The 144,179-nt window shown below is 42.0% G+C and overlaps 1 protein-coding gene and 1 long non-coding RNA gene across 3 annotated transcripts; one reads left to right on the plus strand and one right to left on the minus strand.

The window, feature by feature from the left end:
- Window positions 1-20,465: 20,465 nt before the first annotated feature.
- Window positions 20,466-85,496, plus strand: IBTK (inhibitor of Bruton tyrosine kinase). 2 transcript variants are annotated; one of them, XM_072142060.1, is made up of 29 exons: window positions 20,467-20,644; window positions 23,350-23,991; window positions 27,733-27,829; window positions 30,402-30,526; window positions 31,093-31,203; window positions 31,403-31,573; window positions 31,965-32,082; window positions 32,155-32,335; window positions 32,428-32,551; window positions 32,961-33,123; window positions 37,663-37,816; window positions 38,946-39,554; window positions 46,215-46,301; window positions 59,785-59,867; window positions 60,049-60,086; window positions 60,499-60,595; window positions 62,667-62,768; window positions 67,179-67,296; window positions 68,497-68,557; window positions 68,714-68,841; window positions 69,532-69,644; window positions 69,875-70,023; window positions 70,266-70,420; window positions 70,645-70,737; window positions 72,675-72,824; window positions 75,302-75,448; window positions 82,938-83,006; window positions 84,791-84,923; window positions 85,070-85,496. In XM_072142060.1, the coding sequence occupies exons 2-29, from the start codon at window positions 23,671-23,673 to the stop codon at window positions 85,193-85,195; spliced, it is 4,023 nt and encodes a 1,340-aa protein (XP_071998161.1). In that variant the 5' UTR covers window positions 20,467-20,644; window positions 23,350-23,670; the 3' UTR covers window positions 85,196-85,496. The 2 variants fall into 2 exon arrangements, with proteins under 2 accessions (XP_071998162.1, XP_071998161.1); XM_072142061.1 differs by lacking the exon at window positions 75,302-75,448 and having other exon boundaries at window positions 20,466-20,644.
- On the minus strand, window positions 82,764-91,630 carry LOC140121904 (uncharacterized). Its single transcript, XR_011854217.1, has 4 exons — window positions 91,456-91,630; window positions 90,571-90,750; window positions 86,539-86,873; window positions 82,764-83,088 (listed from the first exon to the last, which is right to left on the minus strand). It is a non-coding gene; the product is annotated as an uncharacterized lncRNA (long non-coding RNA).
- Between the last annotated feature and the right edge of the window lie 52,549 nt (window positions 91,631-144,179).

The raw sequence follows: 144,179 nt of genomic DNA on the forward strand, positions 1-144,179 counted from the left end.
GTAACTCATTTCAAAACAAACAAAGTTGAAAGGTCTATTGTAAGCACAACCCTTGAATAAGAAAACAATCTGGAAGATTATATTACACAACTCAGGTACGGTGACAGCAATCGTATACTGCACTTTTCACTTTCAAGGTTAACAAAGACTTGTGCTTCTTTATTTTAATTAATAATTGTTTTTTATGGGTTTTCAGACATTATATAACAGTATGATGGTCATCTCATTATAATAGGAACTAAACAGCATACATGAAAATATCCATGTGATAAAAGTGCTGGCATATTTCTAGTAAATGTAAAATATAATGTAGTAGCGGGGGAAAATATGTACAAATATGTGGCCTTCAAGAGAATCTGTCCCATCAGCAATGCCACCAAAACCACAAATACTACATTATATCCTAATTGTATCCAGTTGCTGTTGTTTTTATTCTTATGTGTTGTGTGTGATCCTGTTTGGAAGGAAACTGATGGAGGACCGGCGCTCTCAGTGAATAAAAGAATGTCGAGAGCCTCGTCTCAAGATGAGGGCTTTAATGTTGCGACGCGTTTCAGCTCTGTACTGGTGCTTTCATCAGACATTAAAAAACATATGAAAGGCATTCCATATATACATAAAACGGAACTGGATGCTATGGTGACATCACGACCAGGTGACCGGGGTTCAAAGATCATATCCCCGGTAAATTCAGAGAAAAAAATGATAAATGATAATAATCAGAAACATACAAATGCGATAAAATTAAAAAAAATTAATGAAGGTAATATAATATTTACAATAAGAAAACAATATTATGCATAAAATATTATAAATAATTAATAAAGATATTATGAATACACAACGAATAAAGAATAACCAGACTCCCTCATTCAAGAAGAAGGGAGTGGGAGACCTGATGGGGCCAATGATGCCCCATATTGAGCTAGCGGATGCTGAGCGAAGGGGATGTATCCGATCGCAAGAGAAGATATTCCTATTTAGGGAAAGCTACGGAAAGCACAGAGGGACAATTTTAGATAGAAAGCGGAAGGCCGCTAAGAAGGAGATAAAAGAGAAACTGTGGGAGATGTGGATGACGACTAACATCGCTGTGCAACAACCGGTAAGTGCATCTTTCAGAAAAAGAGAGGGTTCTATCGTTATGTGGGATGAATACAGTTACATGCACCTAAGTTGATGATCCAATTTTGCAAGCAGTGGTACAGGATTGGTTTAAATGTGTATATAGTAACTTTTTCAGTTCTACCGCACGTATGGCAGCCAGCTGACCGTGGCCTGCGACTAAAGTGAAGAAGAAAGAAGTGATCACGGCTCATACCGATTCAATTGCTTCATTGAGGCCATTAGGAGATAATGTACCCAACCCAACTAAATCCAGTACGACTCCCTCCGATTCAACGAACCCACTCTGTCCGATGTCTCTTTTGGTATTTGTTCAATGGGGGTGACTTTGATCACATCAAAACTACCACCATGTTCTAGTGTAAGGTGTTTTGAGAGGCTTTGCTTTAAAAAGCCGATTTTGGTTTTAAAGTGGTGACCATTGATTCTCATTTTTAGCGACTGTAGTGTGAGGCCCACATATTGCTTGCCACACACACAGTCCACCAGATATATCACAAAGTCAGAGGAGCATGATAATTTGCTCCTAATTTTGAAGGTTTCTCTTGTAGCCTTGGATACAAAGGTCTTTGTCCCATGTTTTATTATTGTGCAACAGAGGAATCATTTGTGGTTGCATTTGGAAACCCCTGGAATAATGTTGTCAGAACTTGCGGTCTTTAGAGGTTTTAGCTTACTAGGGGCTATCATGTTTTTAATTGTGGTGGATTTCCTGAATGTTATTGCTGGTTGTTTCGGTAACAGGTCATGGAGTAGGGGGTCCTTAAGGAGAATGTTCCAGTGCTTCGATAGGATGGCTCTGATGTTATTACTGCCTTTGTCAAAAGTGGTCACGAAATCTAGTAGTCTCTTTTTGGATTCAACAGTTTCAGAGAGTTGTTTCTCGATTTTAGGAAGTCATGTTGGGAATCCTCGGAGTATTTCTAATAGGCTTGTTCTATCAGAGGTCCTGGATACTTCTTCTCCTGGAACCTCTTATTGAGGATAGCAGATTGTCGTGTGTAATCCTCAACCATCGTGCACTTCTTCCTGATCTGATGAAATTGACTAAGCACGTTCTTGAGCCATTTAGGGCAATGTGCACTGTTAAATTCAAGGAAGCTATTGCTATCCACCTTTTTAAAATGGGTGGATGTAATGATCTTATCTTCTTTCTTTGTCAATTCCAGGTCACGAAATTCTGTTTTCTCACTGTTCAGTATCAAAGTAAAAAAAAAAAAAAAAAAAAGTTTTTGCGCTCACCGATATGAAGTCCGCCAAAAGTGCAGGTGACTGTTCCGGGACCACGAGAACCAAGGTAATACTTCTCATTGTTCAGATCCATAGTGAATTTAAGTCCCCAGGGGTTCGCATTCAGCATCTTAACAAAGTTTTTCGCGTCAACAGTGCTACCACGCAATATGACGAATACATCGTCTATATAGCGTTTGTAGTAGACTATATTCTTCGACCAAAAAACAGAGCTATATATGAAGGCGAACCGCCACATAAAAAGGTTAGCATAACTGGGAGCGGCTCGAGTCCCCATAGCCATCCCACGGATCTGGTGATAGAGTTTCCCTTGAAAATCGAAAACATTGTGCTTCAGGATGAACTCTAGCCCCTTAATGAGAAAATGGATTTGTTTCTCCAAAAGGTCCGATTGTTCTAGGAGGAACCACCTTGTGGCTTCCAATCCTAAGTCGTGGGTAATGTTGGAGTATAAGGAGGAGATATCAAGTGTAAGAAAAAGAACATCATCCACCCATACAAAATCCTCCAGGTCGATGATCAGGCTTGTGGAATCATGTAGGTAAGATGGAAGTTGGACCACCAAAGGTTGTAAAAAGAGGTGGTTATAGTGGGAAAGATTGCACGTCAAGGATCCAATGCTCTCACATTCTTATGTGTTGGACTATTATTCTAAATTTTTATTCCTCCTATTGCTTCCCCATGATAAAGTCAAGAAGATGGGCCCTCGGGACAGGGAGAGAGTGATGTCACCACTCAGGGGCAATATCTGGGAGCTAAGTGGCCATGAGGAGGCAGAGGGGGCTTGACTGCATAGTTGAGCTCACTTGCCGCCTCGACTTTTTTGGGGCAAACAAGTTGATTTTAGAAGTGCAATGAGAATAGTGCAACACATTACCATAAAAATGCAACTAGACACAAATAACCTACAGAATTAGTTAGTATTTGCAGTTTTGGTGGCATTGGTTATATGACAGGTCAGGAGCCACAGGTCAATGTTGCTCCTGACTTCATCATTGGCATGAAACAAGTGGTAGACCTACAGCCACATACTGTACAGCTTCTCCACACAACCAAGCTAAAGGGTGTACCTAGGGGATTTAATACAGTTCCCTATAGTTAGGGCAAAGATTTAGATAACTAATTTAGCAGCGGTTCTAAGTACCTTGGTCAAGGCATAGGTGCTTGTTGGTTTCCATGGGCACACAACATTAGTTCCCCAAGCCATTCCATTGCGGGGTAGTATTCATGGCCATACCAATGGTGCACTAGTCATGTTTTTCCCCAGAGGCTCCAGCCTCTCAGTATATCCAGCAAAGATTAGAACTATGCTCTAGTCTATTGCATAGGTTAGAGCAGTGATGGCGAACCTATAAGCAGTCGAGTGCCCAAACTGCAACCCAAAACCCCTCATATTTATTGCGAGGTGCCAACCAAAAATTAAAGCAGTAACTTATTGCTCCTTTTTTTTTTAAAAACGTTCGATCATATTGGCCTCCTGAGGACAAGATGGAAAATTTACAGTGTCCCTCTGTACACACCCATTGTGGGGCCAGCAGAAGGTCTTCCAAAGATAATTTGGCCCTGTCTACTCATTCTCCCTCTTCCTACATACCCAGGTATCGAAGTACGTATCACTTAAATATATGACAGAAAGCAGCATCTTTTAAGTTGCTTGGAATTGCAGGAAGATTCTTTGAGTCCTGTCTGGTGTGCTGGGGGTGATGGCCCAGGTGCCCACAGAAAGGGCTCTGAGTGCCGCCTCTGGCACCCGTGCCATAGGTTCGCCACCACTGGGTTAGAGTGTCTCTGCCTCGGCTCACCCACTAGGTGTGAGGGTGGCGATAAAGGGAAAGATTGTTCAATTACTTACCTATAAATGCCCCCATGGTCTTTATTTAATCCTTATATATTTTATAGCAAAAACACAAAAATCACATATTCAAGATCTGTTCTAGTATTTGGTAAAATATTGGTGAGGGCACTGGTTGTTTTGCACTGAGAAGGGTTGTTCCAAGTTTCATTTTAAAGCCTATCTTGTGGGTAGTGACTAACAATCTGATCAATGGGGGTTCAGCTACTGGGACCAGCAAGATCGCAAGAATTGACCCCCAAGAACAGGGGTCTAGTTCTCACTAATTTATGGAGCGACAGGTCAAGCATGGGCTGTGATGTTTCATGAACTGTGGGAGTCCCAGTAGCTGGACACCCATGATAAGATTCTGATCACCTATTCTGTGTATAGCTGATAGGAATAAAATTTGGGAAACCCATTTAAAGAGATTTTCACAGATATCAGATTGAACAATACATTCAATTGTTTTATTTTAACACCCTTAGAGAACAGAGCCAGAAGAATCGCTCTGCTATCTTCTTCACAATCAAAATTGATATCTTATCCTACAAACAGGTAGGTTGAGTACTGGCCTGTAGCCACATCAGCAGGATCACTAGTGGAAATAAAAACATTTCAACTTTTACATTAAAATGTGAACAAAACAACACAGCTTTTAAATAACACAAGTGGAGAAAAGAGCAGGATTTTACTCTTTTTAGATTATTTGATTAACTAAAGTAAACCTGTAATCAGAAAAGTTATTTTTTGCTGGTGAGGGGGAGAAAGAAAGATCTATGTCAGTGATTGCAAACCCTTTAGGGATTGAGTGCCAAAACTACAAGCAAAAGACAAATATTTTTCACAAAGTGACAAATGCCAATTTAAAGTAACTCAAAGGTTTCAAACGTATTGGCGTCCTGAAGACACCAATCCAGTAGAGAGAAGTAGAAATTCAGATTATTATTGTAATTTCCCTCTAAGGTCCCCTTAACAGGATGAATCACAGATCCGATGAACGGTCTACAATCATAATCCAGCTCTGTCCACACCTCCCTGCTCCTCCTGCACTTCTAGTCACTTTAAAATAACACTGAATGTGACAGTTCTGGGCTGCCTGTGGAAGGAGGAAGTCTTGAGTCCTGAATGGTGAACTTTGTGGTGGGTGATGGCCTGGGTGCTCACAGAGAGGTTTCCGAGTGCCACCTCTGGCACCCGTGCCATAGGTTTGCCACCACTGATCTATGTGCTACTAGCAAACCTAGGTATTTTTTAGGTAAAAAGGTTATCGTATTGCAGTATAAAGCTGGCACCAAAGATATTGTACTATCGTATAGTCAATAAATGTCAGAATTAGAAATATCTTTACATAGTAATTACATATAATACAAAATCCTATCAGATCAGACCGTTACCACAAAACACTTATATATATTGGGGCACATTTACTTACCCATCCTGCGTGATCCCCTAAAGTACATTGTCCGACCGGAATGCACATCTGCCGCGATGATGGAGCGCCCGATATCCAGCATGTGTCGCTTACCCGCTCAGGTCCGCCAGAATTCACCTTCTTCTTCCCGGTGCACAAATTGAATGTTAAATCCCACGCTCAGTCCAAATCAGTCGGATCGTTCGACGGTCCGCCCTCCGATTTCTGTCGCATCAGAGCAAATCCGATCACGAGCGACACAATCCCCTGCTAAATTCCTGTCACAGCGGTGCAAATCCCGAAAATGTCAGGAAGTCCACTTATAGTAGCTTTTACTGTATATAATGATATTTTTAAAGATGGCTTGAGTAACTATTATTTATTTCACCTTGTCAGAATGCTGACAAGGGCATTTTTAAAATCAACATAGCATAGACTATTGGAACCAGCTAAAAATGACATTCCAGGTGACAGGATCGCTTTAAGCCCATATTGATTTAATTTCAACTTGGTTCTACTTGACATACAAAAAAATAGAGATGCAAAGATAGGAAAATGAGGGGAATCAGACAGACAAAACCTAACAATCACAAAGGCAGCTCTACAAATCGCAAACAAATCACCTACCATGGCACACTCACACTTGGAGTATTACATCATGGACATTATCTTTGCAGTATTCACTTATCTTCAATGAAGCCTACATATGAAAGTTTATTGTACTAATCAAAAATAAAAATCTCATGGCACTCTTTCTGATATGTAAAGTTTGACTGAGACCAAAATCCATTTAAATGAAATGTTTCATGAAAATCATCTTTATTATTAAGATATTCCCTGGGGCAATACTGAAGACACACACTTCCTTCCTTACATCATTGTCTGAGGAGGCAGATCAGGTTGTGTGTTCGCAGTGGCATTAGAAACAGATGTGAACCAAGTAAAGCTCCATTCACCAGAGACCAACGGGTGACAGGAAAGATGCTTACAGGACTTCTTAGTGTGAATAATGTTGCTATTCTGCCTTATATAGGCCTGTAGCAGTACTATAGAGCAGCCATGCAAACCGTAAAGATATGGGACGCTGTCAGGGCTTTGAGTCTGTGGACCCTCTGGACCACCGCAGGAGATGGTACTAGCTAACACCTGGGACCGGAGTCTAAATGGCACCTGGTCTTTACCAGAGCTGCCGCAAAGCGGGATGGTCTTGCTGCGGCGGGGTACCACCAGGTAGTTCCACAGGTGCGACAAGCCTGCGGTGGCAGCCAAGGTAGTGATGCAGGAGACAGTAGGACTTATCTAACACTTTATCACTTTTATTTGCACATAAATAAAGGGCTTCAGCACATCACATTTGAGACACTTTTAGGAGTGTTTTTGCAGGGTCAAAAAGGTAGAAATTCTTGTAAACCACAACTGCCTTTTGACACAACGGGGAAGATTTAGCAATCTATGGCAGAATTCGAAAAAAAATTTTTGAGGGTTTTAGACCATTTTCATGCAGTTTTCCACCACATCCAAAAAAAGGGCATGGCCTAGCCTAGGCACTAGAAATTTCAGTCTGAGCATCAGAAACTTTCTGAGGTAGACTAGCATCATCCAACATGATTTATTTGCCGCAGAAGAAGACTGTGGAGTGAATCTCTCATAGAAGACTGGTGCACAAATTGAGATCCTCAATTGCATGAAGATAAAAACAACTAAAAAAAGCCTAACAGATCTCTGAAAAACTGAAAGGGTATGGAATACTTTCATGTTTACTTGTTAAGAAAGTTGGGAGCTGGCAGAATGCCTTTTATGTAAAATGGCTAAACATTGTCAGCCAAAAGAAATCTTATTACAAAAAAGGGGGAAAAAACTTCCAGCTCTCTGTTTTTATAGATTCATAGTGAGCTGTGAAGGAGAACTTCATAAGAACATTTAATTTGGCATCTGCTTATTGTTATGTTTCTTAAATACCTTTACACAGGGCAACTCTATAAACCTGCCATGTTGATAAATGCCAAAAGTTCAGCTGCAAAAACATGAAAATTAACTGAGTGAGATGCTGCACCATCGATCTCAGGCTGTCTGAACAGCCCCGGCCATATTGATTTATATGTCAAAGATTACACACACCACTTTACAACATTAGGTTTAAGTGGGGTAAATGGGCAGGTATTGAGCTTACAGTAGTGATTCCTTAGTAAACAGGGCTCTTGGTGTTATGAAGCTTGGGCGGTGGACAATTGGGTTTTATGTTCCAAGGAACTGCAGATAAACCATAGATAAAAACCCCTTGGGTTCCAGAGAGACGTAGCTAGGCTTACCTACACCAGAAGAATGTTCAGCTTAGGCCACGTTCATGCACAAGGCTGCACGGAGGTGCTTGCTCAACTCTAGATCCTTTTTTACTTAAACACTTGTGTGAACAAGCTCCACGTGTTTTGCATATAAATAATGCAAAACGCATAAGAGTGATTTATCAACACACAGTCTGGTTTCTTGTACTACATTTTGGGACTTTTTTGTTGCAAAAATGTCTCAAAAAGTAGTACAGGAAACCAGGACATGTGGTGTTAAATCTCTCCATGGTGTTTGTTATAATCACATTTGTTTCAGTTGAAACCCAAATGCCATTGGGCCGAGCCCCTTCCTGTTCAAGATGACTTGCTTTTGTAAACACAAGTCAACCAAAACGTGTAACGCAGCTTAAGCACAGCGTGTGCAGTTCTCTGGCCACAAAGCGCCCTTGCTCTGTGGTTTGCGGCCCATGTGCCATTGGTGGGTGAAAGCCACTCATATACTGATGACAATAATAATATGCTTCCTAAGCATCAAGCAAAAATAGGACCTTCTCCATGTTTTGTGGCCTGGCCAGTCGTCTGGACTTCACTGCAGGAGACCATCTAGTGGCTTCCCTTGGAAGTAGTCCAGGTGTTTTATGACAGTAGAAAAGACTGAGCCACAAAGGCAGGAACTTGAGATTGCATTCACACGTGGTGTTTACTTTGTGTTTTGAAATGCAATACAACAGCAGAGGAGAAGAGATTTGCCTTATTACATTGCTGTAAACATTTGCATTTACAAAACATGTTTAACCCCTTTTTAAGGCGGCCATTAAGGATACTTCTTTCGATGCACGTCAGTGCATCAGTAGAAGATTGCAGGAGATCGCCTCCTGTAAGTACTGGTGTCGGGAGTTTTACATGACCACAGCGTGTAAGTGTATCCCCTGTAGATTGGCGCCCCCTCCGGTGAAAAATGGTACCACTGAAAAGAACAACCTTTTTTGCAAAAAAATAAGCCCACAACCAGCTCTGTCAAAAAAAAAAAAAAATAATACAGAAGTTATGCCTCTGAAAAGTTGTGTGTACTAAAACAAATGTGATTTTCTGCAATATTGGTTTTGCTTAGTAAAAGTAGCAGCAGTCCCTGCGCCCCAGTATACAGCCAGCAGTCCCGGCGCCCCTGTATACAGCCAGCAGCCCCTGCGCCCCAGTATATAGTCAGCAGCAGCCCCTGCACCCCAGTATACAACCAAACCCCTACCCCATTTCACAGCAGCCCTCCCCCGCCCCGTCATACAACAGCCCCCCGCCCCATAATACAGCACCCTCCCCCCGCCGTTCCGTTATACAGACAGTTCATTAAAAAACTAAGTGAATACTCACCTTTCTGGCAGCGCCGCAGGTCTTCTGTTCGATCCGTCTGTCAGTGGCAGGTCCGTCAGAGTGTGTGCCGGCACCCACAATATTATTACAATGGCGCCGGCTGAAATCATAGCCTGTGACGTTGCCCAGACCTTCTGCTTCCAGTCGGATTGGACAGAAAACATGTGGGGGCGCCGGAAAGGTGAGTTTTGAATTTCTTTTTTTCTTTGACTCAAGTATAAGCTGAGTTTGGGTTTTTCAGCACATGTCATGCAGATGTTGACATGGGACTTCAACCCAGGTAAACAGAACTGCTATACAGTATATGGTTAATGAGGTATCACTGTAATCATAGTGAACCAGAGAATAAATATAAAATATTATTTTATGTAATGGTGAGCTGCTGAAAAAAAGGCTAAAAAATGGATGATTTTCTTTGTGTCTACCTTGAAGTAGTTAATAAAATCTCATGAATAATCTATAGACCCCTCCCAAAATGAATTACCTGTACAGTATATCTCATCCCACATGGTAATAAGCCCTCATATGTTCGCACTGCCAAAAAACCAAACATTTTCTAGCCTGTACAATGTGACAATACAAGTCTGCTCTGATTGTCAATGCTTTCATTCAGTGCCTAGCCGTGTGCCCATACAGCCGTTTGTCCCCATATGGGTTATTGGGGCACTTTTCATCATTTAACTCATTTATTTTCCCAAAAAAATTCAAAAGTTCATTGTCTGACGATAATGCACTGTGCCGCGATTCACTAAGATCGTGCGTCCGATATCCTGCATGTGTCGCTTCTTCTCTCAGGTCCAACAGAGTTCACCATCTTTTAAGTGGTCCATGTAAGTGCAATAGCTTGCAACACTTGAAAGTTAAATCCCGCTCTCTAGGTTTTTATGCATCCTCCTCTTTTCTAGGTTGTTAGGATGTTCAGAATTTTGAGTACAATTTTTCTCATTTTTATGAAAATTGCCAAAACCATTATTAACGGCGAAGCCACTTTTCACCTTCCTGACCCGGTCCATTTGTTCAAATCTGCCCTGTGTGACTATAAGTGCTTTAACATATCCAAGTGGTTTTGAAATAGTTTTCTCGTGACACTTTGTACAATACCAAATATGTGGGTTTTTTCTGGTGATTTTGTTTTTTTTACTTTATTAGATGTGTATAGGGAATGTTTGTGTTTAGGGGACTTTAACTTTATTTAATTAATTCTTTTTATTAATAAATGTTTATATGAAGTGTTTTTCTTTTTACTTTAACAGGTTGGCTTGAACAAGCGATCCTCTGATCGCTTGTTTAAGCACTTCTTCACCTAATACAGGCAGTCCCCGGGTTACATACAAGATAGGGTCTGTAGGTTTGTTCTTAAGTTGAATTTGTATGTAAGTCGGAACTGTATATTTTATCATTGTAATCCCAGCCAGAACTTTTTTGGTCTCTGTGACAATTGGATTTTAAAAATGTTGGGTTATCACAATAATCAGGATTAACAATAAATCTTCATTACAGACACCTGTGATAACAGTTACAGCTGTTTATTGTAGCCTAGGACTAAAGTACAGTAAATTACCAATATCCAGTGGTCCGTTTGTAACTAAGGGTCGTATGTAAGTCGAGTGTTCTTAAGTAGGGGAGCGCCTGTACAGTGTAATACAGATATATTACACTGTATTATGTGACACACTGAGCATGCTGCCCAGGAGGCAGGACCCGGCTCCCGGAAGAAGCTGCATATCCCCGGGGCACTGACAGACTCCGGGGAAGACAGCGGAGGATCGGATCCCCCCCCCCCCTGGTGAGCGCTGCGGGCGGGGGGGAGGGGAGTCCAATTACGCGCACCAGACCCTTGCACGCCGCGGTCACACGAGACCACCGAGTGAAAGGGGTTAAATGCCAGAGACGGGCTCAAATAGCAGTAAAACCCTGTAAATTATGCTATTTTAGAAACGACACCCTTCAGGCTATATTCACACTGCTGTTGCCCGCCCGTACCGTACCGTAGCGGGCAACGGCAGTGTACGGGGAGAGGAGGAGGAGGTGAGCGCAGCTCACCCCCGCCCCTCTCCATAGGAATTAATGGCGCACGGCGCCGTACTACGGAGAAAGATAGGACAGGTCCTATCTTTTTCCGGGTACGGAGCGGTACGGTGCCCCACGTGTGCTGCACCGTACCGCTCCCGTAGGGCGCCGTGCACCCATTGACGTCTATGGAGGACGTATATCGGCCGTATATACGTCGGCCGTATATACGTCCTCCATACGTCAGTGTGAATGTAGCCTCAATGTGTGAAAAATAAACTTTAAGAAGTGTGTTAACCCTTTAGATGTTTCACAGGGGTTGAAACAAAATGGAGGTATAATTTACAAGATGGCAAAAATTTAACTGTCACAAAGTATTAAATTATAATAACTCCTCAAAGTTTGATACCCAATTTCTCTTTTTGGTGCTTTTCACCTTTTTATGTTGGATTTTTATATGAGTGAGGCTTCAGGGGACTTTTATTCTTTTTTTAATATTTTTTTAATTGCACATTTTTTAAAACTTTTTTTTTCTTTTGTCCCAGGGTGGGACATTAACGACATTTGATCACTTGTTCATTGTAATATACTGCAATACTAATGTATTGCAGAATATTACATGGTCAGCCTATGCATAGGCTGACATTAGCACTGTTAGATTAAGGCAGCCCTTAACGGACCTCAGGGATGCTATGGTCGCAGTATACATTATAGACGCCGGGGTCACTATGACTGCAGCGTCTATAGGGTTAAACAGGCGGAATCGCGCAATGCCGGGATCCCGCGGTTATCGCACTGGCTCGGCTTCTGAGCCCAGGCGATCACCATCACATAATTCTACGTACAAGGTGCGGGAACTACCCGGATCCTATGATGTAGAGTTATGTCAGGGGGCAGGAGGGGGTTAAATCATTAGGAATGTTTATTATTATTTTTTATTATTGTTGTACTAAGAGGTTAATATCTAAGACCAGTGAGTATGTATACAATGTCAAGAGGTAGTAGCACAAGGGTGGAGGAATGTGCTCCCCTTGTGCCTATTAATAGAAAGAATGAACCAATAAATGTTGCAAACATTGTGATTGTGATTTGCAGTCATGAGACTGGCTGAAGGTCAGCCCCCAGGGAATCCGGTGAAGCAATAACTCAAGTCCCACAGGCCAAAACGTAGCCCCCTGAAGGTACCTGGGGTTTGAGGAGACTTTCACCCTGTTCTCTTACGATGTGAAAGACTCAAAAAGGGGGAATTGTGAGAGATGAGCTAGTGCTCAGCATCCATCTTGTCCCCGCGTCAGCCATTTTATGTATCTTCTGCAGTTTCTTCCCTCATCTAAAAATATCTCTAACAGAGGCAAGTGTAAGATGTTTATTTTAATACACCCCTCTGACATATGTAAACTTTTTTGATCCCGGGCAGCCTCTGAAAATTAGGAAGTGGGCCACATTTACTGAGGACATTGCGTCCACTTTCTGTTCGACTTTGTACGTTCTTTTATGTGCATTCATTTGTGGCACATGTGACCCTTTTGTGTTGCGGCTGCACCATTCTTCATGCGACACAAATTTCGTTATTGAAATTCTGGTGCTCAGTCGGACCATGTGCCACATTTAACATGCAAAGTCCAACAGAAGTGTGTCACATGCCCCATGATAAAGGTACACCATAAAGAAGTTGGTGTGCTCTGTCGGGGCAGTGCAGGCAAAGCCAGGTTCATAAAGAACATGCCCCACAATTAAGAAATCTTGTGCTCTCTACACTCTACACAGGCAAACTGCATATAGAACAACACTGTTTATAGGTTCTCCCACGTCCCCACAGTCAATATCAAGCAAATCTGAAAAACATTTTTATCAGATTTGTCTTTTTTTCTTTCAAACAATAACTTTTATAAAACTTTACCTGGCTCCCTGCCTGCTCGTTCCCTGGAGGTGGTCATCTTTGCTCAAAGTAAGTGCCCCCCTCCACAAATAGCTCGTCCTCCTTGATTTTGAATTTAAAAAAAAAAAAAGTTAAAGTTTAAATCAACCCCCCTTTTCCTAGTATACATATAAAAGTAAATAAACAATAAAAATCATAAACATGTCAGGTATCGCCATGTCCCAAAATGCCCAATCTATCAAAATATTAAAAAGATTATTCCCGTCCGTGAACCCTGTAACAGAAAATAGTGCCTAAATGGCCAAATCGCCACTTTTTAGCCATTTTTCCATCCATTGATATTTAAATGAAAAATGATCAAATGGTCATGTAGGACCGAAATTGATATAAATTTAGGTGGCAGTATGGACCGCAATAAAATTACGCCTTGCATAGATCTGTATACCATAGTCCGAAAAAGTTATTGGCCTCAGAATTTGGCAAAATGGTCAATATATTTTTTGCATAAAAGATTTAAATCTTTTAAAATCTAGTAAAACTTACCATATATACTCAAGTATAAGCTTAGTTTTTCAGCACAAAAATGTACTGAAAAACCCTAACTCGGGTTATACTTGAGTCAAGGGAAAAAACAAAAAGTGAACTCACCTTCTGATGCTCCACGGCATCCATAGCGGCTCCGACATCGGGTCCTGGTCAGCATCGGCACACACTATGATGTCAGCTTGCGGCTGATGTCATGGTGCCTGCGACGGACCGGGAGGGGCTGGCAGGCTATATACTCGAGGGGGCAGGCAGGCTATATACTCAAGGGGGCAGGCAGGCTATATACTCAAGGGGGTAGGCAGGCAGGCCATATACTTGAGGGGACAGGCGGGCAGGCTATATACTCCAGGGGGCTGGCAGGCTATATATTCCAGGGAGCCGGCAGGCTATATACTACAGGGGCTGGCTATACACTACAGGGGACTGGCAGGCTATATACTCCAGGGTGCTGGCAGGCTATACACTGGGGGGCTGTGACCAATGCATTTCCCACCTTTGGCTTATACTCGAGTCAATAGGTTTTATCAGTTTTTTGTGTGAAAATTAGGGTCTCGGCTTATACTCGGGTCGGCTTATATATAAATTTGGTACCCCTGTGATCATATCGACCTAAAGAATAAAAAGGAAGTGTCATTTGTACATACTGCTTTTATTCTGTGATCCAGAGCCCACAAGAAAATTAGCTTTTTTTTTAATTTCACCAGACTTGGAATTTTTTTTTTCCAGTTTTCCAGTACATTGCATGGAATATTAAATGATGCCACAAAAAAAAAAAAAAAAAATATTCTGCAGATAAAAGCTCTCACACAGTAAGTAAAATTAAAAAAAGTTATCGCTTTTTGAGGGTAGTAAAAAAACAGAATCACATAAACGAAAAAAGGCTGAATCCTGTAAGGGTTAAATTACTAACTGTAATTGGCGAAAGGTCTACAGCTCTAAAAACACATCCTACAATTGGCCTGACTATTCTCAAATGCCAATCGGAGACAGGGAAAAAATACTGCCCAAACACTTACAACAGACACCAATTCTGGGAAACCCTGACTTTACTCCACGATGTGAGGACACTGTATTAAAACAATGGTTGATGACTCAACAGCTCATGGACCTTAACCCCTTCCCACCGCAACCCTTTTTCGTTTTTGCGTTTTCATTTTTCACTCCCCACATTGAAAAATCTGTAACTTTTTTATTTTTCCATGTACAGAGCTGTGTGACTGCTTATTTTCTGCGTAACAAATTACACTTCAAAATGGTGGTATTTAATATTCCATGCTGTGTACTGGGAAGCGGGAAAAAAATTCCAAATGCAGTGAAATTGGCAAAAAAAACGCATTTTTGCCGTATTCTTGTGGGCTTGGATTTTAGGGATTTCACTGTACGCCCCAAATGACATGTCTACTTTATTCTTTGGGTCGTTACGATTACGGGGATAACAAATTTACATAGGTTTCATAATGTTTTCATACATTTAAAAAAATTAAAAACCTGTACAAAAATTTTGGGGGGATTTTGCCATATTCTGGCGCTAATAACTTTTTTATGCTTTGCTGTATGGAGCTGTGGGTGGTGCCATGTTTTGCGGATTTTGATGACGTTTACAATGTTTTCATTTTTAGGACTGTGCAATCTTTTGATCACTTTTTATAGATTTTTTTTATTTTTTTTAAAATGGCAAAGAAGTGCCATTTTCGACTTTGGCAGCGATTTTGTGTTACGGGGTTAAACGCGGTGAAAAACCGTTATCATATTTTGATAGAGCGGGCATTTTCGGACGCGGCGATACCTAATGTGTTTATGATTTTTACTGTTTATTTAGATTTATATCAGTTCTAGGGAAAGGGGGGTGATTTGAATTTTTACGTTTTTTTATTATAATTTTTTTTAAATTTTTTTTACTATTTTTCAGACTCCCTAGGGCAGTGATGGCGAACCTTTAAGAGCCTGAGTGCCCAAACTTCAACCAAAAGCCACTTATTTATTGCAAAGTGCCAGCGCAGCAATTTAAGCAGTAATGTATTTCTCTTTGTTTATTGACAACTTTCAATCCTTCAGCCTCCCAAGGACACCAACCCAGTTAAAAGGAGGAGGGCAAATTCATCTATCAGTGTAGGAAGATTCTGCAGGCAGATTCTTTGAGTTCTGTCTGGTGAACTTCATTCTGGGGTGATGACCTGGGTGCCCACAGAAAGGGCTCAGAGTGCCGCCTCTGGCACCCGTGCCATAGGTTCGCCACCACTGCCCTAGGGTACTTTAACCCCAGGTTGTCTGTACGATCCTATCATATACTGCCATACTACAGTATGGCAATACATGGGGATTTTACTCCTAATACATTACAATGTACATTGCACATTGTAATGGATGGGTTAACCCGAAGTAGCTTCCATGGCGACAGATCGCCGCTCCCTGATGACGTCACGGGGAGCAGCGATTCTCTGAAAGATGGCGGCACCCATGCGCCGCCATCTTTTTGAAGCCGCTGGCAGCGATCAGCAGGAAAACACCCGCGATCGGTGCCGCCACCGATCCTGGGTGTTACCGGTAAGCCTTTGCTGCAATATGCAGCAAAGACTTAACAGCTATAGAGAGGGCTCGGCACATGTCGGGCACGTCACATGTCGGTAAGGGGTTAAAGGGGTATTCCCATCTGGGCATTTACATTTAATTAGTTTCATTTGCCATATGTAAACATTTCTTCAATTGGATGTTATTAAAAAAAATGTTCCTGTGTAAAGATAATTTCTCATAAATGTAGCCATGTTGTCCCTTAGAAATGAGATGGCAGCAGTGGCCAGACATGCGCTATTGAGTCCTGCCCGACTGCCTGGCTTCAGCAATCATTATCACAGGACGGCTGTAGTATATACAGTAACTCTCGGACATTTCATATTCAGAAACCTTTTGTTTCTTTGTGCAATCCGTCCAGCAGAGGTGGCCGTAACGAAGGAGCTCAACAACTGCATCATTATTTGACCTCCCTTCCCCTCTGCTCCCAATTCTCCAGAAACCTAAACTCATTTGAATGTGAACCGTGCAACAAATGCTCTCCTGATATTCGTGTCTCCTATCCATTCCTGAGGATCCTGGCCCACTGTACTTGACACAATGGGAAATTTCACTCACACTTGAACAGAAGACACGTATCTTTGAATTATGTCACAGCACCTTGGCAAGTTCAAGGTGCCAGGAGGCGGGGTACAAACTCATGGGTAGATGGTGTAGGGTTCCTACCGCTTACATACCATTTTCCCACAAGTGCCCGCTATGTGTTGGAGATGTGGAGAGGAGGATGGATCCTTCTTTCATGTGTTTTGGGGAATGCTGGGTTCTTACCCCGTCTTATCTCCTTAGTTTGTGGAGCCTCATAAAGGCTGGACCCTCCTCATCCTCCACCACTGCGACATCTCAGCGCGAACATTCAAACAATCTCTGCTATGATTCTTAATAATGGAGGCCCCATCCTGCATCCTAATACTTTGGAAGCAGACCATTCCTCCAATGATAGCCATGTGGATCAATAAATTCAACGACATTATGCACATGGCGGATCTCACTTCCTACCTCAATGGCACATATGCCAAGTTTAACTGGTTCAAGGCGGCGGTCGGGTCCCGGTGCATGGAGAGGGCTCACGGGCTGCATATTGCAGCAAAGTCTTACCGGTAACACCTGCGATCGGTGCGCCGAAGCTGCTTCACATATAAAGATTAACTGGTTCATGACCGCCTGCCGTGTATTCACGGTTGGGTTCGGCTGCAGAGCCCTCTCCATAGCCAGTAAGTCTTTGCTGCATATTGCTAGCACCGATCGCAGGAGTTTTCACCGATTGCTGCCGGCAAAGCTCAAAAAGCTGGCAGTGCATGGGCGCCGTCATCTTGCCTAGGATCATCGCTCCCCGTGACGTCATCGGGGAGCGCCGATCCGTCTCCATGGTAGCCTCGGGTCTTCCGAAGACCTGAGGCTATTTCGTTTTAACCCCTTCTTTACAATGTGTTGACAGCACATTGTAATGAATGAGGAGGAAAATCCCATATACTGCCATACTGTAGTATGGCAGTATATGATAGGATCGATCAGACAACCTAGGGTTAAAGTACCCTAGGGAGTCTGAAAAATAGTAAAAATAAAAAAAAGTTTGAAAAAAAATTATAATAAAAAAAACCCTAAAAATTCAAATCACCCCCCTTTCCCTAGAACTGATATAAATATAAATAAACAGTAAAAATCATAAACACATTAGGTATCGACGCATCCGAAAATGCCCAATCTATCAAAACATACTAACGTTTTTTCACTGCTTTTGACCCTGTAACGGGAAAAATATTTAAAAAATCTATAAAAAGTGGTCAAAAGGTCATTCAGTCCTAAAAATGATATCATTGAAAATATTATCAAATATTGCAAAAAATGACCACACCACCACTCACAGCTCCATGCAACAAAGTATAAAAAAGTTATTAGCGCCAGAAGATGGCAAAATAAAAAAAAAAACATTTTGTACAGGAGGTTTTAATTTTTGTAAATGTATGAAAACATTATAAAACCTATACAAATTTAGTATCCCCGTGACCGTACCGACCCAGAGACATGGCATGGAATATTCAATACCATCACTATGAAGTGTAATTTGTTACGCAGAAAACAAGAAGTCACACAGCTCTTTACGTGTAAAAATAAAAAAGTTCTAGATTTTTGAAGGTGGGGAGTGAAAAACAGAAATGAAAAAACAGGAAAGGGCCCGGTCCTTAACCGGTTAATAAAACCTGGCAAATGTGGATCCTCTTCCAACAATCTACTGAATACAGACAATCCATTTGAAATTTCTGACTGACTGACCTTTCACCCCTTTACCTGGACGCCCCCACTCCTGTGTTATCCCTCTTGTTTTATCCTACACTCTTTCTTACCCCCCCCCCCCCACTCCTTCTCCTTGTTTACCATACTTCTTGCTTCTGTCTTTATAGATATTATTGTCCGGAGGCTCCCTTTGTGGATATCCACAGGACTCCCCCAAGGTTCTGTTTATTAATATTATACAAATGGCTGGAGTACCGTACAGACTGGAATGAGAATACGTATGAGTAACATCTAACATTATTATATACGTATACCATAATTCCCAATTCCTGTATGACCTACTGTTTGACTGTTTTTTACTTATTCACATATAATATTAATGTGACAAGGACTGCATTCCTGTTTTCTTCTTGTATTCTGGCTACCAATAAATTAAAAAAAAAAAAAAAAAAAAAAATTACACCTGAAAAATGGAGACCAAAAAGCACAGATGGGAACTGGTCCTTAGGCTGCGTTCACATGCTATATAAAAAAAAATAATAATAAAAAAAGAAACCTAAGAACAGATTTAACAGAAGTAAACATGTAGTAAACTAAAATAACCACTAGAGGTTGCTCTAGAGGAATATTAGCGTACATTAAAAATATCAGTGCTAGAGGGCCTCACAGTGGGCAAACCCTGTAAGGTCTGATAAAATCCAATATCTAAACATACATCCTATTACAGATTTTAACTGTACAGGATTAGGTCCCATGCATATTACCGTGATTGGTCCGTTAAAAATAGACCTGTGTGCTGTTCAGATTCCACAGAATGAGCACAAAGCAGTGGAAAATGTCATCTGTGTGTGTGTTTTTTTCTCACTGCTGACTGTGAAATCAGGTTTTATTGCCTTCCAGCGTTTTCATGTTCACAAAAAAAGATGGTTGCAAATGTAAAAAAAAAAATAAATAATTATGTGGATATAATACTGACACAGACTGAAAAAGAGGTGCCAGAATAAGCCCTCATATGCTTTGTATATGTTATGGGATTTTGGAAGATGTAATAACCCCAAAATAGTGCCTTGGTGACTGCCCATAGTACATTTACATCCTGAAGAGACTGCACAAAGAAGGTTGAGGATGCATTCACATGTGGCGTTAACACACTACAACAGCTGAGAAGAGATTTGCTGGATTACATTGCTGTTAACATTACATTTACAAAACACATGGTTACACCTATGTGTTACAGCTGTTAACATTCTGTTAACACAAGCGATCAGACCCCCTAGTGTTCAAACACACTAAGGGACCTAAAAAAAGTAGTATAAAAATGAAAAAAATGATCCCCATTTCTCTAGATAAATTCAGAAACATGTCAGGTATCACCTGTCCCAAAAATCCTGATCTGTCAAAATGTTTAAAAAAAAAAATGGTTATTTCAGACGGTGAACCAAGTAATGGATAATAGCGCATAAATGTTTGAATTGTATTTTTTACAACACATAAAATTTGTAATAATCAATAAGTCGTACAGTCCCCATAATTGTAACATTGAAAACATCAGGTAATGATGACTTAAAATATCTGAAAAAGTATTAAAAAGTTATTAGCCTTAGAATTAGCCTTGTACAAAAGGTTTTCATTTAGAAAAAAAAAAGCTAGTCCCGCTTAGGAAGTACAATTTGTTACACACAAAACAAGCCCTCATACAGCTCTGTACATGTGAAAATGATAAAGTATTGGATGAAAATGCAAGAAGTTAAGATGGTCTTTTCCCACAGTATAACTCCCTGCCTAAGGGCTGCTCAGCTTAACGTCCCACGCTGCCCCGCAGACCCCTGCTTCTCCCTCCTCCATACATCTGTAATACTCAGACTTATTATAGAAAGCTCCGCCCCTTACAGTGACATCATCACTACCAACAGCAACTCTATTCAAGACACGACTGTAACACCGCCCTTTCCTGTAACAACTTGCTCCTCCCACACGGGTCACATGATCATGACATCACCGAAGGTCCTTTAGCTCTTTCGGAAAAGTATGTACGGTTGCTTTTGAAGCTGCCGGCTGCTGGTCCCGTCATGGAGCGCGTACTGTGTGTCATGTCCCCGTGTTCACCCAGAGCTTCACTCTTCAACTAGCGACCGGTGAGAGGCGCCGCCGAGCCCTGCAGAGCTATAGCACCTAGAGACAGCTGCTCAGGCTCGTCTAGTAAAATGACAGCTTGGAGGATAGTGAGACGTGTCCTCCCTCCCCTGCCTCCTGCAGTCTATGGAAGATGTGATGGTTCTGTATGATGTGCCCTATAGGGTGGAGACTGGAGATCTGTAATGTCTCTGTATGATGTGTCCTATAGGGTGGAGACTGGAGAGCTGTAATGTCTCTGTATGATGTGTCCTATAGGGTGGAGACTGGAGAGCTGTAATGTGATGGCTCTGTATGATGTGTCCTATAGGGTGGAGACTGGAGAGCTGTAATGTGATGGCTCTGTATGATGTGTCCTATAGGGTGGAGACTGGAGAGCTGTGATGGCTCTGTATGATGTGTCCTATAGGGTGGAGACTGGAGAGCTGTAATGTCTCTGTATGATGTGTCCTATAGGGTGGAGACTGGAGAGCTGTAATGTGATGGCTCTGTATGATGTGTCCTATAGGGTGGAGACTGGAGAGCTGTAATGTCTCTGTATGATGTGTCCTATAGGGTGGAGACTGGAGAGCTGTAATGTGATGGCTCTGTATGATGTGTCCTATAGGGTGGAGACTGGAGAGCTGTAATGTCTCTGTATGATGTGTCCTATAGGGTGGAGACTGGAGAGCTGTAATGTGATGGCTCTGTATGATGTGTCCTATAGGGTGGAGACTGGAGAGCTGTGATGGCTCTGTATGATGTGTCCTATAGGGTGGAGACTGGAGAGCTGTAATGTCTCTGTATGATGTGTCCTATAGGGTGGAGACTGGAGAGCTGTAATGTGATGGCTCTGTATGATGTGTCCTATAGGGTGGAGACTGGAGAGCTGTAATGTGATGGCTCTGTATGATGTGTCCTATAGGGTGGAGACTGGAGAGCTGTAATGTCTCTGTATGATGTGTCCTATAGGGTGGAGACTGGAGAGCTGTAATGTGATGGCTCTGTATGATGTGTCCTATAGGGTGGAGACTGGAGAGCTGTAATGTCTCTGTATGATGTGTCCTATAGGGTGGAGACTGGAGAGCTGTAATGTGATGGCTCTGTATGATGTGTCCTATAGGGTGGAGACTGGAGAGCTGTAATGTCTCTGTATGATGTGTCCTATAGGGTGGCGACTGGAGAGCTGTAATGTGATGGCTCTGTATGATGTGTCCTATAGGGTGGATCTGTGATCTATGGCTCTGTATAATGTGTATCATAGGGTGGAGACTAGGGAGATGTGATGGTTCTGTATGATGTGTCCTATAGGGTGGAGACTGGAGAGCTGTAATGTGATGGCTCTGTATGTTGTGTCCTATAGGGCGGATCTGAGATGTGATGGTTCTGTGTAATGTGTGCTATAGGGTGGAGACTGGAGATCTGTAATGTGATGGCTATGTATAATGTGTCCTCTAGGGTGGATCTGTGATCTATGGCTCTGTATAATGTGTCTCATAGGGTGGAGACTAGGGAGATGTGATGGTTCTGTATGATGTGTCCTATATGGTGGAGACTGGAGAACTGTAATGTGATGGCTATGTATGATGTGTCCTATAGGGTGGAGATGCAATGGTTTTGAAGATTGTGTTCCATAGGGTGGAAACTAGGGTGCTGTAATGTGATGGCTCTGTATGATGTGTCCTCTAGAGTGTATCTGTGATACGATGGTTCTGTATAATGTGACTCATAGGGTAGAAACTGGAGAGCTGTAATGTGATGGCTCTGTATGATATAACCTATAGGGTGGACCTATGATGTGATGGCTCTGTGTGTGTCCCATAGGTAGATGTGATGACTCTATGTGATGTGTTCTATAGGGTGAATGCTTGTCCTCTGTACAGTGAGGTAGTAGAGTCAATCCACAGCTCAGAAATCTTTTGGATTGTACAGCGTCTGCCCAGGGTTAATAGTAACCCCCAGGGGTTTTAAAGAGCCCATTTGGGAAGCCCAGGATAAGAAATGGTAAATCATTGAATTAAGTAAAATCTGGAAAAAAAAATCCAATATAAATTGACACATCACAAATCTTGTGGACGCCCATGTGTCAATCTCCACAGTTAGAGAAGAGCAAATCTATAAGTTGGTTTATATATTGGGTATTTGGCACCAACTTAAACCTGAATCATTTCTGATCTTCTAAAACTACTGCTGCAACTCATTCCAGAACTTGGGACAACACTGGTTCAGGCCGAATAGATACAGAAACTCAACTAATCTTTGAAAAATTTGTCAAAACTTCAGTAAAATTAATCTTTGATAATTTGCCCTTCTCTACCTATGTTGCAAATGATTTAGACGCTGTAACGTCTAAATGTTGTTCACCAGAATCCTTGCTTCACTATAGTCAAAGATCTCTATCTAGCCGTAGTACGAGTGTACATCTGTGCCATAAAATTCGCAAATTGTAGGACATGTTGCTCAGTGCGGAGCGACACTCTGTGCTCACCCAACTGTGATAGGGTGCCATAAACATCTATATCTCCGGCCCAATGAGGTCTACAACAGAGGAGAAAGCTGGGAAGGTGAATGTGTGAATGTGAATACCATCTAAGTGATACCAGACGATTGCCTCCTGATACTTGGCAGTGGTGATCGGGTACCATGTAGTTGGGTCATGTTTCTCATTGTTTCCCTGTGTCTATCATATGCCTCCTACTTATCATTTTCATCTTTCTCTCCTGTACAGGGCAACAAAGCAATCATGGAAATCTAAAGTAAAGTGGCGTCCTCAGGGTGGGGGGGATCACCCCCTCCCTCCTCCCTCTGCTCCATCTGCCTTTCTGTCCTCATTGCTGGGCTAATGGCAGGGACTGAATAACGGACTATAACACAGAGCTCTATTTTTGTATACACCTGGGATTGGGGACATTTGTACAAAAATTTATAATTCATGTGCCAAAGGAATTTCCAGCACCCACAGGAAACCTTTTCTTTGTCTGAACCTCAGTGTTAGTATTTTTTTTATTTTGGTAAATCGTGAAGGGTTTTTAATTTAAGAGCATCAACAATGGATATGATCTGGCCAGAATGTACGGTGCGCTGCCGCTCACTTCAGCACGCACTGGATGTCATCTCAGTGGTGACCAGAGGAAGTGATCCACAAATCAAGGCCTTCCTCTCTTCTTATTGCTGCAATGCCACTACATTGAAGGATGATTATGGGCGTAATGTTTGTCATATTTCTGCGTCCTGTGGTAAAAAAGGCATCATAGATTGGCTGGCTGACAAAGGTGTAGACCTGTCTGTCAAAGACAAAGAGTCTGGATGGACGGCTTTACATCGAAGCATCTTCTATGGGCATATAGATTGTGCTCTGACACTATTAAAGGTAAGTCTGTCAAATTTTTATTTGACTTCAAAAACAACACAATTACAGCACATAGCAGAAAGTGTTTGACCGGCGGGGATCAATTGCTGAGACAATCGGCTAGAACCATCTTAAGCTCAATAAAGCTCCATTAAAGAGAATGTGTTAACAGTTTTGACCATACAAAGCAGAACATTTGATTTTTTGTAAGGGGTGCACAATGCCAGTGTTTTACAAAATGACCATATATACTTGAGTATAACCTGAGTTTTTCGGCACTTTCTTTTTTGTGCTGAAAAAGCCCCACTGGACTTGTACTTGAGTATCTAAAAAAAATATAAAGTTAGTTCTCACCCTCCGGCAATGACCCCTGGTGTCCGCTGCTGTGGAGAGAAGAGGACGCCAGGGGTTAGCGCGGGAGGGTGAGTACCAAGTATATTTTTAAGGCAGAACTCTGCTGGACGTTATATTTATTGGAGGGTTTGCTGTAGACATTTTATTGATGAGGGGAAATTAGAGAGTATTGGCTGCATTTTAAACTTTAGGCTTATACTTGAGTCAATATGTATTCCCAGTTTTTTGTGGTAAAATTAGGTACCTCGGCTTATACTTGAGTATATATGGTACAAAAGTATATCAAAATAAAACCTTTTATTTTGCAAAAAACTTGATCATAGTTGGAGAACAGTGATGACTGTAGATTAAAGTTACATTCTCTGAAGATAACAAATTACTAGGTTGGACCAATGTCCTGGCAGGGTTACCGTACTTCATAGAGAATTGCAAAAGACTATCATAGACAGACATTCAATAGACGCCCATATCTGGACACTTAAAACATAACTTTTCTTAAATTGTCATAAAAGTGAGTAGTGAATGTGCTCATCAAATTATAAGAACAAAAAATCCCCATATACTGGTAACATGTATGTAAGGTATTAAGTAGGATATAAACCCCAGATGATCCTACATATACTTCATAGTGTCAGCGGCACCTGTAAATACATCAAGCACAATTTAAGTGTTGTTTATAGCAGCGCAATCAGAAAATGATGTGCCAAAGGAAATATCAGAACAATAGTCTTTGTGTAGGTATACTGTATGACACACTTTTATAGAGACTGGTATATGATTCCTCTGTATCAAAGGTCATCAAAAAGCTTTATTAGAGGAGGTGAGTATTGGGGTTAGCCGTAACATGCATTAAAGGGGTATTCTCATTAAATCAACGTCATTCTTTTTATTATAAAAAGTTATACAATTTTCCAATATACGTTATGTATCAATTCCTCACAGTTTTCTAGATCTCTGGTTGCTGTCATTCTATAGAACACTTCTATGTTTACTACTAGTGGACAGAAATCTGACCATGGTTATATAGGTGCACGGCTCGTTCTATCACACAGCTCTGCTTACTTCCCTTGTTATAACGAGCTGTGCACCTGTGTGACCATGGTCAGATTTCTGTCCACTAGTAGTAAACCTAGAAGCTTTCTATAGAATGACAGCAAGCAGAGATCTAGAAATCTGTGAGGAATTTATGCAGAAAGTATATTGGAAAATTATGTAACATTTTATCATAAAAACAAGAACAATTTTTTTGCTGAAATGAGAATACCCCTTTAATCAAAATGGGACAGTCGATGGAGCTTCAATAACTGTCCTACTACTTGCTAGTCACATATTGTAATGAATCACAGATGTGGAGTTGGTGTAGGGTACTGATGGTGAACCTTTTAGAAACAGAGTGCCCAAACTACAACCAATACCCTGGTGGTATTTGCAAGGTGTCAATACGGCAATTTAAGCAGTGACTTCTACTCCCTGCTTTTGTCACAGATTTCCCTGAGGACCCCAATACAGCAGAAAGAAGTAGGATTTGGATTATCATTGTGGCTTTTCCCCAGGGTGCCCTGTACAGATAAAATCACAGAGCCTGGAGCAGGAGCTCTGTCCACACCTCCTCGCACCTCCTCACTCCTCCTGCGGCTCCAGTCACTTAAAAATAGCACTGAACATGGAGTGTCCTCAGCTGCCTTGGACTGCAGGAGGCCTTAGTTCCTGTCTGGTGTACTCTGTGCAGGGGGGATGGCCTGGTTGCCCTTATAGAGGTCAGGCTAGGAACTTACATTGGATGCTCCACTCATGTTACAGTGTGTCCAAAGCCTATCCGTGACAAAGACGTCAGCTGACATGAATAATCGGCTGTAAGGTGCGTCTATCGTCTGACGCGGTAGCTAGATCAGCATGTTCAGCACATGTGCTGGCCGGTACATGCACGCCAAAGGCCTTCGGCTTAATAATGTCATAGTGCCATGAGCATCTCTGGCAATCACACTTGTAATTGACAAAAGGTATTGGAATGATCCACGGTAGTAAATTGGATTTCTAATTAAGCACATAACATATTAAAATCCAGTTTATATAAAGTTATGGAAATCATAATCTGGATAGGGGGATCTGGGGTGCCGGCTATAGTCTGTACAGGGGCTGTCTGGGTTGTCAGCCATAATCTGGATAGGGGGATCTGGGGTGCCGGCTATAGTCTGTACAGGGGCTGTCTGGGTTGTCAGCCATAATCTGGATAGGGGGATCTGGGGCGCCGGCTATAGTCTGTACAGGGGCTGTCTGGGTTGTCAGCCATAATCTGGATAGGGGGGTCTGGGGCGCCGGCTATAGTCTGTACAGGGGCTGTCTGGGTTGTCAGCCATAATCTGGATAGGGGGATCTGGGGCGCCGGCTATAGTCTGTACAGGGGCTGTCTGGGTTGTCAGCCATAATCTGGACAGAGGGGTTCTGATGCGTCACTCATAATGTGGACATAGGGGGTCTGGGGCTTCAGCCATGACCTGTACAGGGGGGACTGGGGTGTCAGCTATAGTCTGGGGCATATGCCATAATCTGGACAGGGGGAGGTCTGGGGGCATCGGCCATAGTCTGCACAGTCTGTACATTGTCACATGGATTGTGCTGGACTCCTTTTAGCAGGAAGCAGTAGGTTGTGGGTGATAAATTACAGCTGAGCTGTGTATCTTGAACGCCTGCATGGTACAGATAAACTACATGTAGGTTACAAGAAACTTCAGAATTTCTTCATTTACCTCATTGTGAATGGATAAATATTAATGGCAAGTTTTCTAAGTTACATATTGTTTTCTGTGGATTCTCTACCTTTTTTTTACTGGAAACAGCTTCTTTCACAACCTCACCTTACACAAGCCTTATTCATGCAAGTCTTTATCTGTACAGACCATGTGTTAATGTATACACGGTTTAGGTCTCTGGCCAGCATATGCCCAATGACAAATACTACATGGTATTCATTTATTTGTGTGATTGACTACAGACCAGGTCGGCTCCAGGTTTCAGTAGGCCCCTGGCCGGCAGAGCATTGAATACTTATGTACAGCCTTATGTGGACCCCCCCCCCCCCCTCAGGAGCCCTGGGTCCCAGCACTTGCCCAGGTATGCTCAGTGCTGGTGTCGGCCCTGGCTACATTTATTTCACAGTTTTACATGTAAATGCATCATAAATGTGTGGTTTTGGAGGAGACTCTTTAGGCTGCTGTCAGGTCAGTGGCTTCAATGTACTGGGAATGACAGGTTAGGCATCTGCGTTTATAGCCTGGTGGTATATCATATAGTGCTTGGTGACCTAGGAGAGAATAGTGTTTGGGATATTTTCTACATGTTATGTGTTTTCAGCTTGTACTGATGTATAACATTATTTGCCATTTTATATTCTTTGTATTTCTCTTTAAGCGTGGCAGTAGTCTCCACATCCAAGATAAAGATGGATTCACTGCACTAGACCTTATAATGAAAGATCGCCCTTCTCACATCATTTTCCAAGTTAATGGTAAGTACCTGAATGACTGGTTCATTTTACCAAATTGTGAAATTTGCCAAATCTGGCATCTAAGTAGTTAGCATGAAATACATGTATAATTTGGTTCTCATTGTGTGAGCAAGGGACAAGAGGAGGGAGCTAAAAGTGACATCTGGAACCTGTTACTGTCATCTTTCCCTGTTCAACTTTCAGGGACCCTGATGGGGAATTTTACTTCCTGTCATCGCCCATCTTACCCATCACTCAATTCAGTTTTGTTTACAATGTGTTCATGTTGCGTTACAATCCCATTAAAATAACATTTACCCTAATGCAATGTAAATGCAACAAGTGAATGTAGCCTCAGGTTACGTTCACATTTTCTTGGGGGCATTGTTATGCTGCAGAACAGTGGGGAAAAAAAATGAAAGGTGTTGTTCAGCACCATCAAGTTATTGCGCTATCCAGTGGGGTTCAGAACCGGGGTCTTTGTACCCTCATATGAACAGAGCAGCTTGTTGTACATGTGTCTGCTGGTCTTTTCACCCCTACGGGGCTGTTTAATTCTGTTAGTGCCAAAGACGGTGCATGAAGCACAATTGCATGCCAATGAAGGAAATGGAGACTAGGATAAGTTGGGTAACCTGGACACAGCGGGTTGGAAAGTGCATTGGACGGAGCAGGGATCAGCCTCCGCCAAGGAACAATACAAACTCCAAAGAAAAAATGATCCAACTTCAGATTCAATGTAGATGATAAAAACTTGTGTATTTTATTTCCCAATTCATTAAAATACTATTCGTAGAACATCCAATAGGGACAAAAGCACAAAGGTCTGCAGGCGAAGCCGCTGCACTTCACTAAAATATCTTAATCGTGGCTAAGATATTTTATTGAAACAAATTTTTGTACTTTTTCCCCTATTGAATGTCTAGTATTTTAATCAATTTGGAAAATATACACAAGTTTTTATCATCTACTTTGAATCTGAAGCTGGATCATTTTTTCTTTGGACCATAAAGGAAATCTACCATTTGTTTTTTGCATTGTGAACCAAACATAGGTTGAGAATGCTGTTGCTACATTGATGCAGAAACCTTGCGAAAGCTGGGTTGCATGCTGGCTGCCTACACAGGGCTTCCTGAACTGTCCAGGCAGGACTAATTGGGCCTCATTCACACTTTTCCTGGATCTCATCCCGAGTGTAGCACACGGTCAGGTGGAGAAAGAAGGGGGGAGTGAGCGCATCTCATTCATAGATCCAGGCACTTTGACTGTGATAATCTTCTTATGTTTGTTATCCATGGTCTCCTTCCTCCTAAAATCAACTTTTAAAATTATGCTAATGAGCATGAAGGGCTATGGGCGTGTTTCCAGAGCGCCTCCCTGCTGTAGCTTCACAGGCTGCTTCACTGTTTCATTCTGCTCCCTCAGCACTTTCTCCCTTGCTCTGCTGCAGTTAGATTACATCAGGCAGAGAAAGTTTCAGCACACGGGGGGTGGGGAAGGAAGCACTCATGTGCAGTGTAATAACTTTAAAATCGGCACCATGGAGGGGCTCCTGTAACACCCCAAAGAGCCTCTCTGGCTTGTTAACGTTAACCTTAATTGTAAAAGTTGATTTTTAGAAGACCATATATAACAAATAAAAGATGATTACCAAAGTCACAGTGCCTTGGTCTATCAGTAAGGGTAGTTTATCTATGCTTGATTTTGATGGTAGATTTTCTTTAACAGAGGTCATATAAATATGAATTGCGTATGTAATTCATCAGTTGATTTAAAAGACTAGTATGTAGTACAGCATTTTCCATAATTGTTTTGCAGTTAGTAACTTCCTATGGAAATAGTGGTCACCAGGGGCTACTAAATCTGGGTCTGTGATATTCGACCGACAACCCCTTAAAAGAAATGTTACTACTGTATATACCAGAGTATAAGCCGACCCAAGTATAAGCCGAGGTACCTAATTTTACCACAAAAAACTGGGAAAAAGTATTGACTCAGGTGTCCACAACACAGTGCCCCCGTAGGTGTTGTGTCCACAGAACAGTGCCCCCGTAGGTGTTGTGTCCAAAGCACAGTGCCCGATTAAAAAATTAAGTTAGTACTCATCCTCTGGCGCTGTCCCCCTGCGTCCTCTTTTCCCTGTAGCAGGTCTCCAGGTTCCCGGGTCGGCAGATGAACTTACGAGCTGCCGGCAGAGTCGCCGCCTGCTGAAGTCATAGTTCTGTGCTGGCAGATTGCATCTGCCAGCCCTGCCCGGAAACCTAAAGACCTGCTACGGGGAGAAGAGGACGCCAAGGGACAGTGCCGGAGGTCGAGTACTAACTTTATTTTTTTCTATATTCGAGTATAAGCCGAGTGGGGCCTTTTCAGCACAAAAATTGTGCTTAAAAGGTCAGCTTATACTCGAATATATATGGTACATATGGGTGCACAGGGTATTCAGAAAGGATTCTTTTTTTTTTTTTAACTATTACCTCAAGCAATACAGTTTGACCGGTTAATAAATTAAAAAAATATACTGTAACTCTTTGGTTAATATAGATGTTTATATGATAAACCTATATTTACCGTATTTGTTTTTATTTTAATTCAGATCCCACTGAACTGTATACCTGGGGGAATAATATAAATTTTACCTTGGGCCATGGCAGCCAACAAAGCAAAAGGCATCCTGAACTGGTTGATATGTTTCCTCGCTGTGGCATATATATCAAACAGGTAACAAGTAGGTCTCATAGTAGTGGATAAAGTAGAACTCAGACAATAGTTTTTTTTTCTGTGGCCTTCATAGTTGTATGATTTAAATTGTTCTTACCACTGTCTGTATTTGTTGGTTCACTTCTGTGATGTGACCAGCAATCAGATTGTCCATCTCGCACAATATCTTATATCCTCTGTTCACTCCTATGAGGCTTATCCCTCATGCACACAATGTTTTAGCCCATGCGCTATCCATTTATAAAGTCAGTAGCTCATGTGCACATTTATTTCGATGGGCTCATGCACATGGCTATGTTTTCCATGGGCCTGTGTGCAAGCTGTGTGCTATTCCTGCCTGTGTTTGCATCTTGGACCTTCCTATAGAATGCAAAATCAATGGCGGCACACAGATAACACATAGGAGTCATCTATATACAGTCTGTATTTGCAGATCTGCTGCTAAGTAACAATGTAATCTTGTATTATCCACTTGTATAGTGTTGGAGATTTGTATTAAACTTCTGTTACTTGTTTCTTACAACTTCACCAGTGAAGTGAGCTAAAAATAAGACTTTTCTTTTTAGATGGTACTATGTAAATTTCACTCAGTCTTCCTGTCACAGAAGGGCCAGGTCTACACCTGTGGTCATGGGCAAGGTGGCCGACTTGGTCATGGAGATGAAGTGACGTGCCTGGTAGGTCTCTGCTCCATCTTTTCTCATATCATGTTATTTACAAGAGAAATTTTGTAACCAACCGTTTAGAAGTAAACTGTTCTTTGTGAACCGTTATTAATGGGGGTCGTGTGGTGCTGCTGCGGGTCAGAAAATAGGGAGCATCATAAGACTATGAAGCTGTGCTTAAATTTATGTTTTTTTTTGTTTTATTTTAAAGGTTCCACGATTGGTGGAAGGATTGAGCACCCATTCATGTAGCCAGGTGGCTGCGGCCAAGGACCATACAGTGGTTCTAACAGAAGATGGATATGTTTATTCCTTTGGCTTAAACACGTTTCATCAACTTGGCATCCTCTCTTCTATACCTAATTGTTCTGTACCAAGACAGGTATGCCTAAGCTGTCATATCTTTGTTATTGTATAGAACGTATTCTGTAAACTGTCGCCAAATGCCAATGTACAGCATGGAATGACAATCCCATAAAAGGGGTTGTCTTTGACTGTAAAAAAAAAAAAAAACCTTGGAGGGGCTGCTTAAAAAAATAAACGTTAACTTGCCTCCCGGCGTCTTGCAGTGCCATCTCTCCGGTCCGTGCCCCATGTAAACAAACAGGGTAATGAAAGCCGCTGTGCGCTAAGCTTGTGACCGTCCACCAAGGTTTTTTCTTTTTACAGCCTCGGACAACCCCTTTTAAAACATCATATAGCATAATCTTCCTTATGATTTTGTGACTTTCCTTTCATTACTACCTCTGTTTTTTATTTTATCCCTTAAATAGGTTCAGGCCAAAACTTTGAAAGGCAAGACTGTAATAGGAGTTGCTGCTGGCAGGTTTCACACGGTACTATGGACTAAAGATGCTGTTTACACAATGGGACTAAATGGTGGTCAATTAGGTATGTATTGTGTCCGACTGTTCAGATTAGAACTCCTTAAGACATTCTAATGGCTTTGTTTACTTCCTTCAGGGTATCTACTAGATCCTCATGGAGAAAAGCTTGTCAGCTGTCCTCGCCAAGTCTCTGCTCTCCATCATAAAGACGTCAATATATCACTGGTCTCAGCAAGTGACGGAGCTACAGTTTGTGTCACTGATCGTGGAGATATCTACCTCCTGACGGAGTACCAGTGCAAGAAGCTTGCATCCAAGTATGATTAACGTAGTGTTATTTCTTTCTCGAACTTGTTGCTGTTACTTCCCTGATGTAAATAAGATTTCTCCCACTTCTCCTCTAATTTAGGCAACTGAACTTAAAGAAAGTCCTTGTATCTGGTGGATTTCTGGATTGTAAGGTTGATGCACAAACTCTCAAAGATAAGGGTGGACAGCCTGTTCGTTTTCTAGCCTTGGATCAAGCTGGAAGAGTAAGTTTGCTTTCTTTGATCATCACAATAGATATATTTGTATCATTAAGTTAGGGTTGTGCATCACATCACGCTGACAGCCGCTGGCCTGTTATAGTTTCTGTCTACGGCTTGTAGGCTATAGCGGGCACACACCCTGCTGAGGCTCTGTATACAAATGTAGGCCGGTGATGCACCACACTACACTGGCACGCTTTAGGAAGGTAAGTATACAATCTTTATAATGTTCGCAACCCCTGGGGTCAATAGTAATGGAAAGCTCTATCCAGGAAAACCCCTTTAACAAGACTTGATAACTGCTACAGAGGCATAACTAATGTTAGGTAGGAGAATATGCTTGAACCATCTTTTTGATTTACAATTATGTCCTAGTTTAATGCTAAACTGTGTAAATATTGTTTTCTTAAAGGTATTTTGCTGGAAATCAACCAATAGTTCAATGAAACCGTGTCGTTGGGTGTATGGACGCCAAGTGTTTGTGTCTGATTTTGCCCTGAATAAGAATGGAATGTTGTTAATCACATCTGATGGAGAAGGATTTAGTGGAAAGTGGGTGTCTGAAAAGAAAAAGGGTATGTAATGTTTGTTTTATTACTGATGAGAAGGAACATGGAATCTTGGAAGATTGTCACCAGAATGTTAGCTTTTATACCTTATTCTAGTTTAAGGCCACTGTACAATATTGAGGGTTGGTTATTGGTTGCAGCTGCACAATTGATGCTCTCATTGATGGGGCATTTTGAGGCCAGAACAATTTTTTATTTAATTTTTTTTTAGTTTTTCATTGTGAAGATTCCTCTAAACAGTTTAGACAAACAGCTGCAACCATGCAATTTTTAGATTCAATGTTTTTTTTTTGTCCTTATTAAACAGAAAATATGTATCCCACTTCTTGAGATGGAAGCCATACAGTGTCATATTGCAGCTATAGGAGCATCTATATTTTTACTATGCCTGGCAGGATGACCTAGCACTGTCTATGTACAGGCATAAGGAAGATGGATAGCAATTGGGTGATTTGATAAAATATATATATCTCCTTCCTGCACCATGACGTACAGTTACCTCATGGTGTTCGCTTGGGGGCGATCACTGCAGAAACCCAGTGGTAACTATTGTGTTTGCGGGGGTTTAACCTATTGATGATGCAATCATGGTGACCGCGGCATCTATAGGGCATTACCGGGAAGATCGTTGCTATGGCACTCCTGAGGTCCGATGAAGAACCCTAGGGCTGATGGCTGAAAATGCCTTTCAGCACAGTATAACAGTGCTGCTGTCAGCTTATGCAGAATGTACAGGCTGACTATGTAATATGCTACACTATGTAATATACTACTACATGCCCTGATGCTCCATAAAAATCAAATACAACTTAAAAAAGTGAAAATCGCCAAAAAAAATTACATATTGAGTATCACCATAGCCATAACAACCCATACAATAAAATTGTCACTGAACACTCACAAAAATGATGATATTTTCACACTTGATAAAAGCAGGATAAGAAGTGATCAAAAAGTAACATTTACCATGACGCCAATAAAAAGTACAGCTTGCCCAGCAAAAGAAATCCCTAAAACAGCTCTGTAAAAAATAATTTAAAAAAATATTATGCCTATTAATACATGTTGATGCAAATACTAGGGAATTTCTCATAAAGTGAGTGCTATATTCTGCAAAACAAGCCAACCATAAAAGCTGTATAAATGGTTATTGCCGTAATCCTGCTGACCCGTAGAAAAAAGATAACCTATTATTTTTAGGTAACGATAAGTGGCCCGAAAAATAAAGCTAAAACCCTAAACCAAAATTTATTTTATTTATTTTATTAACCACCACCAATAAAGAATTAATAAATTCTTATCAATTAGTAATTTAATTCCACTAAATAATGTAACGGAAAAGTGGATCTCCATTTTGTTTTAACCCTGTGAAACACTCAAGGGGCTAACAAACTTCTTAAAGTTGATTTTTCACACATTGAGGGGTGCAGTCCCTAAAATGGCATAAATTATGGGGTTTTACTCTCAAAGTCACTTAAAGTTGCCTCTAAATATAGGTTTCAGCGGTTTTCATAAAAATTACAAATATTGCACCCAAAATTCTGAACCTCCTTACAACCCAGAAAAAAGAGTGGTTCATAAAAAGCCATGCCAATATAAAGCAGACATCTGGGAAATTTTTATTGTGAAGTTGCTTGGGTGCTACGATTATGTGAATGAAAAGCACAACATTTTGAACTTTGTAAGTAAGAATTTTTAGAATTTTTTTGCCAAATTTACGTTTTTTTTCATAACTAAACAAAAAAAATCATCCAAATGTTTCAACTACTTTGTTTTTTCGTCACACATTTGTACTTTAATCTCAAAATCTCTGGATATGTTAAAGCTTTACAAAATTATAACCTCTTATAGAGACACAGGGCAGATTTAAAGGGGTTTGCCCATGAAAGAAAATTCTCAAATTTAAATCCCATAGTGATGTTTACACAATACAGATAATTTTTATCCCCTTACTTTACAAATTTACTTTAAAATTCCAGAGTGTGGGGCGGGGACTCTCTAAGCAGGCACAATATGATCCCGGTAATGTTGTGAGCTGACAGTGTGGTTAGATTATTACAGTCCAGGTTTATATACACTTTAATTTAGCTTCAGAACATTCTACTAGTATCTGAGACCTAGAAAGAGAGATGAAACATATCAGATTATGAGATCCATGAGCTGCATATTACAGCCATAACATACACAGTACTGCTATATCTGACATACACTCACCGGCCACTTTATTAGGTACACCATGCTAGTAACGGGTTGCCGCAGATTTGTCGGCTGCACATCCCTGATGCGAATCTCCCGTTCCACCAGATCCCAAAGATGCTCTATTGGATTGAGATCTGGTGACTGTGGAGGCCATTTGAGTACAGTGAACTCATTGTCATGTTCAAGAAACCAGTCTGAGATGATTCCAGCTTTATGACATAGGTAGATGCTGAACGTGGATTTGTTATGTGACTGGGTTTAAATTAAAGTGTATATAAACCTGGACTGTAATAATCTAGCTTGGTTATTTACAAAAAAAGGTCCCTAGGGACCTCACTGAGACCCATTGGTCTAAAACTTAACTTTTAATATGTTTGAAGCTCTAAAAAGTTTTATTTGGATTGTTCGAACCTATTTCAAGACATACACATTAAAATTCTACAGATCCATGGTGTACAGTGTATTATTATTTGTGTACAAGTCCCACAAACGGAGTCTTTATAGCCCGACAACTGGCTTCCAACACTCATATATAGCCCCGGCACCCCTGAGGACGCCAACAGCTTGGCGAAACATGTCGGGGGGGGGGGCTATCAGTCAAATTTTAGACAGCATTGATATGGTGTATAGGGACTAGCATCTATATCCAATAATTGTTAGAGAGTGAGGAGCAACATTAATCCCAGATAGGTAGAACTCCAGTGTCAGCCAATGGTAGCATATTGCCATACGAATTATAGCAACTAAGTTGCAGAATTAATAAAAACACCACTGATTGAACACACAGTCAGTATCTACTTACGAATAACCCCTGGAGCTCTCTCTCCTGTAGTGTACTGACACAACATAAAACTCCTCTCATTTGGGACTTGTACACAAATAATAATACACTGTACACCATGGATCTGTAGAATTTTAATGTGTATGTCTTGAAATAGGTTCGAACAATCCAAATAAAACTTTTTAGAGCTTCAAACATATTAAAAGTTAAGTTTTAGACCAATGGGTCTCAGTGAGGTCCCTAGGGACCTTTTTTTGTAAATAACCAAGATTTATGACATGGCGCATTATCCTGCTGAAGGTAGCCATCAGATGTTGGGTACATTGTGGTCATAAAGGGATGGACATGGTCAGCAACAATACTCAGGTAGGCTGTGGCGTTGCAACGATGCTCAATTGGTACCAAGGGGCCCAAAGAGTGCCAAGAAAATATTCCCACCACCATGACACCACCAGCCTGAACCGTTGATACAAGGCAGGATGGATCCATGCTTTCATGTTGTTGACGCCAAATTCTGACCCTACCATCCGAATGTCGCAGCAGAAATCGAGACTCATCAGACCAGGCAACGTTTTTCCAATCTTCTACTGTCCAATTTCGATGAGCTTGTGCAAATTGTAGCCTCAGTTTCCTGTTCTTAGCTGAAAAGAGTGCCGTGGTCTTCTGCTGCTGTAGCCCATCTGCCTCAAAGTTCGACGTACTGTGCGTTCAGAGATGCTCTTCTGCCTACCTTGGTTGTAACGGGTGGTGATTTGAGTCACTGTTGCCTTTCTATCAGCTTGAACCAGTCTGCCCATTCTCCTCTGGCATCAACAAGGCATTTCCGCCCACAGAACTGCCGCTCACTGGATGTTTTTTCTTTTTCGGACCATTCTCTGTAAACCCTAGAGATGGTTGTGCGTGAAAATCCCAGTAGATCAGCAGTTTATGAAATACTCAGACCAGCCCTTCTGGCACCAACCACCATGCCACGTTCAAAGGCACTCAAATCACCTTTCTTCCCCATATTGATGCTCGGTTTGAACTGCAGGAGATTGTCTTGACCATGTCTACATGCCTAAATGCACTGAGTTGCTGCCACGTGATTGGCTGATTAGAAATTAAGTGTTAACGAGCAGTTGGACAGGTGTACCTAATAAAGTGGCCGGTGAGTGTATAACACATACTGTCGGATCTGCTGTGCATCCCCCTCCCCTGTATAAAAATCTTTTCTGTCTGTCGCTTTACTCTCCTCATGAGCTGCCGGCAGGAAGTCCGTGTCTGTGTGAGCTTATTATGCTCCACAGAGAAATATTTGTCGTCATTCCAAAGCATGTCCTCAGAGGGGTCTGAAATAAAGCTCCATGCTGTGCTTGATATTACAGTTCAGCCACTTTTACTTGATTGGGCCTCGTGACCAATGTATGTAACCTCATGGGCCAGATGAGTGGAAATGGTGTACCTCCTCTTATCACACTATCTTTTTCTATATGAAGAAGTTGTACTACTCCCATAAAGTTGTATGTAGTGTCTTCCTTTTTTATTTTTAATCATTTGTTCACAAACTCTTTCCTTTCCCTCCTCAGAACATCCAATATCGGATTCTGTACCCGCTGATATCCATAGTGTGTATGAAAGGATTTCTCTGGAGAAGCTGGCGTTCATCCACAGGGCAGTCAGTGTCACAACAGATCCTAATGGATGTAATTTTGCAGTATTGCAGTCAGACCCCAAAACCAGGTGCTTAATCCCTCCTCCCATTTGAATTGCGTTGGGTTTTGCACTGGATTTGTTGCACACAATTACAATTTCAGAGTGATATAAAATTTACGTTATTGTACTAATTGTCAGACATATGCAAACTTGTTCCTATTGCAGTTTCAGGGTGTGTTCACACATGGCCTTCTGACTCATGAATTTTAGATGCATGCGTTCAAAGCAGACAAATGCATAGTAACATAAAAACGCATATGTGTTAGACGCATGGGGCAGAATGCTGTGTGTGAACACACCCTCAAAGAAATTCTGTATTTTATGTGTAGTGATTTGTGTATGATCTAGTTTTGCCATAAAATAATTTGCAGGAAACAATCGACCCTTTTGCGGTCTTTTGCTGTTTGAGGGCAGACTTCATATAAACCTCATAAATCATCATTTTACACATAGGGCATAGGTGGATTTAATGTAATGTACCATAGGACACATTTGGGGGAGATATATTATTGCACCTGTGCCAGTTTTTTGTCCAGGTCTTTGTGTCTCATGTGTCTTTGTTTTTTTCACATCTATTTATTGTGTCACGGTTGCATCTTGTGTCCGACAGTTTTTAATACTGTGCACATAAAGATGTGTGGTAATGTGTGTTCCTAGTTTGCAACACATTTATAACTGATTTATAATCCAACTCAAATGTGTCGCAACAGCATGAAACAAAGTGCACCAAGAAAAAGCAGGTGTAACTGTGTACTCGCCCTGAAAACAGACCAGATAAATTGAGCATATTATCCTCAAAACACTATTAAATAATATAACTTGCACAAAGCAAGTACAATAATAAAAAGTTGCAACGTGCACAGTTTTACTATATTTGGGCCATTATGTATTATTCTGAAATGTTATCAATCGTGAATAATCTTTTGTAACATAGAGTATGTCCAGAGCCTCTAGTAATCTGTTAAGCCTAACCACAGACCTAAACAGCGTGTATAGTGTTGCACCCACAAAAATAGCTATCGCTACTTGCTGTTGTATGGACAATGTGTTGCATGTAACATGGTGGATGAGATTTTGGCATTGTTTGTGCGTTATCATCCTTGGAAATAATAAACTTTAATAAAATGACTTTAATACTTTCTTTTCTTTCTCATAGCCTTTATGAAATCCCAGTTGTGTCGTCTTCTGTTTTTGTGGAAGATTTTGAGAAGTTATTGAATGAAGTAGATGAGATGGACTCCATCCACGATGTGACATTTTTGGTAGGCTCGCAGTCTTTCCCGGCACATAAGTATATTCTGGCTATGAAATGCGACGTCTTCCGAAAGCTGCTTTTATCTGCAGACAACAACCAAGTTGACTTACCAGAAATTTACCAAAATGGAGAGGATTCGGCTGGATGTGATTTGTTTGTCATCGAAAAAGTGTCTCCTATTCTGTTCTCCTACATATTGCAATTTGTCTACACAGACAAGTGTGATATGCTTGTCCATGGCCACCGGCCTAGATGCATTCAGAAAGAAAAAATAGAAGAAAATCAAGATGCAATCATTTCAGATTTTAAGCAGCTGAATTTTCATGAAAATGTTAAAGGTAAATCGGCCTATGAGGTCTACAGAAACAACCAGATCACTGCAGACAATGACAAGAAGAAAGGCAAGGGGAAGCCTTCTAAGAAAAGCAAAAATGTGAGCGAAGATAGTAGCCCTGTTAAAATGCTGCAAACTCTGGCCAGGAAGTTTGGACTGAGTAATCTGAGTTCAAGGTTAGTAAAGCTCTCTATAACCATTAATGAATGTCACAGGGCTGTAAAGGGAACCTTGTTGGGTATTACGGTGCAGGCAGTTCCGCCAAAAGTAGACCACAGATATTAAAGGGTTGGTTCGTACTTTGCAGCCACAATATTGATATGAAAAATGGAAAGCTTTTGCCTGTGTCATATAGAACTGATGATTTATTGAGGCTGCAGAGTCGGTAAGCACTCTGCAGAGTCCGACTTGCACTCCATCTAAATGGTCACAGACTCCATCCCCACAGCCCTGTTTTCCTGGTCACTCTAGTTCTAAGATGAATGCAGAGGAAGGCGAGTATTTAATTTTCTGTCTGCTCTGTGGGTCTCCAGTATTATTTTTGCCCGTTCTGTTTTTTTTTATTATTGTCATCTGATCTGGGGTCTCTAGGTATTATTATTGTCTGTCTGCTCTGGGGTCCCCACTTTTATTATCTGCTCTGAATTCAGTATTTGGTTGCTGGATTGGTATTTATTGCTGTTTTGTGGTATTTATAATTTCTGGGATAGCATTTTGTGCTGTACTGAGGTTGTTCACCTCTTGCCTAAATCCTTTTTATGACCATTTAACCCCTTCACGCTCCGTGGCGGATATATCTGTCATGGAGCTATGAAGAGGGCATATCGCAGCAAAGACCCATCGCTAACACCCAACCACGGGTGTTAACCTTTTCTTTGCCGCCACCAAAGTCGCCAGCGATCGTCACTCCCCCGAACGTCATCGGGGGGCGGCGATCAGCTGCCATGGTAGCCTCGGGTCTTCGTTTGACCCGTGGCTGAATGGCTCATGCCTATCCATTACAATGAGCTAGTGGCTCATTGTAATGTATAGTGTGCAGAAATGCCATATACTGCGATACAGAAGTATTGCAGTATATGGTAGGAACGATCTGACCATCTAAGGTTAATGTACCCTAGAGGGTCTAAGAAATAGTGAAAAAAAAAAGTTTAAAAAATGTAAAAAAAATAAAATATTAAAAGTTCAAATAACCCCCCTTTCCCGAGAACTGATATAAAACATAATAAACAGTAAAATTCACAGACACATTAGGTATCGCCGCGTCCCAAAATGCCCGATCTATCAAAATATAAAAACGTTTATTGACGGCGGTGATCTCCAAGACGGGAAATGGCGCCCAAATGTCCGAAACACGATTTTTACACCTTTTTACATTACATAAAAATGTAATTAAAAATTTATAAAATGTTGCCCAGTCCTCAAAATGGTAGCAATGAAAACGTCGGCTCATTTCACAAAAAATGACACATCACACAGCTCCGTATACCAAAGTATGAAAAAGCTATTGGCGTAAGAAGATGGCAAAATTTTTTTTCTTTTTTGTACACATTCATTTAATTTTTGAAAATGTGTTAAAACGCAATAAAACCTATATAAATTTGGTATCACCGCGATCGCACCGAACCAAAGAATAAAGTGAAAGTAGTAAAAACTGAGCCCACAAGAACGTGACGCACACACTTTTTTTTTTTTTTTTCAATTTTTCTACATTTGGAATTTTTTTCCGGCTTACCACTACACGGCATGGAATAATAAATAACATCACGGGAAAGTAAAATTTGGTAAGCACAAAATAAGCCCTCACACAGCTCTGTACACAGAAAAATTGAAAAAGTTATGGATTTTGGGAAGATGGAGAGCGAGAAATGAGCGAAAATACCCTGTCATTAAGGGGTTAAAGGACATTTCATCATATTTTTTTTTTCTCAAATGTATTATGAAAAAATATTTACCTCATATTGCACTGATCAAAGAGTACAAATGTATTATATATTTGTGGTGTCGGACTCTGACTCCACCCTTTGATGGATCCTTAACTCATTTTATAATGTTTTCATTTCATTGTGAAGTAGAGCAAAATTAAAGACTATACATGGGCTTTTTGGGCTACTGTGATAAAGTTACTGTGCTATAAAGAAGTCAATAATTGTTAATTATTATAATTTATTATAATTCCTTATATGTAATCCCAAGACTTCCATGTTAGCAGGCTTTAGAGCCTATGTTCAGCTTCATTGTAAAGAATGATATTTTTGTGACCTCTCTCTAGTAGAGTAGTACCTTGTACCCGCACAGCTTTCAACAATGGACTTCTTGGCCTATAATTCATGTGGCTTGTCGTGTTGGCCGTTCTAGTTTTCTACCATAGAGATGGCGGAGATGGTTGAGGGACCCATGTTCTGTAATGTGAGTGGTGGAAGGGAAATGCACATCCATGACATTGGTTGTATATCCTGGTAATAAATTGTAAACGTCAGGAATAACATAATATCCTCGTAAATATACATACCGTATATACTCGAGTATAAGCCGACCCGAGTATAAGCTGAGACCCCTAATTTTGACACAAAAAATGGAAAAACCTATTGACTCGAGTATAAGCCGAGGGAGGGAAATGCATTGGTCACAGCCCCCCCCCCCAATATATAGCCTGCCTGCCCCCTGGAGTATATAGGCAGCCTGCCTGCCCCCTGGAGTATATAGGCAGCCTGCCTGCCTGCCCCCTGGAGTATATAGGCAGCCTGCCTGCCTGCCCCCTGGAGTATATAGGCAGCCTGGCTGCCTGCCCCCTGGAGTATATAGGCTGCCTGGCTGCCTGCCCCCTTGAGTATATAGGCTGCCTGCCCCCTGGAGTATATAGGCTGCCTGGCTGCCTGCCCCCTGGAGTATATAGGCTGCCTGGCTGCCTGCCCCCTGGAGTATATAGGCTGCCTGGCTGCCTGCCCCCTGGAGTATATAGGCTGCCTGGCTGCCTGCTCCCTGGAGTATATAGGCTGCCTGCCCCCTGGAGTATATAGGCTGCCTGGCTGCCTGCCCCCTGGAGTATATAGGCTGCCTGGCTGCCTGCCCCCTGGAGTATATAGGCTGCCTGGCTGCCTGCCCCCTGGAGTATATAGGCTGCCTGGCTGCCTGCTCCCTGGAGTATATAGGCTGCCTGCTCCCTGGAGTATATAGGCTGCCTGGCTGCCTGCCCCCTGGAGTATATGGGCTGCCTGGCTGCCTGCCCCCTCGAGTATATGGGCTGCCTGGCTGCCTGCCCCCTCGAGTATATAGGCTGCCTGGCTGCCTGCCCCCTCGAGTATATAGGCTGCCTGGCTGCCTGCCCCCTCGAGTATATAGGCTGCCTGGCTGCCTGCCCCCTGGAGTATATAGGCTGCCTGGCTGCCTGCCCCCTGGAGTATATAGGCTGCCTGGCTGCCTGCCCCCTGGAGTATATAGGCTGCCTGGCTGCCTGCCCCCTGGAGTATATAGGCTGCCTGGCTGCCTGCCCCCTGGAGTATATAGGCTGCCTGGCTGCCTGCCCCCTGGAGTATATAGGCTGCCTGGCTGCCTGCCCCCTGGAGTATATAGGCTGCCTGGCTGCCTGCCCCCTGGAGTATATAGGCTGCCTGCCCCCTGGAGTATATAGGCTGCCTGCCCCCTGGAGTATATAGGCTGCCTGGCTGCCTGCCCCCTGGAGTATATAGGCTGCCTGGCTGCCTGCCCCCTGGAGTATATAGGCTGCCTGGCTGCCTGCCCCCTGGAGTATATAGGCTGCCTGGCTGCCTGCCCCCTGGAGTATATAGGCTGCCTGGCTGCCTGCCCCCTGGAGTATATAGGCTGCCTGGCTGCCTGCCCCCTGGAGTATATAGGCTGCCTGGCTGCCTGCCCCCTGGAGTATATAGGCTGCCTGGCTGCCTGCCCCCTGGAGTATATAGGCTGCCTGCCCCCTCGAGTATATAGGCTGCCTGCCCCCTCGAGTATATAGGCTGCCTGCCCCCTCGAGTATATAGGCTGCCTGCCCCCTCGAGTATATAGGCTGCCTGCCCCCCTGCCCCCTCGAGTATATAGGCTGCCTGGCTGCCTGCCCCCTCGAGTATATAGGCTGCCTGTCCCCTGGAGTATATAGGTTGCCTGGCTGCCTGCCCCCTCGAGTATATAGGCTGCCTGGCTGCCTGCCCCCTGGAGTATATAGGCTGCCTGCCCCCTGGAGTATATAGGCTGCCTGCCCCCAGGCAGCCAGGGGGCAGGCAGCCTATATACTCCAGGGGGCAGGCAGCCTATATACTCCAGGGGGCAGGCAGCCTATATACTCCAGGGGGCAGGCAGCCTATATACTCCAGGGGGCGGGCAGCCTATATACTCCAGGGGGCGGGCAGCCTATATACTCCAGGGGGCGGGCAGCCTATATACTCCAGGGGGCAGGCAGCCTATATACTCCAGGGGGCAGGCAGCCTATATACTCCAGGGGGCAGGCAGCCTATATACTCCAGGGGGCGGGCAGCCTATATACTCCAGGGGGCGGGCAGCCTATATACTCCAGGGGGCGGGCAGCCTATATACTCCAGGGGGCGGGCAGCCTATATACTCCAGGGGGCGGGCAGCCTATATACTCCAGGGGGCGGGCAGCCAGGCAGCCTATATACTCCAGGGGGCGGGCAGCCTATATATAGGCTGCCTGGCTGCCCGCCCCCTGGAGTATATAGGCTGCCTGGCTGCCCGCCCCCTGGAGTATTGTAGGCGCCGCCATTTCTCTCTCCCGAGCGGCGCCTAGTATGACGTCGTACTAGGCGTCGCCAGGGACAATGATATGGCGGCGCCCAGCGCGATGTACAGAAGATAGAAGACGGGCACGAAAGCCAGAAGAGGACCCGCGCGGACATCTGGGGAGCAGCGCTGCACATCGGGGCCACCGGAGGGTGAGTACATAAGCACATTTTTTGTGCTGAAAAACTCGGCTTATACACGAGTATATACGGTAAATAGTATCATATTAGCGGATGGTATTAGTTGTTATAAAACGTAATAATTGAAAAGGAAATGATCTAGTGCAGGACAACATAGTACACAGCTACTCACTCTGTTCTATAACAACTAAAATATACCGTGCACATGGGGAGATTATTTACAGATAGTATTCAACAATCTTCTTCCATTTATGTGTCTATTTTTCTTGTGCTCCTACAAAGTGTTTTGTAAGGTTAGCGGCCATTTATGGAGTATGGACTTGAGAACTGCTGTCATCTGTACTAAAAAATGAAAAAAGACAGCAACCCATGTAATTGCCAAAAGCTATTTTGTTTGATGAACGCAGCCCAGGGTCCTAGGGTGCAGGATCCATAGTCCAAGACGAAAAAAGAGAGAAGGCCACAGCATCCAATATGATGAAAAAATGTAAAACCTTTTTTCACACAGGCATAAATAAAACTGAAACGTTTCGATTTGCCATGAATCTTTTTGCAGTTTTTTCTATGCCTGTGTCAATAAAGGTTTAACCTTTTTTCATCATATTGGATGCTGTAGCCTTCTCTCTCTCTCTTTTTCTCTCTTTTTTTTTGTCATCTGTACTATTCATCTGCCTTTAAAAGTTTAGTGTGGAAGTATCTAAGTGCAATGTATACTCGTATATACGCGAATATAAGCCGAGCCTAATTTTAACACAAAAAACTGGAAAAACCTATTGAGTCGAGTATAAGCCGAGGGTGGGAAATGCATTGGTCACAGCCTCCCAGTATATAGCCAGCCCCAGTGTAGTATACAGCCTGCCCAGCCCCCTGGAGTATACAGCCTGCCCAGCATCGCGATATAGAAGAGGACCTCCCGGGGGGTGGGGGCAGCTCGGAAGGCGAGTACAGTGTTTATTTCTTTTCATGACTCGAGTATAAGCTGAGGTGAGGTGTTTTTTGTGCTTTTACTTGAGTATATTCGGTATGTACATATGATTATTCTAGTGTGCGTCCTTTATATGCATATACATACAGTGATCTTGTTTGTGTGTATACATGTGGTCACCCTTGTCTTTTTGTTTGTGTGTCCTGCACTCTTTATGGATGAGTAGAAATATCTGCCATTATGCATGCGTTTCTGCATGTACATGTTAAAGGCCAGGTACTGGGTGTCACTCCAGGAGCTGGTGTAGTGTTAGGATATCATGGATTTGCACACATTACTGTCCACACTTACTGGGTAGGTAGATATGTAGAGCTTTGCCACGTTTATATGTAAAGTATTTTAATAGTATATAAATATCTTTATGCTGGAATAAAAGGATCGATGAGGGGCTCTTACTGCATTTATATATCTAGCATACTGTACTGTGTAGGCATAGTCTATAGATTTAATATTAGACTGCTGCTACACAAATTGGGGGATTTTTTTCACCGCTGTATCTCATTTATAGACTGGGGGAGATTTATTAATTTGTCTACGACAGAATTCTGTCGTAGTTTGTACTAAGAATCAGTCTTCACCGCATTTATAAAGGTTTTTAGATCGTTTTCTGGCTCTCCTACGACTAGCTCGACAAAAGAAGCGTGGCCTCACGCTAAAAATACTGCTGACCCGTCAGAATTTTGTCCTAATTTTCTAGCGTAAAGTAAGCCAGCTAATAGGAGGTGCAGAGTACAACTAGACAGTCTTTCACACTAGAAGATTTATCATCCAGCACCAGGCACTTATTCTGCACCAGATTCATATAAGACTGTATAGTTTAATTCTGCACTGTCTAACCTAAGGACACTATTTAAAAGCTGCCCTAGTGTTCACTCATTCTACCTGCCAATCATTTATTAGGCAAAATTTCTTAGTTTTCATAGAATATTATGGGATTTATTTCACCTTTTGTAACTCTGTTGCAGACTGGATGGAGTCAGATGTGAAAATGGAACCATTACTGTTGTTCACAAGAAGAGTGGAAATAGACCAAGGTTTAACATGAAGAAATGGTATGTACCATGAGATTTGTATAGATTTGTTGCTATCAGGTCTGGGACAAGGCCCCAGGCTGACTCTGAATTGCAGAGTACTGGGGCATCCACATGTTCAGATTTTCAGATGCAGTTTTTGATGCCCAAACCAGGACTGGATTGAAAAAATGGCAGCTCCCGCTGTTTTGCTTTTTGGCGGCCAGAAACAAGCCAGGAGACTCTGCACTCCACCCAGCATGACGTGGTACCCTTACACGTCAATAGCAGTGGTTGGCTGGCCAGATCAGGTGACCCTGGGATAGACTAGCCGCTGCCCGCGCTGCTCGGATCATTCTCTGTCTGGATGCCGCTAGGGAGAGAGCTGCTGCTGGTCAGGGAAAGCGTTAGGGTGTTCTATTAGCTTACTGTTAGGCAGGAGTGATTCTACAACAACCCAACAGCCCTTCTTAGGGCTACAATAACGTTATACTTTTTTTTTTTATTTGCTTGTGGCTGGGCTTGCTGGCACTAGTAGTGCAGCTAGTACCATATTGTGAGGAATTTGCAGGGGGACTTGCTACCGTTGTGTTTAGCTCTTAGTGACACACATATCCACCTCAAACACCAAAGTGGGAAAATTTATTAGGGGTTTGATTTCAATTAGGCAGAGTCTGCCAGTTTCTTTTTATTTTACGTTTATTTTTTTAATAACTCAGTGTCATCTCATCTTGCATAGTAGTGTGCTTTAATACTTGGCTAGAAAATAGCCATAGGAGAATCCAAACGGCTTACTTACGCCTACAGTAGCGTTATATATATTTGATTTCTGGTTGATCTGCTGGTGGCTGTAGTTGCTGCAGTGCATCTACTAGCAAATTGTGAGCAATTTGGAGTGAGACTTGCGACCACTGTGTTTTGCGCTTAGTGACGCACATATCCATCGCAAAGACCAAAGTGGGAAAATTTATTAGGGCCCGGGGTTGGATTTCAATTAGGCACAGTCTGCCATTTCCTTTTTTATTTTACGTTTATTTTTTTCATAACTCAGCGTCATCTCATCTGGCATAGTAGTGTGCTTTAATACTTGGCTAGAAAATAGCCATAGGAGAATCCAAACGGCTTACTTACGCCTACAGTAGCGTTATATATATTTGATTTCTGGTTGATCTGCTGGTGGCTGTAGTTGCTGCAGTGCATCTACTAGCAAATTGTGAGCAATTTGGAGTGAGACTTGCGACCACTGTGTTTTGCGCTTAGTGCCGCACATATCCATCGCAAAGACCGAAGTGGGAAAATTTATTAGGGCCCGGGGTTGGATTTCAATTAGGCACAGTCTGCCATTTCCTTTTTTATTTTACGTTTATTTTTTTCATAACTCAGCGTCATCTCATCTGGCATAGTAGTGTGCTTTAATACTTGGCTAGAAAATAGCCATAGGAGAATCCAAACGGCTTACTTACGCCTACAGTAGCGTTATATATATTTGATTTATGGTTGATCTGCTGGTGGCTGTAGTTGCTGCAGTGCATCTACTAGCAAATTGTGAGCAATTTGGAGTGAGACTTGCGACCACTGTGTTTTGCGCTTAGTGATGCACATATCCATCGCAAAGACCGAAGTGGGAAAATTTATTAGGGCCCGGGGTTGGATTTCAATTAGGCACAGTCTGCCATTTCCTTTTTTATTTTACGTTTATTTTTTTCATAACTCAGCGTCATCTCATCTTGCATAGTAGTGTGCTTTAATACTTGGCTAGAAAATAGCCATAGGAGAATCCAAACGGCTTACTTACGCCTACAGTAGCGTTATATATATTTGATTTCTGGTTGATCTGCTGGTGGCTGTAGTTGCTGCAGTGCATCTACTAGCAAATTGTGAGCAATTTGGAGTGAGACTTGCGACCACTGTGTTTTGCGCTTAGTGACGCACATATCCATCGCAAAGACCAAAGTGGGAAAATTTATTAGGGCCCGGGGTTGGATTTCAATTAGGCACAGTCTGCCATTTCCTTTTTTATTTTACGTTTATTTTTTTCATAACTCAGCGTCATCTCATCTGGCATAGTAGTGTGCTTTAATACTTGGCTAGAAAATAGCCATAGGAGAATCCAAACGGCTTACTTACGCCTACAGTAGCGTTATATATATTTGATTTCTGGTTGATCTGCTGGTGGCTGTAGTTGCTGCAGTGCATCTACTAGCAAATTGTGAGCAATTTGGAGTGAGACTTGCGACCACTGTGTTTTGCGCTTAGTGCCGCACATATCCATCGCAAAGACCGAAGTGGGAAAATTTATTAGGGCCCGGGGTTGGATTTCAATTAGGCACAGTCTGCCATTTCCTTTTTTATTTTACGTTTATTTTTTTCATAACTCAGCGTCATCTCATCTGGCATAGTAGTGTGCTTTAATACTTGGCTAGAAAATAGCCATAGGAGAATCCAAACGGCTTACTTACGCCTACAGTAGCGTTATATATATTTGATTTATGGTTGATCTGCTGGTGGCTGTAGTTGCTGCAGTGCATCTACTAGCAAATTGTGAGCAATTTGGAGTGAGACTTGCGACCACTGTGTTTTGCGCTTAGTGATGCACATATCCATCGCAAAGACCGAAGTGGGAAAATTTATTAGGGCCCGGGGTTGGATTTCAATTAGGCACAGTCTGCCATTTCCTTTTTTATTTTACGTTTATTTTTTTCATAACTCAGCGTCATCTCATCTTGCATAGTAGTGTGCTTTAATACTTGGCTAGAAAATAGCCATAGGAGAATCCAAACGGCTTACTTACGCCTACAGTAGCGTTATATATATTTGATTTCTGGTTGATCTGCTGGTGGCTGTAGTTGCTGCAGTGCATCTACTAGCAAATTGTGAGCAATTTGGAGTGAGACTTGCGACCACTGTGTTTTGCGCTTAGTGCCGCACATATCCATCGCAAAGACCGAAGTGGGAAAATTTATTAGGGCCCGGGGTTGGATTTCAATTAGGCACAGTCTGCCATTTCCTTTTTTATTTTACGTTTATTTTTTTCATAACTCAGCGTCATCTCATCTGGCATAGTAGTGTGCTTTAATACTTGGCTAGAAAATAGCCATAGGAGAATCCAAACGGCTTACTTACGCCTACAGTAGCGTTATATATATTTGATTTCTGGTTGATCTGCTGGTGGCTGTAGTTGCTGCAGTGCATCTACTAGCAAATTGTGAGCAATTTCGAGTGAGACTTGCGACCACTGTGTTTTGCGCTTAGTGACGCACATATCCATCGCAAAGACCGAAGTGGGAAAATTTATTAGGGCCCGGGGTTGGATTTCAATTAGGCACAGTCTGCCATTTCCTTTTTTATTTTACGTTTATTTTTTTCATAACTCAGCGTCATCTCATCTTGCATAGTAGTGTGCTTTAATACTTGGCTAGAAAATAGCCATAGGAGAATCCAAACGGCTTACTTACGCCTACAGTAGCGTTATATATATTTGATTTCTGGTTGATCTGCTGGTGGCTGTAGTTGCTGCAGTGCATCTACTAGCAAATTGTGAGCAATTTGGAGTGAGACTTGCGACCACTGTGTTTTGCGCTTAGTGACGCACATATCCATCGCAAAGACCGAAGTGGGAAAATTTATTAGGGCCCGGGGTTGGATTTCAATTAGGCACAGTCTGCCATTTCCTTTTTTATTTTACGTTTATTTTTTTCATAACTCAGCGTCATCTCATCTGGCATAGTAGTGTGCTTTAATACTTGGCTAGAAAATAGCCATAGGAGAATCCAAACGGCTTACTTACGCCTACAGTAGCGTTATATATATTTGATTTCTGGTTGATCTGCTGGTGGCTGTAGTTGCTGCAGTGCATCTACTAGCAAATTGTGAGCAATTTGGAGTGAGCCTTGCGACCACTGTGTTTTGCGCTTAGTGCCGCACATATCCATCGCAAAGACCGAAGTGGGAAAATTTATTAGGGCCCGGGGTTGGATTTCAATTAGGCACAGTCTGCCATTTCCTTTTTTATTTTACGTTTATTTTTTTCATAACTCAGCGTCATCTCATCTGGCATAGTAGTGTGCTTTAATACTTGGCTAGAAAATAGCCATAGCAATAGGATAGCATCGTTTGGTTTTAAAAACTAAAAAACACACAAAAAAAAAAAAAACACAAAAGAAAGTAAAAAAAAAAATTAAAGTTATAACTCTCATTTTGAAATGTCACCCATGTCACCGAAATCGGCACTCCTCCAGCTCCTGCACCTCAGCCTCCTCCCCCCCAGTCTGCCCCCTCCCAGCAAAATTTGCCATTTGAACCGGCATACTCTGAGGAACTGTTTTCTGGACCCTTCCCACAGTCACAAACCACTTGTCCGGTTGCTGATGAGCAATTTTCCGATGCCCAGGTTTTCCACCAGTCGCAGTCTGTGGGTGATGATGACCTTGTTGACGTACTGGAAGAAGTGTGTAAAGAGGTGTCCGACGATGAGGAGACACGGTTGTCAGACAGTGGGGAAGTTGTTGTCAGGGCAGGAAGTCCGAAGGGGGAGCAGACTGAGGGATCGGAGGATGATGAGGTGACAGACCCAAGCTGGGTTGAGAGGCCGGGTGAACACAGTGCTTCTGAGACGGAGGAGAGTCCTCGACCAGAACAGGTTGGAAGAGGCAGTGGTGGGGCCAGACGGAGAGGCAGGGCCAGAGCTGGTGCATCAGCGCCAAATGTGTCAACTAGTGAAGCTCCCGTGGCGAGGGCTCCTGCGGCGAGGGCTAGATTTTCAGAAGTCTGGAGGTTCTTTAAGGAAACACCGGATGACCGACGGACTGTGGTGTGCCACATTTGCCAAACCAGGATCAGCAGGGGTTCCACCACTACTAGCTTAACTACCACCAGTATGCGCAGGCATATGAATGCTAAACACCCCACTCAGTGGCAACAAGCGCGTTCACCTCCGGCCATGCACACCACTGCTCCTTCCCCTGTGTCAGCTGATAGTCAGCCCCCTGCCCAGGACCCTGCCACAAAAACCCCATCGTCGCCTCCACGATCCTCCACAGCATCCACCAGCGTTCAGCTCTCCATACCCCAGACGCTGGAGCGGAAACGCAAATATAGTGCAACCCACCCGCACGCCCAAGCCCTTAATGTGCACATCTCCAGATTGCTAAGCCTGGAGATGCTGCCCTATAGGCTAGTAGAGACCGAGGCCTTTCGCAGCCTCATGGCGGCGGCCGCCCCTCGGTATTCGGTCCCCAGCCGCCACTACTTTTCCCGATGTGCCGTCCCAGCCCTGCACCAGCACGTGTCAGACAACATAATCCGTGCCCTGACCAACGCCGTTTCTGACAAGGTCCACCTGACCACGGACACGTGGACGAGTGCTGCCGGGCAGGGCCACTATATATCGCTGACGGCACATTGGGTTAACTTGGTGGAGGCTGGGACCGAGTCTGACCCTGCGGCTGGTCATATACTGCCGACGCCGAGGATTGCGGGGCCTACCTCGGTCCAGGTGTTTCAGGCCTACTATGCCTCCTCCTCCTCCCACCCCTCCTCCACCTCCTCCTCCGAACGACCATCCGTGGGCATGGCGCCATCAGTCGGTAGCTCTAGGCACAGCAGCAGTGCCGTCGCTAAGCGACAGCAGGCGGTGCTCAAACTGCTGAGCCTAGGCGATAAAAGGCACACCGCCCAAGAACTATTACAGGGCATCACGGCGCAGACTGATCTGTGGCTGGCACCGCTGAACCTGAAGCCAGGCATGGTTGTGTGTGACAACGGCCGTAACCTGGTGGCGGCTCTGCAACTCGGCAGACTGACACATGTGCCATGCCTGGCCCATGTGTTAAATCTGATAGTTCAGCGTTTCCTCAAGACATACCCCAATCTGTCTGATTTGCTCACGAAGGTGCGCCGCATCTGTGCGCATTTCAGGAAGTCCAGCACAGATGCTGCCATTCTCAGGGCAGCGCAGCGCCGCCTCCAACTGCCCGCTCACCGACTGTTGTGCGACGTGCCCACGAGGTGGAATTCAACACTGACCATGTTATCCAGAGTTTACCAGCAGCGCCGAGCGATTGTAGACTGCCAGATGTCAACTTCCACCAGAACTGGTAGTCAGGTCAGTCAGCTTCCTCAAGTCTACAATGAGGAGTGGACGTGGATGTCTGATATCTGTCAGGTGCTGAGTAACTTTGAGGAGTCAACACAGATGGTCAGTGGCGATGCCGCCATCATCAGCCTCACCATCCCGCTGCTTGGCCTGTTGAAAAACTCTCTGGTCAGCATGAAGTCGGAAGCTTTGCGCTCCTCACAAGAGACGGGGGAAGAAGATTCCCTTGTTGATAGCCAAAACACCCTTAGGTCTGTTTCTCAGCGCATATCGGAGGAGGTGGAGGTGGAGGAGGATGAGGAGGAAGAGGAGGAGAATGTTGGCGAGACACAAGAGGGGACCATTGTTGAGTCCTTCACTGTTGAGCGTGTATGGGCAGAAGAAGAGGAGTTGGAGGAGGAGGAAATGGACAGTCAGGCCAGTGAGGGAAGTGAATTCTTACGCGTTGGTACTCTGGCGCATATGGCAGATTTCATGCTAGGCTGCCTATCCCGTGACCCTCGCGTTCAAAGAATTCATTCCAGCACCGATTACTGGGTGTTCACTCTCCTGGACCAACGGTACAAGCAAAATCTTTCCACTCTCATCCCTGGAGAGGAAAGGAGTGTGAGAATGCATGAATACCAGCAGGCCCTGGTGCACAAGCTGAAACAGTATTTCCCTTCTGACAGCGCTAGCGGCAGAGTGCGTAGTTCTGCGGGACAAGTAGCGAGGGAGAGTAGGCGAGCAGGCAGCTTGTCCAGCACTGGCAAGGGTACGCTTTACAAGGCTTTTGCCAGCTTTGTCACCCCAGCAAGACACTGTCACCTGTCCCCAGTCTCGGCAGAGTAGGGCTGATCTTTACAGAAAGATGGTGAGGGAGTACGTAGCTGACCATACCATCGTCCTAAATGATCACACAGCTCCCTACAACTACTGGGTTTCAAAGCTGGACATGTGGCACGAACTGGCGCTGTACGCCTTGGAGGTTCTTGCCTGCCCTGCCGCTAGCGTCTTGTCCGAGCGGGTTTTCAGTGCAGCTGGTGGCATCATCACCGATAAGCGTACACGCCTGTCGACTGACAGCGCTGACAGGCTGACGCTTATCAAGATGAATAAAGCCTGGATTTCTCCTAATTTCCAATCTCCACCAGGTGAAGGAAGCTCAACCTGAATAATTTATCCACTCCTCCTCCTCCTCATTTTCCTCCTTCTCCTCCTCTTTGTACAGTAAAGCAGAGGAAACTGGCTATTTTTTGACAGGGCCCACTGGCTCTAGCTATAGTACTTTATGCATTTAATTTTTATGGAGGGCCACCGACCCGGTCCTCTGTTTTAAACAATTTTTGGGAGTGCCATATACAGGCACTCAATCTATTCCATTTTTCTGGAGGGCCACCTACCTGCTCCTCTGGTTTGAAAACTTTTTTGGACTGCCACATACAGGCACTCAATCTATTCCATTTTTATGGAGGGCCACCTACCTGCTCCTCTGGTTGGAAAACTTTTTTGGACTGCCACATACAGGCACTCAATCTATTCCATTTTTATGGAGGGCCACCTACCTGCTCCTCTGGTTTGAAAACTTTTTTGGACTGCCACATACAGGCACTATCCAAATTGAATTGTCTCCATAGCAGCCTCCACACGTTGTCTCCATTGCTACCTCCAAAAGTCGTCCATATAGCTGCCTCCATACATCGTCCCTTTATCAAACGAGGTGTGTCAGGCCGAAATTTGGGTTGTTTTCATGGATTCCACATCAAAGTTGTTAACTTTGTCGCCACCCTGCTGTGTTATCCACAAAATACACTGGCAAACTTTTACCATTTACGGATATTATTTCAGCGCTTCTTGCGCATCTGTTTACATTCCCCTCACCCGCCATATCCTAAACTTATAAGAACGCTACTACACTTGATCTTATACAAAAGGTTCTTAGAAGTGCTGTTTGGGGAGTAGCCTAGAGACAGGGGCTTGGATTGGCGAAAGCTCGCCTGGCAGCGGAGCGCCAGCTCCATGCCAAGAACCAACTAACATAGTTTTAACTGCAGCACCTTTAATCTACTACTAGTTCACTGCCTCCATACATGGCCGCCTTATCAAACGTGCTGTGTCAGGCAGAATTTTGGGTTGTTTTCATGGCTTCCACAACAAACTTGTTAACTTTGTCGCCACCCTGCTGTGTAATCCTCAAAATATACTGGCAAACTTTTACCATTTACGGATATTATTTCAGCGCTTCTTGCGCATCTGTTTACATTCCCCTCACCCGCCATATTCCAAACTTATAAGAACGCTACTACACTTAACTTGGTGCAGGCTGGGACCGAGTCTGACCCTGGGGCTGGTCATATACTGCCGACGCAGAGGATTGCGGGGCCTACCTCGGTCCAGGTGTTTCAGGCCTACTATGCCTCCTCCACCTACCACCCCTCCTCCACCTCCTCCTCCTCCGAATTACCATCCGTGGGCATGGCGCCATCAGTCGGTAGCTCTAGGCACAGCAGCAGTGCCGTCGCTAAGCGACAGCAGGCGGTGCTCAAACTGCTGAGCCTAGGTGATAAAAGGCACACCGCCCAAGAGCTATTACAGGGCATTCCACATCAAACTTGTTAACTTTGTCGCCACCGTGCTGTGTAAGCCACAAAATATACTGGAAAACTTTTTTCATTTACGGATATTATTTCAGCGCTTCTTGCGCAGATGTTTACATTCCCCTCACCCGCCATATCCCAAACTTATAAGAACGCTACTACACTTGATCTTATACAAAAGGTTCTTAGAAGTGCTGTTTGGGGAGTAGCCTAGAGACAGGGGCTTGGATTGGCGAAAGCTCGCCTGGCAGCGGAGCGCCAGCTCCATGCCAAGATCCAACTAACATAGTTTTAACTGCAGCACCTTTAATCTACTACTAGTTCACTGCCTCCATACATGGTCCCCTTATCAAACGAGCTGTGTCAGGCAGAATTTTGGGTTGTTTTCATGGCTTCCATGTTAACTTTGTCGCCACCCTGCTGTGTAATCCACAAAATATACTGGCAAACTTTTATCATGTACCGATATTATTTGAGCGCTTCTTGCTCACCTCCTTTGGTTCCTCTCTGCCACCCATTGGTTTGAAGCCTGAGTCCATTTAGGGTATGTCGCCATGCCACTCTCTAGCCTGCCGCTGCTGCCGCTGCCTCTGCATGCCGTCCCCTATAGTGTCAGGGTCAATTATTGCATGTTTTAGATGCTATCTAGCCTCATTCTGTCACTCTGTCATGGTCATGCTGTTGCCCATACTTTTGGCATAATGGTGCGATTAAGCAGCCTCAGAGGCATCCATGCATGCTGCCCCTGCTGTTTCCTGTCAATTTCCGTGGTGTTTCCATCCTTTTCTGAGGTTCCCAGGTGTTTGGCCAAGCTTCCCTGTGCAGAGCCTTGGTCCCCTTCGGGAAAAGTTCGTCTCGAATAACGAGTACCCGAGCATTTTAGTGCTCGCTCATCTCTAGTAACAACGCTAGTTATGTCCTGGTACCTGTTAATTATTTATGAAAAGGTCTCCATGCCAGGACATGCTCGATTACACTATTTTCGGTATCCTATGGTATTGTTGCCACAATAGGATACATAAACTACTGGACCCACTTAACCCTACGCGTTTCGCCGTTCTCACATAGCGGCTCCTCAGGGGTCTAAATGTGGGGAGGTAGAACCAAAAAAACGGGTCCTCACACAAACTAATAGTATATACAAGAAAGATAATTGAGATAAATTGAATCAAATCCGATTACAATTCCAAATAGTCACATATGATATATATCTATCTAGATACTCAGCAGACAACAGTTTAGTTATATTACAGTCTTATGAGTTCCTACTTTTCTTATGCAATGTACCTTTTTCACATTTGCATTAAGACAGGATATCTATAGTGTGACTAAGCATATCAGCAGAAGGATAAATCTGTTCTGGCAGATATATGTGTGGGCGTAAGTCCCATGTGGTATCCTCTAAATATACTTCAAATGCTCCAGCCGGTATAAACATATATACATATTGCACTTGCCCAAACAAAATATGTTATTCTGTGGTGACAGGGAGTATTCTAGATTGCATACATCCCCAGGCCTAATGCAGATAAACAGTTAGTGGCTCAGATGTATTGCACTTGCCCGGATAATTCATAGGTGGCTTATCATGAACTGTAAGCTAATGCAGATACACTACAAAACAGTGGCAACATGCACGACAATGCAGAACTACTATATGAAGATAGTTGGTATAAATCATTCATGCACAACTAGTGTCAGTAAATATACAGATACACTTAAACCGGGTATATGTGTGCTTAATTTACCCAATTCATACAGTAGAAAATAGCATGATTAATCAATGGAAATATTGCACTTGCCCAAGTCTTATACTGAACCATGCAAATTATTGCACATCACCCTTAGCCAGTAGTACCATATGAGAGAGGAGGTACACAGTAAGCTACAAAGCTAAAACAATTATATGCATAACCAGCCAAAATTAAGGAGACTTAGCTTGAGTGTATGAGGACCATCCTGACGCCCAGACCGCCTAGCTATGGACGTACCTTTACTTCTCACCTGTGGTGCTTTTATGTGGCCTGCTGGCGTCCTCTCAGGGTTACCGCGCCTGCGCCAGTCCAATACGGCGCGATTCCGCCAGTGTGTGATAATAACTTCCGGGTAAAGGATATTAGTGGCGCATGCATTTTAGGCACATACATTACGGCGCATGCGCCAAAAAAGGAAATTTAGGCGCATAGATTAGCAAAGGGCGCAAATACCCAGTCCTGACCCTAGAGGGCACACCCACCATCATATATGTATTTAGACTAGGTTAATGTAGTCCTTAGTAGAATTATGCATTAGAGGTGATAAGGAACGTCTATTAGAACCATTATTTCATGGTCCTTCTGTTTAAAACTCTTTAATTATGTGTATACCCTCAAAAGACCAAGATGTGATTGGGACAGAAACAATCCAGAGAGCACCTGACTTCACCTTTAGCAGTCGCCTTTCCCAGGGACTAATTAATGTCTCCCGGTACTCAGATACCCCCAGGACTTACGTGCTCTAAAAAGCCTTCTCGAGTTGGTGTCTTGGAAGGTTGAGCATCTCCTAACCCGTTTACAGGCTTTGCATTTTCCACATTTAAAGGTACCCACTTGTCTATTCGTGAGCCAGGTATTATGAACCGTGAGGGGTGGGAGTAAAGTGGCTCTTGATAATTCTATCTCGAATATTCCTACCTCTGCGATATGTAATTGCGGGTCTAGCAGGGATTATATCTTTTAAGTCCGGGTCAGTTGACAGTAAGACCCAATATTTTTCAAAGATATGTCTAATCTCATTATGTTCCATATCGAAAGTACCGATAACTCTCATGGTTTGGTCCTCTTTCTTGGGTTTTGGGGGTCAGTAGTGGTAGTCTAGGGGTTTTATATCCCTCGTCCTGTGCTCTCTGGATAATGCTGCGAGGATAACCTCGTACTGCAAATCTCCTACTTAATTTGTTTGATTCCTCAATATAGGTAGCATCATTCGAGCAATTTCGTCTAGTCCTTAAAAACTGACCCTTCGGTATTCCCCGACGAAGGGATAGCGGGTGAAAGCTTTTCCAATGTAGGAGACTGTTGCCCGCCGTTTTTTTTTACGAAATAGCGTCGTGGAGATCGTGTTCTTTTCAGTTCTACTAATCAGAATGTCTAAAAAGGGAATACTTGTCTTGTGGATCTCTGAAGTAAACCTTAGTCCGATTTCATTCACGTTGAGGTGATTCATAAAGCTCGTGAACTCCTCACATGTACCAGACCAAATTAAGAAGACATTGTCTATATAACGTGTCCAAAAAACAATACATTCAGACCACTGTGCAGTATTTTCAGAAAACACGATCTTGTCCTCCCACCAGCCCAGGAGCAAGTTGGCATACGTGGGAGCACATGGGCTCCCCATCGCCGTGCCCCTGAGCTGGTGGTAGAACTTAGAATCGAAAACAAAAAAGTTATACGTTAATATAAATTCCATTAAGTCCAAGACAAATCGATTTATGTTTCATGTAGAATCTAGAACGGGCATCTAGAAAGGAGGAGACAGCCTGTAAACCTGCAGTATGCGGTATTGAACTATACAGGGCTTCCACATCAATACTGGCTAGCCACATTTGTTCCCCTATTTGTATGTCTTCTATCTTATTGAGGAGATCTGTAGTATCTCGAGTGAATGACGGTAGGGCTGATACAAATCCTCGTAGGATCTGATCAGTGTAGATACCTATATTTTGTGAGAGACTATCGACCCCGGAGACAATGGGTTTACACCTATGAATTATCCGGGCAAGTGCAATACATCTGAGCCACGAACTGTTTATCTGCATTAGGCCTGGGGATGTATGCAATCTAGAATACTCCCTGTCACCACAGAATAACATATTTTGTTTGGGCAAGTGCAATATGTATATATGTTTATACCGGCTGGAGCATTTGAAGTATATTTAGAGGATACCACATGGGACTTACGCCCACACATATATCTGCCAGAACAGACTTATCCTTCTGCTGATATGCTTAGTCACACTATAGATATCCTGTCTTAATGCAAATGTGAAAAAGGTACATTGCATAAGAAAAGTAGGAACTCATAAGATTATCTTGATTATCTTTCTTGTATATACTATTAGTTTGTGTGAGGACCCGTTTTTTTGGTTCTACCTCCCCACATTTAGACCCCTGAGGAGCCGCTATGTGAGAACGGCGAAACGCGTAGGGTTAAGTGGGTCCAGTAGTTTATGTATCCTATTGTGGCAACAATACCATAGGATACCGAAAATAGTGTAATCGAGCATGTTATGTCCTGGCATGGAGACTATTCATAAATAATTAACAGGTACCAGGACATAACTAGCGTTGTTACGTATATGTTGGTTGTCTATTTGGAGACAGTTTGTCTCCTTTTTTAAAAGGGATTTATTAAAAGTTATTTTTTAGATGTTTCTACCTTTTCTGTGATTTTTTTTTTCTATGTTTCGGAAACATACTTATTTTTCCCTGCTGACGGGTTGAATGTCAGGCTCTGTGAATTTACCGCACACATAAATAGGAACCCGCAGTCACCATACTGCAGACATAAATCACAGGAAAACATAAATGCACACTTGATAAATGCACATGAACTTACATGTCATGTATAAAAAACAAGTGCACATGAGATTGTGCTGGAACCTCAGGGCATCATAATGGAAAGCCGCCCCCATGCATCTTCTCCTGCTACATGCCCCGTGTGCAGGAGTAAGTGCCCCAGGTTTATTATGCTTGATTTTGATAGATAGTAGAATTCCTTTAATAATCTGCAAGGGAACTGTTTTCTTCAAGTCCGCAACTAGAGAACAAAATGAGAGAAAACTAGTTTGTATATGTCATGTTTTTACTTTCAGGACTTCTTTTGGTGATGTAACCATAAGATCTGAAGATGGGAAAGAATTCCGATGCCATAAATGTGTCCTGTGTGCAAGGCTTGGTATGTTAATTTTACTTTTAGGCCCCTTGCACACAAACTTATGGGGGACGTATATACGGCATATTTTCTATGGGGAGGGGTGAGCAGTGCGTGCCCTTGGGGTTTGCCTGTTTTTTTTTTTTGTTTTTGTTTTTTGATAAGTTCTTTTTGCAATCATTTTCTCATTGTTTTTACATTGCAGAATATTTTCACAGCATGCTTAGCAGCTCTTGGATTGAGGTAAGACAGGTTTGACAAATCCAGGCAAATATGTTTTGAAATAAAATGCCATACTTTAGTTATGATTAAAACCTATATCTCTTATAGTCTTCAGGTAATAAAAATAAACCTCTTAATTGATGGCGACAAAGACTTATCATTAAGCGAGTGTCCTGAGCTCAATCGGCACACATTCAACAACACATTCCGTGTTGAACGACCTGTCATAAGGTTTCCAGAATATAAAACATCAAACTGTTATTCAGCTAAATAGGTTTACAGCTGATGTCGGTTTGTAGGATTTTAGGTACATTTACAAATGCTAATACATTTTACCTTATATGGGATCAAGGTATTGGTTTTGCATAGTAGATGAGAGGGAAAAAAAAGAACAGAAACGCCTAAATGACTCCAGATGTTTTTTCTCCTTCAGGCAAGATGCTGTTCTGCCTTAGAGATGCCTGTGCACTCTGAAGTTTTAGAAGTCATTCTTACTTATATCTACACAGATGAGGCTCCTGTAGTCAAAGGTAGGTGACTTGCATCTGGAGAGTGTTTCTTCTCCTAGATATTTTAAGATGAACGTCGAACATGGACCCAAGAAAAGTGAAGCTGTCCCATGCATAGCATTCAGCGCATTCTTTGTATTTTTGATAGCAACATGTAAGCTGTAAAGACTTCTTAAAGAGTAACTGTAAAGTTTTTTTTTCCCCACTAGTCAATAGCTTTTGGGATGTACAACATCTTTGCCTATTATCTTTATTCCCTATACCCTGTAGTTTTTTTGCTATCCCCCTCCGATTACCGCATTGCTGCTGGAGCTGCTTCCTCTACCTGTGCTGATAAGCCCCGTGAGTCCGTAGTTTGTCTATAGTTTATCAGTTGGTTTCATGGGAGGGGAGTCGCTGCTGCTCCCTGCTCAGAGAGGAGGAGGTCATGTGACAGAGCTCTCTCTGTGTATTTAGCAGAGCTGGATTTGTTCCAAGACTGTGGATACAGTAAGGGAACATGCAAATCTTGTACCTATCAGTTCATCCATCCCAGTCTGTGTTTTGTTTTAGAACTTTCTCTTTCTCTCACTGTACCTCATGCTTCAGCCCTTCTCTCACCTCGTCATCTGCACTCAGATAAGCTATTAACTCTTAGTGCTCACTCAGCACAGGCATAGACTTCATGTAATTGGTTTACTCATGATTTCTTTCACTTATTACATGTTCTCGGCTCATCCATGTGATGGAAGCTGCCAGGCTGTCACCATATACATCATGTATGTGTACTGTGCAGTGTTCAATGGATTTACAAGTGGGAAACTTAATGGATTTAATGCTAAATTACTTTAGCATTAAATTAATAAGGGAAAACACAAGGCATCATGGGATCTGTGAGCAAGCAACTGGCCTCGGCTTGAGGGCATAGACAGACAGACATTTAGTCTCCGCCCATTTCACCTTTGGTAAAAAAAGATTTTTGTCAAAGACTTTCAGAACAGAAAATGCCATAACTTTGGAAAGTAAAGCTCGAGCAGCACAAAGTAGGCATCGATCTGTTTGTTTTTAAAGGGGGAATCACATATAATAATTTGGTAAAATCATGATAACTTTACAGTTACACTTTAAGTTTGTTTGAAAATTTGTTTAAAATAAATTGTCAAAAGTTTAAAATAAAAGGCTAAATGGGAACCTGTCACCAGGATTTACCCCACTAAACTACTATCCCCTTTGGGTAGGGTATGAAATGTCCTTTCTAGAATTCCCTCTTTTTATTTGAATTCTCACCTATGAAATCTTCCCCAGAGTCCGGCAAATATGACTCTTCTTGCCTCATTTTCAGATGAGCTGAGTCAAGTTTAGTGTTTGCAGTGTCAGTTCAGAAGCCCATATCTTCTGTTCTATAGTAACTAGAAACTTGCTTTTTGTGTCCTATTCTAGATAAGGATTTCCTCTTTCAAATTGCATCAACCTTAAGGCTTAACTCCCAATATATATAGTTCTGTAGCTCACGGTACCATCATCTTTGATTGTATCTGAAAGAAGTGATTCTTATCTTTTATTATGACACTAGATACTATAGTGCCAAACATATGTGCTTCTGATGTGACACTACGCCTATCACTAAACATGACTCCTCTCACATGAAAACAGGATTTGAAGAGTCATATTTGCTTTACTTTCGGGGAGTTTTTTTTTATTATTGGTAAACGGGTAAGATTATTCATAGAGAGAATTCTAGTTAGGAAATGTCATACCTTATCTGATGGAAATAGATTAGTGGGATAAAACCTGCTGACAGGTTCTCTTTAACTTTCCCTTTAAAACTCTGAGTTGTATTTATGTACTTAGAATATCCTGTTCTGTTTAGGATAACTGCATGTTACATATGCAGTTCTTCCTATTAATTCCTCATATTTGTAACAGCTAGTAATGTCTGCTATGCCAAGCTTAAGAATTACCTTGTGGTATGTTCCTAGTGATGTAAATTGTTTTAACTGAGATCATGACTTGTTTCTCATGAATATAGGCAATTAAAATAATTGTGTTCCCAATACACACAGTGAGGATCAGTCTTAATTCTTCCCTTTTTAAAACTTTTTTTTTTTCTCAGAGTCGGCAAATGTGGAATTCATTTGTAAGGTCCTGGTGATGGCAGATCAACTACTCATTGTTCGTCTAAAGGAGATGTGTGAGGTCACACTTACTGAAAGACGTGAGTAGGAGAGCATGTGTTTCTAAGAACATGTTCTGGGTGAACAGTTCATCTAGGAAGAAAGTTGTGCGTGTGTATATATAAACAGGGACATCTGTAATCCATTACCACATAAATCGCCAAAAATTATCAGTAAAAACCGTGTTGTCCTAATGCACAGGTGTCAAAGACACGACTTTGTGTTCCCCGGCCTGGCTCTTGTGACCCTGCTCCTATTCTGCTCCGGCGGGGAGTGCAAAATAGAGGCAGAATCTTGTCTCGCTCCCACGAAGCAGTGCCAGCAGCCATCCTCTTCCCTCAGCCTTAATGCGCTGAACGTGCCGGCTCTGAAGCCAGCACACGTGATGATGTCATCACATCACGTGCGTGTGCCAGCTTCAGAGCCATCATGTGCAGTGGACAAAAGCTGAAGGAATAAGATGGCTGCAGGCGCTGCTTCGTGGGAGTGAGACAAGGTGAGTAAATGTTTTTTTTTTCTCATGGTGGGAAAAAAGCGAGGCAGTGGCTCCTGGGGAAATGGCGACTGGGGGGACCACAGGGCTTTCTCAAGGGGGGGGGGCAGCGTGGCTTTCTGTACAGGGGGCAGCTCTGTGTAGCCTTCATAGACTCTCAATACGCATCTCTATGGTAGGGAGTAGCTTGATGATATTATTATTACTATAATTATTAATATATATATATATATATATATATATATTATAATTTTTTTTTTTTATTACAAACTAAGGAGAAATTTTTTTATGAAGCATATTACAAAATCGTTCACCACATCTCCCTGCACACAATCTAAAAAGTTTTCTCAAATGACAGTTACACTTTACGTTTCTAACACATATTGGATGGCAGACTTTGTGCCCCTAATCAGTTCTTGGGAAGTAGACTGGTGCTGGTCTACATCCCATAATCCTTATGGCTGTTGTAAAGCATATCTCTTCATGATGATGACCAAGCTAAACATTAGGTTAGGCATGATATTTTTGAAATGCATAAATACGATCGTATAAAACTAGTTATATTTTGAATTGCTAGATAAACAAAATAATTGTTTATAAAGTGAGGACTATAATTGGTTTTCAGGATTTGGCAAAAAATGAACATTAGCAGGGTAGTGGGAAACTCTCCTTACTTTTTTTTGTTATGTGCGGTGCCTGCAGTCAATCACTGGTGATGCTGTGCGTATGGAGGTTAGTAAATTGGTGCTTTTTTAACACCATTTTTGTACATCTCAGAAAAGAGCTTTAAGTATACATAAGGGTACATTCACACGCGGTATGCCAGCCGTGCGGGCATACCGCCGTGTGCTGGAGTGGAGGAGGAGGTGACCCCTCCTCCCTCCATCTTTTTGCGGTGTGCGGCCCGGCACCGTATGTGGCACCGTATCTGCGCAGTGCCGCTATTGCCGTCTATGGGGACGTACATGCAGCCTGAAATTTGTGGCCGCATGTACGTCCCCGCAGACGGCCATGCGAATGAGCACTAAGAATCGTCCAACCTTCTTCTCGCTCATTACAATAACTGTATCACAGTACCCTAGTCTGGGCTGTACTGGCCTGTATACTATTGCTTTCCCATATCTGTACCACTTAGCTGGAAGGAAACATGATCAAAGATGACTTTTGTGCTGTTTGTTTACCGTGTAAAGCTTGGCAAATAGAAATCCTTCTAGATCCACACAGGTAATCCTTATGTAAGCAGAATCCTATTTGTCTTTTTCATGACATTTACAGTAAGGGAGAGAAAACATGCTATGTGATAAGAGACAAATAAATAATACATATATTGAAATAAGCTGCTGATTTCCACTGGATTACTTGTCAATTCAGATTATAGTGGTCAAGTGTTCAATATAAAGGTGTCCACCCGGATTAGCAAAGGAAATGATATAAAGGTCAAGGAGGATTAATTGTTGGGGTTAATATAGTGCATGTTGCTAGACGGGTGTCTATACAGCTGTGTTGGCATCACTATATAGGGGAACGTACCAAGACAAGCTCTTTGCAAAAGTTTTAACCGTCCTTGTCCAGTGTCTCCAAATGCCCTGGGCTGTCCCTTACTTCATTGTCCCGAGCTCTTGGAACTGAACGTCTCCCAAACTCTTGAACTCCATTTACAAGCCCAGGGTGGTGCAAAGTAAATCTGGCCAGACATATGCATATTGGCCAACCACCTAAGCATATGTCTATGTAGTCAGCCAAACCAGCATTCTGCTAAGTACTATCATATGTCTCTGAGTAGCTTAAGAGACCACCAAGAGTCCTCACACATTAATATAAGTTTTGAGGCTTAAAGCATAACTTTCTTTTGAGAACATTTTTAATATTGAATGTTTTAATTTATTTGCTTCCCCGTGGTGACATAGCCGGAGTGCCCTAGGCCAATTAAATAATTTTTTAAAGGAAACCTACCACATGAAATGGTAGTGGTGACCTCCAAATACCGAGCACTAGCTCAGGGGGAGCTGGTGCCGGAGCTTATTTTCGTTATTGTCATAAACCGCTGTATTGCGGTTTAAACACTTTTTAATCTTTATATGTGAAGCAGCTTCGGCACACCAAGTGCAGAACCGTGCGCGTGTGATGTCACTTCCTATGTAGGCGTGCGCACAGTCCTGCGCTTGGTGCGCCGAAGCTGCTTCACATATAAAGATTAAAAAGTGTTTAAACCGCAATACAGCGGTTTATAACCATAACGAAAATATGCTCCGGTGCCCGGTATTTGAAGCTCACCACTACTATTTCACGTGGTAGGTTTCCTTTAAACTCTGTATTGCAACAATCTCTGCTTATAGAGTTATAATAAAAGAAGTCCCAAGGAGCTAGTAGGACACGTCTAGCATCAGGAAAACTGATGGTAGATGTCCTTTTAAATAGTTTGCTTTTATTATTTACAAAATTTTATGGGCTTTATTAAGTTATATTCAAGATGGCTGCCACAGGATACGACAACTCACATGAGTTCTCAGTAACAACTCCTCCCTCACAAGCTCAGCTCCCTGTGATGATCCAACAGACCGTACTTCTCTGTTACCATAGTAATGATGTGTGTGTAACTGCCATCACTGCACATTGCCTCACCGAGATCTCTGACCACAAAAATATACAGTGTTAAGTATCAATATTGTAATATAGTCTATTAATGCAATATATTGAATGTAAATAAAATGGCTAACCAGATTAGAAGTCACCTCCATGTAAAAGCTTTCTCACTCCTCCAACATACAACCGCATGTAAAAAAAAAAAAAACTCTCCTCCCTTTAAAGGTCTTGTCTGGCATTTGGCTTAGCTGCTTTCTTCTCCAACATCGCCACACCTGGCTACAGTTTGTACTGTAAAGGGAACCTGTAAACAAGGACCTAATTTTCACTAAAGACAGGTTGCAGAAGCCCATCACACTGTAAGGGCTGTACAGGAGCACAAGGGTGGGGGCCAAGAGTTGAGGAGTCTGCAGCATAGACAAGTCAAATGTTGTTTTTTTTTTAAATGCATCCAAACCAAAGCCCAACCCCTAGGACTAACCAAAGGATTCTGTCAGGGTGCAAGGTAAGTTATAACACACAATTATATTGTAATGCAAATGCTTAGAGAAGGCAGGGTGGCAGTGAAAATGAGGTCCCTTGTAATAGGTTCCCTGTAATTTACCTGTTGTTGGAAGGAAGCAGGCATGTTTTTCAAATCGAGACGCCCCATTTAAAGTCTTAAAGTATATTAGAAAAATGTTTACAACCCTGCCCCCTCACACTATCAAAAATCATCTAATAGAAGTTTTAATGCTTGTTTTCTTTTCGGTCATAAAGCCACCTATATATGTTTAAAGGGAACCTGTCACCAGGAGACCAATTTTTAGCACTTCCACAGTCCCCACAGAGCATAGTTCATACACTGTCAAAAAGTGTTTTTGTATTAAAAATTGGTTTTACAGAAAAAAGATATGTTATATTGTACCTTTCATTAGCATCTGCTGTGTGACTAGGCAGTTGCCTAATGGGAGGGGCTGGAAAGGAGCAGTTCCCAGGGCTTAGCGACGCCCCCTGCTCCTCTACAGCCAATCCCGAGTGTGGGGAGTTATTCATATGTTTGTAAAGGTCACATGTTTCCCAAGGGTGGGGGGGAACTGCTCCTTTCCAGCTCCTCCCAAAAGGCAACTGCCTAGTCACACAGCAGAAGCTAATGAAAGGTACAATATAACATATCTTTTTTTCTGTAAAACCAATTTTTAATACAAAAACACTTTTTGACAGTGTATGTACTATGCTCTGTGGGGACTGGGGGAGTGCTAAAAATGGGTCTCCTGGTGACAGGTTCCCTTTAACCTTTATACATTTAGATGTGAAGAGTATAAACTACTGATGGGCCAATTACAAGGTTTGCTTCAATGCAAGTTTTATTCATATTTTTTTTTCTCTTTTCCAGTTACCTTGAAAAATGCTGCTGAATTGCTGGAATTTGCTGCTTTATATAATGCTGCCCAGTTAAAGGTTTCCTGCTTCCAGTTCATTGGGCTTAATATGGTAGCATTATTGGAATCTAGGTATGCACCTTAAGTTTCTATTCTCTTCAGATTTAGTGGGTACATTCAAATGCTGCTGATATGGAGGGTTATACAAAGTGGCTCTGCAGAGATTATTGTGAGAGGCCTTTTCTAACGATGCTATACATGGAACGTAATGTTGTAATGCAACCCTGATTTATTGAGGTTCTGTTTGCTCTCATGACAGGTCTTTAAGTGCATTTCTTACCTCCTCTATTATACAGTTTTTTTTCTAGCTTAATACAATGCTATGCACTACTTTTGTTAAAGGGAGTCTAACAGCAGAAATTGACCTAATACAATGCTACCAGAATGTGTCCAAGCCAGTTAACACCTTCCAGATCGTGTTTCTTTTATTACCCATTGTGGTGGCATCCTCAAGAAAATAAATGTTAAAGAGGACCTGTCGCCCATAAAAAGTAAGCCCTAAAGTAAGCAGCTCCTAGCACTATCTCCAGTGCAGCAGTTTTACACTGTTAGTGTTATGGGAAACCTCTGATAAATCTAGCAAACACTGCTGCAGAGTACAATAGAAATGCGCTGCATAGACCGCCGATGACTACCGAGCTTCATACAGTCCGGTCTGACGTTTCTATTGTACTCTGCAGCAGTGTTCGCAGCAGAGGGTTCCGATAACACTAGCAGGGTAGCACTGCTGCATCGGAGATAATTCTAGGAGCTGCTTACTTTAGTAAGCAGCTCCTAATGCTTTTTTATGGGTGACAGGTCCTCTTTAAAGTGAAATCATAACTGTTTAGAGCGTATAGCACTGTAGGCAAGCTCTCCCCTCCTTATACTACCCCCTTGCTGTAACTGAAAGTCCTGCATCTAGGGTCACCATAACTAGCTGACCAGAAGTCAGGTGAATTATGTCAATCACAGCAGAAGGGATGTTGTGAGGTGGGGAAAACCTGACTTTAGTGATAAATTCTCCACTTCCATAACTTTATACAGCCAATTTACATCTCACTTTAAAGTAGATTTTCTGGACGATGCCCCCAGGCTGGGCCATGAAAGAGACGTGATCTGCAAGGTGTTCAGCTGCTTGACAACATGCAGGTAGTGGTTTCTTGGGTAACTTTCTGGACCATTTCCCTTTAAATCTTCCCTAATGTGTCCAGCTATCTGAAATATTTTTCCATAGATCCAAATGGATGCAGGGTTATTTTTTTCATGTTTTTTTCCCTCTGTACTATGTAGGTCTTTAGACATTTTGAGTGAGGACGTGCTGAAGGAACTGGCGGATTATTATAGGAAAATGGTAAGAATAATTGTATGGTGAAACTGAGCGATGTGAGTTGTGATGTAATGAGGGTGATAGCATGTTACCTGTTTAGTTGCTGCCTATGCCAGTCTGTCACTACTACTGTGTGGCAGGGGCACCTCTCATTTACATCATTTTTATTTTGAATTACAGATTCCTGCCATGGACAAGAGACTGATCACCCCATACTTAGATGGACCAGACATCAGCACTCTAGAGTATGAAGATGGGGACAGTTTCATGTCCTGTAAAGATGACATCTTTTCTGAACAGTCAACTCCGTAAGATTTATTAAATGAGTTTCTGGGTAGCTTTATGTCTGATATACTTTTCTGTGTGCTCTAAACTGAATTGTTACCAAGAGTAATGAATGTAGTAGTTTTGATTGGTGATAGACACTTTACTACAACTTACTACAACTTTACAAAATTGTAAAAGACTTGTTCTGTTTATTATGGTATTTGCATATATTTTAGTAATTGCTATTGGTGAAAGTTTATTTTACTATACATTGTGATTTTTTTATTTTTTTGTCATTGTATTCATCCGTTAGCACTAGCTCTTCTTGATCTTGAGGTTCTGCAGTATGCCAGTTCTCGTGGCTTTCCATGACAATGGGCCAGATCCAGTTTTCTGTCTGATTTTGAACTAGAAAGAACGAGCTAACTGCTGGCACACATGGGCGTGCAGAGACAGACTGCGCGCCACATTTCTTTCTGTGACTCGACAGGAATGCGGTGCACACCCATAAAACTAAGTGCACCCAAAATAAAGGTGCACCCTGCACAATCGGTGTGTGCGGGGTGCTCCAGATCATTGAAGATATAATAATCTGGTTCAATCTTCAGATACTATTGTGTGTGAAATATGGATATTATGTTGACGTTCCCTTCAGGGGTATTTGACTTGCTATATGGATAGGACATAATTGTTACTTTTATTTTTTTCGATTTTTTTTTTTTTTTTCCTAGTGAAGTACTCTTTAAGAAGGCCAAGGCTAAAGCTAAAAGGAAGCCTAGAAAGCGATCAGACAGTTCTGGAGGATACAACCTTTCTGATATTATTCACAGTCCACCATCATCAGGTCTGGGATTTTATTGTTCCTCCTTTTTTAAATCCCCATGTATATTTAAAATGTACTAGTAATTTATTATGTAAGGAATTATAAATGTGTTACACTGGTCTAAGGTTTAGAAGCAGCACAAGCAGGTTTTGTACCAATATTAATGGATATATTTCTATTTTTTTCCCTTTGTCATTATCCATACTCAGTTCTCTACCTACTGTTAAAAATGTCACATCCTTTAATTTTAGGATTTTTCAAATCTGAAAAGAACAATTCTGTTGAGTCCCTCCAGGACTTGGTGACATCTGACTCGGAGGGAAGCTTTGTAGGAGCAAGTAGCCCAAGAGATTTACAGTCACCAGACTTCACTGCCACCTTCAGTCCACGGAAAAATGAGGTTTGTTAAAATTTGTGAGCCCACAGTAACATTCTTCTTCCTCTTACATGATGCATTTTGCTCAGTATGACTTTATAGAGTAATAATTTGGCATTCACTTTACACTTACTGCATACCCCATAATGTACAGAATAACTGTAGTCTTTTGACTTGTCATGTCTTACATCAGTCTTTGTATGTTTTATCATTTAGAATTCTCTCTGGTTGTGCTACAGTGGTTGAGCTTGTTTTTTATGCTATAGGAAAGAAACCGGGTTTATGATGCAAGCCCTGTCACCTCACCACCAGCAGTGACTGGATCCACTGGCATAAAGCATGTGTTTTCTTCCCCCAAAGCTATTCCAAACACGAAGGTTTCTCCTGCTTCTTCCCAAAACTGGGTAACTGTGACAATGAGGTATGTACCCTTGATATATTTTGTGTCCTAGCAGTGGTAGAATGTATAACTTTGTGACTCGTGAAATATTGGTAGCAATTATCTCCAGATTCTGCATATGAGATAAGCTCCCTAGTTCTATATAATATCTTATGAATTGTGTTGAATTCAGTGGCCACAGTCTTCACGAAACAATACTTGCTTTGATAACTGTGTTGTTGCTGTTTTGTATTCTTCTCATGCAGCCCTATTAGCCCTCAAGCAGTGGACCTGAGAACAATCATGAAGACAGAAGAAAATATCCAAAAGTTTGGAGCTACACCAAAACTAGTGACTGGGTTAGTTATTGTTATTGTATAGTTATGATTTATTTGCCTTCCACACGGTGGCACTAGAGCAGTGACGGCGAATCTTTTAGAGGTTGAGTGCCCAAACTGCAACCCAAAACCTGCATAGGCGCTTCCCAAAGACATGCATAAATGGAGCTACACTAGTAGTGATACTTTGTGATTTGAGGGGGCTTAGTCTGAAGAAGAAGCATTGTAAACTTCTCTCCTCTGCATTCTTTCTGCTCTCAGTTTAGCAGTTCAGCTAAAAGCAGTCCTACTACTCCACACTGCTCAATATTGCATACCTAGAGGCGATTGCCCATGAAAGAAAGTTCTCAAATTTTAACCCTTTGGGTGATGTTTACACAATAAAGATCATTTTAACCCCCTAACTTTTCAATTTCAAACTATGGAATTTTACACTGACCATCACCTTACGGTCCCTTTGTGTTGATAATGTGGTTAAATTACCAGAGTCCAGGTTTATATACACTTTTATTTAGCGTCTGAACATTCACAAGTATCTGATACATAAAAAAAAAGGAGATGGATATATCACACAATGACACACTGTCAGCTCTACTATAACTCGGCTATAACACAGAGTCGGCTCTGCCATATGCCTCCTTCCCCTGCTACAAAGATCTTATCTTGCCTGTAGCTTGTAGAGTAAGTCTCTGCACACTGCTGCTTGGCGGCAAGAAGTGTCTGTGTTAGCGTGTCTTGTAAAAGAGGGGGGATGGGCAGAGATCCCACTGCAGTGTGCAGTCAAGAGAAGCTATTCATGAAAAGAATCTTCCCTGCCCGACCATATTTAGAAGATTTACGGTCGGATTCCTGGGCAACTGAAATTGTGTACACCAGGACTGATAGAGACAGGTTGGAAATACAGCTGTGAAATGCAGTTTTTTTGTTGAAGGATTTTTTTTTTAAAAACAAACTTGTACTCTCCTCCTCCGGCACTCCCAGAGGCACGGAAGCTGCGCTGATGTCAGCTGCTGGCCGGCCACACCAGGCCATCCCCGTATCTCAACACATGATCGAGCTCTGGGAATAGGGACAGGTTGGTGTGATGGACCACATATGGCCGGAAGCTGGCATCAGCAAAAGCTTCCATGACCCTGTAAACAAAGAGGGGCACGGCCGCGGCATGACAGTGCTGCAGGACACCGGGAGGAATGAAGGTGAGTACAGGTTTTTTTTTTTTTTTTTAATAAAACAAACCCTCCCCAGCATGCTTTGAGAATTTTAAAAACTTTCTGACTACCTCTTTAAAGTGGAACGTTAACGCTAGGTTGTACAAAAAGGGCTTGAGTTTTTTTTTTTTTTTTGGCATAAATTATGGTAATATGATGTCTGTAACAAGATATTTCATATGTTTTATGATACAGTGTTAGCAGGATCTATTTTTTTATTGTACGGTCTGTTCGGAATCTGGAATGTGCGACAAAGATATAAATAAGCTACATAAGGTGATCAGAAGTGCCAGTGGGTAGCTCTAATGCTTTCAGTGTGGTGGAAAGTAGAGTTAAGATGAAATGTAAGGGTATCTTTAGTAGCCTGAATTGCCCGCTATTTTCTATGCTGATGGCTGGGAAGAGTTAGTTTAGTGCACGGTTTATTCTGATGCAAATACTTAAGGAACGTTACAGGAAATCTTTTATACTATTTGCAATGGCATTATGGGGTTTATTAACCAGGGGCAGATTTGGTGGGGGGTTGGTTCTTGGCTTGTTGTTTTTGGTACTGAATGTCGATGCATGGTGACAACTTTGTTTGTTTATTTTATTACTGGAATGGAATATAATTTCCCCTTGTTGGGGATTAATAAAGTTTATCTATTTATCCTCCCTTTCAAATAAATGGAACACTTCCAGTAGGTTAAAGTCCATAGTAGTTTTGAACTGCCTTTGTAAACCTGTAATAATCTATTGATTGTATTACAGAACACAGAAGACTGCTGCTCATGGCGTAAAACTTTCTCAAAAGCAGAGGAAAATGATGGCTTTATCATCCAAAGAGATTAGTACTACAGCTGAAAGTGTTTCAAACAGAAGTACTTTGGCTACAAACATCAAGAGCCCACCGAAAACATGGTAAATAAGCCTTCAGAACACTTGCTGCTATCAGTCCGTGGTCACATGTTGGGCTGGGGAGCTACTCCTGAACACGGATGCGTTTAGGCCCGAAACACCTGCGTTCAGGAACCGGCCACACATGTTGTGCATTGTTAGCTGGAAACACATGTGAGGCTAGCTTCTGAGGCAAACATTTAAGTCTAAACACATCTCTTTTTGGGAGTTGCTCATCAGTCCACTTTGCCTACATTGCGTTTAGAAACTCAATTCATGATTGCGACCTCGAGAGCCAAATTATGACACTAATACTCATGAGAGAATCTCTTCTGTAGAAAAAAATTCACAAAAAATTACTTAGGGCCAGGCTGGGGTGGGCTAGTTAAACATAATAAACATGTACTTATCTCCTCCGGCGGCGCCGATGTCCGGTGCCGCGGTCCCTTTGATCTGTGCCCCTGTTTGTTTATAAGGGGCATAGAAGCCGCACACAGGGAGCTTCTGGTCCGGGATGTGGCCGGCTCCTCCCATCCGTCCCTATCTCTCAGCGCTTACAACGCCGGCCGGAAGCTCCCTGTGCGCCCCTGTATACAAACAGGCGAACAGAGGAGACGGACCATGGCACAAGACATCGGCAGTGCCGGACGAGTTAAGTACATGTTTATTATGTTTAACTAGCCCACCCCAACCCGTTTTTTAACACCCCGGATAACCCCTTTAATATTTGCTTGCTTAAGTGTATTTCTTTGACTTGAAGGCGTTTGTTTTAGTCATTTTGCCCCTATCTGCTAGGGTACAACTGCCTGATCTGTAGGGATATGTTGTCTTGACCATTACGGAACGTAAAAACATTGTTCATGTACACCTCCGTGAAAGGAGTGGGCACTTGAAATGCCTAACCAGCTCCTTCATTGCTTTACGCGTAGCCATCTTCAACAGTCCCATAGAGAATGAAAAAAGGGCTATTCCTGCACAACTGGCTGCTCCATTTAGAGTGTGTGTTTTTCTTGATCCCAGCAGTCATACAAGTTATTCCCTATAAAGGGAATAACATAAAATTTTTGGATTGTTTATTTTGTCTGTGGAATAGTTTATCATTAGGCGTATTATGTACCTCTCACATAGTTCTTCCCAATACACTATGGAAAGTAGAGCAATGAAGAATTCTGTATTGTTGTATAACGCACATGATTACTCTTTTTACTAAAAGCATATATTCTATTGTTTTTTGCTACAATACTTATGAGTTGTTTTTCTACTATAAGTGACTGTGACATAAACCATATGAGCTGCATTTTCTTTTCAACAAAGTTTACTGACAACTTGCAACAATTATAAAACCACAGGGTTAAAAAAGGTACTTTTAATGCTTCTCCTTGAGATAGTGTTTTTTTTTTTTTTCCTAATATCGAGAAATCTCCACCTGTTTCAGATAAAGTCTTGGCCCGAGTCTGGTCCTGCTTTCTAAAATTAGAAGTACAATCCACTTGTAAAATGCAGTATAATGTCCCATTGTGTCAGGCAAATATTTAGTCTGCCTTTCCTTATAAATAGCATTGGCTTTGTGGAGACTTTATTTTATATCCTGTTTTTTTGGGTTGGGTTTGTATGTGCATTAACAATCAATGGATTCTTTTTGGCAGCAGCATTCGGTTTCCATTCATAGCTTAAGTGGTGTGCAACTTGTGAAATCCATTGAAATGAAATACTTGCAATGGAAATCCAGCAGTATTTCTGGCGAAGTCGTGTGCCAGGAGGGTGGGAACTTTTCTGGCCTCTTACTTTAGATGAGTAAGGTCTAAGAATACCTCAGACTTCCCATTCCAGAAGAAACCTCTGTTTTCCTTCCATCTCTTAAGCTCTGAAATAAAGTCTTCTGAAGCTAGTTATAGCCAGATATAAGTCATCGTAGGTGAATCCTTTAAATGCCTGTTTCCGAGTGGGTTACAGAATATAACTCAGAATATTAAGATATATTTATAGAGCTTAAAGTCTTCTTCTAGTCATTGTGAGCCAGGCAAAATAATATGCACTGAACTGTCTGGACTTAGTCTTCTACAGTATAACGTTCATTCCACACACTTCTGACTATGTCAGCATATATTGTTTTATACATATGGTAGAGGACCATTCTTATAACCACTGCTGTTAAAAACATAAAAGCTGCACTTTGATTGGCTCCTCTTCCTTCTCTGTGGTGCGATGCGTCATATTTCATAAGAGGAACTGAAATTACACACGTTAGGACATTTAAAGTGTCATGAGTTGTGCTCAACTTCTTTACAAATTGGGGACCATGTTGGAATGTTTTGAAAAGGGGAAACCATGGCAGATACTAGCAATACACATGTAGCCTGAGATCTCTTTATGGCATCTCACCAGGTTTAGTGCAACACAACCAGAATATTAGGGCAATTTTAGTGCAATCTTCTTTCTGCCACCAATTTGTTTTAGACTTTTAATGACCATAAGGAGTTTCTACTGCTCTACTCCTACAGGGCTACCTCTTTACATTATGAGGCAGAACCAAAGTCATTCCGTGACCTCCTCCATGAAGAGCAGAAGTCTGTGGTTTTAACTACATTGGGAGATATTGCAACAAAATCCACCCATGTAGTGGAAGTGGATCCTCCAAAGTCTATCAGGTGAGAGAGCCAGAACATAGCTAGACTCGGCCATTGTTGCCTTTAGAAGCCCTGCACAGAACCGCTTCATTGCTCCCTAAAAGCAGCAAGGATGGTGTTGTTATTATTTTATATATTGCAAATTTTCACAGTTTAACTCTCTATTCGAAACATAGGGGATTGAATAGTTTTGATAGCAATGTGTACAGACATTTGTCTGTTTCATGTCTTTTTACAGTTAAAAAAATCCCTTTAACACCAATTTATTGTTGCTCTTTGTTTATGGTCTAAATGTCATAATTGTAGCCGGATTACTGAGAAATTACCAGAAATTGATAAGTCTTTGCTTTGACATTCTGAAACAACTTGCCTTCTATTCTAATATGGTCCTATCAGTCTATACTTCTTTTCTTGAGATGCATCTCATGGAATTAAAGCATTGGCGAGATAACATTAGCTGTGGACAAAGTTTGCATCACACAAAAGGACTTTAGTTAAATCAGGTAAAGACATTAGAACACGTGCCTAGAGTGTCAGGGAAATATGTAGAGAAAATATTTGTTCTTGTCTGTCCCGTAGCTTGTTTTTCATTTTACATAGGCAAACACTTACTAGCACCACCTGATCTATTAGAAGTGTCATGTAATGTAATGTTCATGTTATAGGACATATTTCCAAATACTGTGAAAGTTTACACATAGCTAAACATTTAAGCCAAAATTACATAAATTAAGAGTACAGATAAAAATGGGAAACTTATTTATATTCTTTATCCATTAGAGAAATATGTTAATTTGCTTGTTTTCCCACCATTCTTTCTGCTTTTAACAATATGTCAGTTTTCCCTCCTGTACATTAATTTCTAAAATAAAAATGTATCTTTAGTTTGGTTATACTATATAAATTGAGAAAAAATTTTTGGTACAATTTCACAACATAGCCGATGCTTGCTTTTACTTAAAGGAAACCTACCACTTCATTTTGATTTACCTCTCCGAGGTAGCTTCAGCGCTGCGCGCGGCCATGCGCGCGTGACGCCTCCGGCACTCCGTATGGAGGCGCGCGCACGGCAGCGCGCAGCGCCGAAGCTACCTCGGAGAGGTAAATCAAAATGTGTTTAAACCGCGATATAGCGGTTTAAAACACTCGCTAAGGTAAGCTCCGGCACCAGCTCACCCTGAGCTGGTGCCCGGTGTTTACAGCTAATACCTACCATCAGAAGTGGTAGGTTTCCTTTAAAGGGGTTTTCCCACGAAGACAAGTTAGGCCCTATCCATGGGATAGGGCCTAACTTGCTGATCAGTGGGGGTCTCAGTGCTGATCCATTAATCTCTATAGGCTGTCGGATCAGCAAGTTAGGCCCTATCCCATGGATAGGGCCTAACTTGTCTTCATGGGAAAACCTCTTTAAAGGACATCTACCACCAGATTAGAATGCTCGTTATAGGGACGTCCTATAACTACCATCCCCTAGACTAGAGGTAACAAGCATGCTAATTAGGACAGTCTGCCTAATCTGGTGATATTTTTGTGACTTTAACCCCATAGCGCAATAAGACGTGCCTGTACGTTTTATTGCGCATGGGGTAGTATTAAGAGGGTTCACGGGCTGAGCCCTCTTCATACACGCCCGGTGCTTGCTTCACAATGAAGCAAGCACCCGTCGCTAACACCCGCGATCGGTGCTTGTACCGATCGCGGGTGTTAACCCTTTCATCGCCGCCGGCAAAGCTGGCGGCGGCATTAACGAGCCGGCGGCGTGTGGGCGCCGCCATCTTGGCTCCGATCGCCGCTCCCCGTGACGTCATCGGGAAGCGGCGATCCGTTGCCATGACAGCCTTGGATCACACAATGATCCGAGGCTATCATGTTTTAGGCCATCTATTACAATGTGCGATCTGCACATTGTAATAGATGATGTGCAAAATCCCCATATACTGCCATACTGTAGTATGGCAGTATATGGTAGGATCAATCAGACAACCTAGGGTTAAAGTACCCTACGGAGTCTAAAAAATAGTAAAAAATTTTAATAAAAAAAAATAAAAAATAAAAAATTATATTAAAAAAACCTAAAAATTCAAATCACCCCCCTTTCCCTAGAACTCATATAAATATAAACAAACAGTAAAAATCATAAACACATTAGGTATCGCCGCGTCCGAAAATGCCTGATCTATCAAAATAGAAGAATGTTTTTTTTTTTACTGCGTTTAACCCCGTAACGGAAAATAGTGCCCAAAGTCGCAAATGGCATTTTTTTGCCATTTTGAAAAATATAAAAAATTCAATAAAAAGTGATCAAAAGGTCGTACAATTCTAAAAATAAAAGCATTGAAAACGTCATCAAAAGTCGCAAAAAATGACACCACCCACAGCTCCATACACCAAAGTATGAAAAAGTTATTAGCGCAAGAAGACGGCAAAATGAAGAATTTTTTTTTTGTACAGGAGGTTTTAATTTTTGTAAATATATGAAAACATTATAAAACCTATACAAATTTGGTATCCATGTGATCGTATTGACCCAATGAAGAAATTAGACATGTCATTTGGAGTGCACAGTGAAAGACGTAAAATCCACGCCCACAAGAAAACGGCGCAAATGCGTTTTTTCACCATTTTCACTGCATTCAGAATTTTTTTCCCACTTCCCAGTATATGGCATAGACAATTAAATGCCATCACTATGAAGTGCAATTTGTTACGCAGAAAACAAGCCATGACACAGCTCTCTACATGGAAAAATAAAAAAGTTATGGATTTTTGAAGGTGGGGTGTGAAAAATAAAGACGCAAAAATGAAAAAGGGCCTGGTCCTTAAGGGGTTAAAGGAAATCTGTTTCACAGTGGATAAATGTCTTGTTGGGGGAATTACACCATCTTTCTCAGGCATTTTGTTTAGCTTATAACACCATTGTGTTGCACCCAAAGGTGGAATCAAGGCCCAAATGCTGGTTTTAGCAGGTTTCCCCTCCCAAGTGTCAACTGAAGAACCAATTCAATGTTGATTTACTGCTTCTTCATACAATTCTTTAAATACATATGAACCAGGAATTGACATGTCTGAGTAGTTACAGTGATAAATTATTCTTTTTTTTTTGCACTTACATAGCAAAGGGCTAGGAGTGGTTGTTTTGTGTGTGGTTTTCCATTTTGGAATATTTCCTATATTTGTGTGACATTAAATATGAATTTGATAAATGCCAAATAGAAAAAAAAACATGGTGCACATCTGTATATGTACGATAACGTTTATCCCTATATCCAGAGAGTCTGACCACTCGGACCACTTTTACCCTTTATCACAACAGCACCACCTGAAAGAGGGGGAATCAAAATGTCCTGCATGACCATTGCAGGCTGAGTGAGTGATGAATGCAAGGAAGGAACGTGCTGTTGAAGAAAGCTCCTCACTTGCATTCACTCACTTGCATTCACTCGGCCACGTAGCTGTATGAGAGGTCCAACTCCTGCTGCAGAAGACATTCCCCAAACCATGACACTCCCTCCACCTTCTTTTACACAGTTTTGATAGTCTTTCCCCAGTTTGTTGACAAACATTTATGAGCACTTCTATGCCAGTTTTTGGTGTAGAAGCATTGAAATAATCACAAATTCAAAGCAAGAATTTGTAATTATAATAGCGGCTATGCCACTTCAATGCCGTATGAGCGTGGAGGGACGTACTTTTTAACAACCTGTGCAAACTATGCCAGGTCCGACCTCTGGATGTATCTGGGGGCTTTGTCTTTATCATACTCAGTCACACAATAAATTACCCCCATAATGTATCCCATCAGATCCAAATTAAACTTGCTTCCATCACTAAAATGAATTTCTCATCTGTAAATGCTATTTTAATCAGCAATGTAATTAGGCAAATTCTAAACAAATGGCAAATGGGAGCCTTCATATATTCTGCTAGGAGCCTATATATATGTTATTACTGCTGCCTTTTTTTTTTTTTTTTTAACATCTATTATGTTGGTGTGTTCAACAACAATAACTATTAATATTCACTTGGTGTTAGTGTTTTTTCTCCCTGTAATAATTAATGTGGCTTTCTTGATGATGAACAAACCTGGGTAGCCACTTTGATTTCAAGGCAGTAATGTCATGTGACCACTAGAGCGCACTGTGGTACCATTCTCTCCCACTTTTCAGATGCCTGTACTACAAGTAGTATCTATAACTACTTCCAAATTTCCTTTTTCTATCTATACTGGTGTTTTCATGGTGAATTTAGAGATAAAAGCAATAATAATGGATAATACCTATTTGTTGGAAAACACAGCTTCTGCACACCCGACGATCAGAGGAACATTGTAACAATAAATGGTGAGACTGTGTCGTGCCTCTGCGGGGCAAAAAGAGTATTTACTCAGTTCCCCATTAACATAGGACTACCTTTGCTAGTAGTGTAGATTTGTACCGTATTTGCCATAGAGCGCAGAAGAAGAGTGAAGAATTCAGCCGATACCTTTTTGAGGCTAACTAAGTATATTTGAAGGTGAGCTTTTGAGAATACTAGTTTTCTTCGTCAGACATGATGTTAACTATAACTTTAATAGGAAAAGCTCAATAATTCATGGATATGTCAGGTTCTTCTGAGGAGAAGAGCCTTTGTAGCCTTGCTCTGCTTCTCACCTGCATTTGTTATAGGGGATTCTAAACCACCCAAATCCTTTCAATGTGCAGCAGGGGATACAGTTAATATTCAGGAAGTTGATTACATTACACAAACCATAGACAGGGGTATTCCAGCTTAGCGAATTACGGTACCTTATGATAAGCATAGGTCCTCAAAACCATTAGGGTGCAAATAGACGGTGCCTCCATGATGCATTTGTAATAAGGCTGTGTCAGTTAAGGAATTTTGATGCTAATTCATAAGGAAATTATTATTTGGTGATTATCATGTTAACAGTACATGAAACTGTCACTAAATAAACATTTTTGCTATGAATGATCGTCACAATTCCTTAAAGGAAACCTACCAATTAGAATGGCAGGGGTAAGCAGTAAGTACCGAGCATCAGCCCGCTGTATCGCGGTTTTAACACTTTTTAAACTCTAGAGCAGAAGAGGCTTCGGCGCTGCGTGCGCACGATTGTGCGCGCACCTACATAGGAGACGTCGGAGACGTTGCACACGCACAGTGTTGACTTTATTATTTTTATTGGGGGAATCACTGCTGGGGATATTGAATGGCTGGAAGGCTGCTGTATATATTGTATTAATGAGGGGAGGCTGCTGCAGACATTGTATTAGGACACCTATTAAAGGACACCTGTCATCAGGTCTGTGTCACTTGTCCTGTCACCACTACCAGTTAGAGCAGCTCACAAGGATCCCATCCCAGCCTTTATCTAGTCAATTCATACATTAATCATTATAAAATAATCTTTTCTTTATTATGTAAATGAGGCTAGTCACATGGTCAGAGGCAGTGATGTTACCCCTCCCCTCTCCTCCCCCTGCTCATGTCTGTGTGTAATGTATAGTAAAGTATTGCTAGTGTGTGTGCTGCATCTGCTGACATGCTGCATCCTCCTAATGCACATGTTAGAGACACAGACATCAGCTACACATGAATCTGACATGTTCTGCTATAACATGGCTGCCTGGAGCTGTTGTATCTCTCCTATACGCACCAGGAAGCACATCATTATACAGCCTCACACCATTATACAGGCTGTCAGGAAAGCACTTGGGGGTGTGGTGGTGCCTCCCACTCATGAATAAGTTGGACAGCTTGAATATGCTAATGACTCTTTGGACATTTCACAGGTCATTTGCATACAGCTTTAGGACCTCATTGCTTAGGTTTACAGGCATGTAGAGGGACAATGAAGGGATAGAGGCAATGCTCTCTAATGGCAGTTTATGAAAATATATTTAGTTTAGGGGGTTATTTTGCATGATGGGTTCTCTTTAAAGAGTAGTGGCTGCATTTCCTACCTTAGGCTTAAACTCAGTGCTTAGTTTTTTCCCATTTTTTTTTTTTTTTTTTTTTTGTAAAATTGGTACCTCTGTTTACACTTGGGTTGGCTTATACTCTCGTATATCTGGTATCTATATTTTGTTCCTCGCACTGAAAATACCAAAGACAAGGGGACATTATAGATGGTGGGGGATGCTGTAAAAAGAAGTAATTTAATGTCCCCTTTACTGTAGCGCTTTCTTAACAAGACATTAAAAGGGAACTTCAGGAAAAGGGCGCTATAGAGGGAGCTGCAGGAAAGGGTACAGTTGCAAGAAAGGAGGCATTTTAGACCATGGGCTGCAGGAAATGGGACATTATATGGGCTAAGGTTAGATATGGATTATTTGCAGGGTGAATATTTTATTTTTTCAGAGACCATGTTAAGGGGATTCCGGGCTAGTTCATGGAAAATAAGCTGTAACCACCGTTCTGATTGATTCCATTAGGTACATCAATGTCTGTATGTCTGACTTGAGCTGTCATTGCACAAAGTCAGACTGCACATTGCACAAAATCACATACAGCCTGCCTCCTCATACAACCATCTCCACAGAGAGGAGGAAAGATTCTGCCTCATCTGGTAGAAGGAAATGATACACTTATCAGAAGAAATTGTCTATGCCGGCATTTCTGGTGGTGTAGAGTATAGTGTATTGTATGTCTGGTAAAGATATCTCAGAGTAATAAAATAGTTCTTGGTTCAAACAATAGGGTAATGGGTTAATTTGGTCAGTTGGTTATAAGTCCTATTCTTAACTTTCACTGTATAAAAGTGCAAAGTTAAAACTGATGGCCAATCCTTAGAATTAGTAGAGTTCTAGCTATAAAACATTAAGCCCTTCAGCCATCAGAATGGTGTAGTTGTCTGGAGTCCAATGATAGATTGCTCAAATACAGCCAGACCCAAATGTCCTTAGTAAAGCTCACAACAGCTTCTATATACTGTATTCAAACTGTTAGGGTATCTGCACACATTTTACTAGTGTCTACCTTTGATTTAATCAAACGTTACACAAATTAATAATACAGGACAATATCAAATAATTAGTAATATGCATCATTAGAGAAAAATGCTTCTTTTTCCACCAGTCCTGTTTCACTATCTTAAACTGTTCACTCTAAATTCTTGGTTGAATCTGTATTAGAAGCCCCAGATATTAGATTATGTGCTGCTGATTAAAGTCTACATAGAGGGAAAGGGGATGAGGAGCCAAGAAAGAAAGGAGAGTGACACACATATCATCAATACTGCTCCGCATCCTCCATAATGCTTTTGATGTTGACCTGGAGATACTGGGGCCGTGTTTAGAAGACATCATAGCACTTCTATTCACTATCTCCAACACAACTGAGAAAGATTGGAAAGAATTGATGAATACAGGTCATGTAATTCCAGTAATTGTGTTATTTCTCATGTATAAGCATATATTGTGGAAAGTCACTGAAACTACAGGTACTCTATACTTTAAGCCACATCTTCCAGTGCTGAAATCTTGTATTTTCCCCTTTATTGTTTAATCAGGAGACCACCTGAAACCATGGCCAACGAATCCAAGTGGAAAACCAATGTGCCACAACCAGAGTCTTCCAAGTAAGTCTTTAGATGTCTCCAGCATTGAAGTCTTTAGATGGCTAGCGCGGGGCGGGAGCTAGGTCAGAGACACCTGAAGATCCTAAGGGGAAGGGAGATGGGAATCGTTACGGCTTCTCCCTTCTCAGCTCCTCACAGCATCTCCCTGAAGTAGCGCAATTCACAGAGGAGCAGAGACAGTGCTGCAGTCGGCTCTATAGACTCTGTGGTCACGTGACCGCCTCGTCTAAAGAGTTGATCAGAGCTGCTGGGTCTAATTAGACCCAGTAAAGCTCTGATCAGCATCAACAGTCACAGATGGTCATTTCACCCTGTAACTGAGTCTCAGTTACAGTGGAAACAATAAGTATCATTTAAAATAAAGAAATACTCCTAAAAATACATTCACATTTCCCCTTATAATTAAAAAAAATCCCCCACTACAGTACTAAAAACATAGTCACCCCGTTTGCCTGAGACTATACTTATTATATATCAAAATGACTGAAACAAAATAGGGAATTCCTTAATAATGTACATTTTGAGTTAATTTGACAATAAAAATGGTTTAATCTTTTATTACGTTTAACTAGCTCTCTTTCCAGAAAAAAACCCCACTGTAAACAATTTTGAGGTAGCACGTAAAAAAAAAGTTATGGCTCTTAAACTGCCGCTTATGAAAAGTCTCTAAAAACGCCTATTACTAGAGCCTTTTCAGGCTGCATCACTAAGGGGTTAATGGGTAGAATTCTGATGGTAAGTTTCCTTTAAGATGGTGTCTTTTCCTTTACAATGGGGATGAATTAAGTGTAGAATGTATAAAAGAACTGCCCAGTGTGTTCCTTTCAGGGATGGGAGTGAAAGTAGGTCTTAAGAGAAGATATTCTGTTTCTTTATAGAGGACCTGTCGCCAGATTTTGAGCACCCTGACTAACCATGCCTGCTGATAATGTAACATGTCCTCCCCATATCACTTATAATTCGCTGCAAGTGAAGCACTGCACCTTAATTACAGACAGTTTTCTGATATGCAAATTAGCTTTTCTGACTCCTCTGTGACTCTTCTCTCTCCCAGGCTGGCAGTGAACCACTCTGCATCTGACTGACAGCTCTGTGTCTCCTCAATTCCCTTCTCTGCCTCCTTATACTTGGGGATCGTCTGCTAATATTCAAATACAGACATATAAAGCTCTATCTTCAGATGGGAAATATTGTCAATTTTTTACATGGTGCCCTATGTTACATTCATGACATGTGACTACTGACATCATTGCATGTCTCTCAGGCTTCTAACAATAGCATACTGTACACCATGTATGTGATTACATGAAATCACAGCAGCCTCCATGGAGGATGAGGAGAAGAAGTCCATAGAGGCTGTTACGACTTCATTTGGTCAGATACATGCATGGGGTACAGTTTGCTATTATTAAGTGGCTAAAGTACCTGAGATGATGTCACTCTGGTCAAATGACATGAACTGCTGAATAGTAAGGAGGCATAAGGCATGGGGATTAGATGGGAGGGGCTGGCCGAGCAGGGCACGCCCCTCTGATTCCAGGGAAGGTTATGAAAAGATGAAAGGTGACTTATGTGGATGTAAGCAAAAAAAAATTTTTTATCTAAAAGAAGGGTGTTGGGAAGTTATTAGAGCTCCATAGGAACCTGACACTGGCTGTGTATGTGCAAATATGGTGACAGGTTCCCTTTAATTTCATTTCTTCGCGTTGCCTTATGGCTTATATCTTGGTTACACTTTTTTTGCTCTGTATGTCTCTTAATATTTGAATTGTATCATTTTGCAGTCCATGGCTTTTGTCCTTAAATAAAAAACAGCCGTCAGTGGTGCCAGTCACTTTTACGACGATCGTTGAAGAAGAAAAGATGCAGGAGGCTGCCCTCATTAGGAGTCGGGAGAAACCACTGGCACTCATCCAGGTAACCAAGAAACCACTGCTTGAAAGCTGATGCTTCTGAATTTGGTTATTTTTTTAGCTCGTTTTTAGCATTCATGCATTATTCTGTCTTCCGAATGCATTTGTGAACCAACAATGCCTAATACTTAATTGTTTTGTGTAATTTAGATTGAAGAACGCGCCATTCTTGATTTGCTGGTGCATTACCAAGCAATAGACAACCCAGAGGAGTATATAACCGTGGAGCGAGCAGCACAAGGGCCCATGGCAACACCAATGTGGAACAAGCATTAAATATGATATGGTGGCTTTCATGAATATATGGATGTGTTTTCGTTATGTTTTGGGTAGTATGTTTGCGGATAGATTGAAGCTGGAAAGTCACAAACTTAACTGGGAGATTTTGGTCTGAATGAACTAATTTTACCTTTCCAGCCTTGCACACATACTTATTGCTTATGGACATTTTCTGTTCTCAGTTTTGGCAAATTTATTAATGAAATATAATTGTTTATTATAGATGATTTAATATGTGGGCAGTGTTCTGTTTACAGTGGATTGAATTTCTATGGCAAATTAAAGTGTGCAGTCATAATTTTCAGATTTTTTTTTTTCTTTCTACTTCCATTTACTATATGTCACTGTAAGTATTCAGTGTTTCTTTTATGGATACCTCTTGAAACAGGAAAATGATTTTAATATTTCCACTTGTTGCGTTGAGTCAAGTTTGAGGCTGCTATCTTGCCTGACAACCTAGTTGCGCTCAGCTTAATCATTTTTATTTTTTTTTTGGGGGGGGGGGGGGGGATTGGCCACGTCCCTCCATGGAATGTGCCTTGGAGGATCCAATGTGAATAAAGATGTTTTATGACAGGGGATTAATGTCAGATATGTGGTATTCCCATGAATTGGGATTGGTCCTAACTTGCTGATGAGACCACCACTACAGATCACGAGAACTGGGGATCCGATGTACCCCCATCAGTGATGAGACCACCAACGGGCAGCAAGTTAACCCCTATCCTGTGGATAGGGCCTAACCTATTTCACGGCCAAACTCTTTTAACAAGCCGCCTTTTAGTGACGTCCGGTCCGTTATTCAAATGGCCTGTCTGCATTGTCCCTTTTTTGAACAAAGCAAAGCCACTATACAGTATATTGTATGGTGCTGTGCTTAGTAGGAAGTAACGAAACCACAGGTCACCTGAGTACTTTAGTCTATTCATTTAAATCCAGGAATATCCCTTTAAGCTTGTATGCTCATCTTTGAACATGATTTTAAGTAAAACAGCAGAATGAAGGTGCTAAGGAGTGTGACTCTCGAGAATATGATCTTCCTACTACACACTTGATCACTTACATAGAAGCACCTCAAGGTGTAAGCATGATGTCTCTTCTATATGCAGACTTTCATGGTGACTAACACACTCTACAATTTAAAGATTTACATTTCCCAAACCAAAAACCTAGATTTCCTTCCAGTTCATTTTTTGTTAAGCTCTACGGCTTATTATTACTGTAGACTTTGTGGATTACTGTAGAGTAAAATCATGTTTAAGTGACAAACCTCTTCAGAAAACAAGTAAAAAAAAAAATCTGCTTCTAAACTTAGATCTAGTGAGTCAAAAATGATTCACCTTCATCATCTGATGACGTGCTGAGAAGAGGCATCGGCCTGAGAATCCTGCTGTAAGCCATCGGCAGTCTCTAGGTAATGCTTTTGAGCTGTGTTTGTTGTTGGGTTACTACAGGTCAGTCACATACGCACGCTCTGTATTTCATGCTAGCTAAGTAGTCTTAAGCAGATCCCCTGGTGATGTAGACAATTTACTGACTTTGAGCCTATAGTTAAGAGACATACAAAGGAATGTGACGTATGATCAGCTCATTGTTTACGCTTTTCAATAACCTCTCTAGTGCTTTTCTCTGGCTCCGTTGCTTTTTACGATTGAATAGTTCATTGAAGCTCCTCCTGAAGAAGAAAATGAAAGTTTCACAATGTTGAATTAGTAACATTTTATCTGTTGGAAGGTAAATGAGTGAATTATCTCATACAAGCCAATGGGGTAGTAACCTTTTATTTGGGTTTTTGTCTGTGTTACCGCCCCCTTGGCTTATAGGAGCTAATTCACATTAATACTTACCAGGGTCTTATCTTGTAAACAGTAATTATAAAGAAGCAATATTACATTTTGAAAGGTAATGGATTATTAGGTTTTTTTGCCCAGTAGTGGCTATTACACTTTATCACATGGCTGTTGTATTGATCTCTATATTCAATAATTGGGGCGCAACATGCCTACTTCTGACCATGAACAGAAAAAAGAAAGTAAAATACATTAGAAAATTTGCATGTGACCATCTTTAACTCTTTAAGAACGCAGTCTTTTTTGTTCATTTTTTGCGCCTCATCATCAAAAATCTATAACTTAATTTTTCCACATACAGAGCTGTGTGAGGTCTTATTCCTGCATAACAAATTGCTCTTCATAGTGAAGGTATTTATTATGCCATGTACTGGAAAGCGGGAAAAAGATTCCAAATGCAGTTGAAACCAAAATGCAATTGCACCATTTTCTTCGGCTTCGGTTTTTATGACTTTCACAGTTTTGCCCTGGGATCCAATAATTACCATGGAGGAAGTGTCTTGGACTTTCATACATTTTCAAAAAAGTTTTTGGCCATTTTTCAGAATATACAAACTGGGGGAGGTTTATCAGTGCTGGTTTTTGGCGAATACACCACCTCCATGGAATGTAGTCGTGGATGGGGCAAGAAGGGGTCCACCTGCCATTGGAGTGGGCTGACACACTGTGTGTTTGTGCACTTTTTAAAAATCTACGAACATTCACCACAGTAGTTTTGTCCACCAACGCAGCCATCTGACGGATGCATCATGAGGTCTTAGACAAACGGAGTGCCGGTATATGATAAAGCTCCCTGACAGCCGGATTTCAAAAGGAGGGCACCAGGTGTGTCGTACTATACAGTACATTGACTACATATGTTTGGGGGTTTTTTTGTATTTTTATTGTGGACTATGGAGGGTCACTTTAAAAGAAATCTGTCACTAAGATCAAGGATTGTAATCCTAGAACACTTACATTTTGGTGTGTGTAGCAGGATCCATTCTTCTCTTAGTTTGTTTTTATTAGGAAATCTACCACAAAGATCAAGGATTGTAAACCAAGCACAGTTACAAACTGGTGTGTGCCTCCATAGCTGTTAATAGAGTCCAGAAGCCCCACAGGCTCACTTTGCATAATTGTTAAAGCCTTTTTGTCTTAAAGGGGACCTGTCATCAGAAATTGACCGACTTAATAAACCACTAACGGTATGTTCCAAAGCAGCTGAACACCTTCCAGATTTTGTTTCTTTCATGGCCCAGTACGGTGGCATCATCTAGAAAATCAATTTTGAAGTGAGATGTAAATTGGTTTTATAAAATGGAGGCAGATATTTAAAAATGATGTCAGAACTCACAAATTGTACTGATGGGATCAGGTTTCAGGCTTCTTGCTGGAAACCAAACCCAGAGCTGCCTGTGATTGACAGCTCCATTTCTGATCTTGGGAAAGCTGGGTGTGTCTTTGTAATCGTTTTGCCTGCAGCTGCGGTTTGAGTGATGAACGGCTGAGCCAGTCAGTGCTGGAGGTAGTGTCCATTACTGCCCTATATTCTGCCCAGCACTTCATTGGCTCCTGGTTATTCAGTCTTTCCTGTGTATCGACTTCTGCTTTGCCTGTTGACCATTCATTTTTGCTATACAATTCTGTACCTTTGCTGCCATCTTGATTTTGACCAGGTTGTGACCAAACCTGGTTGTGGTAGCGCAGTTGCTGGAGAGGTACTGACACATGCTCTCTCTTCCGCAGAAAGCCTCCTTCCTTGGAATCGATTGTCCTGCTTCCAGAGACATCACTAACTAGATCTTCTGAATTCAGAAGCATGATGTCAATTACAGGGGAGGAGGCATTCAGAGATCCCCACCTTGACTTCAGTGTTGAACTCTCCACCTCCTTGACTTTATACAACCAATTTACATCTCATTTCAAAGTTGATTTTCTAGATGATGCCACCAAACTAAATGATAAAAAAAAGCAAATATTAGAAGCTATTAAGCTGTTTGACAATAAACTGGTAGTGGTTTATTAGGCCAATTGCTGATAACAGGTTCCCTTTAAAAACAAGGGCATAAGAAGCGAAAAAAGAGTAGATCCTGCCAGTGCGGGGACACACCAGCATGTAAGTGTGCTTGGTTTACAATCCTTGATACTGGTGGTAGATTTCCTTCAGCTCACTTTTGTCCTCAGAATGCTGGATAATATATGGCCACCATTATAGGTTTCAAATATGGATGCATTGAATAAGGGTCATAATGTAATTGAGTATGAAGAAGAGGAAGTTCAAGGCCTACTTAGTATTTATAGTAGGTTCAATGACCAGAGATGGAGACCATATTGTTTGTTACTCAGCTTATCTAAAATTCAATCCTATCATAGAAGGCAACCTCGTATAAAGATTTTGTGTATCTTTGCCTATTTCTAATAAGTAACATAGCTGATCTCCACACTGCGATGGCTTCTACAGTATTACACTGCTTCCCATTTGTATGCTTCAGTGCGTGAAGATTAGTAGTTTAGAGCAGCAAACGCCCAGTTTGTTTGCAGTAAAACCAGCATGGCATGTCTGCAGGTAATACTGAATCTCATGTCACGAAAAATCTGTTTGCCTTCAGCACTGAACAGAAGGTTTTTATGCCGACATAGCACTTATCTGACGTTGTTAGGTGGATAAGTGTTTGCCCAGGATTTCTACAGTCCGAAAGACATTTCTGTTCCATGAAACAGCTTGTGTTTTTTGAGAAAGTAATGCTTGCCAGACAGAAAGCATGACTTCCAGTAGGCTATATACATATTTATAGATTATGGAAAGTAATCAAAACAATCTGGTCAAGAATATGCTACTTTTTAATTCTAGGAAAGCCCAGATTAGTCTCAACAAAGCAGAATAATTTTCCAAGAGGTCCTAAAATTAAAAAGGAAATATTGCATTGGCCCTCTGATGCTACTATACAGTATAATATCATATATAACCATATATTGCCCATAAAAGATCCACTGTCAAAAATGTTGGATAAGGATGCTTTACACAAAAAGGAGTGACTGGAGGGGGATTTTCTGTTGCATAAAATTGAAAAATGGTAATCATAGTATAGTTACATAGTTATAATTTTACTTGCAGAGATATTGACATGCAAGAAAAGTAGCCATATACACTATTCAATTATTTTGTACGTTCAATCGTTAAAGGGGTTTTCCCATGAAAGAAAAGTCTCAAATTTTAATCCCCTAGTGATGTTAACATAATAAAGATAATTTTTAACACTTTGCTTCACAATTTTACTCAGTTTTATTGCTGTTTCAGCTCCTGTCACTTAGTGATGGTCAGTGTAAAATCCCAGGGTGTGGGCAGGGACTCTCTAAGCAGACACTTATGATGCATCTAGTTCTGTGTGGTGACAATGTGGTTAGATTATCAGGGTACAAGGTTTATATACACTTTCATTTAGCTTCTGCACATTGTACTAGTAAAAGACATAGACATAGAAAGAGAGATGAGACAGATCAGAGATGCCTATTGCACACAATGACATTCAGTTCTCCTACATCTCTAGATCTGCTGTGCCTCCCCAGATAAAGAACTTGTCTGTAGCTTGTAGTCCACATGCCGCTGCCAGAAGGAACTTCATGTCTGTGCCTGTGTGAGTGCCGCCCTTGGACTTGGATTTTTATTCTTCATTCACAATAACGGTTTGTATGTCATTCATGTCATATGTTTTTGTGGTTCTATAAAATAAGGAAAGCTGGATTAAACTTGGCCATGTGGTGATTTTCTAGTTATCTGTGTGTGTGTGTTGTAGCTAAGCAACAGAACTCAAAAACTGTCCGCAAACAGATGAACCTGAACGGAAACTGCAAAAAGGTGAGACTCGTAGACTTCAATTTAGAAGCCCCAAAATTAGCTAAAAATGTGACCTGAGATTACGTTGGCCATAAAAAGCACTAGGAAAAAAAAAGCCAGAATATTAAGACCTAGCTTATACATAAATACGGGTCCACAAAAATGGACATAAAAACATTTGTGTGAAAGGGGCCAAGTCTTCTAGTTCAGATGGTTCATTTAAAGTGACAACCAATTTAACATCATGTGCCACATGCATAAACTGCATACATGAATATAAATAATAAACTTAAAGGGGTATTCCGGGAATATGAACGTCTGACACAAAAACCCATGATGATATAAATAAATGAATACAACAATACTCATGTCATTAGTCACAAAACGGAGCTTAAATAATTTGATTTTCTGATTAACAACATTTTATGTCCTCTCTAAAGTAGGTGAAGTTATCACCAAGATGGCCGCCACTGGGAAATACAAGTCCCATGATCCTTTAGTTCTCAGTAACTCCTCCTCCCTCTTATTCTCTGCTCCTGGTGATGATATAACAGACTTTCTTGCTCTGTTACCATAGTAATGATGTGTACCTGCCATCACCACAACACTGGCCATACTAGATGCACTGCAACCAACCGACTACAGCCAAACATAGTGGTGATCACATGACCTGCCCAGGCAGGTGCAGGACATGTGATGTGGACATGTGACCAGCGGCCATCTTCTGTTCTGCGACGGACCGCGCGGAGAAAATTAACGGACTGATTAAAGGGCCAGTAGCATTTTAATTCTTCATTACTGTCTAAGTCAACAGCATTTTTCTGCTAAGGGGAGCAAAATTTTAAATAACAACTAATTACAAATTAGCTAATGTTTTGAGTATCCATTTGTATATGAATTATGCTGATTCCTGGAATACCCCTTTAAGCTATTGCCCTCACTTTTTATATTATAGTCTATTTAGAAATAGTCTTGAAAAGCTAACATGGAAACACAGAAACAGGTAATCAAACTCTTCTGATTAAGCAGTGCCATCACATCAAGGGCACGCGACTATCACTGGCTTCAGCAGATTTCAGCCGGTTTTAGGATGCAGCAGGAGCATGCCATCAATGTGATATCACTACTGCTGCAGATGTGTTCAGCTGAGGCCAGTATTAGGATGCAGCAGGAGTGTGCCATCCATGTAACATCACTACTGCTGCAGCATTTTATAGCTGAGGCCAGTATTAGGATGCAGCAGGAGCGTGCCATCCATGTAACATCACTACTGCTGCAGATGTGTTCAGCTGAGGCTAGTATTGGTGTGTAGCAGGAGAGTGCCATCCATGTAACATCACTACTGCTGCAGCAGTTTATAGCTGAGGCCAGAATCATGAGACAGAAGGAACGCATCACCATAGTAACATCAGTACTGCTGCAGATGTGTTCAGCTGAGGCCAGTATTATGATGCAGTAAGAGTGTGCCATTGATGTAACATCACTACTGCTGCAGCAGTTTATAGCTCAGGAAGGTGTCAGGAGGCAGAAGGAACGCATCACCGTAGTAACATCAGTACTGCTGCAGATGTGTTCAGCTGAGGCCAGTATTATGATGCAGTAACAGTGTGCCATTGATGTAACATCACTACTGCTGCAGCAGTTTATAGCTCAGGAAGGTGTCAGGAGGCAGAAGGAGTGCACCACCATAGTAACATCAGTACTGCTGCAGATGTGTTCAGCTGAGGCCAGTATTATGATGCAGTAAGAGTGTGTCATTGATGTAACATCACTACTGCTGCAGCAGTTTATAGCTCAGGAAGGTGTCCGGAGGCAGAAGGATCGCACCACCATAGTAACATCAGTACTGCTGCAGATGTGATCAGCTGAGGCCAGTATTATGATGCAGTAAGTGTGCCATTGATGTAACATCACTACTGCTGCAGCAGTTTATAGCTCAGGAAGGTGTCAGGAGGCAGACGGAGCGCACCACCATAGTAACATCAGTACTGCTGCAGATGTGTTCAGCTGAGGCCAGTATTATGATGCAGTAAGAGTGTGCCATTGATGTACCATCACTACTGCTGCAGCAGTTTACAGCTCAGGAAGGTGTCAGGAGGCAGAAGGAGCGCACCACCATAGTAACATCAGTACTGCTGCAGATGTGTTCAGCTGAGGCCAATATTATGATGCAGCAGGAGTTTGCCATCAATGTAAAATCACTACTGCTGCAGATATGATCAGCTGTGGCCAGTATTATGATGCAGCAAGAGTGTGCAATCAATGTAACATCACTACTGCTGCAGCAGTTTATAGCTGAGGCCAGAGTCATGAGACAGAAGGAGCGCACCACCATAGTAACATCAGTACTGCTGCAGATGTGTTCAGCTGAGGCCAGTATTATGATGCAGTAAGAGTGTGTCATTGATGTAACATCACTACTGCTGCAGCAGTTTATAGCTCAGGAAGGTGTCAGGAGGCAGAAGGATCGCACCACCATAGTAACATCAGTTCTGCTGCAGATGTGTTCAGCTGAGGCCAGTATTATGATGCAGTAAGTGTGCCATTGATGTAACATCACTACTGCTGCAGCAGTTTATAGCTCAGGAAGGTGTCAGGAGGCAGAAGGAGCGCACCACCATAGTAACATCAGTACTGCTGCAGATGTGTTCAGCTGAGGCCAGTATTATGATGCAGTAAGAGTGTGCCATTGATGTACCATCACTACTGCTGCAGCAGTTTACAGCTCAGGAAGGAGGCAGAAGGAGCGCACCACCATAGTAACATCAGTACTGCTGCAGATGTGTTCAGCTGAGGCCAGTATTATGATGCAGCAGGAGTTTGCCATCAATGTAAAATCACTACTGCTGGAGATATGATCAGCTGAGGCCAGTATTATGATGCAGCATGAGTGTGCAATCAATGTAACATCACTACTGATGCAGCAGTTTATAGCTGAGGTCAATATCAGAAGGCAGAAGGAGTGCAGTTTAATAATTTGCTAACGATTATCAAGGAATAGAGGCAGCACATGGTAAAGCCCAGAAGACCCCTGCATCTGTAGATTTCAAAGATTGGATAACAGTTGGTTGATGTTCAGCTTAGATGTTTATCTGACCACAAGGTAAGTAGATGGTGCCTAAAAGGGGATGATGTGCATTTCACATTTTAGCCAATTTATTAGATCTTAGCAATGACTGTAATATTATCAGATCCCACATATATGGTATGCTGTAGAGGGCATGATGGGCAAGTAAGTGAATGTAGGATGGCAGACCAGTATAAAATACATGCAATACATCAAATGCCTTGCATTTCACTTCCTTCACATGTTCCAACCATGAATTTTCACATAGTATAATGTAACCTTGGTAAAAAACCACAGAGGCCAGCCTGTATTGTAACAATGAAGGTTTTACCATAGGATTTGAGTTGCTGGTCTCCCACTGCTATTTTTAATGTGAGCTGTTAGTAGTTATGGTCTGTAGTGATGTGTACAATCAAGATTCCAGACTATACAGTAATGTTATAGAAAGAAAATGAGTACATTCATTAAGTGGTCAACTTGAAAGTAGCTGCTTGAGGAAGTCACATATCAACTAGACAGTTTCTTCCCTAGCAAAACATCCCCATTCTATGTCTGGCTGCTACTTGGTTTTTCCGATTTAGACACATGATTGGTAAGCTCCATAGCGGATTCACACTGGCATTTTTTTCACATCAGTGATTTCTCACTGAACCTGTTCTGGCTTATGGACATATACAGATTGGTTTTCTCTTCCTGGCTTCAGTGATGCCTTACTGACCCATTCTTTTCAATGGCTTTTTTACACTTCAGTTTCTTGCAAAATCACTGATGTGAAAAAAAACACCAATGTGAGTCTGATCTAAAAGGTTTTTGCTGATCAGCAAAGTTATAGAAGAGAAAATCAAGTTTTGCGATCATGTAAAGGCCATTGTGTGCATCATAAGATACAAGACAGCAATTGTTTCCTGTCTATTGAGTGCTGTGCAGTGAAAAACTGTTTCATTTTTACCATGTATGGAGCTGAGTAAGGTATACTTTTTTCAGAATGAGTTGTCATTTTGAGAAATGTACAAATTTTTTAGCACTTTTAGGCTCCATGCACACATCCATAAACGCAGACATGTACTTTGAACCTCAGGCCGGCTGGAGAAGGAGAGGGAGCTGAGAATCTGCTCCGCAAAATTGAGCTAGCTCCCATTTTTTTGGCTAGCTCATAGCCGCCATTTTCAGACATGGAGCCTTAGTCCCATTTTTATGTGTGACATTAACATAAGATATTATTTTGTTTTTGCCACATGAGATAATTATTTTTGAATTTTAGATTGGACATTTTTATATGTGGTGATGCCTTATGTTTCCTTATTGTATATGTGTTCATATATAATATTTTTATTTATTGGTTTTTTGTTTTTTTTTTTTACTCTGAGAGGCTCCCAAAAGATTGGCACTCCCTGACCCCTCAGCATACACCCACACGAACACTTAGTCCTTATGCCCACAAACATGTTTTAGAGCCATGGGCTAGGCTTTTAATCTAGTGGCTAGCACACATGCATTGGCTGACTGAGCAGACAAAAGATGGAGCAGGTCTATCTTTGTAACGTGTGTGTGTGTGTGTGTGTCACGTTCCCTTGTTGATGGCCTGACAATAACACTCTTTGGTTTGCAACTGTACTATGACAGGGTTAAAATGGATCCAATGCCAATTTTTATGGTCAAGAGAGCACACCATCTATACAATTCACATCTACTTCCATGACAAGGCACTGGAATAGGCAACATCAAATGAACCTAAATATTCATACTGGAAAATCCAGTCCAACAAATCAGAATTTAATCTAGTTATATTCTGTTCTATGGCAATCATCTCTGATATGTACAATTATTTAGTACAGTATACAGCTTGATCGGTTTGGTTATAATCTCTTCTGTGTTATCGGAAGACTAACAAGGATTATGTAAAGTTTACATCCATAGCAATGTATAACCTCATGTTTTCTACTTTATGTGACAAATCTCTGGTTGCTATAGAAACGTTTACATAAAAATGTATTACATAAGGCTTCACTTACCTTCTAATAATGGACCTGGCAAACAAGAATTATAAACTTTCTACAAAAATGCTATTCTTATAAATAGTATTACTGAAATGATATGTGCAATGTAAATATGAGAAAATGAAAATTATTAAATGGGAATTCAGTTTCTGGTCACTTACATAAAATAATATACCACCATTAGAATACAACTATTTGTGTCTTTTTATTACTATTATTATTATGGCTATTCACTTTAATCATTTTATATGTTTGAAAATTGTGTAATCGTGTTAATGGAAACAAACTCTGTGACTGCAAATATTTTCTGGATTCACAGTCTTGGGTAGAACACCCGCATGTGAGCGTGTGCAGCCTGTGGAAACTGGATTGTAAGTAATGCTGATCCCACAGGCTGCACATCTTGTACAGGAGGGTGTCCTCGCATTATATAAAATATGATGCTACCACTTCCTGTCTTCTGGCCGGGCTTCAGCACCAACAATTTAATAGTTAGTGCAGCATCTGTGTGAAGCCCTTGTACATTGCACATACTAAGTGGTGGATTTACCAATAATGTCTGAAGCACTAGAGATTGATGGTTGTTTTCCCATAATTGTCATGCATCCCCCAAAGTCCATCTTTATAAACTAGGGACAGTTACTCATAGATCCAGGCACTGTGACTGTGGTAATCTTCTTATATTTGTTATCCATGTCCTATTTCCTTCTAAAAATAGCTATTAAAATTATGATAATGAGCCTGAAAGGCTACCGGGGTGGTTCCCAGAGCCCCTTCGTGGTGCAAATTCACAAGCCGTAACACTGTGCACCAGCACTTCTCCCTCCCACTGTGGGCTTCTTGTGCTGAGCAGGAGCAGAGGGAGATGGTGAGTCAGTCTAACAGTCTGTGAATCTACAGCGTGGAGAGGCCACCCCAGAGCCTTTCAGGCTCATTTACATAATCTTAAAAGTTTATTTTAGAAGGAATGAGACCACGGATAACAAATGTAAGAAGTTTATCATGCTTGATTTTGATGGCATATTTCTTTTAAAGGAAATCTACTGTGAAAATCAAGCATGATAAACCAGGGACACTTACTCATTGATCCTTCCACTGTGCCTGTGGGGATCTTCTGATATGTATTATCCATGGCCTCCTTCCTTCTAAAATCAACTTTAAAAGTATGCTAATGGGCTTGAAGGGCTACCTAGGCCTTCATTAATATGGCTTTACAGACTGTTACACTGTCTCACCTCCCCCTGACTCCCTCAGCATTTGTGCAGTGAGCACTTCCTGATTGCCTTGGTTTGCTGGTCCTGCTTGATTTTAATGGTAGATTTCCATAGGGTAAGTGCATACTTCATTTTTGGCACTGTATACTACTACATAGTATTATTTGATGTCAACAGTGTGCCGGAAACTATAAGACATTCCTCTCTAAAGATAAATGTTTTTAGAGATCACTAAATATTTTTTTTTTTAATTTTTCCCTCGTTCATATGCAAAATTTTAATCCATTAAAATTCCTTCTACAATCACATCTAAGCGAGCTGTCTTATGTCTCTGAGGCAAAAAGAATTTACAGTATGTGACAACCCTTTGGAAAAACAAAAGTATGCAATTATGTCCTCCAACAGAGGAATCTAGGCCGGGCATCGGTAGTGACTAGCAATTCTGCAGCTCACAGAGCAGGAAGAATTAAGGGTTTAAGAAGTTTATTTTTGCAAGAGAAACTCTGAGAAGCAGATGTAATATTTATTGTGTGTAGCTCAATCCCTTGATTCTGTTTTGTTAGGCTTCATATGCTGGTATTTGCCTTCACTATCTTACAATGTTGTAATACCTAACAGTCAACAGTTTTATTGATTTCAATTACATTTTGCTAAAGGCAAAACTAGTAGTTTTTAGTGTTTTTATGACCAGCTGTTGAGATGAAACTACAAATCAATGAAGCAACGTATCCCAATAGAAGATATCCATTATCTGCCACTAGGATCTGTAATACTTTTTTCGAAATTGAGTTACCGTCCTCCAATATACAACAGCTAGATTCTTCCGGATACCTGGCATATATTAGATGTGATCACTTAACATATCTGTTATAATATTCATAGGAAATTTCAATTCTCATGCTATGTGAAAAGTGCTTTTCCTGTTGTAAATTTAACAACACTTTATCCTGAATGCTGCCTCCAGGCTCATCTTTTTATCTGAAGGCTATTGGCCGTTGTGAGGATCGGGGGTAGTGGACCACTGTACCACAGCGAGTGATGACGTAAGCCAACACCTGGGAGCAGAATCTAAGTAGCACCACTTTTTACTAGAGCTGCAAAGCGGGTTGGTCTTGCTGCGGCAGGATACCACAAGGTCGCTCCACAGGCATGACTTGCTCACAGTGGTGGCCAAGGCGAAGTACAGAGTTGTAGAGCAGAATCGAGGTTGGGGACAGGCAGGAAGTGAGGACAAGCAGCACTGGTTCAAAGTCAGTGGCAGAACTGAGGGTCAGGGCTGGCAGCAGAGGAGCGTAGTCAGGAACGGAACCGGGGTCACAACGGGAATTCACAATACAAGCGTAGGGCATAAGGAACAAGCTTTCTCTAGGGCTTGGGGCACTTGGATCTGGCGGGGTATGCAGGAAAGGGACGGCTATTTATTAAATTAATGGGGTTTCCGGCGCCAATCGGCAGACACCGGAGACATCATGGGAACACGGACAGGTAAGGTGACTTGCCTCGGATGTGCTAGGGAAGAGAGGGGTGCCCATCAATACAATACCAATTGAAACACATCGTATCACATTTGCTTACTTTAATTCCTTTTGTTTACTGCTCTCCTATATAAGATTTGGACTGGTGACTGGTTCATGCAGCTTTATAAAGCTTTGAAACCTTATAAATTACAGTTACACCTCTTGTATCACCCCTTCTTCCTAATGGAGTGGAAGCTTTGGCGAGTAGTAACTTTTATTTGAACTGCTATTTATTATACTTGGCTGTGATATCTTGTTTTGTATTTGCCTAATATGATGGCACTTATATAATGTTTATAATAATTATAAACACATTGTAAGTCAGGCTAACCAATTGGGTCTAATGGACCCCAGCCATACACTGTTTGTAAGGCCCCTTTCACCCTTGCGTTGCAGAAAATGTACAAGGGATTATAAAAGCAACATTATTGGTTATGTATTTGGAGAGTTTATATTGATAAGAATTATGAAAGAAAGAGAACTTTAGCAGCAGGTGGAAGAATATACTATAAAACATTTAAACAATAAAAATATTATTGCCCCTTATGAGGCTATTTCTTTCCTTGAACTAAATATGTTTCTGCTTATTTTCTTCTCTTGCTAATATATTAATAATTGAAGGCTATGTTATTTTAAGCGGATAAGGGGATATACTGTGCTTGTATAAATGGAAAGACTACTAAGCATGATACTCACTAACCAACATAAAACCACAATGGAAAGAACACACATTGTAAAGAGTTTTATATTGTACTTCTGCTGTGTCGTCATTTTCTTAATGTCACTTGAGTATCTTGAATAAGGTTTTCGGTACATAATGTACTCTTCCTATTCTTGGAAGTGACAAAAGAGTGTGTTACATTACGCGTGTGTTATATGATAATGCACTACCATTTCCTTGATTTGACCGGTTTGTAGACAGTATTTGTGTATCCCATTTCATGGCTATTTGCTTTTGGTATTAGAAGAACGTTTTATCATACAGTAATTACAGAATAGTTTAAAAGGTTTTTTTTTGTCAAATTAATAGAAAGGTCACAAGAAGTTAGTGGGACAGATATTTGGCAGTGGTGTAGTCTAACTTTGCATAACTTTTTGGTGAATTTTTACCTAAAGCTTTGCACCCCTCCTGTACATATGGTGCAGTTTTTGGTTGAAAGATGAGAAGAAATCTTTATATATGTAGCGTTATCATATTCTGCAGCGCTTTACAAATCATGGCATACATATACAAAAAAAAAACACATTACAGACTAATAACCTGGTCAGATGAAACAATAGGAACTCCTTAGGGTTTACAAAAATTAGTCGGCACAATAGAAACACAATTCTGGTGTCATATATTAACTGGGAGAATCTCCCCTTTAATATCAAGATTGTTTGATGTTTCACATAAACTGATATATTCACTGTTATTGTTAGTCGTAAATACAAAGCTGTATATAAAAATTTGATTTTTTTATTGCAACTTTATCAGTGGATATCTCCAGTTCTATGAAGTATCCATGCACAATCCTGATGTCCTGTTTAATATGACACCTAGGTGCCCAGGTTCAGGAGAAATAGCCATTTGAATGTGGCCATCATGTCCTTTATAAACGTGCTACCTGCATGGGGTATGTGAAAAGGACGTTTATAGCCATATGACAGTTGTGAATGGGTTAAATTGTATCTGGGTGGTGATTGGCAGCAGTGCAGTGACTGACTGACACAGAGTGGAGGCATCTGTGTAAAGATGAGACTGGTTGCTGCATAAAGCATACATTTTAGATCAGAGCATTTAGTAAGCCGAAGACATATTAGTAAAGAGATACTCTGATTCACTGTCTTATGGATCAATGTAACAATTTGGGTTTTAGAGGTTTTAATTGTAAGGAAAGGGAAGATTCTAATTTTAGAAAGATTGAGGTTCAGATAGGGAGAGGACATGATGGAGATAGCAAGCCAATGATGTATTTTGTTTTTGTTGTAAGGCAGATGTAATATTATATGATAAGGTATATAATTGCGTATTTTCAGCATGAAGATGGTTCTGTCTCAGCCACTAGGTCTGTTACAGCTGCCACGGTCTGTCCACAGTCCATCCACAATGTCAGGTAAATAAAGATGTAAAACATAAGTTGAGATAACATATATCATATGACCATATATCATGTCATTAAAATAGATCAATTTTGATATACAGCAGTTTTTCTGTTGGACTGGACTACATGCAGCAAAGATCCTTGTGTAAATAACAAAAATTTCACAAACGCTCAAACCTTAACCTGTTATGTAAAAGAAAAAACATTCGATAGGGGGGGGGGCGGCGCAGGGGAACACAGGTGAGAAAGTCCAAAAGCACCTAAAGATTCAACAGAAGAAAGAAGTATATTGTTCACCGCATCAACGTCCTTGCCTGCTCTTTATTAGCGCACATCAAGCGCCAAGAGTGAAGTTAGATTAGACAGTACCTTTCTTGATGGAAAAAGGTGTGCTCGTATTCCACGCTCTCACTCGGCTTTCCTCCGGTCTTGCTGGACGAAAACTCCGGATCGTTGTTTGTTACCAGTGCATGGGTAAAATCCTCCGACCAGGAACTGCTGCCACCGTGTGGTGTGTTCCACAAATTTCGCGGTCACTCCGGTTCACTCGTCAAAAGGAAGAGAAGATAACACGCGATAGTGCAGACAACTTTTTGTGGTAATTAAGTTGAAACATTTATTCAATATACTCACAGACAAAAGTTAAAATAAGGCCTTTAGTAATTTAAAAATGCACGTTCGGTTTTCCTCGCCCGACTCCGAGTTTCGCCTCCACGGCTTCTTCCGGGGCTTACCGACGTGCATGCATTGTTGACTCTTTATAGTAATTACTCTCCCAGACTACATCAGTGAGATTTACTTGGATGAGACATCCAAGTGGAGGGGGAACATACATATTAAAAACGTACTAAAAACATATCAAACTATATAAATGTAAGAAGGTATTAATACTAAAAAATTATTTTTCATCTTATCAGTAACTTCCTTCTTATATGAATTCCGTAATGAATAACAAAGTATTCTTCCATTCTAACATATATTTTATGTTGAATGTTATACATATATATCTGAGGTAGATTATGTATTAATACTAATGTGCAAAAATTAAAGTGCTCTGTGTTTAGTGTTCAATAGTGATTATAAACCTCATACTCAGTTGCAGGGGGATACTAGAGGAAACATTTAATCTCAAAGTCTGCATTGAGTCCCATCGGGATCAGGGTTTTTAATTGATAAATCCAAAAGGATTCTCGTTGGCTCATTTTCTTTTCTAGATCATCTCCTCTCCAATGTGTGGATACCTGTTCAAGGGTAAAAAACTTAGTACCCTTGGGATTGTTTTGATGAAATTTCACATAATGGGCAGACAAAGAATGATCTAATTTACCATTTTTGATGTTCCTAAAATGTTCTCCAACCCTAACCTTCAGTTTCCTTATGGTTCTTCCAATATATTTTAAGCCACATGGACAGATAATCATATAAATAACTCGAATGGAGTCACACGTGGCAAAGTGTTTTATATTAAAAACTTGTGCGTTGTCAGATGAAGTGAAATTATAAATACCACCCGTGGATGATTCTGCCGTAATGTTGCACACTTTACAATGTGTGCACCTAAAAAAACCTTTATGTGCTATATCTGTGTAGTCATCTTTATGATTGATACTACTCTGTACTATACAATCCTTGTGTGCCATGGTCCTGTCACCAGTTCAGCATGTGTCCTTCACTGGAGACTTGGAGTTGCTCAGATCCAGTCATCCATGTTTCCTGTTTCTAACATGTTAACTTTAATAACCTACTTTTCACTTCGTGTCTTATAACCCACCCCTTGAGAGTTGCAGTTATTGACTTGACCTGTCTGTGCTCCTAATGTCCTGGCTGATCAGTGTATATAGTATACATGCAGAGCACCAACATTTTTACAGCCTATTATTTGGCAGTCAAATTATTTGGTTTCAAGTGAGATGAAAAATTACAACAGGGTGGTGACATATCTGACAGTAATTCAGCTTTAAAGGAGGCAGGAACATTACAATCATGCTTAACCATTTGAGGCCTTGGTAACTAGATGCATTCTTACATGTTTAATGAATCCTTTTCAATGGAGTTAAACAATCCCACTGATGTTTTCAGATTAAAGTTGTTGGCATTACGGTCATTTTAAATGATTTTCAATGATTTCTTTTACTACGCAACAGTGTGTCAAAATGTCATATGTTTGCAATGGAATAATCTCCTTAAAATGGAAGTACATACAAAGCAATGCAAAACTGTGCACAATCTCCATGGTCACTACTGAAAAATGCAGTACTTTCAGATGATATATCCATATCTAATATACATATTTCCCCCTCCCATCCCCAACAGCAAGGCACATTAAAGGAAAAACACATAATCAACATCTTAGAGATCGAAGTTTGCATTAAGAGCCCCATACCTTAATAAATTTACCTGGACATGCTCTCCCTTCATAGATCATGTTATTGTCAATTAATCTTTGATCAGGGTCCTTAGATACTTTTGGGGTGCAAAAGGATTTCAGAGTCAAGAAGCCGACAAAGGGTAGCATAATGGATTCAGGAATTGTCTGCCGGGAGTCGCTAGGTCAAAAGATACAGGGCGTGTGTCCCGTATCTTTTGGCCGGAGCCCCGGATCGCCCTGGGTCAGCAGGACATTTGTCCCACTGCCTGGGCATCCTCCCCTCTCTCATCCCGATCTGTGTCCTCAGTTCATAGTTTGTGATGAGAAAGTGCACACTGCTTCCTCCTGCAGGACCTACAGCCTCTGGGAGGATATTACTACTGGAGGCTGCAGGACCTGTGATGATGTCCTGATCCCATCACCTGCAGGGGGAGCAGTGCACAGAGTGAGGGGACCTGTGTGAGGACATTACAGGGTGACGGCGTGAGGACATTACTCTGGGGCACTTGACAGGGGAACTGTGTGAGGACATTATGAGGGGACATTACTGGGGGACTCTGAAGACATTACTGGTGGACATTACAGTGTTGTTAACTGCAACATGTGAACCCACCTTCAGAGAACCAAGATTTTGGGACAATGAAGGACATAACATGTCAGTGTGGTGAACTCCACATGAAGGAAATGTGGCTAAAGAGGAGACATGGTGATATTGGGCCTGTGTTGTCTGTAGCTGTATAAACCCCCACAACCAAATGTGAGAGGCTTTATGTGCTTCGTTGTAAGGCAGGTGCACAGGTGCACCCCATAACATGATCCGGGGTGCGGGATTTTGTCACATGCATGTTTCATCTTTCTATGCATAAGATAAATATCTAATGTGTTAATACAAAATTAAGTAAAACTACCCATAAGTGACCAGAGGTTAAATTTTGTAACAGGTGAAAAAATCTCATGGAGACGGTAACCTCGGTGTGTTGAAGGACATGCATGAGTTTTGTGCAACCAGCATTGGATATAGTAGAGGTGTACTGTAGCTTCTCATAGCCTAAATTTTGATTTAAAGTGGTCGATCAAAGGGGATGCAATAATGCATAACTGTAAACTTTATAAAGTTTTTCCTATTACTGCAATAGCTACAGTACAGCTCTGGCTACCCTCTGCTCTTATATTCCCACACACCTTCTCTGTTGCAGCTGCTTAGTGTGCACAAATATCCAAACCTCCTCTATCTCTCTAAAAGGCTATAGTCAGGTCAGTGAAGAGAAGGGGGTAGGATCAGCACAGCAATCAGATACACAGAATGAAGACTATATACATCTTTGTTGTACAGCAGCAACTCTATGGAGATGATTCAACCTGAGATTCTGGTCTGGGCTGCTAGTGATAATGCATTAGAGGAGAGCTTAGCGTTATGGGAAGTTAGGCTGCATTCACACTACCGCAAGGGGGACGTATATACGGCCGATATATGTCCCTCATAGACGGCGATGGCCGCGCGGCGCCGCGTGCGGCACCGTACCGCTCCGTACCCCGTGAAAAAATAGGACATGTCCTATTTTCTCAGGGCATACGGCGCCGTGCGCCAAATATCCCTATGGAGAGGGGCGGGGGTGAGCAGCGCTCTCCCTCTCCTCCTCTCCCCGCGCGCTGCCGTGTGCCCGCCGTGCTACGGTACGGCGGGCACCGGTCGTGTGAATCCAGCCTTAGGGAAAGCTATTCTGGTGTTAGTGCCCTTAGCTGATTTCACAAGCAGGAAGTGCCTGCCCACTTCACGAGAAGCTGAAGATATTTTTATTAGAAGGGCTGATAGATATACTGGGATAGATCTCAGGCTAGGAAGAAGCCAACAGCACAATGTAGGTATTGTTGTAATTGTTGCCAAAGGCTCTTTCTTGCTTTGCTAAAACAATTTTTGGCCAGGTAACTTCAGAGTTATGCTTTTAGTCCAGGGAACTGGCAATCAGTGGATATAAAAGTTAAAGATGACTTGGGGTTAGAAGAAAGGCTAGGCCTCGGTGGGGGATGTTGCAAGTGTCACAAACAGGATATTTACTTCTGTGCCTTATACTGCCACTTTGAACTGTCAATTTGTAAACACTGTGCTACCTAACCCTGCTGCCATATGGGTTAAAGTGTGATTGTGCTTTACAAGATACTGTTTTTTTTTACTGGCATGCTGTAGAACAGACAAGGTTAATTCCTGCAAAGAACTGTGTCATCTTTGCTACATCTGTTGCTGCAGCGCTGAAAGCGTTAACCTCTACAAGCTCTGTGCTACGCAGCAAGTAATTCCAGCCCGCCATAGCTCCCTGGTGGAAACCAACAGTCTACACAGACTAAGCTCCATCCATGAGCCTGAAAATTCAGTCCGCCACAGCTCCTGGCGGAAGGAACCTAGGCCCCACCCTATGGCGCAAAGAGGACTTCTTGCTCTACCACAGTCTGCAGTCCTGTCAAGGAATCCAGAGATTGTTCCTGACACGGATACAGAAAAAGATTAATCCCCTGATGCCCTGTAGCCCATAACAGGTACTTTTACATTGTATATATTCTCCTGATTTTTGATATTTCTCCCAGTTGGTCTGCACCCACATATTCTATAGAGCCAGAGACTCTCCTGGACTCTCCAGTTTTGGTCATAAGCCAGAAACTGTCCTGGACTTCTCCCCAGTTGTGCTTTGAAAGCACCTTTCTCTGCTGAACGCAGAGGTACTGTGTCCATCATATCAAGAGGAGATCCTCTGCTTTTGCTTGTGAGTAAAAAGTTTACTAATATGCACTTTATGCCTTCTCTTGCAGGAAAAGAACATTCTCATGTGCTAATTTATTGCCATTAATATTATGCCTTCACTTTCAGGTTATAAGGACACTTTATATTGATGTGATGTATATTATGCTTCCTTTTTACAGAAAAAGGACATTGGCATATTGCTGTATTCAAAGTAGCCATTTACATTGTAACGTTATGTAACGTTTATAAGCTATTTACCCATCGAGCTGATTAAGTCCAATGAGAAGTTTGCACTATTATATTAATCAATACTATATATCAGTTTGCGTTAACCCTTTGATAGGCTTTGCAGGCAGGTGGAAAAGACTGTGTCGGAACGTCTTTTTGTTTGTATTTCTACCAAATCCTGACCGCAGGCTTACGCCTAAAATCAGAACTTTGTACTTGTGGGGACCAGGGGTGTCTAAGCAGTGACACCTAGACATCATACACTAGGGTAGGACCCTCAGATGGCAGGTATACTATGTATTGTCTTTACTATATGTATATGATCATGCCACCTTGGTGATGTGTCCTAGGACAAATTTCAGACCTTGGTGTAAGGAGTGGATTACAGGACATGACACCATGCCTCACCTAAGAAAAGAGTTGGTTTAAGGGTGATAGCTTAGTCCGACACAACCCCGGTTCCTATAGCCAGAACCATGAGCAGTTTGTCTCCCCTGCAGCGCACATAGCCAAGCACTTCACCCAAAGTGCACTTTATTTTGCACCCCTACAGGTTGTAGTGTGTGTGGACCATCTGGAAGATGTATGCTGCTGGACAGCTTTAGCCTATATTCCCAGCCGGTTCATAGCTGAGCCGTGGTCGGCGGATTTAATTACCAAGGGGGTATGCAACACCCCTGCCAATGCATAGGCAAGATGGTTGTTGCAAAAAGCGCCCTCTTCTTGTCAGGATCTATCTGGTGAGCCTGTGCAACTCATCCAGAAGCTCCTGCTAGGTAAACTTAGCAATTGCAACTTGAAGCCACTGCCTGATAAGGCAAGAGTTAAGCATGCCAAATGTTATTGTCCAGTGATACTCCTTGTAATATTGTAAAGCAAGTTGGATGCTGGTTGGAGAGTGTTACCACCTGACCAAGCATGGCACTCAGCTATCTTTGGCACTACCATAGACAGGGAATGGGAGTGCACAATTTACAACACAGCCATAAAATAAAATGTCAGGACACATGTTCAACCTTCTGCTCAACCCCTGTCCCATTTTTTTGTGATCACCTTGTTATAGCATATCTTGTAAATAGAGGGTCATTTAAATAGTTGCTAAACTATAGGTTTCCATGCACTCTTTCTAAAATCTACCTCTAAGTCTTGAGAATCTTTGTATGTCACCATCTAATTGAGAATGTCACAATTGTGTGTCAATTATGCACAAAAGGCAGTAGTCATCGGTCTAGCTTCTTAGATATCAAACAACTAGTCTTTCTGTACTGTGCAATACTCGTAGGCAGGGTTGTACTGGCCCACTGGTGTACCGGTGAAAACACTGCTGGGCCCCAACACCTGCTGACTCCGCTCCTCGATTGTCGTGTCTCCACCCCTGCTGACTCCTTCGGAGACTTCAACTCTATCTGCATTCTCTGGACACAGAGTTGAAATCAATGATGTTACAGAGAGCTCTCAGCTCTCGACAACATCATTGTGTCTCTTTGCTTAGGTGTGTAGCATTCGTGATGTGATGATGTCATCAGCTGGCCTGTACACAAAGGCAGAGAAATAAGAAGAAAGGAGAGCTGCTGAGGAGTGTAGAAAGGTGAGTATCTTGTGTTTATTATTTTTTTTTAATTACACTTCAAGGAGGATAGGGTGCACAGTATGTGAGTGGCATAATGATTAGAGGGGCCACAAATGAGGGGGTCAACAAGATGAAGGGGCCACACTGTAAGTTGGAGATTAAAGAACATACTGTAAGGGGCCCCTTTTGTTGAACTATTTGTGGTAGTTCCTGAAAACTGTCTAAAACCATTTGTAAACAGCTTTGTAAGTGAAAATCACTACAGAATTCTGCCTGAGACAGATTAGTAAATCTCCCCCATGCGTCTGCAAAACATTTAAAACAGATTGCAAACATAATGGGAAAAAAACACAACTCAAGACACATCAGTGTTTTTATCATCATTAATAATTATGCATTTTGCCCAAGCATTTGCAATGTATTTCAAAATGCAATGAACACATTGGGACACATTTACTAAGGGCTTTGCGCCAGTTTTCTGGTGGACTTTGCATGTTCTTTCTAGCGCAAAACACTTGCGAAGGTATTTAAAAAGTGTACTACAAATGTGTTGCAAGTGACCCATTTGTGACGCGGCTGCACTAGTCATCATGCGACACAAATTAGGGCGTGTTCCAGTGCTCAGTTGGACCATGTGCCAGATTTAACATGCAAGTTTAACATGCAAGCCCCATGCAAGATTCATGCAGAATGTGCGCCAGAAATCACGAATCTGGCGTACCCTGCATTATACACAGGCAAGCCATACCTAGTACAGTTTGAACCATTCTTAGTAAATGTGCCCCATTGTTTAAGCCTTGGGCCGGCAAGCACCCGCTAATGTGAATGTAGCTTAATAGCAGTTAGTAGCAGTAGGTGGGTCCCCAGCATCAATTTCACTGGTTAGCCCTAGGCCCCCCATTCGTATCATATTATTTTTCTATGTGTTTCCTTCATTTGTTTCATTAATAAATTATATTGAAGATAAGGTCACAATACATATTTTTCTATGGTCATCATCCATTTAGCTGTAAATAAAATTGTAGAAAAGACTGGTAACATAAGCGGATGGACACTACAGGTCTATTTATAGAGGTCACCCTGCATAGTAGTCTGTCTTAAACCATGAAATTATAGCTTACGTCCTTACAGCTTAGTTCCTTTCATTAGAGCTTTCTGGTATATCATTTTCGTTTGCCTAGTCATTGTCATTTTCCTGCCCTTTCTTATGTGTGCTCTAGAAGATCTCTGTGTCAACAGCTTAAACAATATTGTTTTATAGTGATGACGTATAATTGAAGTAGGGTAGAGTTTCTACTTTAGAAAGAGTGCCAAAATCTTTAAAAAAGGAACATTGTGAGGGATACAGCTGTTAGAGAAAATGTTGGAATAATATTGTTGTTCTGACGAGATTCAAAAAGTAATATATAAGTGTATATACATTATATGTAAATAATTATATAGTAATACTTTGTGTGTTCTGGCCACACAATAAGACCTTCTCCCAATATTATGACTTGTTTTGTGCTCTTAAAAAATGCCTGGGAATGGGAGAAGCATAGACAGATGTACAATAGTAAAGTAAACTATGGGATTATAGTCTTAAAGGGGTATACCCAGACCAGTTATTTATAACATTTCAACATTCTCCCTTGGTATCATGGCGAGTGGTGAAAAATAGCAGAGGGTGCTTGCTCAGATATTTAGGCTGACTCCTTGATAGTGAACCTGCATCTATCAGTTAATATCTTATGGCATTTTCATAAATACCCTAGATAAGACGCACCCTTTACAGACTAAGAACAAGAAGGTTGAAAAATTGCAGATGTGTATGCATGAAAAGACAAAGAGGGTCCAGCGCATGATGTAAACCCTGCCCCTGTTACCATACCGGAAATAGCTAGAGGCTCCGACCTTCTGACATATCCAACAGCCATCATTTGGTGGAGCCTTTCTACACCAGGTCTTATCTGGCATAGAGTTGCGCCATGTCTTGCACCATTTCCTGGTGCAGGCTATAGCTACAGCGCAGCCACACTGGCCTAATCCACCACAGGGCGAGGCCCCTTCACGTCCCTCCATGCCCTCTCGATATGGAGTTGGCATAAGGGGGAAAACTATTTCAGTGTTAGTATGCAAGAAAAGTGGGGTACTAGCTCTGATAAATCCCTCCCAAAGTGTTTTAGACTACCCTTAGTACCCTTAATCCTCTCCATTTCAGTTTTTAATAATAGGAAATTACTTTTTACTGCCATATAATTCCAAGATAACAGTACCATATACAACCTGTACAAAAGCATCATATGATAACAAAATGATATAAAGTATTCAATTACCACTAGGTTTAATGGGATTGTTCTATACAAAAAGCTTTCCTTATCCACAGGATAGAAGATGTGTTGGATCACTGCAAGAACTTCCACAAATCAGGAGAATACGAAAGTAACTGTTGAAAAAAGGAACCCCTATTCATGCCTGAGCAGTGCAACATTCATCCATAGACATGCATGTGTACTGACATTTGCAGGGTTGATTTAGGGGAACTTAAAGGGGTATTCTCATCTGGGCACTTACATTCAGTTTCATTAATCTGCCATATATAAATATTTCTTCAATTGGATGTTATTAAAAAAAATGTTCCTGTGTGAAGATAATTTATCATAAATGTAGCCAGCTTAGAAACGAGATAGCTTCCTCGGATACGGCCACGTCTGATAGACTGAGTGCAGAAAGAAACAAAAGGTTATTGTATATAAAATGTCCGGGAGTTACTACATGTCGCACAGCCGTCCTGTGGTAGTGATTGCTGAATCCTGGTGGTTTGGCAGGACTATAGCGCAAGTCTGGCCACCGCTGCCAGAGTATGACGTGGTCGCATCCGAGGAAAGTATCTCGTTTCTAAGGGACAGAATAACTACATTTATCTTCACACAGGAACATTTTTTTTAATAACATCCAATTGAAGAAATGTTTACATATGGCAAATGAATTTAATTAAATGTAAATGCCCAGATGGGAATACCCCTTTAAGGTCTCTGAAAACTGTGGGTTCCAACAGTTGGACCCTTGTGATCTAGGAAATATACTCTAACCACCAATTAATATGTGTGGTGCGACAAACTCTTCCAAGAGGTCGTATTATACTGCCATATCGACCCCATAAATCATAAAATGGATTAAATAACACAATACAAAATACAATACTAAATAATAATTGTTTGTTATATTTTCCTTTTGGGGTTTATGTCCTTGGCACTTGGCAAACCCTGCGCAAGGAAACAAAGTGTGCTAGGAACCAAGGAAGCAAAGGGAGTAATTAACCTTTAGTAAGATTGCCACTTAAAGCAAATGCTTTAGGAAAATGCGCTATGAGGCTATTCGGTGTAATAGCCTCATAGCACTCCAGGCCTGAGAGCTAGTCCCCTTTCTATGTTCCTAATATATATATATATATATATATAGTCCCCTTTCTATGTTCCTAATATATATATATATATATTGATCCTGCCCCTATGCCGGAGAATCTCCCCCTGCCCGTGAGCACTGCACATGCACAGTTGATCACAATGCGCGCAGTAGCTCTACTGATGCTGGAGTTGCGCTACAAGATATAAATTACGAATGTAGAGGCGGGTATGAAATGTCTACTGGGGGCATGGAGTAGTATGGCAGTATATGTGTATTTTACTACCGAAGTAGCTTTGGGTCTTCGTGAAACCCGAAGCTACCATGGCGATGGATCGCTGTTCCCCGATGACGCCACGCACCGCCATCTTTTTGAAGCCGCTGGCACCATAGCCGGCGGCAATCAGCAGGAAAACACCCGCGATCAGTGCCGGCACCAATCGCAGGGGTACCGGTAAGCTTTTGCTGCAATATGCAGCAAAGACTTACTGGCTGTGGAGAGGGCCCAGGAGTCCTCTCCATGCATCGGGACCCGACATGTGACGTACTATTACGTCACATGTCGGTAAGGGGTTAAGAATATGGCCATCATACAACCACTGATTACCAAGTGTTTCCTGATAAATTACAGCTAATCTGATGGTGGATGAACAATGGATCTGTATTTATCAATTTTATCATGGTGGCGTATATTTTTCATACTGGGCAAAAAGCTCAGTATGCAAAATACAGAGGTGTCAAAGATGCTGACACTAAAGTGGCCTTGAAGGGAAATTGGGCTTTAGGAAAGAACACACACTTGCCCTATTCACCTCTTTACCTCATGTAACTTTGAAAGCAATCCCTTTATTCACACATAGAATGCTGCTTTGATATGACAATATGTGTGCTGTATTGTCCGCGGCGAACTTCTTCCAATATGATTGTGAATCATTTATTAAAGGGGTTTTCCCATGAAAGAAAATGTTTCAATTTCAATTCCCTAATGATATTAACACAATAAAGATCATTTTAACCCCTTTACAATTTTACTCAGTGTTATACTGTTTTAGCTCCCTAGGCTGGTCACTGTAAAATCCCAAAGTGTGGGCGTGGCCTCTCTAAGCAGACACATTATTATCTATCTAGTTTTGTGGGGTGACAATGTGGTCCCATTACCAGGGTACAGGTGTATATACACTTTCATCTGGCTTCTGACATTGTACTGACACATAGAGGGATGAGACATATCAGAAATGCATCAGATTACACAGACAGAAAGACAGAGGCTGACAAAGAGAGGCTGAAAGACTTTTACACTGTTACATTGTAAGCTCTGCTACATCTCACAGATATGTGCCTGCCTCCCCCTTCCCCTGGATCACTTATCTCCTTGTATTTTGTAGTTTTCAGCCCCTCTCTCTCCTCAAGATATCCTGGCAGGAAGTGATCAGTGAGTGTGTCTGAGCTCCATGCAGGGGGCGTGGCTACAGGCTCACAGCAGAGACAGAAATCTAATCTCCCCAATCTCACACAGAAATCCAAGATGATGGCCCGACCCTGTCAGAAGTTACAGGGTCCTAGGGGCAACTGAAATTGTGTACACCAGGACTGATAGAGACAGTTGGACTAATAGCTGTGAAATGCTGTATTTTTGTTAATAACAATGAATTAGAGAATGTGTTATTTTGTTATCCTGAGTACGTATAAGAAACTTGTCTTTGTGGGAATACCCCTTTAAAACCAGCATAAACCGTAGTCTTGCTGGGTATGGAAAGTTGCTTTCAGTTCAATTCAGATAATTAAAACCGGTGATGTTATAACATCTGAAAAAAACATATATCAGTTCTTTGATATCACTAAAACGTATACCTATAAATAAAAATGCTATAAAATAAATTACTAAATAATCACATACACTCTAATCTAAACAAGTTTCAATTATTCAGCATCAGTCTACATTTACACGATTGTATGAAAATGGCGTTATGCGTACCGTACAGTTTTTTTAACGGGTTACATACAGCCACATTCATTTCAATGGACAAAACGTCCAACCATTTATATTGGCGTTGTTAGCACAGTACAATACAATGGTGGCCGTAAAAAAAATATAGAGCATGTCCTATTTTCACCCGTATATCGGTCCCGTACGCCCAATAGAAGTCTATGGGAACGTATAAATACAGGTTAGATACATTATATGCTGCCGTATATACATGCTGTATCCAGGGTGACCAGAACCAGGGGGGTGAACCTTCTAGGAGGATTTGTTGACTATCTACTCTCAAAAATATCTTTTTTGTTAATGGAACGCCTACTTGCTATAGTGCATGCAAGTCCCATTTTGTGGGACCAGCGGGCAGACAACTATGTGGACCAGGCCAAGAAGGCAAACGTGTGGGAGGAGGTGATGGCACAATTGCTGTCAGAGGAATAGAGCGTAGCGGAGACTGCTAAGCAAAGGAATCTCACATGAGTGAGATTTGCTCCCCGTGTCCCTATCAAGTTCCCTTAAGACATGTGCAGCACCCGCTTGCCAGTGACCCCTGCAGCATTGTGAATGATTGATGGGACCCCTAGAGCATTGTGCATTATACATGTGACCCCTGCAGCATTGTGCATTATAAACATAGGAAAGGAAAAAAACGAAACTCTGCAACAGTGCACAGTAGCATTGTGCATAATAATTGCAACCCCTGCAGCATTGTGCATTATACATGTGACCCCCTGCAGCACAACAGAGAGAAAAACATGATAGAAAAAAAGCAGGAGTGGAAAACTGAACAAATAAAACCTACATCTATAAAAAATATATGGAATATAGGAATCCCTGGCATATGCATGTCAATTTTTAATTTAAATTTTTCATCCCACAGAACAGCTGATAACCTAGCAGACTCACCAGCACCAGAAACGGTGTGTTCGCATGAAGAACCACACATTGAACAGGTTGAGGAGTCAGTTAAACCTGGAACATCAATGGAGCCTGTTGATCCCCGCAACACCACCGCCGCCGAATATGCCTACACCCCTGCAGAGTAGATGGCGCAGGCCACAGCAGCTGCTACCCAGACTTGAAAATGCGGCATTAATAGAAGTGCTGGAACTATTGCGTCAGAGAGGCAAAGACTCGCCTGAAGATGTCTATTTGAGGGCATTGGTGCTGAATTAAAAAATGTGGCAGAGCAGGACAAGTCAAACTGCAAGGTGGCACTTCACTAAACTACCCACAACAAAAAAAACAGAATTAAAAAGCTAATCTAATAGTCTAGCGCCTCAACATCCACTAATAGCATCCATCTGCCAGGGAACTACACCCTTCTTAGAAACGAAGTAGGAAGCAAACTGTTCAAGAACAAATAGTCCTGCCACTCTGGGTCGTCCTTGGAGAATGTTGTCCAGGGGAATAGACGCTGTTGGATGTTGTCCCTCCAGTTCACCATCTGAAGCACCATCGTGGATCCGAATAAAGTTGTGAAGAATAACTCAGGTGGGCACTACCTTCTTTACATTGTCCAGGTCCATCTGAATGGAGCAATGAAGAACCCGCCACTTGCTGCTAAGAATCCCAAAGGCACACTCCACATACTGGGGCAAATTTACTTACCCGGTCCATTCGCGTTCCAGCGGCGGCTTCTCCGCTCTGGATTCGGGTCCGGCCGGGATTTAATAAGGTAGTTCTTCCGCCGTCCACCAGGTGGCGCTGCTGCGCTGAAAGTAAACTCATCGCGCCGGAATGCACCGAGCTGGACCAGGTGAAGGTAAGCGGTCCTTATGCGACACATTTTCGGTTTTTAAATGCGGCGGTTTTTCCGAATACGTCGGGTTTTCGTTCGGCCACGCCCCCCGATTTCCGTCGCGCGCATGCCAGCGCCGATACGCCACAATCCGATCGCGTGTGCCAAAATCCCGGGGCAATTTAAGTACAAGCGGCGCAAAACGGAAATATTCGGGTAACACGTCGGGAAAACGCGAATCGGGCCCTTAATAAATGACCCCCACTGTCTTGCATTGGTGAGCCGGTAATTGAAAATGCGTCTTCGTTCATCCAAACCACACCGAGGGAATGGCTGCAACACATGACGGGAAAGTGCAAAGCTTTTATCTGTGATGATCACAAATGGTGCAGGAGGTTCAGCAGTTCCAGGTAGGCATCTTGGCTCTGGAAGGGCGAGTTGGCTGTAGCAAAGCCGTTTACCCATTCTGGAAGCCCTGAAGACTGCTGCATCCGCAGAAGTTCTATAGGCCCCAATATCCACAATTATAAACTTGCAATCACTGTCAGACAAAGCCAGCAAGACCACAGAAAGATATTGTTTAAATTGAAGAATTGGGACCCTGAGTGAGCTGGCTTCTTCACACAAATGTGTTTCCCATCCAGTGCCTCGATGCAATTTGGAAACTGTGCTGATTTCCGGAAACCATCATATATCCGGGTCCAATCTTCAGCAGTTGGCTCAGGCATCACTGCAGCTCTCAGTTGCTCCCATATGACTTGGCAGGTCACTCTCATAATCATCGAAATGGTGGAAACACCCAGCAGGAACTCAAAATGCAGCAAAGCAAACAAGTTCCTAGTTGCAAGAAACCTAAAAAAGATAATGGAAAAAGTTATTATTATTTAAAAAGACAGTGTTACTTGAAATTATGAAATGTATATACTAGAAAAAAACTTACCGAAGTGTCACGATGACCCGTTCCTTGGGTGTGACGGACCCCCTCATGTTGATATCCTGTAACCGGAGCCCTGATCGTAGGTCTTCCAAAAGACGGTCAAACGAGGTGACAGTTACCCGAACGTAGTTGTAAAACTTGTCCGAATGCCGTCGCAGGTCAGCATATAAGTTCCTGAAGTGACCCCTCCTAGGCCGCTCAGCGACAATGGGATGAACCCAAAACCGCCTAGTCCTCTTCGGCTCCTTCACCATCATTGCAGAATGCCTTTGGAGAAGCATCATAAGGGCCCAGTACAGGAGCAGATCATCCACAGGGTTTTACGACATTGCAAGAGCTAATAACACCAGAAACCACAGCCCGGAGCAGCAATTGAGTCTAACCTCAGTCCCAGAAAAGACAAAATGAAGTCTGGGCTAGGTGTCAGGTGACCAAATTTGGAGATGGGCAAACTTTTGTCATCATTTCTCATTATTTGTCAGCCCACTGTATTTTTATAGATATGGTTGGGATACGGTGACATACGTGTACATACAGATGAAAAGAAGATTATTAATGTAGTTTTGCTCTAAGGTCCCCTTAACAGGATAAATCACAGGTCTGGAGAAGTGGCTACAATGGTAATCCAGCTCGGTCAGCACCTCCTTGCTCCTCCTGCACTTCAAGTCACTTAGAAATAAGTCCTGCACGTCCTGAGCTGCCTGTGACTGCAGGAGGAAGTCTTGAGTCCTAAATGTGAACTTTGTGCTGGGTGATTGCCTGGGTGCCCACAGAGAGGGCTCAGAGTGCCACCTCTGGCACCCGGGCCATTGGTTCGCCACCACTGCCCTTTGCTAAATAATTAAAACAAGTATATAGTATATATATATCACAGTAAATAAGACAATGCAAAGAAACTATCAATCCTACCAATCAGAGGTCGCAATAACATCTGTGCAGGAGTCTATGATGCTTTCACATCTAAAAATGCAGATAAATACACACAGGGCTTTTTTCCCCTCTTGCCAGCTGCAGCCGCTTTTGCAGCTTGCGACCCTGATAAGAAGTCACATTACTGTGTCCAGGAGTGCATAGTGCCAAGAGTTGAGAGTCCTCGCTATTATGAGGTGTTGGAGGTACACGTAGAAGCTGTAGTGGATAAGTTACTGCGGAGGCATTCCCTGGGCCATGATGGTCCTGAAGATAGGAGAAGTGATGTGTGCTGGGCTGTAACCCTATACTTGCTGGAGGGGTTTACAGCAGAAATAGAGGGCAGCTGTGTTCCTGTTACAAGACTTCTCGATCCATTCCTAGTACTATGGTCATGGAGCAGTTTCTCCTAGACACCCATAGACTGCCCAGGATCACACACCTCCACTATCAGTTCTCATCCTGTTGGTTCACTATGAATTGTTCTGGTTTTCAGTTGTGGCTTCAAAAAAGAAGTCTGCAAGTGACATTGACTATACTCTTTCTATATGTAGAATTGTTGGTGGGGAAGGGTATGGGATAATGTGTTAAACCAAATATTTGCAGTTTTTTCCTGTGGTTTACATACTTCTTGCATGTAATTGGAGTCTTCTAATTACTATAATACACTGACCCATGGAAGCAGAATGGGAGGGGGGGGGGGGTCTACAGCCTCAGCCATAGGCTGGTCTGGGGGGTCGTCGCTATCAGATGTATTCTGGTCTCAGTCATGGTCTAATCTGTAGTTTGTAGTTGCTGAGGAAGTCTAAAAAGGATTACTAGAATACTGAAATTGCTATTTAAGCACAGAAAACACTGGCTGTAATGATTTTCTTGCATAATTATCTGTATATTAACACTATATATATATATATATATATATATATATATATATATATATATATATATATATATATATATATATAACCATATATTTATTTGGTGAGAGGAGTATTATTACCCTTCTGGGAAAATGTAGAAGTAAAGGGAACATCCAGCATTAGGCAAATTTTTTTTCTTATAGAGGATAGTCTGGCCTAGATTGAGAGCTAGTATAGTCCCTTACTTGTGTAAAAGAAATCAATTTTTCATTGTAAATAGCACCAGTCCCTAAAAAGGTAATTTTTATTTTATATTTGTTTTATTTATTAATTTAACCATGACAGGGAGAGGTAGCAAAAGAGGAGCACGCAAAAGGGATAACTTGTTGTGCTAACACATTGCTTCTTCTTGCCAAGAAGTAGAGGTGTGAAATAAAAATGTAATTAAATTTAACTCTGACTTAGGTTGTCTCGGTTTTTAACTAAAATATTAACAACCTTTGGTTGGATGACATAATCAAGTTGTAGCAAAAAAGGGAAACCCATAATTCCAAGGGCATTGTGGCCAGCACTCACTAGCTGTGGGTTTGGGATTGGGTTGGAAACAAGCTGTGGCACCCAATGTCTATCATAGCCACCAGAACAGACCCTTATCTGAGCTTTTGGCGCACAAGGTTATTTTTGTGAGAATGGATATTTACACTGCTTCTAAATAAGGAAACACTAAAATACCACAGCCTAGAATTAAATGAATGAAATATTCTAGGTGCAATTCTTTATTCATTAAATAATAGAATGCGGTGAGAGCAATATACCATAAAAATGATCGAGCAAAATAAAAATGGATATCCTATGGAGGTCCGGATCTGGAATGAGACTAAAAATCAAAGTGGAAAATCAAATTTCAGGCAAAGAAATAAGGAACTGTAGCGTATGTGGCCTCATGTGCCTGTATGACCTCCGAATAATGTGGTGGTGGATGTTTTCCTGAGGGATCTCCTCCCAGACCTGGATTGAAGCATCAGTCTTTTTCTGGAAATCTGTGGTGCATTTGGATTCAGGTCTGGGGTACAGGCAGGCCAGTGAATAGCATCAATCCATTCATCATGGAGGAACAGCTGGCACAGAAGTCACAGGAGCCCTAACATTGTGATGCATCAATCTGAACCCCCTGCTCACTGCACCTGTATATTGACTCATAATGAGTCTGAGGGTGTCATCCCTAAGCTTAATGCCAGTCAGGGTTCCTGGCTAGTGCCACCCTTAAAAGAAATGCCTCCCCACACCATTATTGACCTACAGACAAACTGGTCACGCTGGAGGATGTTGAAGGCATCAAAATGTTCTCCACAACGTCTGCAAACTGTGTCAGGTCTTTCATATGTGCTAAGTGTGAACTTCCTGTAATCCGCAAATAGTACAGGGCATAAATGTTGATTCTGGCAATCTTGGTATTCTCTGGCAATTGCATATAACCCTGCATGTTGTTAAGCAGTAATCACAACACCGTCTTGTGGAAATTGGGCCCTCAAAACACATTCATAGAGTTTGTTTTCTAACAGTTTGAGCAGACACTTGGATATTAGTTGCCTACTCAAAGTTTTGGAAGATTCTGGCACTGCTCTTCCTGTTCCTCCTTGCACAAAGGAGGATGTAACTCCTTCTGTTAGGTTCTGTCTCTTGGTGTAATGTCCTGTGTTCTGGTATCTCCTCTATTCTCTGGACACTGTGCTGACAGACACAGCTAACCTTCTTGCCACAGCTCGGATTGATGTGTAATCCTGGATGAACTGCAATACCAGACCAATTTCTGTGAATTGTAGACACTGTCTCATGCTACCTCTAGGGTTGAGAGCAATAACGAAATACGAAAGTGACCAAACCAATAGCTAAAAAGAATGAGAACAGAGAAATGGTCAGTGGTTACCACCTATAGAACCACTCCTTTGTAAGGCTTCACTTCACATATCAAGAAACCAGAGCAGAACTTTTAATAGATATGCATTAGTAAATTACCTAATATCCTGCCCCCCCACACTTTAACACAAATTACAAAAAACATGAGGTAAAGTAGCCAACCCCTTGAAGGTTTGGGGTGGCTGTTCTGTTCTTGCAGTTTCTATTTATATGATTCTCAAAGTCCCGTTTTACTGACCAACCATAATTGTGTTAAACTGTGCTTAAGGAAACATTCTTCTTGTCTTTAGGACAAAAACTATATCAATGTATTTACATTGCTTACAAACCATAAAGAAACTCCAAGTCAATCCCACTTTTGTGAAATCAACATGTTCAGTTATGAATCAACACGGATCATGAATCAATTACTCCAGATGAAATAGTTCCTGAACCCAACCTTCATCATTATCTGGGAAGTAAACTCTACTAACCTCCAAATCAGGTTATCTTCTGCTGTAACTATAGTGTCCAGTATTAGGTTAGAGCCTGGGCCCACTGGAGGATTCTTTGGTACTCTACTGGGCCAGTATGCCAGTAATGACCCTCCATCTGTGACCATTTTATGGACAGGAATGTCTGGCTGATGAGGTGAAAGACAGGAGGCTTCACTTTACATATCAAGAAAGCAGTGCACAACTATTAGTAGATGTATATTGGTAAATTACCTAATATTCTGCCCCCCACATTTACACCCACATCACAAAAAACATGAAATAAAGTGGCCAACCCCTTTAACCCCCCTACCGCGCACGTCGGGTCCCAGTGCATGGAGAGGGCTCACGAGCTGAGCCCTCTCCATAGCCGGTAAGTCTTTGCTGCATATTGCAGCAAAGACTTATCGGTAATACCTGCGATCGGTGCTATGTCATCGATCGCTGCCGACAAGGGGCGCCGCCATCTTGCCAAGGATCATCGTTCCGTGACGTTTTAACCCATTCATTACAATGTGCTGTCAGTACATTGCTTGTGAATGAGGAGGAAAATCTCCATATACTGCCATACCGTAGTATGGCAGTATATGATAGGATCGATCAGACAACCTAGGGTTAAAGTACGTTAGTAAAAAATAGTAAAAATAAAAATTAAAAAAAGTTTAAAAAAAATTATAAGAAAAAAAACTAAAACTTCATATCACCCCCTTTCCCTAGAACTGATATAAATATAAATGAACAGTAAAAATCCTAAACACATTGGGTATCCGAAAATGGCAGATCTGTCAAAATATAATAATTTTTTTTACTGCGTTTAACCCCGTAATGGAAAATAGCACCCAAAGTCGAAAATGGCACTTTTTTGCCATTTTAAAAAACATAAAAAATTCTATAAAAAGCGATCGTAAGTATAAAAAGGTCGTACAGTCCTAAAAATGGCAGCATTGAAAACATCATCAAAAATTGCAAAAAATGACACCACCCACAGCTCCGTACACCGAGATATGAAAAAGTTATTAGCGCCAGAACATGGCAAAATCAAAAAGAATTTTTTTTGTACAGGATGTTTTAATTTTTGTAAATGTATGACAACATTATAAAACCTATACAAATTTGGTATCCCCGTAATCGCACCGACCCAAAGAAAAAAGTAGACATGTCATTTGGGGCATACAGTGAAAGGCGTAAAATCCAAGCCCACAAGATAACGACGCAAATGCGTTTTTTCACCATTTTCACTGTATTTGGAATTATTTTTTCCTGCTTCCCAGTACACGCCATGGAAAATTAAATACCATCACTATGAAGTGCAATTTGTTATGCAGAAAACAAGCCATCACAGAGCTCTTTATGTGGAAAAATAAAAAAGTTGGAAGTGAAAAAAACTAAAAAGGGCCAGGTTGTTAAGGGGTTAATCATGAATCTGTGATGGACTGACCATGTTCGTGTGCCTCTAGCCTGAGTGGATGCATTTTCTAGTCCAATCATATGTGTGGGACAGGTTATTTACTGGTTTTGCATAAATAATTTGCATTTGTGAAGAAAAAAGCTTTAAGCTTTAAAATAAAATGTAACTACACCAGTTTTCCTGCAAAACTTACAATCACAAATTAAAAATTGCAAGAGCAGATCTGATATTCATATGTGAAGTGAATACTGTTGCTATATAAGCTCACAATATTTTGCATTTATGTGAAACATTTTTTCCAGTTTTGCAGTTGGAGGTGGTAAACCATTTCATTGACACCCAAAAACCCATAATAAACCTTTAAAAGGTGGGAACAGCTAATTAAATGATAAAAATCACCAGCACGACCAGGCTACAGATGCAAAAGCCATTGAATGTAGCATCCAGAGGTAGCAGCATTTGATATTTGGCTACTATGAAAAGGTCTTGAAAAATAATCAAGGTAATTCACTAGGTTTTAGCAAGTAATTATGTAGTGAAATTTTGATAACCTTGCCTTGAAAGATAATATTATTTTTCCCTTCAGATTCTATAAAAAAACAGCTACATAAAATGAGCTTAATATCAAGTAGAATACAGCCAGGAATAAAACGGCCAAAATAAAACACTTGGAAGGAAAGTTTTTAAACCTTTGTATACTTTGTGACATTTATTGTATTGTTTTATCCTATTTGTAATATGGAATATCAAAAAGTACAAAGTAGTAGAAAAATGTACTCAACGAAAAAAACACATGGTGCTCTACTGAGGTTGCATTGTGTCCCAAACGCAATGCAAGTGGAATGTGTGACCGCACCCTGAGGAATCACAGCAAAGTTACCAATTCCCACCTACCCTGGAGACTCTGGTATTGGACAGCCGTTCTTATAGTCCATATCAGGTTTACAAGTAATAAAAGTCACAGTTTTTCCCACTTTTAACTTCTTAGCTTCTTATAATAAGATAACTTATTGGTCTAAACAATCTGATTAAAAATGTTCTGTTAAAGTGCAAGGAGAGTAGTTAAATGTATGCAAGTAATTCATATCTGAGCACTACAATGCTGTGCTGTGAACACAGTGGGGCACATTTACTTACCCGTCCAGAAGAGTTCACCGAAAGTGCATTGACCAACGATAATTGCCGCGATTCCCTAAGATTGTGCGCCCGATATCCTGCATGTGTCGATTCCCCGCTCAGGTCTGACGGAGTTCACCTTCTTCTACTGGTGTATGTAAGTGCATTGGATTACAACACAATTTAAATATTAAATCCCGTGCTGAGTGCGAATCAGTCAGATCGTCTAACGGCACGCCCCCCCAACTTCTGACGCCATGAAAGCCAGCGTACGACGCAATGATCGCGTGCGACACAATGCCAGAGCAGAGCCCTGTTAAATACCTGTCAAAGGCGTGCTATCCCAGAAAATTTGGAAAGTCAGACAAAAGTGTGCACGTGTATCCTTAGTAAATAAGCCCCAATATTTGTATAGGGTACCCAGAGTCTCAGCTTTTTTGCGTGTGCAAATTACCAAAACAGAGCTATTAAGCTGCAATTTTTAAGTAGGATTTAAAAAATATATATATAAATATATAGGTTGATCGTACGCTGGCACATCCTGCATCAGCATTTTATATAAACCCTGCCCCTGTTTATATTGAGAGGCTACAGCCCCTATTGTACTGACACAGGCTATAGTTAGTGCACAGATGGGGTGAGGAAACACCCCACACAGGCCCACTCTGCAGTCAGATATGTCCCCCTTCAAGCCCCCCTATTTCCATTTTGTGTGGAGGTAAAGTAGGAGATAAAATAGTCATAATTCCAGGCGGTGCAGAAAACTGGCGTGCAAGCACTGATAAATACCCCCCAAAAAGTTCAATGCTACTAATACATTGATATTACATAATGTGCACTTTATAACAGGTCGCAATGAACTGCTTATAGAAACATCCAGGATTTATTTTACTGCTTGAAAACTTCTTGAAAGCTTGGCTGGGAAACAAAGCTGTAGGAAGAAGGCTGTGGAGGATCCCGGCAGTGGTGTTACTGTGGGACACAACCTTTGACTTGTAAACAAAGGCTGGGCATTGTTCTACCATACTAGACATGAATATGAAGTAAACATTTATTAAGCAATGCTCTTCTTCGGTGTCACTGCTGTGTATCCTTTTACTTCACTCGGTCTATAGGAAACTAAACGCTTATGCAAAAACAACACACAAATGTGAATTAGCATATCCTTCTCTCATCACCAAAAGCCTGTTAAATCTAGATAAGGAATAGGATGTCAGATATCAGTGTGGCATACAATGACAGTAATACAATCTGTATCTTTCAATCTGTCATCTCACCCACTGGTTTCCAGTGTTATGAAGCAGAAAACCTCCAAACAATGAGTCATTCCACCTACGAGAAAGCAGGATCACTTGTGATAATGACAACAAGACGTGTAAAGGTATAATCCCTTGGTTCATTTTCCATCTGTAATACTAAGCCTACTTTCTCAGAAATGTACTGTATAATTAAGTACTGGCTGCATTAGAACCTTTCAGAAAAAGCAGGTACTAAACGTAAGAGTGACTCGCATCCAAAAGAAGGATGTGATTACAGGCTTTGTGAATGAAATGTTAGGTTCATGTATACTTGTAAAACTCTATATACAGGACCTTTAATACGTATTCAATATATATACCTTTTTATGGTTTACCAACAACATAGGATTTTTAATTGATTTTTACATTAATCAACTTATGCAAAAACAAAAAAATGTTCAAGAAGTTTTGTAGTGAAAGACCCCAAGTACTACCTGCTGTGAAAGCCTTAAAAGTCCTCCCCATATGACCTAAAATTAACTGAGAATTTTTACCTGAATTACAGATATGCAAATGAGTAGACATGAGTCAACTTTTGAATAGAAGAGTCATGTTTCTCTGGGATCTGGGTGAACCCCACCTTTTTCTTTTGATTGACAGCTCAGTGTCTCTACACATCTCAGCCAGAGCAGATAGGAATGGCCTCTCGCTGTCCACTTTCTGTCTTGCCCTAATGTTGTCCCTCTTATTGCTTGGGGAATTTAGCAGTGAGCACTGTAAAACTACAGATCTTCTCACTATTTCACGCACCTCCTGTGATTGGTAAAGCCAAACATCTGTGGGTGGAGCCAACATAGAGTAAGGCAGAAAACTGTTTGGGAACCATGTAACTGATGGAAGGAGGCAATTCAAACTGGGATGTCTATGCTGAATTTTCCAGCAAAGGCACAGTCGGGTGGGGGGAAAGGGTTATTGTGCCTGTTCCTGATCACAGGTTATTTTTAAGATGTGTGTATACATTATCACTTATTACCCATTTTCATTTAGACCAAAATTTTGCATGATACTGATAGGCACACATATCTCAGTAGGGAGATGGGGTATTTTACCTTGTATCGCCTGTAACTAGTAACATAGCATAACATGAAGAATAAGTATAACATAAGGAAAAGAAGTTCCTGTATATACCTCCCCCACCAATATACAATGCAAAAAAATAACATGGACTGGGATGTTTCTTTCTGTTTCAATAGTTTTTATTGATTTTAACAAATTAAAGCATGAAATCCAGTACCTCCAAAAATTTTGAACAGTTGGTTTCATAAATAATACATGATAAGATTACATATCCAAAGCTATTTGTTCTTATAAAGTAGCTATACGTATATAAAGGGTATCTCTACAAGTTGCTTGTTCATTGGGATGTTTCTTTCTGATGTCACTTGAAGCTTTTCCCTTCCATCCAGGGCTGCAGCAATCCTTTCTACTGTCTGAGGTGAAACAATCAATTGGAGCCCCCCTCCCCCACACCTTATACTGTGTGTATGTATTTACACAGATATACACGGTATATAAATGACATTTAACTTGTTGAATAGCATGAAATATATACTGTATATGATGCTAAAGGTCACGTTAACATTTGTTACATCTGTATGTATACTTTACATGTACAATACAAAGACATAAGATACTGTTTTTGTTGAGAATCATGTGTCATCATCAATATTCTTTTGCAGTTAAGCAGGTTTTGTGCAGATAACTTAAAGGGTTATTCCCATCTTGGCATTCACATGTAATTCATCTGACATATATATATATACTTTTCTTTAATTGCAAAAAAAATTAACTGTGCTAAGACAATTTTCCAAATATGTAGCCATATAGTTCCTTAGAAACAAGAACCCACCCCAGCACTCTGGCAGTAGTGACCATGCAGGCGCTATTGAGGCACCGACCACCTGGATTAAGCGTTCATAGCCACAGGACGCCTGTGGGACATGCTGTTGCTCCCTGCCATTTAATTTGCAAATACTATTTGTTTCTTTGCTCAATCACGGAGTTGAGTATGTAGTGGTACGTCAGGACAGGCAGCACGGGATCAGAGTCGATAACGGAACTGGAGTCACAACGGGAATTCAGAAGTACAACAAATCACTTGAAGTAGCTTTCTCAGAAGCACTAGGCACAAAGATCTGGCGCGGAATGCTGGGAGAGGCTGGCTTTTATCAATTTCCTGAAATCTTCAAGCGCCATGCTGCTGGATCGGGAGCAGAAACACGGATAGGTAAGGCAGCGGGGAGGGGAGCTGGGGGAGAGGCACATCTATTTTAATAACATGCAATTGTAGAAATGTATGTGTGAGGCAGATGAATCAAATTAAATGTGTATATGAGAATATACTTTTAAGTGGAGAGATGACCATAGTTACGGGACAGGAGGGAGGGTCTAGAATGAACAATGTAGACAGATCAACATTTGGATTTTTGTAAGTGGCACCCCAACAAAAAAACCTAACTGGGATGAAACTGTTTAGGATGTAGACTTTTCCTAATGCCTACAGCCTGGGATTTTACCCCATTAAACTACTAGTCCCTGCAGATTGGGTATGAAAGGTGCTATAATTCCATCATTTAAGTGAAATCTCACCAGTTTACATATAAATAAATCTCCTTTAAAAGAAAGCAACCACTTGAAAAAAAAAACTCTATAAATACTCACCTCTGCTCCTCCTGCTAGTCTTGACAAGCCTGGATCACCTAGAAGAGAAAGTTATAATTAGCAGTATTAAGGAAAACCTAGCTGATCAAATCCTGTAATTTCTACTTGTCTTATTTTCCTAAAAAGTACTGTAATAGAAAATGAACTTAAGATGACGCCGGCATCCTAAAAACCCGAGGCTGGAGAATTTTAGAAATTCCATGTACAACCCTATGGTGATGTGAGCGTGAGACAGCAGGAAACTCTCCAAATAACTGGTAAACCAAATAAACTTGCGCAGTACTGATTTACCCAGGGTGGTAGTATGATCGAGACTTGAATCAGCAGTTGTCTGAGTCATTCCTCGCGACATGCACACATGCTTCACTAATTTGGAGCACACAACTGACGCATACTAAAAATCCTTATCACATGACAGGTTCCCAAAATATGCATTGTCTTTATCTCCAAAATTTCCTAGGTAAGCCAACCTGGCACTTTGCAACAATGAGCAGTGAGTTACAAGGGGCGTATGTTTTTCATGCAAGTCACAGTGTGACATCAACCCATGGCCGCACATTCGTCGGATATTCCAAAGTTTTCGGGACATGTGCTGCTGGAAAAGGTATTTAGAAGCGGATTTGGCGCAGGCGAACGGATTTTGGTGAAGCAGCGACTGCTTTCTTGCAACGGAAATCAGGGGGGGGGGGGTTTGGGGCGATAACATGTAATAACCATGTGTGTGTTGTCTGTACTTTTGTACTATATGTAAGCTAGTTTACATACTCTGAGGGAAGTGCACCCTTTAGTAAGCTGCTGCATGAACATCGGTCAGAGGGCACGTAGGTAGCATGAACTAACCTGCCTTGAATGTGTATATCTGATTCAAGGAAGGCAAGGCTTGTGGCGCCTTCCCCACCAGGATTGATGTTTAATGATGCGGAGCATGGTCAAAATTTGGGCTTGATCAGTTAAACCAATATTCAAATACTCCCAAAACCTTGTTGCATGGGATCCATACCTGGTTCATTTTAACATACATTAGGATACATAAGGATGTCCACTTTTGCAATAGAGAATTAGATCCTCTTGTCAGTGATGACACCACAGGTGGTGCGGAATATGCACTTTAACAGCATACTAGCTGCAGGGCAGGACAGCAACTGCAAGGAATAGAGGACAAGCCTTGGCCAAGTGTCCCATTTTCCCACCCAAAAATTGAACAGGGAAGAAGCATCCTGCAGTACCAGGAGTTGTGTAATCCTCCACCATTCTGTCTCCTGGTACTGTTTGCCCAATATGATTGTCATGGAGGTTCAGCAGAAGTCAATATGGCATTCCACATTGTGGCCATGTAGGTCTTCCTTCTGTGTTGGCGAATTCCTCCTCCTCTCCGTGCTGCCCCCGATGGGACCTCCTGCAGTAGAGCCTGTGCCACAGTTCGCTTTTACTCCGTCATTTTAATCTCACTCTCTTGCATTGGAATTTAAGATACTATGCTATCCAGAAGGGTGGCCCCCCCAGTATTTGGCCCTGTTGAGTGTCCGGACAACTTGGGTGCCAATGTACAGGCACTGGAGTATATAGTGGCTTGTGTAGGCCAGGCTCCCCAGAAGACATGCTCCAGTGATTCCAGTGAGCTGCTTTGGATGCCACCCATCTCCTCCTCCTTCTCATCTTGATCCAAAACTGTTCCCTGGACAGTGCCAGAGCAGACCACTGATCTAGATACTCACCCTGTGAGCCATGTGCGGTCTGACTTGCCATTTGTTCAGCCTCTTTTTCCTTGTCTGCCACAATTATATCCCTTGTCACAGCATGAAAAGCTTTTTGAAACAGGAGAAAAATGGGAATGGTAGAGTTGATGATGAAGGCCCAGTCGTTGGTGGTGATGTGATGCTGGTCACTACTTGGATGAACTCGAGCATTCTGGAACTGGAAATCCACAGTTTCCTATTGCTCACACACCCTCTCCAGCATATGTAAAGTGGAATTCCATCTAGTTGGTACATCACATATGGAGCAGTGGGTGAGTAAGCCAAAGTTCCTCTGCAGTGCAGATAGGTGTACAGCAGCATGTTGTGAATGCTAAGAATGTGAATACATGGCATGTACTTCAAGCAGCAACTCAGCAAGTCTGTATAGTTGGACAGGAACCTTTACACCACCAGGTTCAGCACATGCACAAATCATGGGACGTCAAGCAGAGTAGGAGAAGCTTGCATCTGGAGGCAAGGTGTGATGCTCGGGGAAGGGCAGAATTTGAGTCATAGTGCCTCCTGCCTTGGGACCAACTGCCACTTCTTTAACCCAGTGGACAGTTAAGGAGATGTGATGTCCCTACCTGTGCTTACTGGTCCACATGTCAGTTGTGGGGTACACCTCGGGACTAATAGCATTGCTCAGTGCACATCTGATTGTATCCACAACTTTTTGGTGCAGGATGGGGCTGGCCTGCTGGGAAAATTTGTGGCAGCAGGGAATTTCATACTGTGGGACAGATGTCATCAGATCTTTAAAGCTGTCCATCTCCATGAGCCTGAAAGAGGCCATAAATTTAGAAATGCACCTATTCAGGACCAAAGTCTATATGATTTGGGGTATGGAGAGCTGAATTGATGGTGTGGACAGGCTTGTTATTGTTATGGTGGTGTCATATCCTTCCTTTGTGGGGAGACAGGTGGCCTTGTCTCTTTGGAGATGGAGGAACAGGCTGGGCCACCTGGAGCAGCAGTGGGTTCCTTGGGTGTTTCCAGACTTTTTTGATGTCTCAGCCACTGCAGCTCATGTTTAGAGATGAGCGAACACACTCGTCCGAGCTTGATGCTCGTTCGAGCATTAGCAAACTCGAAACTGCTCGTTGCTCGGACGAGTATTTTGCCAGCTCGAGAAAATGGCATCTCCCGCCGTTTTGATTTTTTGCGGCCAGAAACAAGGCCAATCTCAGGCCAGGAGACTCTGCACTCCACCCAGCATGACGTGGTACACTTATACGTCGATAGCAGTGGTTGGCTGGCCTGATAGGTGACTCTGGAATAGACTAGCCCCTGCCCGCACTGCTCGCATCATTCTCTGTCTGCATGCCGTAAGGGAGAGAGCTGCTGCTGCTGCAGGGATAGTGTTAGGGTGTTATATTAGCTTACTGTTAGGCAGGAGTGAGTCAACAAGAACCCAACAGCCCTTGTTAGGGCTACAATAGCGTTAAATTTTTTTTGTTTTTTGTTTGCTTGTGGCTGGGCTTGCTGGCACTAGTAGTGCAGCTAGTACCATATTGTGAGGAATTTGCAGGGAGACTTGGGAACGTTCTATTTAGCTCTTAGTGACACACATATCCATCTCAAACACCTAAGTGGGACAATTTATTATGGGTTTGATTGAATTAGGCACAGCCTGACGATTTTTTTTTTTCAAAACTTAAAGTGACAGGTACACCACAAAATCCAGTTGTGTGCTGTCAGTATAGGTTAGAAACTAGCTATACAAGAATCCAACAGGCCCTCTTAGGGCTACAATAGCGTTATATATTTTATTTTTGGTTGATTTGCTTGTGGCTGGGCTTGCTGGCACTAGTAGTGCAGCAAGTACCATATTGTGAGGAATTTGCAGGGAGACTTGCGACCGTTGTGTTTAGCTCTTAGTGACACACATGTCCACCTCAAACACCGAAGTGGGACAATTTATTAGGGGTTTGATTTGAATTAGGCACAGTCTGCTGATTTATTTTTTTTTACGTTTATTTACTTTTATAACTCAAAGTCATCTGGCATAGCAGTGTGCTTTCAGTGTAGGCTAGAAAATAGTCATAGGAGAACCCAAACGGCTTACTTGGGCCTACAATAGCGTTATATATTTTATTTTTTGTTGATTTGCTTGTGGCTGGCCTTGCTAGCACTAGTAGTGCAGCTAGTACCATATTGTGAGGAATTTGCTGGGAGACTTGCGACCGTTGTGTTTAGCTCTTAGTGACACACATGTCCACCTCAAACACCGAAGTGGGACAATTTATTAGGGGTTTGATTTGAATTAGGCACAGTCTGCTCATTTATTTTTTTTACGTTTATTTCTTTTTATAACTCAAAGTCAAAAGGCACAGCACAAAATCCAGTTGTGTGCTGTCAGTGTAGGTTAGAAACTATCCATAGCAATAGGATAGCATCGTTTTGTTTAAAAAAAAATAAAAAATTACAGTTTATACTTCAATTTTGAAAATGTTTAACCCGAGGGCTAGGGGTAGAGGACGAGGGCGTGGACGTGGGCGTCCAACTACTGCAGGGGTCAGAGGCCGTGGTCCTGGGCGGGGTGAGACACCACCTGCTGATGAGGGAGCAGGGGAACGCCGCAGAGCTACACTCCCTAGGTTCATGTCTCAAGTTACTGGGACTCGTGGTAGATCACTGTTGAGGCCAGAACAGTGCGAACAGGTGATGTCGGGGATTGCGGACAATGCTTCTAGCCATTTGTCCACCAGTCAATCTTCCACGCAGTCCACCCATGTCACCGAAATCAGCACTCCTCCAGCTCCTCCACCTCAGCCTCCTTCCCCCCCAGTCTGCCCCCTCCCAGGAAAATTTGGCATTTGAACCGGCATACTCTGAGGAACTGTTTTCTGGACCCTTCCCAGAGTCACAAACCACTTGTCCGGTTGCTGCTGAGCTCTTTTCCGATGCCCAGGTTTTCCACCGGTCGCAGTCTGTGGGTGATGATGACATTATTGACGTAGTGGAAGAAGTGTGTAAAGAGGTGTCGAACGATAAGGAGACACGGTTTTCAGACAGTGGTGAAGTTGTTGTCAGGGCAGGAAGTCCGAGGGGGGAGCAGACTGAGGGATCGGAGGATGATAAGGTTACAGACCCAAGCTGGGTTGATAGGCCGGGTGAACACAGTGCTTCTGAGACGGAGGCGAGTCCTATACCAGAACAGGTTGGAAGAGGCAGTGGTGGGGCCAGACGGAGAGGCAGGGCCAGAGCTGGTGCATCAGCACCAAATGTTTCACGTAGTCAAGCTCCCGTGGCGAGGGCTAGATTTTCAGAAGTCTGGAGGTTCTTTAAAGAAACACCGGATGACCGACGGACTGTGGTGTGCAACCTGTGCCAAACCAGGATCAGCAGGGGTTCCACCACTACTAGCTTAACTACCACCAGTATGCGCAGGCATATGAATGCTAAACACCCCACTCAATGGCACCAAGCCCGTTCACCTCCGGCCGGTTACACCACTGCTCCTTCCCCTGTGTCATCTGCTAGTCAGCCCCCTGCCCAGGACCCCGGCCCAAACACCTCCCGTGCGAAAACCCCATCGCCGCCTCCACAGCATCCACAAGTGTTCAGCTCTCCATACCCCAGACGCTTGAGCGCAAAAGGGAGTATAGTGCAACCCACCCACACGCCCAAGCCCTCAACATCCACATCTCCAAACTGATTAGCCTGGAGATGCTGCCCTATAGGCTGGTAGAGACCAAGGCCTTTCGCAACCTCATGGCGGCGGCCGCCCATCGGTATTCGGTCCCCAGCCGCCATTACTTTTCCCGATGTGCCGTCCCAGCCCTTCGCCAGCACGTGTCAGACAACATCATCCGTGCCCTGACCAACGGGGTTTCTGACAAGGTCCACCTGACCACGGACACGTGGACGAGTGCTGCCCAGCAGGGCCACTATATATCGCTGACGGCACATTGGGTTAACTTGGTGGAGGCTGGGACCGAGTCTGACCCTGCGCCTGGTCATATTCTGCCGACGCCGAGGATTGCGGGGCCTACCTCAGTCCAGGTCTCTCAGGCCTACTATGCCTCTTCCACCTCCCACCCCTCCTCCACCTCCTCCTCCGTATTACCATCCGTGGGCATGTCGCCATCAGTCGGTAGCTCTAGGCACAGCAGCAGTACCGTCGCTAAGCAACAGCAGGCGGTGGTCAAACTGCTGAGCCTAGGCGATAAAAGGCACACCGCCCAAGAGCTATTACAGGGCATCACGGCACAGACTGATCTGTGGCTAGCACCGCTGAACCTGAAGCCAGGCATGGTTGTGTGTGACAACGGCCGTAACCTGGTGGCGGCTCTGCAACTCGGCAGACTGATACATGTGCCATGCCTGGCCCGTGTGTTAAATCTCATAGTTCAGCGGTTCCTCAAGACATACCCCAATCTGTCTGATTTGCTCACGAAGGTGCGCCGCATCTGTGCGCATTTCAGGAAGTCCAGCACAGATGCTACCACTCTCAGAGCAGCGCAGCGCCGCCTCCAACTGCCCGCTCACCAACATGCCCACGAGGTGGAATTCAACATTAACCATGTTATCCAGAGTTTACCAGCAGCGCAGAGCGATTGTAGACTGCCAGATGTCAACTTCCACCAGAACTGGTAGTCAGGTCAGTCAGCTTCCTCAAGTCTACAATGAGGAGTGGACGTGGATGTCTGATATCTGTCAGGTGCTGAGTAACTTTGAGGAGTCAACACAGATGGTCAGTGGCGATGCCGCCATCATCAGCCTCACCATCCCGCTGCTTGGCATGTTGAAAAACTCTCTGGTCAGCATGAAGTCGGAAGCTTTGCGCTCGTCACAAGAGACGGGGGAAGAAGATTCCCTTGTTGATAGCCAAAGCACCCTCAGGTCTGTTTCTCAGCGCATATCAGAGAAGGTGGAGGAGGATGAGGAGGAAGAGGAGGAGAATGTTGGCGAGACAGAAGAGGGGGCCATTGTTCAGTCCTTCACTGTTCAGCGTGTATGGGCAGAAGAAGAGTTGGAGGAGGAGGAAATGGAGAGTCAGGCCAGTGAGGGGAGTGAATTCTTGCGCGTTGGTACTCTGGCGCATATGGCAGATTTCATGCTAGGCTGCCTTTCCCTTGACCCTCGCGTTCAAAGGATTAATTCCAGCACCGATTACTGGGTATTCACTCTCCTGGACCCACGGTACAAGCAAAATCTTTCCACTCTCATCCCTGGAGAGGAAAGGAGTGTGAGAATGCATGAATACCAGCAGGCCCTGGTGCACAAGCTGAAACAGTATTTCCCTTCTGACAGCGCTAGCGGCAGAGGGCGTACTTCTGCGGGACAAGTAGCGAGGGAGAGTAGGCGAGCAGGCAGCTTGTCGAGCACTTGCAGGGGTACGCTTTACAAGGCCTTTGCCAGTTTTATGTCACCCCAGCAAGACACTGTCACCTGTCCCCAGTCTCGGCAGAGTAGGGCTGATCTTTACAGAAAGATGGTGAGGGAGTACGTAGCTGACCATACCATCGTCCTAAATGATCACACAGCTCCCTACAACTACTGGGTTTCAAAGCTGGACATGTGGCACGAACTGGCGCTGTATGCCTTGGAGGTTCTTGCCTGCCCTGCCGCTAGTGCGTTGTCTGAGCGGGTTTTCAGTGCAGCTGGTGGCATAATCACCGTCAAGCGTACACGCCTGTCGACTGACAGCGCTGACAGGCTGACGCTTATCAAGATGAATAAAGCCTGGATTTCTCAGGATTTCCATTCTCCACCAGGTGAAGGAAGCTCAACCTGAATAATTTATGCACTCCTCCTCCTCATTTTCCTCCTTCTCCTCCTCTTTGTTTACTAAAGCAGAGGAAACTGGCTATTTTTTGCCAGGGCCAACTGGCTCTAGCTATAGTACTCTATGTATTTATTTTTTTCTGGAGGGCCACCTACCCGGTCCTCTGTTTTAAACAATTTTTGGGAGTGCCACATACAGGCACTCAATCTGTTTAATTTTTCTGGAGGAATACCTACCTGCTCCTCTGGTTTGAAAACTTTTTTGGACTGCCACATACAGGCACTCAATCTATTTAATTTTTCTCGAGGACCACCTACCTGCTCCTCTGGTTTGAAAACTTTTTTGGACTGCCACATACAGGCACTATCCAAATTAAATTGTCTCCATAGCAGCCTCCACACATCGTCTTTTTAGCTGCCTCCACACGTTGTCTCCATTGCTACCTCCACACGTCATCTCCATAGCTGCCTCCAAAAGTCGTGCATATAGCTGCCTCCATACATCGTCCCCTTAGCAAACAAGCGGTGTCAGGCAGAATTTTGGTTTGTTTTCATGGCTTCCACATCATACTTGTTAACTTTGTCACCACCCTGCTGTGTTATCCACAAAATATACTGGCAAACTTTTATCATTTACTGATATTATTTCAGCGCTTCTTGCGCATCTGTTTACATTCCCCTCACCCACCATAACCCAAACTTATAAGAACACTACTACACTTGATCTTATACAAAAGGTTCTTAGAAGTGCTGCTTGGGGAGGAGCCGAGAGACAAGGGGTTGGACAGGCGAAAGCTCGCCTGGCAGCGGACCGACAGCTCCATCCCAAGATCCAACTAACATAGTTTTAACTGCAGCACCTTTAATCTACTACTACTTCACTGCCTCCATACATCATCCCCTTATCAAACGAGCTATGTCAGGCAGAATTTTCAGGTGTTTCACCAGATACATAGTGGAACTCGGCCCATCTGTCGCCGCCATGCTGGAGACCTGAAGTTGCAATCATAGCAACGCAATATGGATGCCCCATACTGTCGCTCTTAATCATGGAAGTCGTCTCCATGGCTGCCTCCACATGTCGTACCCTTATCAAACGAGCTGTGTCAGGCTAATTTTTCGGGTGTTTCACCAGATACGTTATGGAACTTGGTCACTATGTCGCTGTGTTATCGATTAAATATACCGTCAACCTTTTGTTCACAGAGGAAATCATTTCAGCGCTTCTTGCTCACTTCCTTTGGTTCCTCACTGCCGCCTTAACCAGGCAAAATACAGTGCTACATGTTATACTCGCCAAAAGGAATTTTTTTAATTGGTTTGAAGCCTGAGTCCATTTGGGGTATGTCGCCATGCCACTCTCTAGCCTGCAGCTGCTGCCGCTGCCTCTGCATGCCGTCCCCTATAGTGTCAGGGTCAATTATTGCATATTTAGATATTTTAGCCTCATTCGGTCACTCTGTCATGGCCATGCTGTTGCCCATAATTTTGGCATAATGGTATGATTAAGCAGCCTCAGAGGCATCCATGCATGCTGCCCCTGCTGTTTCCTGTCCATTTCTGTGGTGTTTCCATCCTTTTCTGAGGTTCCCAGGTGTTTGGCCAAGCTGCCCTGTGCAGAGCCTTGGTCCCCTTGAAAAATGCTCGAGTCTCCCATTGACTTCAATGGGGCTCGTTATTCGAGACGAGCACTCAAGCATCGGGAAAAGTTCGCCTCGAATAACGAGCACCCGAGCATTTTAGTGCTCGCTCATCTCTACTCATGTTTTTTCTGCAGGTGCCTGGTCAAACATGAGGTGCTAAGAGTATTAAGGCTTTGGCCACACTATTTGGACTGGTGGCGCAGTGTGTAAATGACACACTTTCTGTTTTCTGCATTCTGTGAGGAAAAATGCTGTGCTTCAGGCACCCTGTAGGATGGCCTTTGTTTCCTGGGTCCTCACTTTTAAAGACCTGTAATACCAAATTATACAGTTACAGCCCCTTTACAATCAAGGTTGTACTGTACAATTTTCACTGACAACAGCACATTTATGATTTACATATTAGGCCGCGTTACGCCTACAGAGGACATAGCTGTGGTTGCTAAATGGCTTGATAGGCTGCTTCAGAATTCAATCAAGCGAGCATAGAAAGTAAAAGAGTGACCAAGTGTGTCAATTTTAATTTTTTTAAATGGAAGAATAGTGTGTGTGTTAAAGGAATCCACACCATCAAGTTTATCATCAGCATATGTTGCACACTTGCTCCTTTACAAAATACACTTATTAACCACTATATACAGGAGCCATTGGCTGCTGTGGCAGTTAGCAACCAATCCCTGCTCAGATTCTATTTTGCCAGGGGTCATTAATATGAGCTCTAGCTTTGATTGGTTACTGTAGGAAATGAGTATAAGGCAGCTTAAGTGTGAGACAGAAAGACAGAGACAGACAGACAGAGAGACAAAGAGAGAGAGAGAGAGAAAGACAGACAGAGAAAGACAAACCAACAGAGAGAGGTACAGAGAGAGGGACAAAGAGAGAAAGACAGAGATAGACAGACAAACGGAGAAACAAAGAGAGAAAGAGAGAGATAGGCAGAGGTAGAGACAGACAGTGAGATAAAGAGAGAGAGAGACAGAGACAGACTGGTGAGTCCTACTTTGCACCTACTATTAGTTGGTCTAGTTCTGGCGCACTGTTTAATTGTGGCACAGAAAGACCCCCTTTTACTGAGGACATGCCCCTTTTTCATAGGAGGAGTAAATCACACTAGACATTTTACAGTTTCCTATTTAGATGCTTTTGCTTTAGGTAGAAGGTGACATTCCTCTTCATACTTCAGAAGAACACTATTAAGAAACATGCATTTTAAAGCAGGAATATTCTGTTGTAATACTTAGCAGAATATGACGAAATAATCTGCACCTGCAGTTTTGTTTTGCAGCTGCAACTACTTGACGTTAATGTAGGTTCTTTGTGAGTGATCCAGCTGTCTGAAACTACAGCGTCACCTTGGATTCTGAAATGGCCTTCAAAATCAAAAAATGAACTTGTATTAAATGTTCTTGCCATTAGTTTCATACTTAGCTTTGACATTTGAAATTTACTGTCTTAAACCTGAAAGAGGAGTTATTAACAGAGGCAAGTTTGTTATCTCTTTATATGCTGCACAGGGGTTAAAAAATGGAGGTGAGATTTACAAATTGTTATTTGTTTGGGCGATACATTAATTTTGGCCCAAAAATTATACATTCACAATGGATTAAAAGACAGAAAGCTCCACCAATGTTTTATATCCAATTCCTCCTGTTTTCATGTTTTCCCACCTGTTTTCACTGCTATTTGCGCATTTCCAGAAAATGGTGCTGACCACACAAGTGCAAGATTTGCTTGCTGCAGTCAGCTAGAAAAGGAAAAGAAGAGGATGGGGCAAGGAGTGAATGGAAGAAGGGTGGGATTTGGTTAAACACGAATGCAGAGATACAATTAATTCACTTTTCTCACACTTTACCCATAGGACCCTTTACCCTTGTGATTACGGAACATGAAAAGTGCCATGTTACAGAATGAAGTCAATGCATTATATATCAATGATGTTTACATTGTCAGCTCTGCTGAATATTGGGAAAGCAGAAACTGCACATCATATAATAATGATGACTACAGTGTCAGCTCTGCTGCATATCAGGGAAGCAGAAACTCTACGCATCATATATCAATGATGATTGCAGTGTCAAATCTGCTGCATATCAGGGAAGCATCTGAAGGGCCACACACTAGAGGCCCAAGAGAGACATCAGGTTTAGCTCCAGACATTAGTTGTGATCCTGCAATGGGTGCTTCCCTTGGCCCAAGGTATCTGCTCTGGACACAGGCCATTACTCGCTGCTGCTGCATTGTGAAGATGGTGCAGAGAGATAATTTTTTTGTTGTAACCTTTGTAGGCAATGACTTGGGGGCTACTGTATGTGGGACACTATGACTTGGGGGCTACTGTGTGTGGGACACTATGACTTGGGGCTACTGTGTAGGGAACACTATGACTTGGGGCTACTGTGTGGGGGACCCTGTGCATTATGACTTGGTTAAGTTGTTAAGTGACACTGACTTGGGCGATCTGGGTCAGACACAGGGACTTGGCTATTGTGTGGGGGACAATGTGATTTGGTTACTGTTAGGGACACTGTTGTGGTGCTACTATGGAGAACACTATAACATGCAAATCATGGTTAAAAAGTCACAAATAAACTCCATGCAGGATATCGGGCGCACGATCTTTGTGAATCGTGGCAGAGTGCATCCTCGTCAGACATTCTGGATTGGGGATCGTGCAGGGACTGGGTAAATAAATGTGCCCCTGTGTCTCTACTGGCTACTGTGGGGGTGCTGGGACATTATTGGCTACTGTGGGAGCATTGTTACTATATTGGGTAAAGTAGGTGGGCACTGTGACTATATACTGAAGTGATCTCTACAGGAGCAGTAAAATAATACTAATTATGTGTTAGGAAGGTTCTACGAATATTTTGTTGTTGTCATCCAGAGATGAATCGCAGCTAGAGAAAATGAGATGGCAGTCAGGTTGAAGAAGAAAATAAAAAGACTCCTGATGAAAGACATTGTGTATGTCGCCAGATTTACAGTATTACCTATGGCTCTACCATCTCCTCTGTACTGTGACTCTCTCTACTGTTATCTCCTCATGTGAGGGGGAGCTACATGGAGACAGTCATATACTACATCACATTTATCATTCAGCACTAGACACTGTAATAAATCTGGTGCAGTATGAGGCTAGCTGTCTCACTCTACTGGCAGGGCCGCCATCAGGGGGGTTTAGTGTGACTGTGTTCAGGGGGCTCCATGGAGGAGAAGGTTTTAGTCCTGTATCTATGTAGTAGTTTTTTTCCTGTATTTATTTAATAGTATAGTTCTGGCAATCTGTTGAGTGACTGGTAACTAAGGTTCTGGCACAAGCCACTCCACATTCAGGTTGCAAGACTTTTTAGAATGCACTGCAAGCAGAATGTGTGACTGCACCCTAAGGGCAGACTCCCACCGCCATTGTAGGTCTGTAAACCATGGTTTATTCACAGTCCTATTTCCCAGAATGCCAACACTTCTGGCGACTGGACTCCTTACATCATACTGATCCATGATGTAAGCAGTTCCTAGTGCCTCATTAAAAAGCATTGCTGATACTGTAAACATCTTTACAGTATTGGCACTGCTGTTCGGAGAAGAAACAGGAACTCCTTATATCATATCAGTATGATGTAAGGAGCCCGTCCCCAGAAGTGTTGTCAGTGTTGTGGGTCTGGGACATGGGACTCAAGGGGTGCAGGACTGACAACGGCAGTGTGAGCCGGCCCTAAAGTTTATTGTATGTGAATACCTAAATAAATAAATTACAATGTAGATTATTAGAGAGACATACAGTAAGGATGGTTCTTAATGATAAGATGTGGGTTAAGGCGCCAGTATATTGTTCCTTGACTGAACCCCACTACTGTTCTGTCCAACAGCCCCGATCCGCACATATCACGTGTTGTTATCAATAGTAATATAGATTTAATATGCTGAAATAAACGTTTCTTCTTTATTTCTGTGTGATTTTCATGACAACTAAATAATCTCCAAATCATTTTTTACATGGTAAATGAATAATGCAAACAAGTAAAAAAATGTGTCTGTGTTTATGCCTGGGGTATTGCAGTGCAGACAGAGAGCATTACTGTGCCCAAAAGTGCTAGATACGACTTATTTACTGATTCAAATTTCTGCTGCCTGCAAGAAATTATGATGCCAACATTTTAAGAACCTAACTCATTTTCATCTTAAAGAACCAGCCTGACGTTTCAAATCTGCTATTATGTTTTCGTGACATTTTGTACTTCACCTTAGAGATATATTTTGGTTGCAATGTTTTGCATTTATTTATTAAATAAAATGTAAATTCGGTGAAAATTTTGAAAAAGTTGAGATTTTCTGATTTCTAAATCTTATGCTCATCATATACCGTATTTTCCGGACTATAAGGCGCACTTAAAAGCCTTGGATTTCCGTGGAAATCCAAAGTGCGCCTTATAGTCCGGTGCGCCCTATGTATGGCGCTGGGCAGCGGACCATACTTACATAGGTCCCCGCTACCGGAGACCGGAGATCTCCAGCGGGAACTGCAGACCACGCGGCATGAACAACTTCTGCCGCGTGGTCTGCAGTTCCCGCTGGAGATCTGCTGTCTCCGGTAGCGGGGACCTATGTAAGTATGGTCCGCTGCCCTCCTCCACCTCCCCCGCACCTTCCCCGCTCACCTTCCCCGCGTTCCCCGTCGCGTCTCGGCGTCGCGTCTCGGCGTTGCGTCCCGTCGCGTCGCGTCCCGTCGGGTCTCCGCCACGCCCCCGGACCTCCGCCACGCCCCCGGACCCCGCGCCTTATAGTCCGATGCACCTTATATATGGAATTATTACATATATAAGGCGCATCGGACTAATGCGCCTTATAGTCCGGTGCGGCTTATAAGCCGCAAAATACGGTAATTGGTCAAACCTCCAAAATAGGTTTCTAGCTAACATCCACCATATGTCTGACATTCACCATATACGGTATTTCAATTTTAATGTTATTTTATTTTATTAGGATGTTAGGAGGTGTACAAACCAAACAACAATTTGACAGATTTTCAAGGAAATTTTAGATTAATTTTCTAGAGGCCTATAAAAATTCTGTTTATTAGAAACTCACCACAAAGTACCACATGTTTAAGTTGCACCCCTCAACCTATTCAAAACAGCTCCTGTTATGCATGTTAACCCTTTAATTCATATACAAATGGGTCCTTAAAATATAAGCTAATGTTTAATTAGTTGTTATTTAAAATGTGGCTCCCCTTAGCAGAAAATGCTGATGACATAGAATGTAATGAAGAATTAAAATGGTCTGGCCCTTTAATCAGTCCGATGATTTTCTCCACACGGAGCAGACACAGGACAAAATATAGTAATGTGATCACCACTATGTTTGGTTGCAGTGGGTTTGTTGCAGTGCATCCAGTAAGACCAGTGTTGTGGTGATGTGCAGTGATGGCAGCTACACATCATTACTATGGTAACACAGCAAGACAGTCTGTTACATCATCACTGTCTTATAGTTATAGCATTAGGGGTTAACATGAATTAAAAGAAAATGGAGGTTCTATACTGAATTTTTTAATTTTGACAATAAAATATTTATTAAGCCCTAAAATTTAAGTTCATTCAGTTTAAACAGAGAAAACACATCTCATATTTTGTTGTGAAATTTCTCTTGAGTCTGGCAATACCCCACACGTGGATGTAAACCACTTTATGGGCCCATCACAGAGCACATTTTTTAAAATGTCATCATTTTTTTATGTTACGGATGGTTGTTGGTGATGCCTTATATGCATGGTTTGTATTTTAATTTTCACTTTTTTATTGTATATGGGAGTTTTATAATATATGGGTAATATGGGGGACTTTTATTATTTTATTTTTTTAATTGTAAACATATTTTGTAACATTTTTTTACACTTTTTTACTGTCCCACACATCTGATCACTTGTTATTACTAATACACAGCCATACAGATGTGTAGTAGTAAGTCTGAGTAGTCAGGCAGCAGATATACTAATGTGGGGAGTGTTTTGCCTCCGACATCTCAACAGACATCTACATTTTATATACAATTGATCCAAAATCTATGATAACAATTGTAGTGGAACGCAATTTGATTTTAAATGTCACTTTTCAAAAGTAAGCTACCTGCAGTCCGGGTACACTGCAATAGCATGGTTAAGTGTCCCTGCTAGTTCAAATTTATTTTGGTCAACTTTACGCCAGTTTTATTAATTGTGTATGAGTTTCCACTCTGCCAAAGCCACGCTCCTGTTGGGAGTAGAGTTGGAACAGGCGGAAAAAGTCATTTTTTATGGCACCGCCAGCTCATAAACAGGTCGGAAAGCAGAACTTATGGTGAGAGCACCACAAAACTGTCGGGAACGCCAAAGTAAATGTCCCCAATTGTGTATACAATAGTCTTCTGTCTTATTTCCTATTGTTTATTCTGTTTTTGAAAAATGCAGTAAAACTTGAAATGAGAGGAAAAGTATATCGGGGTCATAATTGACCTCCTCCTACACCTTGAACGTGTTAAATACCAGAGATAAATATCTAAATGATTTCTGCCTGCAGTGTGCAGTCTTTTTTTCAATCAAACCACATTTTTTACTCATCTGATCACTTGTTCATACTAATACACTGCCATACTGTTGTGTTGTAGTCAGTCTGAGTAGTCAGCTTATGAAGATGCTCACATGCACAGTGACTGATCCTGCCAGAGACTGGGTAATTAATAATAATTCTTTATTTTATATAGCGCACACAGTCAAATCGCTCCCTGTCCCCAATGGGGCTCACAATATAATCAACCTATCAGTATGTTTTGGAGAGGAAACACAGGCAAACACAGAGAAAACATACAAACTCTTTGCAGAGGGACTTGAACCCAGGTCCTCAGCGCTGCAAGGCTGTAATGGTAACCACTTAGCCACCGTTCTGCCCAATAGGATCTGTCAGGCAGCTACTGAAGGCAGCCCTGGAGTTCTTCATGGGACCCTAGGGGTTTCCACGGAGATGATCGGGTGCAACAGTGGAGGGCAAGTGAGGCGGCCCTATAGACACTGCTGTCATGTTTGACTGTGGCACCTAAAGAGTTGAACAGCCTGGAGCGGGATTATCAAGATCCCATCTGTTACAGCAGAGGCTTGCTTGTCACATCCAGCCAGGGTCTGCTTCTGAGTCTGTCTGATATCCATGACATTGGAAACATCATGGTGTGCGAACTACCGTAACACTACGACATTCCCCAAAGTCATGGTGCAGTAAGGACTTAAAGGGGTTTGCCATGAAAAACGTTCTCACATTTTAACCACTAATGTGATGTTTACATAATAAAGATAATTTTTAACCCCTTTACTTTACAATTTCACACCATTTTATAAATGTTTTAGCTCCTATAACTCAGTGCTTGTCAATGTAAACTTTCAGGGTGTGGACGGGGATTCCCTAAGCAGACACATAATGATCCCTGTGTGCTGACAATGTGGTTAGATTATCAGGGTCCAGGGTTTATCAACACTTTTATTTAGCTTGTGTATATTTGCTAGTTTCTGACACTTAGAAAAAGAGAGATGAGAGATGAGACAAATCAGAGATGAGAGATTATGACATCCATGAGATGATATATCAAACACTGACACTCTCAGCTCAGCTAACTCACATACAACACACACTGTGAGCTTAACTATATCTCACCTATAATACACACAGAGCCAGCTCTGCTATATGCCTCCTTACCCTGCTATAAAGATCTTATCTTGCCTGTAGGTTGTAGTGTAAGTCTCTGGACACTGCTGCTTGCCAGCAGGAAGTATCTATGTGGGGGATCCTCTTGTAATGGAGAGGGGATGGGTAGAGATCACATTGCAGTGTGCAGACAGGAAAAGCTAGTCATGAGAAGAATCTGCCATGCCTGACGATAATCAGAAGATTTACGGTCAGATTTCATAGATAGGACTGATAGAGACAAGTTGGAATTATATCTGTGAAATGCTGTATTTTTGTTAATAACATTGAATTACAGAATTTGTTCTTTTGTTATCCTGAGTATAATTAAAAATCTTGTCTTTGTTGGAATATCCAACAATGTTTAAAAAAAATGGAAAGGACATCATTAGAAATATATGAACTTCAGATAGCAATATCCATTGTGTATATTGGTACATAATAATATATTATTTGTTAAAAATGTACTTATTAATATGTCATATTAACAACTGTAGTATGGCAGTATATGGTAGGATCGATCAGACAACCTAGGGTTAAAGTACCCTAGGGAGTCTGAAAAATAGTAAAAATTAAAAAAAATTATAATTAAAAAACCCTAAAATTTCAAATCACCCCTCTTTCCCTGATATAAATCTAAAAACAGGAAAAAAACCATAAACACATTAGGTATCGCCACGTCCGAAAATGCCCGATCTATCAAAATATACTAACGTTTTTTCACTGCGTTTAACCCCGTAACGGAAAATAGCGCACAAAGTCAAAAATGGCAGTTTTTTGCCATTTTTAAAAAAAATTTAAATTCTATAAAAAGCTCCGTACACCAAAGTATAAACAAGTTATTAGTGCCAGAAGATGGCAAAATCCCCCCAAAAAAATTTGAAACAGGAGGTTTGAATTTTTTTAAATATATGAAAACATTCTAAAACCTATACAAATTTGTTATCCCCGTAATCGTGCCGACTGAAATAATAAAGTAGACATGTCATTTGGGGCGTACAGTGAAATCCTTAAAATATAAGCCCACAATAATAC

This window comes from Engystomops pustulosus, chromosome 3 (genome assembly GCF_040894005.1).
Source record: "Engystomops pustulosus chromosome 3, aEngPut4.maternal, whole genome shotgun sequence".
NCBI classification, from domain to species: domain Eukaryota; kingdom Metazoa; phylum Chordata; class Amphibia; order Anura; family Leptodactylidae; genus Engystomops; species Engystomops pustulosus.

Excerpts from the sequence above, each read along its gene's own strand:
- IBTK (XM_072142060.1), top strand. The coding sequence starts at position 23,671 with ATGGATATGATCTGGCCAGAATGTACGGTGCGCTGCCGCTCACTTCAG. Across the intron at positions 31,204-31,402 it reads GAGATGAAGTGACGTGCCTG|GTTCCACGATTGGTGGAAGG; the intron begins GTAGGTCTCTGC and ends TTTATTTTAAAG. Across the intron at positions 75,449-82,937 it reads GATCCTCCAAAGTCTATCAG|GAGACCACCTGAAACCATGG; the intron begins GTGAGAGAGCCA and ends TTGTTTAATCAG.